We start from the raw sequence: 106,749 nt of genomic DNA on the forward strand, positions 1-106,749 counted from the left end.
AAACAAATTTTAAAAAAGCCTGGTACAACACATTATGAATATGTTCCTTACTAATAAAATTAATTTATTCTAAGACTGGTAATTATTTTCACTTGGTAGTGAAGTTTAACAGATATTTATTTACTGTTCTGTCAAAAAGTTCATTCTATTACAGGTGTTGTTTGTGTGAATTTTTGTGAATTCAGTAATGAACTACTTCGTTTTATAAAAGCAAATTTATTATAACGAATTGTGTTGTTGAACATTGAATATACACTATTTGCCACTTAACCGTTTCATGACGGTGAGCGTGATATCCGCTCTTGAACCAGTGAGGTACTGAGAGTGTGACATCACGCTCTAGTACGCTTTTAGACTGAAGTTCAAAGAACCAGTGTGTTGCTTAAAATGGTAAACCTTCTAAATTTCCGACTATTGCTAGTGATAAAAATAAAAACTTGTAAAAAAAAAACAGCACACTGAATCTTTGAACTTGAATAAACATGAAAAGAGTAGGGTGCAATATCGCGCTCTCAGTACCACTCTTTAAGAAAGGAGTAATGCTGACTCTCCTGATTGTCATTTGTTCGATAGTCAAAATTCTTGCCCCCCTTTTGAAAGTATAAACTTGTCTCATGTCAAATAGGAAAACTGACCAGCTCATTCAGTGCCTTGTTAGAAAATATTCTTTAAGCGGATAATAAATGCTTTAATGAATCACATGAAACATATCGAAGAATATACTGTATCTGTTATGATCCAATTTTAAATCTCTTATCGTTTAGTTAATCAAACTAAGTGCTTTTATCCTATCTTTAGGCTGTGTGTGACTGAGAAAACGTTGTTGTGTGCTGTGTGTCTCTTTTTAAATAGAAACAAAACGTATCCTTCGTAAAATGTTGGATATGAGGCATTGCTGCACACTGTAAATTTTATTGTTTTAATACCAAATGTAACATTTTTTAGTTTTTAAATTTATATCTGTTTATAAAATAATTATAAACCAAATTGGGAAAAATCACTGCTTGGAATATATTTGTGTAAGTTATAAAAATGACATAACCTTCTGTGATTCATTGAATATTGAACAAGTTTTGTATAGTACCTTAATTTATTGTTGAATAATAATTAGTGGTTAATATAGATTTTTTAAAGCATGTGTATTTTTTTTAAAACTAAACTATGTCTTCCAAAGTTGTCCGTTGTACTCTATAAATTATACATGTAACATGACACAAATAATTAATGTCTTTAAATGATAAATATTGTACAGAAATTGTCATGTCAGTATGATAAATATATATTCTTGGTGTCAAACTATTTCCATGGTCAAAAACATTCACTTCAGACACTTCTAAATTCAGTGTCGTCGAATGTATAAATGTGCAATAAACTTTTTTTTTCTATATAAAATTTAGAGGAGGACCAATTACTCTAGAAAGCGTCGTAATTTTTTATACACTTTGTAATATACTAGGAAACGTAATCTAGCACAATAACCCTTTAGACATTGTGGGCATTTCAGTTTAAAAAAAATATTTTGTTTAAAAAAATGTTTATAACCCTTTCAAAATAATTTGACTGTGATATAATAAAACATGAGTATTCAAATATATTTTGAAAATGTATTACCAAAAAAAGTAAACAACTGGATTGGTAGAAGTGACTCAAAATTTGTAAAAGGCACTTTATGGTGTTAAGACTGTCCAATATTTAAACATATTTTATGTTTTAAAGATCAAAACATACAGAAAACATGGTTTTTAAATTTATATTGATTTTTTTAATCTTTCTTGTTTCTAATCATATCTAATTTATGTTTTAATTATTTCAATTACCCTGTGATGTTGGTAAATTGATGGTTTTGCTTATAAACATGACATAAGACTTTGTGATTTTTATCTTTTGTAACAAACAAAAACTCTATTATAAAATGCTTATATATATCAGTATTTTTTTCTGTTTGTTCCTCATCTTTTATTAGTTGGTTTGCGTAGTTTGCAGTTTTTTTTTAATTTATAATGTCATTGAATGCTTAGATTATAAACTCAAATTAAACAGAGGATTTTTCTGTTAAACATAAAATGTTTTAAAATAATGTTTAATTTTGTACTTATTTAAAATATATAACTTGAATAATCAAATGGTCACGTTTTCTTACATTGAGTAGAATTTGTAATAATTTGTTCTTTTAACAAACCTTCCTTTCCTTGTTGTGGATGGAGAAATGATTTAGATTACTCGTGGATTATCTTAAAAAAGCTTGCATTCCAAGCTTTTCTCTCCTTTAGGCAAACATAGAATTATGGAATGTAGCCTATCCCTAACCAGTTTTCGCCTAACCCTACTCTTTGCTAACTTAACCATTCCTAACTCAGCTCACTCCTAGCATAACCATTCATACCTAACCTAACACAACTTGTCTCTATTTTAACCATTCTTAACATAACCTAACTCGCCCCTAATTTAATCATTCCTGACATAACACAACTCACCCCTAACTTAACCATTCCTAACTCAGCTCACTCCTAACATAACCATTCTTACCTAACCTAACACAACTTGTCCCTAATTTAACCATTCTTAACATAACCTAACTCGTCCCTAATTTAATCATTCCTGACCTAATACAACTCGCCCCTAACTTAACCATTTCTAACTCAGCTCACTCCTAACATAACCATTCTTACCGAACCTAACACAACTTGTCCCTAATTTAACCATTCTTAACATAACCTAACTCGTCCCTAATTTAATCATTCCTGACCTAACACAACTCGCCCCTAACTTAACCATTTCTAACTCAGCTCACTCCTAACATAACCATTCTTACCGAACCTAGCACAACTTGTCCCTAATTTAACCATTCTTAACATAACCTAACTCGTCCCTAATTTAATCATTCCTGACCTAACACAACTCACCCCTAACTTGACCATTCCTAACCTAACCCAATTCATCCTTAACTTAACCATTCCTAGCCTTACCCTTCCTTTCTCAAACTTGTACCATTCCTAGCTTAACCGACTCATCTTGGCCATTCATAACTTATTTCCACCCATGCCACTCCCTGATAATGCAAAATTACACTAAAATGATCTAGCCAAAAAAATAATGTAAAGCAATTCAGGGATATTTAATTAGGGATAAACCCTTTCAATTATGTTAATAAATTACATTCACATATTCATTCACTCTACCAGAGTACTCAATATTCCTCGGAGTAATTGGAGATAAGGCCTTTCATTCATGCTAATAATCACATTCATTTCAATAAATAAGGCGTATATACATAAAGTACAAAGATCCTGTATACAATTAAAAATATTTATCGCCCTGAGATATTTGATCAGCGATCTGCACCTGCTGCTGTGCCCCAAGGCGACATATAGCTCATTCAGAATATTGTATTTCTTTCTTTGCAGTCTGTTAGGTGTCTGGTGTGACCTATGTGCCATCTGGTAAGTATGACTTTTTCCTTTCTTGATTAATTTTTATTTACACCTCTTATCTTCTTTTATCCATTGTAAAATGGTCTATTCAACATCATTACATAAAAAGTAGGACAAATAAATCAGAAAAGTGACAAATGTGTTTTTTGCATTTTTTTATTTTATGATTCACAAAATTAAAAATGTGTGCTTTTACAATAAGAAAAAAAAATCCTTTAATATATGAGTTATATCCAGATAAAATTATCGTGTAAACATTCAAAGCATCAAGAGGCTTTTCTTTTAAAATCACTCGTTTGTAGGAAACGGATACTCTGGGTGGGTTTTCACACTGAAAAAAAAAGTTATCACTTATCATATCTAGGATAAAAAATATTAAAGTTCAATGCTAGGATGTAAACCCGTTTAAAACGTTTACCTGAGAGCTTATCATCCCAAACAAGAATTGTAATAAGGATTTTGGATTGTAGGGATAAGATACGTTGTAGGTTAGAATGCTTTGTTGAACCCCAAAATTCGATGCCGTCTGCCCAAATAGTAGGGTCATCAAAATGATTCATTTGTTTTGTAGTCTGTTTAGCTCTTGTCTTTTGAGTTGTGTGTGTTAGTACACAAAAGTTGTTTGCTAGTGGATAGCCCAAGATAGTGGACCACATCAGCTGGTGGGAAAGGATTGTAGTAGAGAGAGCCGTGGTTATTCTTTGTAGGGTGAAAGTGACATGATCTCATTTTTGTATGTTAATTGCATCTTCCACTGCTTGAACCACTTCTCAAGGGATGTGGCATGGTTCTGTTGAGATGACAGGATCTGTATGTACAAATGGTAGTATCATCTGCATAGGTGATGAGGATCGTTTCAGTAAAGGTAAGAATATCTATGATGTATACTGTGTAGAGGATGGAATCCTTGAGACCACTGCATCTGGGCCGGCGGATAGAGAGGGGCCCCTGATGACTTGAATCTGTCAATTATGGTAAGATTTTAGGATCAGTACTCCCTTAGGCTTCCATAGCAGCCATGAGTACCAACCGAAGGCTTGCTTCACATCTAGAAGAACACTGGAGCACTGCTTTTGTCAAGAGTATTAGCGATGATGTCTACAATGCCATGACACTGCTCAACAGTGGAATGAGAGTATCTGAACTCAAACTGGTGGAGATAAGGATGTAGGAATGAAGGATGGAGAGAATTTCTAGAATTTTGCTCATTATAAGCAACATATTAATTGGGTGGTAGGATGATGGAAGGTTTTTTTTAAGCATTGGAATCATTCGGATAAGAGAAAAAAATTATTATAAAATAAAATTTAAGGACAATACCCTTTGAAAAAGTCAAAGCGGAGCAGCCTTCCTGCTTCTCCCTGATCTAATTCTGCTAACTGGGACATCATGTCATCTGTGAGTTCCATGTCATATATCTGGGGGGAAAACATTACTCAAATCAAAATAAATTTGAATATCAGTAAATGATTTTTGCGCACTTACCTGGATATTTTCCTGAATATGGCTCGGTGTAGTACTCTTTGGTATAACTGTAATCCCTTTTTGTACTATATATCTCAATAAAACTTGCGATGTCGATTTTCCTAGAGTTTCAGCTATTTGCAATACAACCGGATGGCTTGACATCGGCGGCAGATCTGACCTATAAAAAAAGAAAACAATAAAATGTCTTAATTTTAATTACAACAGATTATTTTTATCTATGTATGTGCCCGGCGTGTAGAGAAAAATGTGATGTGTCCCATTTAATTCCTTGGCTCCATGTATAGGGCATGTACGAATACCATAATAATGGTATTGAGCACAGCAAATTTGGGTCCCCTGTTTAGATTCTTGGAGGAAAAAGGGTTGTTTTATTCTATACAGTACTAATAGTTTTATGCCCCTAGCATGTGTTGAGACTGAATGTATTTGTTAGCATGAATGTGTGAGTATGATGACAGGATATTGCCTCAGTTAGGTTAATTATATAAAGGGTGATGAAGGAATATCAAGTACTCCACTTTATTTATTACTCAAAACTTACTTCATACTTACTTTCTATCTTTCAAAAAGTTTGAACCCTTTGAGCCCAATGGACTATAAGCTGTTACGGACATTCCTTTTTCTTGGCAAAGGTCGACCAGTTCTTTCTGCTGATTGTACAAATGCAATTCGACTTGAAGCGTGCTCGGCTTTATTTCAGCGTTTTCGTACACTCTTTGAAGCTGGCGAGCATTGAAGTTGGAAACACCAATTGCTTTGAGAACTCCTTTTTTAACATATTCTTCCATAGTCTACAAATGGCAGAAAAGTACAAACGATTTAAGTGATATGATATTGAAAATTCATTAAAAACTGGTTCCTTCCAACGACGAACCTTCCAAATAGCCACATGATCTGTATTCATATCCAATACAATACTGCCATCATCAGCATGTGGATACATCTCATCACCTTCACGGAATCCAAAAGGGCAGTGCATGTAGTAAAGGTCTAAATAGTCGAGCTGCAATTTACGCAATGACTCATTTAAAAATCTGTGCACTCCGCTTGGTCGCATGCCAAAGGGTGGCAACTGAAAATAATTTTCAAAAATTATAGCAAAGTTTATAATTCAAATTTTTATAAGAAGATGGGTTTTGGAAAATTTTGAGATACCTTTGTTACAATGAAAAGTTCCTCACGTTTTACTCTCCCAGAGGACATCCATTCATTCAAAACTTCACCGATTTCCTCTTCATTTTCATAAGCAGTAGCCGTATCAAAATGGCGATATCCAGCTTCTAATGCTGCATTTAGAGCTTGCTTTAATTCATCACCTTTGGTCTGAAATTAATATAAAGAATTTGAAAACAGTGTCATTTACTGTCACCTTAAAATATTTATATATACACATACTCTTGGTGTAATTTTGAAAAACCATGGTTGACTACTCTTCAACAAACAACATTGATTCATGTATGTATAACCTAGCCTATCCTTAACGCTAACCCTATATTAGAATAGAGATTGGAGGAGTTGGTCTTTTTAAGATCTGCACATTCTGATCATTATTGGTCTATTGTGTATCTTCATTGTTGTCTAGTGTTCCCATCAAGCTTAAGGCTTTTATCAGATCCATCACCAAATCTCTAAGTTTTTTCAAGGCTAAGGCTTCCTCTACCAGGATTATCTTAGCCCTACATAAATAATCTGTCCCTTTTTCTTCCTGACAATAGATATTGCATACTGCAGATGCACAAGTTTGTTTCTGCCACTAAGAGTCTATGCATATGCCTCCGGAGTCTGCAGTGTTCAATCAGCAGTCCAACTATTATTCTAGTCCTAACACATCCTAGATTTATCAGGTCTGCTAATAGTTTCTATGATGGTCCTTTCATGAACATTTTTGCGGCTGGGTTAGTGTCAGTGTCAGTTGTGATGGAGTCAGAACTAGAGGTCAATGGAAATATTAGTCAGAATCTGGGTTAGAGACAGAGTCTGAATTGGCCAAAGTCGTGTCTGTCTATTTTGTTATTTCAATTTGTAGTTTTAATCTTTATTCTCCAAGATATGGCTTTTACTCAGTAAAATTAAAAATTAAACTTCTCATTTCTTCTTTTCTTACAATGTCAAACAATTGTGCATTAATAATAATAGTATAATTGCAACTGTTGAATTGTATAGGGATAGCATTGTTCATATTTGTTATTTATTTATTTTTAATTTCATGACTAATTGATTGCTCCATTTATTCGTTTCTCATTTTAACTTGTAATCTAATTTTTGTAATAATTACAAATTACATCTCATCTTAATCTTATTTTTGCTTCTCTGACTACAATAATTTTGGCATTGTGGGTTTATTTTTGACAGCAAATTGAAGATCTTCAACAAGAACATAAGAAAAAGAGAGAGAGAGAGAGAGAGTGTGTGTGTGTGTGTGTGTGGGTGTGAATGGGGAAGTGTGAAAGAGAAAGAAAAGAAAGAGAATGAGTGAGAGAGAGAGAGTGTGTATGTAAATGAGGGAGAGTGTCAGAGAGAACAAGAAAATAGAGAGCAAGTGAGTGAATGAGAGTGTGAATGAAGGAGAATGTGAGAGAGAAAAATAAAATAATGAGAGTGACTGAGCGAGCGAGTGTGTGAGCGTGAGAGAAGGTGTCAATGAGGGAGAGTGTGAGATAGATAAAAAGAGAGAGTGAGAGAAGAGGAATATATATTATAAACCGGAGTGTGCTTGTATGTTTTGTGCGCTGTCGTGACATACGCCTCTGTTAAGGATAATCACGCCATCATAGCACTCGGCAAGTGGGTAGTCGGAGGAGTATTCATTACCCTGAAACTCACAACTTTTCAATAATGTTCATAACTACACATAAAAAAACGTATTGAACTACTCCTTTTGTGAAAATGCGCAATTGTAGTTCTTTTTGTAGACTAGCTTAAAAGTAAGTTTTAATTAAAAACTGGTGACAAAAACCTTCACTCTTATACATAAATTAATTATAAGATTTGCTATTAGTTTAGAGATAAGATATATTTTTACAAAAAGCCTAATGCTCATCCCGAGATTATGATAAAAACTTAATTATCTGATATGTGGTCTGTGAATACCTTTTCTCTATTTTTGTTAGGCTATGGTGTTGACAGCTTACTAAATCAAGTTTCTTTAATAGCTTTCACTACAATTAAGCATTGTTACGGGCTTTAAATGAAAGGCTATGGAATCCTTTGTTAACCCTTGGTGCGTTAATGGTAAAAAAAACTCATCTTTTGATTTATCTAATTATACTTGATTTAATGACATGCATTTAGTATAAACAGCTGTTAAAGAATGTTGAAGGATAACGTTGAAAATAGCTATATTTTGAGTGAATGTATCTGGTGTCGAATTGGACGACAGTACCTCATCCAACTCCAAATCTTCAAAAGTGGTTCACTCAGGCAAACCTCTGATGTACAGTGCTTTCTCGGATTACAGAGGGTGTAAAAAAAGACATATGTACAAAAAAAATTCAACACAATAGTATAATGTAGGTTGAGATGGGTTGTTGGTGTCCGAGTGGATCGAAGTCACCAACAACCCATCTTTAGCTCAAATGGTAGAGCAGCAGCGTATTGAGCCGAAGGTCATGGGTTCGAATCCCGCTCATGACACTAGCTTTTTCATTTCAACCAATACGTTACATAAAGATTAATTAATTGAAAGATGTTATTTGGTCAATCAGATTACCAAATATAATGTATTTAACAATATTTTAATTTTATTGCATACACAAAACGTTAAGCCTATTAGAATACATAAATACATAAAAAATCTTCTTTTTTTAAAATTTATTTAACATTTTCTTCGTTCCTTCTTCCCCTTTTTCTCTCACTCTTAAGCAGTAGGTTAACACAAGGAAAATATTGACTGATCTAATATGTCATTTTTTAGTCGTGAAGGGTGGTGAGGGATTCACTGAACAAAAGAAATCCTCGAAAACTCGTATAATAAGCTGGCCTGGGCCTTGCGAATGACTCTCTCTCCCTCTCTCTCACTCACTCACTCACTCTTTCTCTCAGTCAAACACTCTCTCTCATTCTCTCTCACACTCACTCACTCTTTCTCTCATTCCTTCTCTTAGTCAAACCCTCACTCACTCACTCACTTACTCACTCTTTCTCTCATTCTTCCTCTTAGTCAAACACTCTCTCACTCTCTCTCTCTCTCTCACTCACTCATTCACTCACTCACTCACTCTTTTTCTCATTCTTTCTCTCAGTCAAACACTCTCTCTCCCTCTCACTCACTCACTCACTCTTTTTCTCATTCTTTCTCTCAGTCAAACACTCTCTCCCTCTCACTCTCTCTCTCACACACTCACTCACTCTTTCTCTCATTCTTTCTCTTAGTCAAACACTCTCTCCCCCCCCTCTCTCTCACTCACTCACTCACTCTTTCTCTCATTCTTTCTCTTAGTCAAACACTCACTCACTCACTCTTTCTCTCATTCTTTCTCTTAGTCAAACACTCTCTCTCTTTAGTAGTAGTAGTTGTGTGTAATATGCAGTAATATCAAATAATAATTATCGTATTTTCTCTTTAACTGTAAGAGAGGTCGTTCACGACCTAAATTTGCGAGACTTTTAAATAAAACGATATTCATTCTTTCTCTCACTCACTAGCTCACTTATTGATTGACTCACTCACTTTCTTTTTCTTTCATTCACTCACTCTGTCTCTCTCACTCACTTACTCTCTCCCTCTCACTCATTCATTCTTTCTCTCATTCTCACTTATTCTATCACTTCACAATTACCAATTTTTAAAAAAAAATTTTTAATGGCTTTATGTACTATGCATATTAGCCAATGCCAGACAATATGTTATTCGTTTCGGGGGAAGGGTATCGTGAACCACTCGGCTACCGCGTCCCCGATAATTAATGGTAATTAAATTAATAAAGAATAACAGATGTTCCATGTAACGTATTTTACACAATGACTTCAACATACCATTAGTTGAAGACATCGGACTACCTACAGCGAGAGATACCGCCAATAATGAACTCCAACCCTTGAAAGACGACGTCCAAAAAGAAAATACCATAGCGATTCATTACAGGTCCTTTTGTTCAATCAAATCTTTGTTCTTTTTTCATATATTTTATATTCTCTTGTGTCATGTCATATTTTTTAAACAATTAATTTTTTCTTAACACCTCTGAATGAAAAATTCAAAAGCGGGTAGAGGATAGATGATGGGCTGGAACGTCTAAACAATTTATTATACTTTCTTAGCTAAGTTGTATAACTGTTTTGGGTTAAACTAGTTATCTTAAAAATTAAAAATAAAATAAATAAAGTAGCCGTGCTCAACGTCGGTCTCAAGAATTTGAAGAGGAGGAGAGCACAGTGCGGAGGGGCCACAGATACTTCGGCCAAAAACAACCCGTCCATTCAAAGTCAAACTGATTGACGATTTATCACAAGAATTAGCCACCTATGAAAGAATACGAATTTCCCAGCTGATAGTCGAGTCAGCCCTGAGTCTATCGGAAAAACACGATTTTTAGTTTTTGCTTCCGAACTACCGAATCCAAGCGGGAAGTCGAAAAAATGTTTGTCCTCCAAAATTAAAATTTCCACTCGCATTTTGCGTTTCAGAGCTATCTGAACAAATCTGGTTCCGCGCCCGTCTGTGGCCCAATTCTTTGTAACCGGCAAAACACCGAAACCATGAGACGAATTTTTATGAAATTTTCAGAGATTGTGAGGGTTAGTTTGTAGATGGTCCTCTATGAATTTTATACCAATCTGATTATATCGGCATGCGCATGCACAAAATGTGAGGAAGTGATTATGCCCACTCACTTGGCAGAGTTTTTTTCGCGTTTGAATGAGCTTCTAGACTCCAGAAGGTCGATCTGTCTATATTTGGAACAACTGATCGCTTCAAAAAAGAGGAATGAGATCTCTACTAGAGATTCAAAGTATAGACATGTAAGACCTGGCTCCGTCAGACTATCTCACTCACATGCTCCCTCCCTCCCTCCATCTCCTCACTCAAGCATTCACTTACTTACACACTCTCTCTCTCTCTCTTAGACTTACTCACTCGCTCTTTCACTCACTTACTCTCTCTTTTTCTTATTCACTCTCTCTCTCTCTCTCTCTCCCTCTCCCCTCCCCTCCCCTCCCACCACCTCCCCCTCACTCAATCATTCACTTACACACTCTCTCTCTCTTACACTTACTCACTCGCTCTTTCACTCACTTACTCTCCCATTCACTCTCTCTCTCTTTCTTATTCACTCTCTCTCTCTCTCTCCCTCTCCCCTCTCTCTCTCTCTCTCACATACTATCTCTTTCACTCCCTTACTCTGTCACTCAAGCATTCACTTACACACTCTCTCTCTCTTACACTTACTCACTCGCTCTTTCACTCACTTATTCTCCCACTCACTCTCTCTCTTTCTTATTCACTCTCTCTCTCTCTCTCTCTCTCTCTCTCTCTCTCTCTCACATACTATCTCTTTCACTCCCTTACTCTGTCACTCAATCACTCACTCACCCTCTAACTCACGTACTATCTCTCCCTCCCTGATTCACTCACTTGCTACCTCATTCTCTCACCACAATTTATTAAATTTTGTAAAGACCAAAGGAGTCTAAACCATAATAAATGCCTTATGTAAACTGTATAGCTCCCGTTAAATGTAAGAAAGGCCCAACACTTCTAACTTTGCGTGATTCAAAAAAACCATCAATCAATCAAAAAATCTCTCTCTCTCTCTCTCTCTCTCTCTCCCTCTCTCTCTCTCCCTCTCTCTCTCTCCCTCCCTTCCTCTCTCAGAGTAAGCCAGTGAGCGAGACTGAATGAGCGAATGAAAGGGAAGCCACACGAAAGAAAAGACCAGCGTAGAGCTTAGACTATAAGAATTTTTGGAAATTTCTTTTGTTCGGTGAATCTCTCACCTTCCTTCACTATTTAAAAATGACATGTTAGATTAGATCAGACTACATTTTCCTTGTGTTAAGTATAATATACCTACTCCAGAAAAAATGAGTGAACAAAGAGGAAGATGCAACGAAGAAAAATGATGCTGGGAACTATTAAACTTATATTCGATCATCGAGTCGACTTTTTGCCACTTGAGAGGCAGCGATGATGATAAAATACTGAGTGACCGGCGGATAGAACAGCAAATAAAACGTTCATTGGAAAAATATTGAATTTTTATGAATTTTTTTTTGTAATTTTATCTATGTTACGGAAAAAATGGAATCGCCGTCTGTTTGTTCATATTGTATTTATTTTTTAATAATCCGTTTTGTAGAAGGAATGTTTGAGCCGGACAAGTGGAGCCCATCTCGTCAAACTCAGTCATCAGAAACCGCCGTCGGTTGTGGGAAGTTTTTAAGGCTCTCCCAAGTGTTTCAACCTTTGTCTCATTTCAAGGTAAGACAATAAAATGCAAATTCGGCGACGCCGGGCCGTTTGACGGCCCGCCAACCAAAAAGTACAAGTTTTTCACCCATGGAATCGAGGCAAAACAGGGTAAAAATCATCATTTCCCGTCTTCCTCCCTGCCAAACATGCGCCAACTATTCTTGTATGTTAACTTAGTTCTAAAGTGTTTCACTACTTATTTAAAATTTTCAAACATTCAAGTATTTTTTCGGGTTTTGGCACTTCCTTGAACAAACTATTGTCCAGAAATAAAAATAATTAAAGCTTAAATAATTAACGCTGCAGGAGAAAAACGCTTATTATTGGCTCCAATGAAAGGCATAAATCACTGAGAATCATTGAAATGTTTTTAATTTTATTTAAATGACCTTCTAACACAACTTCCTCATTCGTAAAAGGATGGGTATTCTCGTCTATCTGCTAACAAACACCATCGTATGTTTATGTAATATTTTAGTAATTGACTAATTAATAATTTTGAATAACAATATAGTGGAAGAATTTTTTACTCGCTAAATAACAAAAACATCAAGCAGTTCCTCTCACTTTCTCTCTCTCTCTCTCTCTCTCTCACTCGGCCTCTCACACACTCTTTCTTCTTTATTATTAGCTTACATCAAATTTAATTATGTAATTACCTGTATACAATTAGTATATATTTGTACAACTTTTGTTATTTAGTCACTGAAGATGGTCTATATTAGAACGAAACGCTTATTGTGGAAAGATAATTTATCTCCTACCCATCAACTTCCCATTTTCTTTATCTTTCTTTCATTTACTCACTCATTCTCTCTCTCTCTCTCTCTCTCTCTCTCATTCTTGTACATGCTCGTTCACTTTCGTTTTCTTTCATTCACTCACTCACGTACTCTCCTCTCTCATTCACTCACTCACTTTTTCTCTCTTTCTTGTACACACTCGTTCACTTTCTCACTCACTTTCTTTTTCTTTCATTCACTCACTCACTTACTCTCTCTCTCTCTCTCTCTCTCTCATTCACTCACTTAACTCTGTCTATTCTTCTCTCTCTCTCTCACTCTCTCTCTCTCTCTCTCTCTCTCTCTCTCTCGCTCATTCTTGTACGCACTCGTTCACTTACTCACTAATTTTCTCTTTCTTTCATTCACTCACTCACTTATTCTCTCTCTCTCTCTCTCTCTCTCTCTCTCTCTCTCTCTCTCTCTCTCTCTTTCTTTCTCTCGTGTGTGTTGGTCCCATGTGAGTCAGTTATCAACTTATATCCAAAGATAGCAGACATGTTTCTAAGTGTATTTGTCGAGAGGATTATTAATTGGAAAAAGGTGATTTGAAAAATTCCGACTTCATACTAGGCATCAGGAGTCCTGAGAGAGCCTATAAGAAATGAGGACTTATCCTCCCTCAGTCTGATACAATTCAACTGGTAGGAACATCCGATCACAGCCGAGAGATTTGAAAACAATTTTCGCCTTAGCAGCTGGACGATACCCTCCAGTCAGAACGAGAGTCATCCCTGTCTCTGGGGTGGTTGAAGATTTTATAACTGGTAGCCGTACAACTAACTGTCTTTCTTGAGGCACGTGTATGGTATGCTCCTTGGAGCACTTCTGCACCTAAGTCCGGACGTCTGGGAGGGCCCGTAGGAAGTGAGCACTGATCCTCCCTCGGTCTGATTCATCTCAGCTTTGTGGGACATCTTACGAAAGCTGACTTCAAAATCAATTTGAATCATTCGTTGTAGGCGTTTTAGCCTTTTTCCTGATATTCTAAGCTGAATTCTTACGCTGATTCAAAACACTTCCTGAACTTGTGTCGAAGCTCATGAAAGGTTGAATAAAACAACCGCACAAAATCAGAATACAGATAACGTTTTGACTATAATAATCAATTATCGGTTTTATTATCCATTGAACAAAAAAATGAAACTAGGTCTTCCTAATTTGGACTGTTTTCAGTTCGTTCTCGCGGCAACGGCCTACAAACACGAAGGTTTATTGACGACTTATTACCTATTAATACTTGGCCCGAAAGGAGTAAATTTTCAATAAAATTTAACGCATAATTTTATTATGATCTAGTCGTTATACAATCAGTTTTGAACTGAAGTCTTTTCTACCGGACATCAAAGTTTAAAATATTGCAAAACATCACATAGAATCAATTAATTTTTTTTTTTTTTTTTTTTTTTTTGTAAATGGAAATCGTTACTGTTATTATCGTTAATGATGTACCGGATGACTTGCGTCACGAAACCGTGTGTATAAAAGTTACTATCGCTTCCTTTGACTTTTAAACAAACACAAAGGAACGGATTAAGTTGCCTGTTAAGAGTCCAAACTTTATTTTATGCCGTAAGAAAAACGTTCATTAGATAGGATAAACGGGGTTATTGTCCAACTGCTAAATTTGCCCTGGAAAAGTGGGCTAAAATATATTGAATCTGACTTTGTCAAATGCGATTAGGCGAATGGAGAAAGGTCCTAATGGTTAACTTTGCCCCCCGTCAAAAAGTGAAAGAAATCCGTCTAAAACCCAATTAAATGGATCAAAGCTTAATTTTTTCCCTTCACGTTCAACTAACTATTTGTCTTGTGAACCTTTTACAATTCCCCCTATTTTCAAATTTGTATACGCGCGTTGTTGGAGAAAATTCCGAGGGCAACGCCGGAAATCGTACCCAGGGCCACAGAACTATTTCCGTCAATAGAGGAAAATTTGAGATAAAAAAGGGCAAAGTGGGCAAACTATAAAACTTGTCGGGAACGGGCACAGAGGGTCGTAAACTCCTAACCAAGAGGACCGCACAACAAACATCTCAAGGGGTCAACTATAAAAACAAAATCAGATAACAGATAGACTCATACGGCACAAAACGCAAAAGCACACGCTTAGAACGAGGAAATGCTACTCGATAGAAAGGAATTTACAAGAGCTCTGACCGGTAGAGTTACAAACTCCCATGAAATACTACTTAAAAACGAGATTATTAACAGATGACCAGTGTCGACCGTGTCCAGAGGAGCCAGAAACAAACACAGCATATCCTATGCAGTAGATTGATGTTGGGTGTTCCTCAGCGAAGCGGTGAACTTTTGAGAAACATCATGATAACTTTTAAGAACCCAAAGTTTTTTTTAATCGTTGAGAAACTTCACAATAACTTTTAACAACCTATGGATTTTTCGTCGAGAAACTCCACAATAACTTTTTAAAATCCAGTTTTTTCGTTGAGAAACTTCACGATAACTTTTAACAACCCAAAGATTTTTCGTCTAAAAACTTCACAGTAAGTGAAGTTTATTTTTCGTCAAGAATTATTTTTCGTCGAGAAACTTCACGATAACTTTTAACAACCCAAAGATTTTTCGTCTAAAACCTTCACTGTAAGTTTTAACAACCCAATTATTTTTCGTCGAGAAACTCCACAATAACTTTTACGACCCAAAAATGTTTTCGTCGAGAGCCTTCATGATAGCTTTTAACAATCCATAGATTTTCAACGAAAACTTCACAATAATTTTTACGGCCAAAGATTTTTCGTTGAGAAACTTCTTAATCACATTTAACAAATCCAACAATTTTTCGTCGAGAAACGTCACGATAACTTTTAAGAATACAAAGATTTTTTCATCAACAAAAACCACAATAACTTTTAAGAACCCAGAGACTTTTCGTCGAAAAACTACACAATAACTTTTACAACCTAAGATTTTTCGTACTATGCACCTGCAACCTGCAATAAGAAGACGTTAGCTATCGCGCTTAGAACTAAATCTCGTGTATGCTTATGTATGTTTTATGTTGTATACTTAATTAATAATAATTAGTTAATTAAGTAATTATTTACATATAGAATTTATTTTATGGGAGTTCATCAACTGGCGAATTAATCAAGGCGGAATGTTTAAACATGCCTTCCCTTTTTATCAGTTGATCGTATCCCCTTTCAATTGCTTCAATAAACAATATACCAAAATTGGAAAGAATGTCACGGCCTGAACGTTAAATATTTACGGGCCAAAAGAATTCGGGTGGGACTTGTTTGCTTGGTTTGGTTGCTTTTTCCCTACTTAAAGATTTTGAATTGGTGCTTTCTGTTGAATGTCAATTGGTCGAAGCCAAGAAAAACCGCAAATTAGGCGTGGGAAAAGTGAGTTTTGAAAAATCCACATCATAAAACCATAGACGGTTGATGTTACACAGCAAGGAAAAAAGTTGGGTGAAATATTTACCTGCCAAGTGCCAAAGCCGACGGTGGGCATCATGCCCGAAGATCTAAGCTTCGCGTATTTGCTCATATTCTGTGAAGAATGTTATCTGTGATGAATCGTAGGGTCGAGTGGATAGTGGGCGTCCGTGCCGGCGTAGCCAAGGTCTCCAGTCAGCCCCCACCCGTCGACGCACAACGATCCCCCCCAGCACATTCAAGAACACCACGGAGGACCAATAAATATTTCAACCAAACGTCGAATTCAAACCGATGACATTTCTCGCAATAGCCAATAAATACAATTTGCTGTCACTAACATTCAGCCTGGAAGCCCGACGAAAAATCTTTTGTAAGTTAAAAGTTATCGTGAAGTTTCCCAACGATACAAAACTTTGGTTCTTAAAACTAGTCGTGGTTTCGTGTCGAAAAATCTTTGGGTTGTTAAAAGTTATTGCGTTTTCGTGATAAAAATATCTATGGGTTGTTAACAGTTATCATGAAGTTTCTCGAAGAATAATCTCTGGGTTGTTAACAGTTATTGTATTTGTGGTTTCGTGACGAAAAAATATGGAGGTTGTTAAAAGTTATTGGTGAAGTTTCTGACGTAAAATCTCTGGGTTGTTATAAGTTATTGTGGTTTCGTGACGAAAAATCTTTGGGTTGTTAAAATTGATTGTGAAGTTTCTCGACGAAATATCTCTGGGGTGCTAAAAGTTATTGTGAATTTCTCGACGAATAAACTTTGGGTTGTGAATAGTTATCGACAAGTTTCACCACGAAAAAAACTTCGGGTTCTTAAAAGTTACTGTAGTTTCGTGATAAAAATATTTATGGGTTGATATCAGTTATTGTATTTGTGGTTTCGCGACGAAAAAATATTTGAGTTGTTAAAATTTATTGTGAAGTTTCTCGACGAAAAACACTTAGGTTTCTTAAAAGTTATTGTAAATTTCTCGACGAATAAACTTTGAGTTTTGAATAGTTATCGTCGAGTTTCTCGAGGAAAAAATCTTTGGGTACTTAAAAGTTATTGTGGTGTTGTGATAAAAATATCTATGGGTTGTTAACAGTTAATAGTTATCGCCAAGTTTCTCGACGTAAAATATCTTGGTTGTTAAAAGTTATTGTTAATTTTCCAATCGAAAAATTGTTCGGTTATTAAGTTGTGATGCTTCCCGATGGAAAATCTTTGGGTTGTTAAAAGTTATTTTGATGTTTCTCGGGGTAAAATCTCTGGGTTGTTAAAAGTTATTGTGAAGTTTCTCGACGAAAAAAACTTTAGGTTGTTAAAAGTTATCGTGAAGTTTCCCTGCGATAAAAAAATTTGGTTTTAAAAATTATTCAGAAGTTTCTGGACAAAAAAACTGAGTTACTAAAAGTTATTATGTTTTCAATAGAAAAATTGTTGGGTTATTAAGATATTGTGAAGTTTCCCGACGAAAAATCTTCGGGTTGTTAAAAGTTATCATGAAGTTTCTCGGGGTAAAATCTCTTGGTTGTTAAGAGTTATTGAAATTTCTATAAAAATTGTTACAAAAAAGTTTTTGTGAAGTATTTGGACGAAAAATCTATGGGTTGTTAACAGTTATTGTGCAGTTTTTAATCGAAAAGTCGTTGGTTTGTTAAAAGTTATAGTGAAGTTTCTTAACAAAAAATCTGTGGATTGAAGAACTGTCACTCAACTTCATATAAACCTCTCAATGATGACATAGCCTAGTGTAACAAGAACGTCAAAAGAAATTGTGCAAAGACAATGATCTATTTCTTAAAAGAAGAATCGGATCAATTGAACTATACAAAGGAACAAGGAATACAATAATCCCAATGGCTAAAGTCCTTGGGAATACTAAACCCCCACTTCCTAGTCTTTTTCATCATCATCATAGGTTAGGTAGGGTTAAGATTAGGCTGTCATATCCATGATTCAATGTTTTTCCATGACGTGGAGAAAATATGCAGATTTGAAGTTTATTTTTAATGCCAATATGGAGAAGTCAATGATGATGGCATAAAGCTAAGTGAAATCTCAACCCTTGAAAGTAGAAAGACCTAGTAGAATGATAAAGTGCCTATTTAAAATATGTTCATACAGACCGGCAACCATCAGCATTAATAGTTGTTAAAGTTAAATCAACATCAGTAGTTTTTCCAAGTTTTTCAATTATTAACATTTCAGACATTTTTTCTTTTAAGTTAAAAGTTCATTTCAAATTTCACAATGCTTAACGATTCAGTGTATCCAAATATTTTTAGTGGAAATAAAGTTGCCATGCAATGAAGTACAAACAAGTAAATATAATAACACTTTATAATTTTATTTTTATTAGCTAATTTACAACAGTCGATAAATTATTTACATGGGTTTCTACTTCTTGCTTATAGGTTGTGGCAGTCTAAACTTCAGCATTTCAATTTCAGCTTCAAAATATGACGTCTTGTTATAACAGAAGTATTCAGGATTCTTGTATTCTCCATCCTTGGTCGCTCCTGGGCCGACCTCTAAAACAACATTTCAATTAATTTCTTCATTCAAATGGGTTGTATGTAATTAGGTTGTTTTTTCTTAAAGTGAAGACTGCTACTCACCTTGTGAAGGGACCTTCAATACGTTTTCACTCAAACCGGGGACACTTGATGTTTTTTCAACCTGGTTGGTTAAGCTCCTCGTACAATTTGTAAGCTGGAATTTAAGAATTTGAATTAGCATGTTTAATTTTCCTTTTAAAGTAGAACTGTTGAGATTCAAAGCTCAACTTGTTTCCCTACAGTCTTCTATGACTCTATCATCACTTATTGCCAAAAATCCTAGTCAACCTATTTATTGCTCAAGTTTGATTTCAGGTAGAAAATTTCACATTTTTCATTTACTATGGATATCCACAATCATCACATAGCCTCATAGCCTTGTTACAGCACAAAATTGACTGTCAAAAGTATACCTGTCACTTGGTAGGAGTTGGTAAAAAAAAAAGAAGTTTAAATTCCATGGGATAAACAGAAAGGCACCTGTTTCCCTTAAAAAGAAGCACTGGGGACCCAACAAGAACTGTTTTTGTATCGGGCATCATACATACACCGGACAGGCCTGACTTCCCTCGACCAAGTGACACACTAGCCATTCTCTACAAGTGTGACCCTTGTGCAGGGTTTGCCCCAAAAATCAATCAAGCTGTATCAATCGGGTATGACCTATCCTCAAATGGGTGAGCATGATCCCTTACTTTCATTTCAGACTCTCAGTGGTCCGTCATGTCATGTTCTTGACATCTCTTAGACAATCCAGCATTCAGTGTTCTTTGCATTCTTCACTACTCATACAGCATCAGTGGGCCTGATTACGTAGGTTCTGTTTGGAGATAATATGACCCAGCTTTCACCTCGTCTGCATGTTTGTTCCCTCCAGCCCAACATGTCCATGTACAAACAACTACCACTGTTTTTCCGAGGCACTGCTGATACTCTAGCAAGAGTACAACAAGAGGTCCAACAAAAATCTGTCAAGGATAGCAAAACCTGCACTCAGGGAGTCAGTACAGACGAGATAGGCAGAGCCTCATTCATCTCGAATCACCCTGACAGTGCAGATCACATACAACTTCGCATCCAGAAAGTACTTTACAATGCCCTGACAATTTCAAGTACCAAGGGGTTGTGAGGAAGGTACCTCAATATCAGTTTCAAAAACCACATTGAGGGCATCAGTTGTGGTCTGGGGAGTCTTGGTCCGACAAAAGAAAATAATAGCCTCAGCAATAATCATTTACGATTTGTTCAGCACACATTGACAAAATGTGAGCTCAAACATTATTACAGGCCCAGAGAAATACCTTGCTGAAAGTACCAAGAGCCTAAAAAACTCTACACAAGCATTACAGATGATCTGCTCCTGGATCCTTGCACAACAAAGGCCATCTGGCTCCTAAAGAGAGAGGAGCCCCTGCAGATACCATCCACGAATATAAGGGAAATGGAAGGGTGAGCAGTGAGTGAGTGGCAATGCAGTGGAACACCAGTACTAAAGATAGGTACACCTATGACATCCTGCCGTCAATATCACAAAGGCTGAAGCTGAAACACCCGCAGCATGTCACAGTTTATTACAAGAATGGAACTTCACAAGCTACGTAGCATCAATTTAGCAGAGTGTGGGAAAGAACAGACAGTGATCCACATCATTATGCGAGAAGAAAGGCAAAAGAAACTACACAGCGATGCTCGAATATGTAACTGAGATTATGAGACTGAAATGGTGGCCAGTAAGAAGCAAACATGTATGACAGAATGCAGATGTCATATGCACATATTAACATACCTGAGCGTATAATTCTATGTTTTAGTCTATGTGCATATATATTTATTGCTTTGCTCGACCCGGCCACCTCCACGAGCCAGAGTGGAAATAGAGCAATCAGGCATTAAAGAACTTCCGCAGAAGGGTCAAGCCTGTTTCCCGGCTCGTGTACCCTCCTCAAAGACAAACCACTGTCTTCCCTAATGACCTCGGCTTCTGATCCTCACCTCTCAGATTCCCTTTTCAAACACATACATACGATGAAACGCCAGGATAAAAAAAAAGTTTATTTTTGTTCTCTCCGTTATTGAATTACAATTGTCAATAAAAAATTAAAAATGGCAATACTTCTGTATTGAAAAGACAAGTTTATCATCTAAATAAATTAATATAAATAATCTTGTCCATCAGGATTCAATCGTGATTGGTCAAAAATTTCTAAAAATACTCCACAAAAAGCGATAAGAATTCTGGTTTACTTACAGAAGGAGTGAGAAGCCGCAACCTACTGACTGCAAGCATCGTTTTCTTTATTGCAAGAAAAGCGAATTTAAGCTGAAAGACGAAGTCACTGTCAAATCAAGCCAAGTATCTGTGACCCGTGAAGTACAAAGTCTAAATAATGTTTTTCAGTACCTCAACTGAATCTGAAACTGTAACCGAGGGCTGAAATGTGATAAGGTGAACGATTCAGTCGTGAACGAACATCGAATCATTTAAATTCCGTCATAGGTGAGCGGCAAAATTCATTTCGTTTAAAAAATCCCAACTTATTATTATTAATTTACCTTTCTTTATATTAAAGTCTGATAATTTTGTCAATAATAATCAGCTGGTCGTCAATAATCGTCTAAAACTCGCAGAGAAAAGAATTCAGGAAGAATCCGACATCTGATTCCACTGACGCTACAGTAAATCAGAAATGGCTAAAAGAAATTCCCAACCTCGGAAAATAAAAAGGAAACTTTTTTTTAGGGAAAAGATGAAAAGAAATATAGATCAAAAGACGCTTTCATGGAAACTAAATGTAAAGAAATAGAGGGATTGGAAAAAAATTTATGTAATTTAACTTACACCAAAGTGGTACATGGTGGGATATAATGAATTCCCTTAATCTACACAGTACACATCTTTTAATCTTGTCCAACACATGAAAAATCTCACTATGACCTTAAGGCCGCCACACACGATCAAACATGCTTGACAAACATGGTTTGTCAAACATGTTTGAAGTTTGACGTTGTACCCACACGGTCAAACTTGTTTGTTAAAAACTTCTGTCCAACATGCTTCAAGTTTCAGTTTGGCATGAAGTCAGGCAAGCTACCCAAGTGATCAAACCTGTCCAAAAGGCTTGGATTCTCAGCCTGCTTTTTAATTTGTTCCCCTAGGATTTGAAGAACTTCATCATGTGAACTTTGTTCCTTATTTTTTCCAACTCCTTTTTCTCTCTCTTTCTTTTTGCTAATAAACTCCAGTGATTTGTAATACCAAAGACTTGGTTCATATATGTCTTCGGCCCCTGCGCCAGATCTTGCGGAGTTCAAGACTTTCTTGTGTTCCCTTCTCCAAGAAGTTCGCAATGAATTGATTTTTTGTTTCAAATCAGCTACAGTAGCACCGGGTTCAATTTCGTGTAACTTGGAGAGAAGGTTGTTGAGCGCAGCATTCTTCTTATCGCGGTTACTGTAATCTTTACTTTTCACAAGCCAGAGTTCAGGAAATGTTTTGTATTGTTCAATAAACTCACTCAAAAAAGTTTTGTTCCACACGTTGATGGGTTCCATCAATAAAACTAGTATGTAAACAGAAATTATGAGTCATATCAGCCGAACTATGAAAGTGCATAGCAACCAAACTACAGATACAAAGAAACAGTTGTAGTTGTCGAGAAAGATAAGATGGTTGGATGGTTTGAAGGTTTGACAGTTTGATGCTCGCCCACTCGATCAAACTTGCTTGTCAAACCTCATGTTTGACAGCACGATTTCTAGCAGAGCCTGAAAACCACCAAACACGCCTTCAAACCTTCAAACATGAACCCACACATGATCAAACATGCTTGACAAACAGGTTTGACAAACCAGCCAACATCCAAACCTGCGAGTGAAGACAGGCCCAAAAATGGCTCAATATAGTTTCAGCATGAGTTTACAGACTCGCAGAACAATACCCACCATTGACTCAAACCCGAGAGTGAACCAACCACAACATAACCAATAAGTAACCCAATGCCAGCATGAATTGACCTTACTATTGCCAAAAAAAGCTGATTGCATTTGTCAGTATGTACAGTTAGCATACCTAAGTTTCCAAACACAAGTTACTGGGCTTAAAATATAACATCAAACGACATAAACCCCAACCTTACTTTCATGGCATGTCCCTGGAAAAATTCCACTTCTTTGTCTTCCTTGTAAGTTCCTGAGGAGCTTGACTGTGCTCACACTATCAATGATATTCTGTAGTTCCCTTTAAAATGTTTATCATTAAACAGAACTCCCTATGTTGGTTATCTCCTACTATTTTAAATCAGCTCAAAATTAGGGATCTTGCTTACAATAAGAGGAGCAGATCTTGGGTGATTTTTCATCATATAAAGTTCTGTCTAACAGAGCTAAACTGACCATTCGCAGTGGTAAGAAAGCATACTTCTGCGCATGTCTTTGACAATTCCCTTCCTTCAATAGAACTGAGGTCCTGAATCAAAATTCTTGTGTGTATCCTGATTGTAATCTACTCAACAGGCACTTTACATGTCCTTCTAACTCTCCCTTCAAAAGCATAAAAATACAGCAGTAGATGTTAGTCACTTTAGACCAATTAGTATCCTGTCTGGTCTGATAAGGTTTTTGAGATTTTGCAAAATCAGCCAAGAGTATGTATATTGATTCAAACATCTGTGTGACTTTCAATCCAGGTTCCGAAGGGGACACAGTTGTGAGATTAGATTGAATGAAGTTATTCCCACTGGTTTTGAACGTAATCAGACTACCATTACGATCTTAGAACTGCTTTTGGTTCTTTTCTGCATGGGGTCTTGTTGCTGAAACTTCGGCATCATTTCTCTTTCTCCTCTGCTAGTAAACTTTTATCATCCTTTATTACTAAGCGATCACAGTGTGTAGTAACAGGTGGGATTTGCTCTTCCTTTCGACCATTAACTTCTGGAGTTCCACAAGGCTATAGGCACAGTAAGTGAGAAAGAGTGATGAATAAGCAAGAGGGAGATAGAAAAAAGTGAGTGAGAGGTAGAGTTTACAAAAATCCAAGATGCTTACACAAAATTTGGAGAATTTCTTTTGTTCAGTAATCCCTAACGCTAAAAAATGAGAGAAAAACTGATATTTTAAAGAAAAATTGACAGTATATATGGTTATTGTTTTATGTGTGCAATAAAGTGTATGTTGAAACTGTTTTTTTTTCTTCTATATATACATGTATTTTTTTAACACCCGCTACAATCGAAATACATTAATGTGGGGCCAACCTTTGCAATGATCAGTTTGGATTACTGAAAGAGCATTGTACTTTATCACTCGATCGATTATAAATAGCACATACCTAAATACATTTGAATTTCTTCTGAGTTGACTGGATTTTGCATCAGCATTCTTGGAAGCGTTTCCTAATCTTCTTACCGTGCTTGCTGAAATGGGCCAACCACGAAACATTTAACGCTTGTATCCATTATCATCTCAACATTTGTAAGCTTACCGATATTCAGGAATAAGTAACTAAAAATATAATCTACTCTCATTAATTCGAAACTTCATAATTTGAATTTCTTGATAATACGAACTCCTCAGCAGGTCACTTAGGTAAACTGAAAAAATTCTGTGCATTTCGATACCCTTGGTAATATGAAATATTTTCGTAACAGGAAGAGAAAAAGCATGCTATTAATTGAAATGGAGCCACTTCCCATATTTATAATTTGCAGTTTTTTTTGTTATATTCCTCATATAATTTGCATATATTGTTTACTTTCTTAGAGCCTAAAAAGTTTCTTTGAATTTTCTCTAGTTTGTTATGTTCTGCAGTCAGTGTTTTATCAATGTATCTCAGCACTGGCCACTTTGGAAAATCATTTAAACAAAGAATGCCAGGCCACGTTGAAACAAAAACACTTCACTTTTTTTTTTTAATAATGTTCAATTTTACAGTTGATCTATTTCCGCTTTTTCATTATTTTTACTATGTTTTATATACGTTCAATTTAAGTAATAACTTGGAAAAATGCATATCAACTCTCAACAATTTTTTTTCTTAACTCATAATTCAAATTATTGTTGTGGTTCTTAGGGTTTCGAATTATCAAGAGTCGACTGTATGTAGTTTGGCCGTTTCTGATCATTTCAGTCTGTTGTTGGGTCACAATACAAAAAGGGCCAATATAATCATAAACAGGTTCTGCAGAGTCCATAAAGAATTCGTACAATACTAAAAAAAAATCAATTTCAGTAGCTGGAAGAAATTGATTTCATTCAGTCAGGTGATAAAAAAAAACATTCAATAACCCCCTTGGTTCTGACAGAAACCAGGAAAAATTCAACAGCGCAGAAATAGAGAAAAAGAACAATTCATATAATTGTTGAATGGCAGAAAAGGAGAATCAACTTATCTCAAGGAAATAATTTTTCTCATTTTTTAAAAAGAAAGGATTAATAATAAATAATGCGTTTATATGTCCAATATCACTGGTACTAAGTGCCTTTGTTTATATTTGGTTATTAACAGTTACAATCATTATAATAATGAAAGCTAAGCATACACTAATGGTTTTTATATACAGATTTGTATTTTATTAAAGTAAAAAAAGATTAATAGTTTTGTAAGAAAAAATTAAACTAAAAGTCAATCTGTGAATTTACAAACTGCTCTTCAGAATACATGTTTTTCATCGGTAGATAACAAAATTTACATCATTTCAGCAATAAAAATAAACATCTGATATTCAATATTACAATGTTCTCATATTAAGTTCATTGTGAAAACTTACAATATTCCATGCATTTTGTATATTGTAATGTTCGAGAGTATTTCGTTTTTTTTTCACCTTCAAAACAGCCGATGAAAATTTTCAGTTTTCTTAACAATTTATCTACAAATTAACAGTTTATATATCTTTTTTTCTTTAAATATAATTTAATTATTACAAAAATATAAATAGGATGCAACCAAAGGTGCATTAGGCACTAAATATACTCAACTGAAAGTTAAATCTATAACTAGTTTGAGTATTCAGAATTGATTTATTATAAAAAGTAAAATGTTTATACTATTATAAAATAAATTTGTGGTAATAAGAGCCGACAAAATATGCGTGTTTCAGATCACCTAATAAAATTGGAGTGCTATGAAGAAGAAAAAAAAATTGTTAGAACGAGTTTATTTGTTGTGTGAATGTAACAAGGAATATATAATAAAATAAGCATTTAAGTTAAAGTATAACTGGCAAGGGTACGCATATTACAAATAATACTGAACTATTTGAACTATAAAATTCAGCGAATACCGTTAAAGAACTGTGTAAAAAATATTCTCTGACCATAATTAGTCAGGTGATACCCTGTATAAAGATCTAACCAACGGAAAAGAGACTCGTTCCTGTAAGAATTTGTATAAAATACAATAATTTACTGTTCCTCGTGGAAAAAATTAAAACAAAAACCTTTCGCCTCAAAAGACATTAAAAAAAAATCCTTTTGACAAAGTAAATGGCGATTTCACTTACAAACTTTGACTTTTTTTCTGCGAGTAAACATTATCACATGGTTTATTTGAGAGAGAGAAAAAATTATTACTCACATTAGTTTACTTTTGTCAATCAACAGGTCAGTTTCATAATTATTATGTGCTCTAGAATTTTATAAATTCTTAACTGAATAACAAACATATAAATAATAATACTGCCCACGTAAAGTGACTTGGGACAGCTCAAATAAATACAGATTTGTTCAAAAAATTAATTAATTAATTTTAATTAGTTTAATGCAATGTTTTTCTAATTAAGTTCATTAACAATTAAGAAATAACTTTTACAGGATAAAAGCACTCATTGTAGATGTTTTTTTAAACAATTTAATTAGTAATATGAAGTAAATTACAATAATCTAATTTAAATTTCACATTGTTATTGGAGTAAACTGCGACAAATGAATGTTTACAGAATCACAACTTGAAACATTAAAACATTAATATAAATATTTTTAAAAAATACATAAAACACAATTAAATATTTAATAGGTTGCCATACACTCACATAATTGCCTTTTGAATTGGAAAATTTTGTGTTTGACAGCGATAAAACAGTGAAGAAAGATGTAGTTTTCAAATTCAACTGATTTTATAATTATTAACAATTTTTATCATCATGTGGGTATACTTTTTAACAATATATGTGATACATTATCTTTTGTTATTTATTATTTAGTCTGATCGTTTATTCTTTTACATTTTTTTAAAATATGTTTATTGTTAACATTCAATTTCACTTAGTGAATACAGGTTTAAAAAAAAAATTAAAAAGAAAACCACATGAAATAAAAAAGTAAAGAAAAAAGGAAGATGTTTAATAACAAAATGTAAAATAATTGTGATACGCTGATGGTAAAGATTAAATTCTATTCAATAGACGAGATTAGTGTAATGCACGGGTGTGGGGTTTGTCAGTCATTTTCTTTGAAATCTCTTCCTCAGCTACTAACTGATTTCTAAAAACTAGAACTTTTTCCAATAAGCCCTGAAGTTGTTTCTGCTTTTCATTTAATACTTGTTCTAAGTCAGTAGCAAACGCTGAAACAAGTTAAAAAAAACGTTTATTTATTCTTTTGGTTACATAACTTTTAAAAAAATCTCACAATAAAATAGTTAAATACCAGCACATTGTATGATCACATACTCACTTTTTTCCCTTTGTAATTAAAATAAACAATTTCATTATCTTGTTTTTCAAAATCAAGACTATTTTGTAAGCAGATAGAAAATTGTGTTACTTAATCATTTCAGTCTTCCTACACTTGCTGGTCAGACTGAAGATGGCAAAATACGGAAACGTGCATGACAGACCAACCCAGCGAGGATAGGCCGAAATGATCAGTAACGACCCAATCATTCATGGTTCATCAGTAGCTGATGCAATAAAACCAGATAACCAAAAATGAGAAACTGAAAGAAAAATATTGTTTTTGCAAAAATGTCTAGTAATAACATAATAGTTTACAATTTAGGGATTTTTACAATTTAATAGAACAGCTATCGGACAGCCAGGCAGCACTGAGGGCACTTACCACATCAGTGGTAAAATGCAGTCATTTTGGATTGTTTAGACCTTGTCGAACATTGGAGAAAACAAAATTATGCTTAGCTGGGTATCAGGACACTCAGCACAAAGGGGCAATGAGGAAAGTTTGATGAGGACACCTATTGGCCCTGAATCCTTTTATGGCATACTAAACTGCAAAAACATGAATCCATCATACAATGGATTAAAAATAAGCCCTTTGTTCAATGGGAATGTAGCCCAGGTTGACGACTTTAACTCTAACCATAATTCAGACTATCTCATTGAACTCTAACTCTAGTTCTGACTCCATTTCAACTCACACTGATTCTGGCCGACTCAGACTGTCTCAAACCCAGATTCGGACTAAGGTTCTCATTGAACTTTAACTATAGTATGATGTTTAGCCACGTGGTTCAACAAGTGGTTGAATTAGTGAGGAGCGGTCAGATCTGACAATTCAACCACATATCTAATTCTAGTTCTGACACCATCCCAACTGAGACTGACTAAGACTTTGACTTAAATCCAGATGGAACAGGACATGTTAAGGCTAGAATAATATTTGGACTGCTAACTGGATTGGACACTGCTGACTGGAGGCATATAGACTCAGAGTAGCAGCCTGTACAGATATGAACATGTCCTCTGTTAGTGTCCTTGAAAAAGCTTTGGAATCAGGTTTTCATTGCGTTGGTGACAATTTGAGGTAAATTAGCTTGATAAAACTGCTCTAAGTTTAGACGTAGTCCCACCTTTAGAGGTCACTTGTTCCCTTAGTGTTGCGAAAGAAAGATCTGATTTGCTTGCTGCCAAGGCAGCAGAACCTTGGGTGGTATATAAAACCAGCTCTCTTGCTGTTTTACTACCAAAACCAAGTTGTAAGGCCTCCTTTTGCATTGATTCCATGAATAGGAAAAAGTAAGCGGGTGCACTACCAGTGACTGCAAGCCTGCTTAACAAGGAGTTCTAGACAGCAATGGAGATGCACCATAGACATGGTCGCTTTATAATATGGGTTATTTTTTTAATAAACAAGGGTTTGCAACAGCAGAGGTCGTATTAATCCAAGATGTTCTTGAAAAAAAGCATATTTATAAGAAATCTGGGGACCTCTTACAGTGAAGTCTAACTGTTGTGCCAACAGACATTTTAAACAGTCAATCTTAATATTTTACAGAGACATGATAATTATTTATGTTTAATAAAGTATTCATGACCAGTGATCATTGAACTTATTCTTGACTTTTCATGAAATTTCTTAAAAAACGTAAACTATTCACTGATCAAAAATTTCATCATTACTTATCATTTTGGTCCGATCTGTCTTCGCTGGTTTGGTTGCCAAAACAGTGAGGATAGGTGAACTGAAATGTTCAGAAATAAACGATCTACAAGTTCATCGCTTTGCAGACCATGCAGAGAACTAGCAATAGTTCAAAAAAATTTCTTTTCTCTAAAATAGTTTAAAAAAAAATTACATGAATTTAAAAATTATTCCAGGCCGTTGAATTTACAGAACTTTTTTGATAATGCGATGAATATTTTTTGTAATTATTGACAAAGAATTCAACAATCAACTTTTCGGTTTAATTTCAGGTTAAACTGCAGTTCGTCATAATTTTTCTCCTCTGATAGAACTCAAAATCCCTATAAAATATTTCTATTCGTTTTTAATTACTAAAATATTAATTACACTTTTAAAAAATCTAATTTTCAGTCAATACAATGAGTAAATTTAAAGATTTTAGCTGTTTTAAACAGTTCAATAAAATGTTTATTTTCACTCACTCACTCCTCTCGCTCTTTCTTTCTTTCTTCCTCTCTTTATATTTCTCCCACACTCACATTCTCATTCATTCACTCACTTACTTCCAGTTAATTATTATTACTCAATAATTCATAATTTTGTTTGTCAACGATTTATTGAGAATAAATTATAAAGGAAGATAGCAATCTTTTTTATATAACAGATTCAGTTGACTTAGGCCCAATGAACACATGCAGTTTTTTGGCTATGGTGCCACACCTTTTCAATGCACACTTGCTCAGTCCTGCAGCAGGGGTGCAGCAACTGATGTACTTCAAATATGCATACGATCACCAAACTGGATGGATATCGAAGAAATAAGGCATTTGTCCTCACCTTGTGTTCAAGGCTACGTTTACAAACAAAATAGACAAAATTTTCAACTTTTAACATTTCACACTTCAGGATATTTTTTTATTTCTTGTATAAATAAATTTCATCCGCCATTGCAAGCAGTTCTGTTGGCAACAAGAAATTCCGGAACTGAAATATTGGAAGTAAGGAGAATACTAATTGGGTGTTCAAAGTCGTGCCAAATAACAGTAAAGTGATGCCATTTTGTTGCAGTGCCACTGCGGTCCAGAGGGAAACGCTATGAAAAAACTACTGCTGTGGCACCAATCGGCAAAAAACTACATGTGTGCATTGGGCCTTAAAAAAAACGAGTTTAATAATATTTCATCATCCAACTCTAAGCTAAATATAAAAACTGCCTTAATTTAAACCCATGTGTTTACTTCATTATGTTTATACATTATTTACGTTAATAACACCTGAAGTTGTAAGTACAAATAATAAAAGTAATAATAACATATTTCAATTTTAGAAATGTTCTTTTTGTAAGAAAATAATGTGATGATACAGTAGAGAAACATGCATTCATATTTGCCTCAATCCTTGTTTCATAGTGCATTGCATTACATCAAACCCATCCACAAAATTGGTTTTCTTGATAATAAAGAAAGTTTTAAAAATACAAATCATGCTTTATTAATAATAATAAATCAATTTTAAAAACTATAATACACTTGCTTAAATAAATAAATAAATAAGTGCAAATATAAATAATTAAAGATTCATAAAAGGATTTACAACGTTTATTTTTAACATACCAATTAAAATTAACTAGTTTCAATCCACGTTCATGCTTCAAAATAGGATTTCATTCAGTTCTCAAATACAGTTTCTCAAGTATGATAAGTGCAAGAGTGTAACACACGATAACGCCCATTAAAATATAAGACACCAAACAAAGAGTGTTGTTCTCACCTTCTTGATCATAATCCACATGTTTTGTCATCAAGAGAAGCTGGTTTTCCCGAGTTTCCCATTTTTGAGAATTTTCCCTCCACAGTTTAAAACTATCTAAAACCTCATCTTCTAATTGTTGTAAATGTGAAATGGCTTCGTGGAAATTGTATAAATCTGCAGATATTTCTCCTTCCTTTGTTAAACAAAAACAAACAAAAATAAAGTGGCATTTACTATTTCACTTATTACAATATTATACATAGTATATTTCCAACTTTATTATCAGGTAAACTAGTCAGTACTTGTTACTTCAAACAGGTGCCAAATTATAATTATTATTGGGTGTGTGCAGAAGTTTTTGTCTTTTTTTCTAATTTTTACTTTCACCCTTACAAAGTTGATCCTGCTAGCCCTACCCGTTAGCTCTAGGGTGGAAAAAAGCCCAATTTAATGCGATTATTAAGAATGGGGTAGTTGATCAGAAAAGTCAGTCAAAAATAAACTATGACATGCAAAGGCACTGCTTGCCGAGGTCGATCTTGGGCATAGAGCAGCCGATGAAATTTATGCGAGTTTACAGTGATAACATCGTAACTCAACATGTGTATCAATAGTGGTTCAAAAATTTTCATAATGGAGAGATAATTCATGACTAGCCTTGTTGGAAGAGGACAATTTGTCTGTAGCAGACCTTTCAGAGATATTTTAGGTACATCTAACAACGGTTGAAAGAAGAATCTGATTTTTGGGTTATGTTGTGAAACTTAATTTATGGGATTTCTATGAATTATTCCCCAGAAGAAAGAAAGACTGCATTGTTACTTTTCCCACCTGAATAAATCAAAAGGGTTTATGCTGAGGTGTAAGCTAGTAATACTGCTACCACCCCCAGGTAGGCAACTATGCAACAATGTCAAGAAGACACAAGCATCCTCCTAAGGTCCAAATGTCTGTAAGGTGGGATATTGGAGGAATAAAATTATTGAGAACCACTTCACAACTAAACCCTTACAGCCGAAATATACTTTGCACAGCTAAAGCCAGGAACACACTTACCCGATGCAATGCCACCCAACTCTACGCTCTGTGATCCCCACTGTCAAAATTTTCATCGGGTAGCATCGAGTACAGTCGAAGACAAAAGAACCGGACACTTAAATTTTTATTCAAACTACATGTATTATTGTTGTTATATTAATTACAACGTACTTATTAAAATACAAACCAAATTAACTGAGATCAAAAATTCATTAGTTTTATTTAAAAAAATTAATTTTAATGGTTTGGTAGAAAATTGATCAAAACACCGGAATACCATTTTTTGATATAATGAATTTAACTAACAATTTATTACACAGTTTTGCTCATAAAATTACACCATTTTTGTCGAGTAGCGTCAGGACATTCATATTTTTTGTAGTTTATTTCAAACTATGTAATTTTGTCGTTATATTAATTACAACATACTTATTTTAATATAAACCAAATTAAACGAGATCAAATATTCATGAGTTTTTATAAAAATATTTAATTATGATGGTTAGGCAGAAAGTTTACCGAAACACCGGAATAACTTTATTTAAAACAATTAAATTTAACTAACAATTTATTACATGGTTGTGCTCATAAAATTTAACTAACAATTTATTTCAAGGTTTTGCTCAAAATAGTGCATTAAGAACAAAAGAGACGTTGCGATTGTGATAGTGATTATTGTGATACACGCTGTGGACTGTAAGTGGCGTGCACTTGACGTTGGATAGATGTGCACACCCTACCAAAACGTGGCAAGGCATCGGGTAGCGGTGCATCAGGTAAGTGTGTTCCTGGCTTAAAGCAATTTGGGTTAGTATCGAAACGAAATTGTCCAGCCCTGGTGAATAGATGCAGGGTCGTGTTTCACCATGACACCAGGCCTCACTCAAGAGTAAAATTGCCAAATCAGGCTGGAAACAAATGCTCCACCGTCCATACTCTCCAGGACCTTGCCCCTTCCAATTTTTACTTGTCCCACTCTGTAGACAACCACTTAAAACATAGGGGATTTTTGAATGAGGTCTGAAAATCGGACCTACAGATTTCTTCAAATCTAAGACACCAGACTTTTATAAAAAGGTAAAATTTTGGCTACCAGAATGTTGGGAATGTCATAGAAAACGAAGGAAATTATGTTTCAGATTAGAAATAAAATACATTTATATTTTGAAAGTTAACTTTTTTCTTCTGAAAACCGAAAAAAACTTATGCACACAACCAATACGCCACATTACTATACTCATTACGCCAAGAAATAAAAACCAAGAAAAACTTACATTTAACGACCTCAGTGCTGCCAAATCATCATGATTGAGAGATTGTTCGTGGTTTGCAGAGTTTATGTCTTCGTCATAATGTAATGTTGGATCACTAGCAGCTAGTTCCTTAACACGATCCGCATACCTTAGGGTGTTGAGTGAGTGTTCACAAGAGCTCATTCCAGGGCTAATCATAGCAATCTGAAACAACCATACAATACAATATATACACTTTTTTTTGCTTTGACATGTAGGCATCCCCCGAGCCAGTTTGATTGCATTTAAATATATACTTTATTTACTAACAAGAAGAAAAGAAAAAGAAACTTTTTTATTTTGACAAAAAAAAATTGATATTAAATGTTATTTATTAAACAAGATTATTTGTGCATCATTTGGTGTAAAGGATTTGCTATTTTGAGCACCGGAAATTTAAAAAAATTGAAAATTTTGATCAAATTTTCTTATAAAATATTAAACTAGATTTTTGTGTTCATTGTTTTTGGTGTAAAGGATTTGCAATTTTGAGCACCGGAAGTGCTCCAAAATTTATTTTTAAAATGTTGGCCGAAATTTTATAATAATTTTTTTTTATTAAACTAGATTTTTTGTGTGTAATAAGTTTTTCTACAGCTGATGTATTCATTTACAAAATCATAATAAATAAAAAGTGTTTCCTACAATTTTTCCTATTTATGTTTATTAACCATTAATTAATTTAAAAACTCACCATACAAGTTTTAGTATTGTCGCCTATAAAAGAGTCACGCAACACTTGTGTCAATTTGCTCGCTCTGAACGGCAAATGTGCACCTTTTCTTCCCAAGGCTCTAATACATTCTTTCAGTGCTAAAAGTGATTTGTTAATTTCAGCTCCTTCCATTCCTGTAAATAACGATATGATAAAAAAAATAATAAACAACTAATGTGCATACATCATAATTAAGAACACAAAACATACTAGTAAGGCGGTTGGCTGAAGAAGTATCAGCTCCACGTTCATTACCAGCTAAATCAATCAATGAAAACTTTCCATGAATTTTATGCGCTTCGTTACGTAGGGTAATTTGAAAAACTGCATGGGATCGTGATGAATTAGAATTAGCTGATGTTTGACCAGATGTTCTGAAATTGGGACCAGAAAAATATTAGAGATATTACAACTATAGTAAATGGTTTTTTATTAAAAACTGATATTTAACTTGTTACAGACCTTGCTTTATTTCCTGTTTCAATGATGGTAAGCACTTCTTCGACTGATCCGACTACCTTTTCGGTTAAGCCTACAACCTGAACTTGTTGTTTACCATCTTCTAAAACTCGAAGTTTTGATTTATCAGCCAGAAGATCGAACACCTAACAAAATGACACATTCACAAACAATTGTAAACTCGTATGTTTAGGTTTTACCTTTCCGCTGTAGATTTCAAAAAAGCTCGAGGTAACTATGAGTGACTTGTATTGAGGAGAATTGAGGAACTTGAAAACATCCTTAGCTACCATGGCGTATATTCCTTTGTTCGAATCTTGTGTTTTCCCAGAAAATGTACCTCCCATAGTATGGGTCTTTCCACTTCCAGTTTGACCGTAGGCAAAGCAAGTTGCCATCCCTCCTTCAAATATAGTTTGAACTAACGGTTTGGCGGTAAACCTATTCAAACAGAAGCAATATACTATAGAACATGAATATTTAGGTATACTTTAGTTTTTTTTTTTTTTTTAAATTTACAGTTTAATTCAAAATTATTTTCCAGCAGTACGACAATACTTTAGAGATAAACAGGAAAATTCCTTCATACTAAGTCACTAAAGGTAAACTAATGCCATTATCAGTTAGGAGTGGGTTTTCCTTTTACAATTTACACAGTATTAAACTTTCCAATTTTTACTTTTTAATTTCTTTTATAATTCACATTTAAACAACACAATGCATTGACGATATTGATAACATTGAATACAGTGCTCTACCCCAATGAGAACTTTAGTGCTCCAAACATTCCAGTAATCCAAACTGAAACAAAATTTAATAAGCCAGAATTTTCAACAAAACAATGAAACATGTTTGAGCGGAAGGAAGGGAGAGAGAAAAAGAAAAAAAAACTTTATTATGTCCTGCTGTTGAACAGGTTCCTTAAAGGATGAGAGAGTGAGAGTGAGAGAAAGTGAGTGAATGAAAGGGAAGGTTATACGAAAGACCAAGGCCAACTTCAACTATGTGACTTTTCGAGAATTTCTTTTGTTCAGTGAATCTTACCTACCATCACTACTAAAAAAATGAATTGTCAGATCATTATATTTTTCTTGTGTTAAGTATAATGTACCTACTGCTTAAAATTGAGTGAGAAAGAAGAAGCCATAAAGAAAATATTAAATAAAATAAAAAATTAAAAAACAAACAGATTTTTTAAGAAAAATTGGCAGTTTATATGTATTTTAATAGGCTTAATGTTTTGTATCTGTAGAAATAGAAATAGAATTACGAGACCTCCTAGGAGGCCTCTGGCCTCTCCCTGATAAATCAGGGGGAGTCACCCACCTTGGTGGCTAAGCGACTCCGAGATTTGTGTCTGTAATAATAATAAATTTTTGTTTTGAATTATTTTACATATGTATATTTTAATACCCTCTGTAATCTGAATACGGAGCCGCAGCGATTAGTTCAGTTTGCTGAGAGAGCACTGTATTGAGAGGGGTGAAAGTGGAAGCAATCTAACTTCATGGAATTGTAAAAATAAGTTTTAAACTGATTGTTAGGGGGAAAAACAACTTGAACTATGAATGTAACAAAATGCTGTACGACAATATATATAAAAGTAATTAAAATTACATTACTTACTTGTATACAGTTTCATTTGAGCATGTGTCATCAAACGCATGGTCAAATCTGAATTGTTGATTTTCTAAATACTTTGTTAAATCCACTTTGTTTTTAGGTTCATGAACTACAATAAGATCTTTGCGAGGGACTGTAATGACATCGACTTCTTTTCGACTCAACTCTAGAATCAAAACACCAAAATTAACAAATTAAGATAAATCAAATCTCACTTCCTTATGAAATTAATGGACATATTTTTTTTGGCTCTTCTCTTTCTTTTGGGCGTTGGATTTTTCCTAAAAGTAGTTTTATGTTAATCACTTTCAAGTACATGGACTATGTAACAAATTTTATTTTTATGATAAAGAAAGAGACCGTAACAAAAGGATTAATGTTACAATTTTCAAAAATTAAAAGCTGTCTTTTATTGTCCTTTTTACAATTTAATAAATTGTACGCTGATCTTTTCTCAACCATAATTAAACAATTTATAATACAATCATTTTGTATCAATAAAAATTCAATGAAACTTCCCTATACCGGACAGCCTTGGATATGCAACATTGTCCGCTATATTGAGGTGTCTGCTTTTGGAATAAGAGCATAAAAATGCTTAGCATTACAAGATGGGCCAAATAGGGATTAAAACTTTGAAACTTGTCCTCCCTGATGACGCTACTTTTTGAAATGTATAGTTTTGTCTGGACGTGCTCTAAAAAATAAAGTGACCTCTCATTGCAATTAAAAATGTTTTTGCTTTAAAACTGGTGCAATATTTTCTTTTTCCATCCAGTTTTGTACAACCCTGGTGTCTACTGACGTACCTTCTCCTCTACTGGTCAATACATCCTAGTCTATAGCTGCACCAGCCATTTTAACAAAAAATCTGCAAGATTGGTCATTTTTGGTGTTTGTAAATGTACCATTTTTTTAAATTTAGAATTTACTGGTCTTGGGAGTTTCTGATGGAAAACTTCGCCACCAAGTCTCGCACACTTACTGGCATATTTGATATTTTCGCATTGAAATTTGAAGTTAAACCTTTTTCCTACCTGAGTGAGTAAAGTGACTTATTTTAATTAATTATACTTTTTATCTAAATTCTTGGTTGAGATGAAAAAGCTAGCATCACGAGTGGGATTCAAACTAACGACTTTCGGCTCAATACACTGCTGCTCTAACCACTTAGGCTATTTTGACTTTGATCCACTCGGACACCAATTCCTGGTCGTGGGTTCAAATCCTGCTCGTGACGCCTAGCTTTTTCATCTCTGTCAATGAGACCCACGATGGCGGTGTGAGTTTTAAGTTGACAAAAATAAAATAAAACAATAATTTTAAACAATTTAGAAAATTATTACTTTTGTCGGGTATAAACTTTTTACATGATATGAATTTGGGAAGGATATGTAAATTGTTTGTGTGACCATTTTTGTGTTACCAGGGAGTAGGCATGGGCTAGGTTGGGTTGGGTTAGGGTTAGGTTACCTGCCCTGACACTGTTTTTTTTTTTTTTTTTTTCATGAAGCATATATATACAAGTACAACACATTGATTACTTTTTATTTATTTATTTTTTTGTGCTATAAATTGGCATATTATACTGGGGAATGTAATCAAGGCAAATTTTATGAATTAATTTTACCGTTTGTCAGACAATATCTGACACACATAGGTATGTACTGTTAATATCACATCTTTAATGAAATTAAACCTTTCACGACAGTCAGCACTATCCGTCTCCCAGTGAGAGCATGTGGCAGCACTCTCATCTCTTTTAAATTCAAGTTCATAGAAGCAGTGTGCGTCTAGACTATTTTTAGTACTATGAGATTGGGAAATTTAGAAAACACCGTATACAAACAAATACGCTGTTTCTTTGAACTTCAGTCTAAAAGTGGACTAGAGTGCGACATCGCAGTACCTGAGCCAAGGTAGGAGTGAGCGTGACGGCAGGCTCTCAGTATCTCACTGGGGAAAGCGCTCACTGTCCAAAAGGGTTAACCTCAGTTTTATTTTAAATATTTCTATTTAAATGAAAATATAAACTTAAGCTGTTATGATTGAATTAGAAAAATTTCAATATTAATTACAAACATAATTAGTACTGATAAAAGTGAATTGACAAAAAAAGAGAGAAAAACTGTGAGTAAAAACAATCTTTTAAAAGTTGAATCAACATACTCGCCCCACCTTCATCATTTCTACTTATTTTAAATCGTACCTTTTTTATTTAGCGGCCTTTTTCTCACACAAACTGTAATTTGATGGTTTTCTACAGGATCGGTATCTTTTAAAGGTCTGAAATCTACATTCGACTGATACTCTCTGAAAAACGAATTTAGTTATATAAATGAAAATAGAAAGAATTATATTATTAAACATTATTGGCAAGCTTTGTGGAAGAGGATTGCATAAAAAATGTACGGAGAAACTTACTTTATCATTGCGAGGAACTGCCAATTTGGGTTTCCTGGGTCTATATTCATCATAGCTTCCTTCTCTTCCTTCTTCTCAGCCTGACGTAACCTACGTTCTTCACGGTTCTTCTTTAGCTTTTCCACTTCCTTTACTACATTGCTTCGCCGAGCTCTTGCCATATTGGAATTAACTGGAAGAAAACAATCGACTGTGCATTATACATAACAAAATGCAACATACAAACAAAAATATACACTATTAATGAATGTATGACTGACCAGCTTTTAACTGTTGTTATTATGTAAAAAAAAGGGGATGATCAGAGATTAGGATATATTAATTGTTACATTTTATTGCTGGGTTATCCGTGATTATATCATCATCAACAAGATTTTAGAAACTTTAATTGATGCATTAACTTTATTAATTAGTTCAAAGCAAAAAGTTGATTAATATCTGAAGGATACAGATAGGTGAAAGTCAGGTACACATTCTTACAAATTCTAATTAAACCTCATTGATAAATTCAATGTATTAAAGGAGATAGTAAAACCCTATGATAGTGATATAAGGTTTGTGTCAACCCACAATCAGAAACTAGTTAGAACCCTGAGAATTGATTATATAGCGTCACCCAAAATTCAGACTGATCTACCACTGTCCAAATATTTATAAAGCATTTTAATCTCAGCGTATACGGTGAGTAACAGGGAAATGATTAGAAGGGCCATGGATTTCAGAATTAGAATATTTATCTAGGACTTTTAATGTGGCCACCGCATTAGACAAACGTTTGCTAATTGTGAATTAATAGAATAGAAAAAGGTTGGTTAACTCACGTGGATCATTCTGGGGTGCGGGCATTTGCTGTTGCTGTTGGATGGCAGCAGGTATACAACTTTCCGTAGATTTAATCTTGGTCAGAGAACTATTTACAACAGAAGATGGTGTTGCTGGAGGAATATTTTCAACTCCTCTAGGTTTCTCATTTGTTGACACGCCATTGGCGTTGTTTGCAAAAGTAGCTCGTGACGGGTTGAGTCGATCTAAAAAATAAACTCAATTAATGGCACAAAAATAAAATTCACTGGACACTAAAACCATCATTTACCATGCTGTTTACAATTTTCAAATTTATTCTCGCTTTATTAACAGGAAAATATAGTCTTAACATCAACTATTCAGCACCCATGGGTAGAAAACATAGATATCTTTTGAGAGTAAAGAGTAAGTTCCATGATTGAGAGTGACAATTATTTTAACGTCATTGATATCGTGTTATGGGGGAGTGCACATGGTTTAGGTTAGGTTTAGAATTAGCGATGCTAGGTCCAGATTAGGTTTTATATACAGGGTATATCAACTTCTAAAGTCCATCCATTTAAATTGGAAACGGTTAACTTTAGCAAAAAATCTTATTACAAAAAGCATACCCCCTCACTCACGCGTCTTCTGTTGGGCATAACTCAGAAATGGTCGATCCTATCAAAATTTTACTTTCAGTAAAAGTGGCATAAAATAAGCTCTAGAATACAATATACAATATAAATATGGAATTCTCATTTAAAACAGCAAAGTTAGTGTCATCTGCTAGATGAGATTCCTAGCCAAAATTAACTTTGGGTTTGTATAAGATCATTTTTTGCTAAAGTTAATCGTTTCCCAAGTAAATGGGTTGATATAGAAGTTGATACACCCTGCATATCTATAGTAATTCTATGGTTTTCAATGAAGTGGAGAAAATATGTGAATATGAAGTATGAATTTCATACAATTAAAGGTTTCCTTTTTAGGGTAGATTTTATTAGGGCTTAATTTCGTTTTGTCATCCCATTTCGGATTACACTAAAATTTATAGACTATGCATTAATTTATAATAAATTTGAGAGTTTTATACTTGTACCTTCCCATGACATGCTTTTTTTTGTTCAAATCTTTAAAAGATCATTAAGAAAGTTCCACCATTTTAATGTAAACAATTACATTTTTTATTTAATTATAGTATGAATAAAACAATTATCAATTATGTTAGTATTAATTACTATACGAAATGAATACTAACTGTACATTAGAAAGGAAAATACTTACATCTATTGCCACCTGCTAGTGATGTTCTTGTTTGTGAGTACTAGAAAAAAAGGAAGCAATAATTAGTACCATCAGAAAAATATCAACTGAATTTTTAAAACTTAAATAGAGAATCGATGCATATAACTTGTGGGTGAACAAATCCCTGAAATTTCTGAAACGATGGGTAAATGTGGTACAAAAAGCAAAAGATGCTGCACACAGCATGTGAATTTCTTTGTTTTAATCACCAAATAATGTTCTTCTTTGATTCCAACAATTATTTTAATAGTCTATAAAGCATTAGTTTTTTTATTAGGAAATTATTAAAAACATAAGAAGACTATAACGGTACTGTACATGCTGAGCCCTGTCATAATTTCCTAAAGTACAGAAAAAAGATTGGTCTGGTTTTATCATGTGTCAATAATAAAGATAAGATCTAGATGTTTTTCTGCACAATAAATACTTTGAAGAAATGCAATCATTAAGAAATGTAGTATTTATTTTATAATGAAAGATAATTGCATGATTAATTTTTTGTTACTGCATAACTTGAACATTATTTAAAAGGAAATTTCACAATTTTTTAAAATATTGAGCTTGCGATGAAGAGATATGTTATGATACATGACATAAGGCAGACTGCAGAATGTCATGAGCAAAATGCACTAAGAAGGATACTCGAATTCCTAAATGACGACCTGGATTTAAAGTTGTCTAAAACACAAAACTTGGTCGGCAAAAATTGACTTTGATATTCACCTTCTTCAGTGGTCATCACAAAAACCCACCAATAATGTATAGACGACATCATAAAAATATATTCATTGATATGCCAAACCAAGATTAAAAAGACCTAAACACTACCTTCTATTAAACCATTTATTTAAAAAATGTTTCATTCACATTTCTACATGAAATTAAAATAAAGACTCTTTATACGTCTCAGCAAATATTGAAAATGCCAACTTTTATATACATGCATTAAGGAAATAATATAAGATATACAAATAAAATGAACTTATCGAACAAAGAAATTAATTATCAATTTAATCATAAGTTATATAAAATTGTAATTATTTATTACTTTTTAATTAAAATAATCATAAAACAAACTTAATGAATATGAAGACAATTTGTATATTGACAAGAGGATCACAGATTCTAAAGTAAATTTTTTGGATACTAGGTTTTAAGAAAAAAAAACTTAAGACACACGTCCGAGCGTTCTTTCTAAAAGCTGAGAAAAAATTATTATATTAAAAGTTATTATTATAAAAGTTATTATTTTTGTTGCCAGAACCACAAATGGGCACACTGGAGTATTTAACTGGAAAAATGGTTTAAGAAAGAAAACTCAAGCACTGGACAAATCATAAGGTACAAGTCAAGCTAATTGATTTGTAACTCACTCCAAAAGGAAAGCAAAGAAACTCCTCTTTCTCAGCAGGCAGGATTTGAGGAAAATAACGGTCTTCTTATCTACCACCTAAATAAGAAGGGCAAAGCAAAGACTCTGTCAGGAAGAACCAGATGTCGGCACATCTTTATGAATGAGAAGCACTAACCTGGTTATGGTACAGGCACATCGATAAATAATTCTTACAACTAAAGCGAAGAGGCACCGAGGAAAGTGCCTAGTTTTATAGGAAAAAGTGCACTTTCCAAGGTGTGTTAATAATTTATAGGGGTTATGCAATAGATCGCACAATATGGGTCACAGTGGAGGAAAGGATTTTTAAAATCCTTATTAAGCCCTCCCCCCAAAACCTAAATGAGCAAGAGGAAGTAATACATCTTATTAAAGTTTAAGTTTGTTTTATAATGTTTTATACTTAACAAAAGTAAGTTTTTCTTATATTTTATTAATTGTTTGTTTTATATTACTGCAAAGGCAAGTACATAAAAATATCAAAATTTAAAACTGCGCCACTTTGATTTCTGGAGCAGTGTATTTTACATAGACATATGTAGACATGCCTTTTACATGTTTAAAATTTATATTATCTTTGTTAATGTTTATGTGTTGTGCAATGCTTGTGTCATTATTATTCTTTGTTGCGCTATTTTGACACATTCTATTTTTTTAAAATTGAACTGTTTTTCCTAAACCCACTAACAGGCAAAAAAAATTACAGCCAGTAAATTTTTTCAATTAAAAAAAATTCTGATCTTGATTTTTTTTTTTTTACTGTTTATACCATGTTGGGAAAATAAAATTGGGACAAATTTGGATTACCAATGCAGAGGAGAATACACTTAATCCTTATGATTTACTTTACTTGTTTGTTTACGTTTACTTTTGATGGCATTTAAAATTTTTATTCAGTCTCATTCTGATCAAATTAATCCAACAAGAGGAGGAAACAAGCATTATGGAAATGCTAAAAATCTAACAAAACAAACTGATCATGGTTCATGTTTCGTTTTTATATTTTCCTTAGCAATTTAAATTTGTTTTTAGTTGTTCAAACAAAATAACACAGCATAAACAGTTAAAAAAGTTGAAAAATTAAGAGCATATTTTTTATGGTCAACAAAATCTTGTGGGCAGCACTATGTTACAACACTTGTTTACAAAACACAGAGATAAACACAGCATCAATTACAGAACAGACACATGTAAACTCAGTTGCAGCTGCCAATATTATTAATCAAATTCAATATCGATAACATACAAATATCACATCACACAAAACATATAATGCAACATATAAAACAACCATTACATTCCACACATCAAACATTTCTACACAGTCTAATTCTTCAACAATTTGTCTCTCCTTTCCCTAATTTTCCACAATTTTGTCTTCAATACTCCAAAAATATTACACACAGAACAAAACAAACATGTAACTTTTTAGAAATGGTTTACATCAACAGCAATAAACACAGCATCAATTACAGAACAGACACATGTAAACTCAGCAGCAGCTACGCCAATATCATTAATCAAATTCAATACAGATAACATACATATATCATCACATCACATTCCACACATAAAACATTTTCACATAGTCTAATTTTTCAACAATTTAGCTTTCCTTTACCCTATCTATATAATCCTGAAATGATCTGGCCGAATCATTACCAATGGTTTTTCCCATCGTCGGCTCTTTTCACCTCAAAGAAGCCGACTCCTTATACAAAAATGTCTTTATACCGATTTCCTTCCCCACCACTTCAAAATCCAATGTATATAAACATAAAACAGCAATATCTCACTGGCACTCTCAACACGACACACAAGAATCGCACAATTACAAACAATTTGAGTGAGTAGAAATACTTTGAATATAAAAACTATTTTATTGCATTATATAAATTCACATTTTTCCACATCCTATATGTATTTGTTAAATTTGAACAATGTTTGTAAATCCCAGGCCCTGAAGATGATCTCAATAAAGATCGAAATGTTCGAATAATCATAGACTAACTGTCACTAATCACCACACATTTGTTTACAAAGTTATTTACTATGTTATTTTTTGTGCTATTTGTAGGTAACAAATAAAACCCAATATTCTATTTGTTGTATTTTTTTTAAACACCAATTTAATATATAAATAATGCTTCTGAAAGTGAACAAGTTTCGATCAGTGAACTTGATATTAAAAGGAAAATATAGTAGGGTTTGTATATTGCACATATTTACTGTTGTTCATAATTGCAATTTTTTTATTGATATGGGCTAATTTTGTGTTTTATAATCATTGAAAAAAAAGGTATATAATTAATTTAGTATAAAGTGAAAATTGTGTATTTTGTTTCAAGCGTGAGCACTCAAATGGGAAAAAATGTCTTTTTTTAATTTTTGCCTTCTTTCATAAATTTGTACGTCCCCTTTTAACATTTTTTTTTTCAACATTATTGTTTTTTTTAAACCTATTTTCAAAACTGCTCCTTGGGAATGGACATCACGTTTGAACTTAAGTCAGGATTTGAGGGTTAACTGGAACACGGATATAGGAGACAATTCAAATAGCCCCCTTGTTGCTAATCCAGTCTATAAACATTCATATTAAAGGATTGAAAAAAGCACTTAAAACAAATCCAAAAAAATTATTTTTACCTACTTTACTAGAAGTGTATTTTCGTTTTTGTAACTTTTTATATACCTAATCGCATTTAATACAATCTTTCCTTTTTATTTTCATTCATATTCAAGGGAAAAAAAAATTGGCTGATATATAACAAACTTAACATACATTCAGCACATAAAGGAAGAAAACCATATTTTAAAAAATCACTTAAATTACATAAAATAATTTTCTCGACTAGACCAAGAACACTTGGACATGTGTTCAATATTTTTTGCCCGAGTATCACCAAAAAAAAGATACATTAAAATCGGTGATCACACGTCCATAGACTTATGAGTATAAAATCTTTATGTACCAATTCATTTTTTTTAAAAACATACATATATAAAAAAACATGTCCATGTCCAAAAACAAAAACATGTACAAAAAACATGCAAATCCAAAAAACTTACAATATGAATATCTAGGAATAAAATGAATTAAAAATAATTCTACATATAACAAAACAAATACTTACTGCAAATCTGTAAATGAAACTAGCCTTAAAAATATTGAATGTTTTAATTGGGGGAAAAATTAAAAGAGCAAGCAGGAATATCATCGTAGTTCCATTTTGAAGAAACATGCAAACTAATATATATGACAACTCCAATCCTCAACATTGTTACATTAATGTGTAGAGTAGAAAGATAAAATCACTTGAATTCTTTTGAATATGTCAAACAAAATATACGACTTATGTACTACTGTTTGTTTACTTATGTATATTTAAAAAAAATTCTTTATCCTATTTTAAAGATAATCTTGCTTTTGATTATTTTTATTGATTTATTTTCCAATGTGTTTTGATAATATTTAAAAATAATTGTGTTGAGGAATAAAGTTATGTAAATACATCTAGAACAAATGCTGCTGGATGTTATTGTTATTTTAATGTTATTGTTGTTCTAATATCTACAGTTGGTCGATCTTCTCGCACACAACATCAATCTGTTTCAGAAAGCAGGGTTAGATTGCAATCAACAATAGAAAAGTAAATTGTTTTAATGTTTAAAATAAAAATGTAGAATAATGCAACATTTCTGCATTAGCAAGCACAAGTCTATGTAACTTCAACTTCGCTTTTACCAACAAAAAACTAGCTTCAGATTTTTTTAAGCAATATGGTTTTTCAAAATCTTATTTTGATAAAGTGCTTAAGATTCTGGGCTAATTACAACAGCTGGTGGAGTAAAAGAGATAAATATAAACTTTAGTGTTTTTAAAATATGAAAGACCTCTTTTTTCCCAGCAAAAAGTTTTTATTTGACAAATAGGCACTTACAAATTGGTCAATACCATTTAAATCAAGAACACATAAATAATACCTAAACTAAATCATTGAAGAATTTTTTTTTTCAAATTGTTGATTGTAATCTGTGGGTATGTGGGTATTGAAATAAATTATGCCATGGTATAATTTAACCAAAAGAAGTGCACTGAAAGATAAATGGTATGAAGATAATTCTCATTACCGTACGAGGATTTGGCAGACTACTAACGGCCAATGTTGTGGAAGAAATTGTTGTTTTATCCTTAACATTCCCATTGTCACAATCTGTCATGAATGCATCTTGCTGACTTTCATCATCCTCATCATCGTCATCGTCCCAGGACGTTGATGAATCCTTTATCAATGAACAAAAATAATTCATTCGCCCTTGGTTGAACAATTATTCATTTAATAATAAAATGTTCTCCGTTCTGCGGTACAAGGTAAATCCCATTACCATCCGGATAATTTCACTTCAACGCAGAAATCGCCTACTGTTTTAAAAGGCTCACGTTCGCTAAGATCTTTTTGGTCCAAAATGAACAAAAAGTATGCTATATTGATACAAAGAACCACTATGACACAAATCCATTTCAAACGAGAAATTGTATATAAACAGTATTAAGCACAAATTAAAAATAGTATCAAACAATGTAGTTCCAACAAGATGAACACCCCCTTTACCTGTGCAATTAGGTATTAATATTCTCATGCACAAGCCATTAATGATTACAATATATTTTTAAATAGAATATGATGACATTTAATCATTTTACTACAATAACTTATAAAATGCAAATCACCTAACTAAAAAAATTGTACATATATAATAATAACTCACTCTAATGCCTTTGATTGGCGGTTCCACTGCTAAACTTCCTCCTCTGTTTATAATATTGTTCGATGGCAATAAATTAGCATTTAGTGCAAAAATGGCATCAAATTCAATCTATAGAACAAACAAATAAATTCTCAATTAAAATCAGTTACATTTTCCTTGTCTTTATTTTCAAATTATGTACGGAAATTTTTAAAATTTATTCATCAAATAAACCAAAATAGATTTACAATTTATTGTCATTTACTTATTGCAGGAAAAAATAAAAATATAAAAGTTTCAACAGACCTCTTTTCCTTTGGTCTCTCCTTTTTCGAACCATTCAACTGTGACACTTCGCAAGGTGTTATTAACACTTGAAACTATTGCTGGATGAGTTCTCCCTGTAAATTAAATACAAATTTCCTTTTAGAATTAAAAAGTGCAATTGTTTAATTTATTTAATTAAAATTATAGTTCTCAAGGCAAGCTATGGGATACAAATTCTCAGGTGTTTGTAGCAGTCCAGGGTTCCTTTGACCAAAGTCTTTTCCATCCAAAACAAATTTAGGCTAACCACTCAATTCAGCCCCAAATGGATTCAATGCTTTTGTTCTATAGAGCAACAATTTGTACATTCATTGAGTATGAAATGTTTCCTATATTGAAACTCACACTTAATATCATTAAAACTCTGCGCTACAATAGTAAACAATACTGACTATAATAACAATACAAGGACTATAAAACTTGTAACAAGCAAGAATTTCCTCTCCGGGAAAAAACCAAAGTTTTGAGGTATATTGATATAATAAGTGCATGATGGTGTGTTGCACAAGCTAGGACGTACCTTTGTCAGTCTAGTGTTTTTTGGTGAGGTGAGTTCAATTGGATAAATTTTTTGACGATTAGACAAGTCTGCTGGGTGCTAGTTATAGCTCAATTCCCTATTGGGAAGTGTGGGGCCTGAATCTCTCTAGAAACCTGGTTTCAGGGTTGGGTAAAATTTATTTATTTAGTTTTTCTCTTTTTCTTTAAATGTCATCTGTTTCAATTTTTTCAAAATTTTCCAAAACATTTGAAAGGCCCTTTCGGCCCAGTGGGGGGTTTTCGAAATCGATTACTCCTTCTAAATAGGACTCCCTCTCCTGTTGTTTCTACTTCTGGGGCAAGACATTTTATTATTTGTAGATCGGATGGGAAAGATAATGGCGGCCTTCACTCACTATCGCCAATAAGAATATGTAGAATAATAAATAGTAATAAGAGTAATTAAATAAAGTAGGGAAAGTAGTAAACATAAAAAAGGTCGTGATGGTTTAATTTATATTTGAACCATTCAATAAGGAACAAGGGAGTAAAATAATGAAAATTAAAAATTTAGAAAATATACTGGTAAAGGTTGAAAGAAATGTAAAATTGAACACCTCAAAAGGTGTAATTTCTTGCTGGGACTTGAAAGAGTGTACTGATGAAGAACTCCTCGAAGAATTAAAGAGTTCTACTGTCATAAACATTCATCGGTTAAAAAGGAAAGATGGTAGGACATATTTTTCATGGGTTGTCACATTCAATACCCCGTGTCCTCCAAAAGAATTGTATGTTGCCTACATGAAGATAGCTGTAAGGCCATTTATTCCTGCTCCCCTACAGTGTTTTAAATTCACTAATTTCGTGGTCCGCTTGACCAATTAATATATTACAATTAATTAAGGTTTTTAATTGAGATAAAAAAGTCAATGGCACGAGCGTGATTCGAACCCACGATCTTCGGCTTGATACGCCGCTGCTCTACCACTTGAGCTATCGTGACCTCGATCCACTCGGACACCAACTTCCCATCTCAACTACACCTTTTGAATTTTCTCTCCTTTTTGCCATTTTTCAAATGTCGTGTAATTGGAGTGGATCGAGGTCACGATAGCTCAAGTGGTAGAGTAGCGGCATATCAAGCTGAAGATTGTGGGTTCGAATCCCACTCGTGCTATTGACTTTATCTCAACTAAAAACCTTAATTAATTGTAATATATTAATTGGTCAAGCGGACCACGAAATTAGTGAATTTAATTATTAAAAATGAAGTATACTTCACTAAAGCTCTCCGTGGCCATTTCATTTGTCGTCGAGAATCCAATCCGATTACACGACATTGGAAAAATTTAGAACAAGCCCTTTATATAGTCTCTGCAATGATGCTGGTGTCCTTCCTCCGGATCTTTTCAGGGAGGAGGCAATTCTTAAGTTTGTTGCTAGACTTTGGTCTAAGCCTTTCCATCTTCTATTTCCTTCAGTTTTCCGTAACCCTCACCAAGATATGTATTCGTTCCTAAGAACTAGGACGAGACCTTTGGGAATCCGCGGTACTGAAATGTTGAGATTAGGAGGGAATACCTTGCCAGCAGTTGAAGGTTTTAAATTGCCCGTGGTCATTACCTACTGCCACAATTATCAAAGATCTGGCCTTATTGAACAAAAGAGAAACACCTTCTCTGATGATCAAGGCAGAATTCTTGCAAATTTTAAATAACTATCCCAATTATAAAGTTTTTTTTATACCGATGGGTCTAAAAATGAAATTGGTGTAGGGTGTGGGATATTTGCTGATGAGTATAACCTCAGCTGGCCTCTATCGAATGAGGCTAGCGTACACAGCTGAACTTCATGCAATCAGAAGATCATTGACCATTATAAAGGAATCGCAAGGAATTTGTATGCCATTATTTGCTCTGATTCGAAAAGTGGTCTCGAAGCAATCAAAAATTATTTCTCGGTTGACCCATACATCTTAGAAATTCACAAATATCTCTGTGAAATCAGAACACTTAACAAACATGTGGTATTTGTTTGGGTTCCTCGTCATGTCGGCATTTCTGGAAATGAAAAAGATGATCAACTGGCAAGGAAGCTGCAAACCATCCACAAAGAACAGATCAATTTCCTCTCTGCCCAGATGATATAGTAGTTTATGTTAAAAACATTATCAAACGAAAATGGATGGCAAGATGTCTGTAGAGATAGTATGAAAAAAATTAAGCCAGTTGTACATAAATGGCCAACTGAGGAACTTGAGAGAAAAGAACTTGTAATTCTCTCTAGATTGCGAATAGGTCACATCAGGCTAATAGGCTTTTAATAGGCAACAACCTTCCAACTTGTCCTCGATGTATGCGAAGTGGAGAACGTATCATTCTGACAATAAAACATATTTTGGTCGACTGTCGCACTTTGCAAGCCTTTAGGCAAAGGCTCAACCTTTCGAGTGATTTACAGGAGTTACTGGGTCCCCAGTGTTTCTTTCGAGGAGCACTTTTCAGCTTTCTCAAATTTATTGGAATTTATAATGAGATTTACACCTTTTCCCAAATTGTTATACCATTGAATGTTTGCCTGCTAATGTTTGAGTGATAGTTGTAAGTGCAAGAATTCTTTATTTTTTCAGGAATTTTTGAGGCTGCTGGAGCGGAAAAATGAAATGGAAGAAAATACAAATTGCGGGGTAATAAACTGCAATGCTCAAAATCGCAATTTAAATAAGAAAGATTCGAATCAGAGCTTTATAGCACTCAGAAGGGATATAGCTAAACTAAGATAGAAGGTTTGGCATGTTAGAGCGTGAAATGACCTTAGCCGTTAAAAATTAATAATAATAATAACAATACAATTTTTAAATATTGTAATATTTATTTTTTTNTTATTTATTGTAAAAAATTTTAGATTAAACTTTCAGACAATACTCAATATTAATGCTCAATAAAATAATAGTTTAGTAAGTACTACTTTAACATTAATATTATTGTAAATTTTTAAAATTATTTTGTTAAACTTAGGCCCTGATAATGGCATAATATACGTTGAAAGCTTGGCAAAACTGTAGTATAGTTTTAAATTGACCTCCTTCCGATCCTCTTCAATTTAATTATTATATTATTATTAATATAATGATAATGAGGAATTGGGTTTTTGGCCCATTTTTTACAACAGATTACTTGCTTTTTGTAGATTATTGAGTTTCATTTCAAACAATTAAGTAAGTATTTCAGCTGGTATTGTTCTAACACTGTATAATTTAAAATAAATCATAAATAAGGGCACAATCTTCTTGTCACACTGAGATTGGAAGACGGAATGGGATTATGAAATTTTGTTCGGTTAAGTCCAGTCGACTACGAAAATTTGGAAATGGTTGGACCACACATTTCAAAAAAAGGAAACGAATGTTAGGGTGCCAGTTTCTGCTACCAACAGGCTAGCAATCACTCTCAATTTCCTCGCAAGTGGAGGCTCTTATCAAACCTCATGTTCAAGTCTAACTTCATATTTTTGGGCTAACTTAGCCACAGTGTCTTTGTATTTATTCCCCTGAGGAAACGTCCCACAAACATCACCGAATATGCAAATCTTCAACCAATGTTGCGCAACAGTACAGAATCCCATTTATGATGGGATTCAAAAAATACTAAAACGCAACGCACCAAATTCAAGACTCAGGGGAGCGTCCCAGATGGAAGAAAATGAATCCCGGACACAGCTCTGTGGCAAAGTCTGAACAAAGAATCCCAGTGCGTGCTAGACTTTAGAACCATCCTTTCCAAAAAGTGAAATAAAGGAACTCTCTCAGCAGGCAGGATTGGAGGAAAATTATAGCTATATACCGGCCTTCTTAATTACCACCTAAAGAAGATGGACAAAGCAGGACTGAAATATATCGACTATCAGGAAGAACCAAAGACAATCAGTACTTTGGATTAGAAGTTCAACGCCTTAACCACTTGTCCCCTCATCCCCTTAAAACCATCCTTTCCAAAATGTCGGGGGACAAAGGAACTCTCTCTTAGAAGGTAGGATTTGAGGAAAATACCGGCCTTTTAACTACCACCTAAATAAGATGGACAAAGCGGAGTCAGGAAGAAATAGGGAGGATGTAGTTTGAGAAAGCATTAGCCTGGTTATGGTCAACCACTGGTAAGGTCCTCACATCAAAAGAGGTGCGCAAAGAGGCACCGAGGAAGGTGGTTAGCCTTGTAGGAAAAAATGCACTTTCCAAAGTATGGTTACAATTTATAGGTGTTCCACAATAGATCTACGTAAGACGCAGTGGGGAAAAGGATTTTTGAAATCATTCGAACCCTCCAAAAAAGCTGTAAGATTTCTTGTTCACGTCTGCGGGTTGATGACCTTGCTTGGTTATTTTGGTCTGTTTTGGTACTTATCCCGTCTAGAATATCTAGTGAATAGCTAAAACGCCAAGCGGTTAGAAAATTAACCCACAAATTTCTGATGATGGCGAGTCGGAACGGTAGCCAAAATGCGATGATAGTTTTTTCAAGTTGATGTACAATTTTTATTTTAGTGCAGGTCTTTCGTAAGTTTTATTTTATTAATCTCTCCCCCTGGATGCCGTAGATAAGATTAAGGCCGACTATGACGAGTTTCGAAAAACATGATCGCAGGTGAAAAGAAAGAGTTTCATTGATTTGTCGAGGTAATAATTAGTGAATGAGCATGAGAATCGAGACGAATGAAAAATCCAAACTAAGCTAAAACAAGAGATTTTTTTCTAAGAAACCCCCCAGTTCTTTTTACCGTTTAAGGCTCTCAATGAAAAGAAATTTAATTTTGTACAAAAATAAACAAATAAAAGCCAAGCTTTATAGCCCACCGGTGGCAGTTTATCCGGTGCGCTTTCGTACTGTTTCTAGACCAATTTTTCCGCTATACGCCAAAAGAAAGATGATGGGCGGACAACGGATTTTATCGATAACTTTTCTCATTTTCTCCTCCATTTCAATATCAAGTGTAGCGTCTTATGCTAGGCATTATTATCGAGGAAAAGTCCTCTCTTGTAAGGGCGTCATAATATTCTGGACGTGCAGTTAAAAACTCGTCGGAGTGAGAAAATGTATCAGGTGAGGGAAGAGAAGTGGGCAAAGGAAAGGTGACTGAGCTCTCCTCAAGCCTTATAAGGGTAGCGTTTAACGTGGGCTGCGATGAAGGCAATTCAGAGGCCCAGCCTCAATATCACTGACTCATGCACTCCTCTTCCCTCTTTTCGAACAAGGAGAACTTTTATACACTCGCTGGCACAAGGTCGAACGTCTACATCGATTCTAACATTTCATAGATTTCGCCCTTTGTTGATTTATTTCGGATGGGCCAGGTCAGAGTTTGGAGTTTTCCGTACATATTTGCAACAAAAGCGCTAACAGAATGGCGTGATGCCTGGCGCGATGCCCTGGGCTTTAAAAGCTTCATTTAACGATTTTTTATGGTTTACTTTGTTCATTCTTGATAAACCCTTAGACATTTTAAGTTAGTCAAAATTTACGAAATATTTAATGATGGATGAAATATTCGTGGCATGACAATAGGCGGCAGATGTCTTCCAGGCCGGCTGTAATTTCGCCCTAAAAAGCCAGGTTCAAACTATATACCCCCCTTTTTTTTTACGTAAACATAGCGAGCACGATGTAACATTTTTTCAGGAGGCGGTGAAGGGGGTAAAGTTTATGTAGCTCTCTTACAATTAACGAGAGATGGTAAGAGTGTGAGAGAGATGAATGAGTAAGTGAATAAAAGAAAGTGAATGAGTGTGTGTGAGAGATAAGGTGTGAGTGAATAAGAGAAGGTGAGGGAGTGAGAGAGAAAAGCGTGAGTGAGTGTGATTTTATCTTTTTATTTTTACTCGCAAAATTAGGCCCCAGGGCCTTTCTTACATTTAATGAGTTACATTGAAATTGTATCATGTTATGGTGTAAATTGTCTTCACAATTAACTTGTACAAATCAAAAGTAAAATTCTTTACATAATTATGTCTTCTTAGTCATCAATTAAATTTTTAACTCGATCTTACAAACATAAATTTCTTTACATATTGAAATAGAGAACCATGAACTTCAACTTCATACAATTGCAGGAAATCGTTATGAAAACTTATATACATATTATGAAGAGGAAAAAAATAAATAAAACTGAATTGCTTGTACCCATAATAACTCTTAAAACAAAAATAGTGATAACAATTAGTATAATTAATTTTATTCACTTTTTATTCATCAAAATGAGAGGAGAGAAAGAGAGAGAGAGAGAGAGAGAGAGAGAGAGAGANGAGTGAGTGAGTGAGTGAGAGAGAGAGAGAGAGAGGAGTGAGTGAGAGAGAGAGGAGTGAGTGAGAGAGAAAGAGGAGTGAGTGGGAGAGAAAGAAAGAAAGAAAGAAGAGTGAGTGAATGAAAGAGAATGAGTGAGTGAATAAGAAAATGGCCGATAATGGTTTGCTAGATTTTGAGATTAGCATCTTCAACGATCCGGAAAGTATGCAAAACATAAATATGAGATTTACTATATGGGTTAAGAATGCGAAAGTTTTTAAGAAAAATTGCCACTCTATATGTACCCAATAGGTAACAAGGGGTCACGAATTACTGGGTTCTTCCTTTTTCCATTGCGACCTAATAGATCTATTGTGGAATTGACCCTGCTCTATTTTCGTCCAGAAAGTGCACTATTCCTAAGTTAATTGAGCATTTCGTGTGCTGCTTCGCTTATCTCCCCTTGGCGTTAATGTCACCTTTTCGAATTGGTTGGACCGTTTTCGGGTGAATGCGTCGAAGGAATATAGGACATGTTCGGATGTCTGCTGATGCATGGCAGTGTTCATTTCTCAATTTTTCCAATTTTTTGTAAAAGTGGTAATTAATAGATTTATTAGTTTCCTCTCTACTGAAAGGGGTAGATTTTTGTTTTCATGGTCGAGATGTTTAGAAATTTATTCGATTGGTTTGAACCCGGTGAATTCATCCAGTATGTCCATTTCTTTCTCCACCCATTTGTTCAGTTCCGCTTTTAGCATGCTTAAGAATGTGCCGATTTGCGGTTCCGGTCCAAAAGGTGTGAGGTCTGCTCCAGTTTTGTTAGGCTTTGCCTTTAATCATCTCGGTTGAGTCTGAGGCCTTCAGTGCTTGGCTGTCTGAACATATACTTGTGCACAGTTCAGGTTCTAAGACTGAAAAATTGTTAGTGTGGCGCAGGGGTTGGGGCAGGTTGAAATTTTAAATATAAACAAAAACTAGATCATAACATGTGACAAGGTTTTATTTAATACTATTCTGTAAAAGTCTTCTTCTATTTTCTTTCTATGTCTACAAGATTTACATTATCCATATCAAACAAGACCTTTTACCTAAACCATGTTTGGGACTATGCTGGCCAAGTCTTCGAAATCTATAAAACTAAAATGGTCACAACACCTCTTGTACAAAACTACTCTGTGTATGGTTATGGTTGAAAAAGCCGATGTACTGACTAATAGCTTTGAATTCACTCAACTGAACATCTAAGGAAGTAAAGACAGTAGTTAAAAAACTGAAAATCCAAAATAAATCCCCAGTTACCGGACTTCACCAATCTAAACCCAAATAGTAAACCATATATTTATGTTTACATACTTTACATTGGTTGTTGGTAATAATAATCTCAAAACCATTATTGACCATTATCTCTTCATACCGTACCATCATATTCACATTCATATCATGCCATCATGCTCTTATTCACTCATTCCCTCTCACTCTCACTCACACACACGCGCACGCACGCACGCACACTTGCTCATTTCAATAGCTTCTTGAATTTTTATTCTGTTCAGAGTACCGAAGTTCGGATTAGGGATATTATTTCGAATGCAGACAATAAGGGAAATTTTAACATTGAGTAACCCCTACATTTTGCAACATGGTTTTGAAATTATATTTTTAACAATTTGTCAAAGACTTAATGTTTTTAAAGTTTTACACAAACACACTTTGAGCCCTGAAGATGATCTCAATAAAGATCGAGACGTTGACACGATAAAGAAAATGTTTTTCTGAAACCTGCATCACACCAGATCGCATCTCACGATTTCTAAATAAATATCGATTAACGGTCACTAATCACCACACGTTTTACACAAAGTTGCAAAATATCTACAAATTGCACGTCGTTTAACTGTGGTCCCTTGAGTTTTTCTATATTGAACTACTCGACTTAATTTCCTTCAGGCGAAATACATACGACGAAATCTTGCCGAACTTATAGTCCACTTTCTTTTGACCAAATCTCTGATCCATTCGAGATTTATAGATGTTAAGTTGTTTAACGCGTATTTTACGTTTTCCCTGTTTTTGGTAACGCCAGTTGAGTTGTTCAATATTTTTCGTACGATGAGATGGATACGGTGTAGACTAAAAGCAGGACAGAGGGTCGAACATCGAAGAGGCCTTGGTGCCAATGCGATTTTTTCACAAGGTACACCTACAAGTGCTTGTCGAGGTTTTCTCTGCGCCAAGTGCCCACACAAAGGTGCACACTACAATGCCACATTGAAGTGAAACAGAAAACTCATTTCATGTCGAACCGGTAGAAAACGTCGGAAAATCATAGATTAATTCCACATTTCATCGAATATTGGACCCTGGTGTCTGGGGTGATGAACATGTAGTTAGTTGGTCGTTTCCACATTTTGGTCAGCCAATCCACGCTGCTTTCGTCCCCCGAGCTGACAAGCTGTGGACATCGAAATACCCCATGACTAAGGGAAAAATCGATCCGTCGAGCGAACAGGACTGGCGAACTGTAGTTTTTCATATTGCCTCGGGAAAACTTAATTAAATTAACCCGTGAAAAACCAACCCTGGGTAAGTACCAATTGTTACTGATTAAATCAGCGTAGAAATAGTACAGAACGTTACAGTTGTATCCCAGTTCAGTTATATCTACAGTTCGAAGCACAATAAAACCGGATTAACCAATTCTACCGGTTGAAAATAATCGATCGTTTCTATTTTATCAAGGAAATGTTGCAAAATCGTTTATTGTTCGGATCTAACGATGCGGAAAAGTTTACCGCCGGGTTCGCCTTATAGGTTTCCATCGACGGATATCTATTTTCCTATTGACAGCTTAAAAAAAAAAATAAAATAAAATAAACCCTTACTCTTGTGCTTTCAAAATACTTAATTACCAGACAAAACAAAAACAAGAAATGGGTGAAATGTTTGAACTAAAATTAAAACACGTTTGTAACTTCTTTAGAGTGCAAATAAAATGATTGTGGGAATCTTATCGGTTTTATCCACTGTAAAGAGGTAAATACTTTTAAAAAAATTCAAAAGTTAAACTAACGGCGGTTTTATTCGTTTTTTTAACGAGCGATGTATTTTTTTTATATATCGGGAGTTCAGGTCGTCTTTCTTTAATTGGAATCTGTTATCTACATTTTTCCCCTTCGCACATTATGTAAAGTTCAATGCGCCTTATGAAATTACTGTATGGGTCATGAATGAAAATAAAATCCCAACAATATTCAACGACAAATGTAATTTGTGGGATGGAAATTTTTTCTAATCGTTGTGAACGGGCACTGTTTTCCTCGGCGGCCATCCACCTTCGATATATGGTTTATACAACCTCTGAAAACCAACCGGGAAGAATTAAATTGTTAAATAACATGGGAATCGTTCTAAAAACCAGTAACAAATGTTACACAAAAGGGTGAAAAGACTTTTTTGGGTACCCAGCTTGTCAAGGATGTAGACCCAGTTCAGACAAATCGTCTTATGCACAAAAATGTGAAAGGAATTTTTTGGAAACTCAATTCGTCTTTGATGTAGAGCGAGTTCAGACAAATTGGACAAATCATCATCTTATGCACAAAAAAGTAAAAGCAAGTAAGCTCGTCTTTGATGTAGAGCAACTTCAGACAAATCGGCTTATATACAAAAATGTGAAAGGAACTTTTTGTGAAGTCAGATCGTCATAGATCTAAAGCACAAATAGACTTATGCACAAAAAAGTAAAAGGAATTTTTGGGTACCCAGTCCGTCTTGGATGTAGCGCAAGTACAGACAAATCGTCTTATGGTAAAAAATGTGAAAGGAACTTTTTGTGAAGCCAGATCGTCTTGGATGTAAAGCACAAATAGTCTTATGCACAAAAAGTGAAAGGAATTTTTGGGTACCCAGTCCGTCTTGGATGTAGAGCGAGTTCAGACAAATTGGACAAATCATCACCTTATGCCCAAAAAAGTAAAAGCAAGTAAGCTCGTCTTTGATGTAGAGCAAGTTCAGACAAATCGACTTATGCACAAAAATGTGAAAGGAACTTTTTAGAAATCCAGCTCGTCTTTAATGAAGACCCTGTTCAGACAAATCGGACAAATCATCGTCTTATGCACAAAAAAGTGAAAGAAACTTTTTGAGAACTCAGTCGTCCTGGTTGTAGAGCAAATTGAGACAAAACGTCTTATGCACAAAAAAGTGAAAGGGATTTTTGGGTACCCAGTCCGTCTTGGATGTTGAGCAAGTACAGACAAATCGTCTTATGATAAAAAATGTGAAAGGAATTTTTTGTGAAGCCAGATCGTCTTGGATGTAAAGCACAAATAGTCTTATGCACAAAAAGTGAAAGGAATTTTTGGGTACCCAGTCCGTCTTGGATGTAGAGCGAGTTCAGACAAATTGGACAAATCATCACCTTATGCCCAAAAAAGTTAAAATAAGAGTTCATCTTTGATGTAGAGCAAGTTCACACAAATCGACTTATGCACAAAAATGTGAAAGGAACTTTTTGAGAACTCAGTCGTCCTGGTTGTAGAGCAAATTGAGACAAAACGTCTTATGCACAAAAAAGTGAAAGAAACATTTTGGGAACTCAGCTGTTTTGGATGTAGAGCCAGTTCTGACATATCCAAATTGTTTTAAAACTAGGAATAATGCAAAATTTGTATAAAAACAGGCGATAAAGCAAGACAAGAATGGGAAATATTTTTAAAAAGATAAAAATTTTCTACTCATCTTGAGGACTGTATTCTATTCTCAAACAGCCAATTTGGTTTTCGTCATCGTAGATATAGACAAGATGCTATCTCTAAGTTTCTGAAATACTCTTTAAAATGTTTTGACTTTGCTTTTGGCTTCTAGTAAAGCGTTTGATTCTGTTTCGCATCCCCTTCTAATAAAGGAGTTATAACGAGTAAAGTATGAATGTCTTACAGCTTTATCACTCTTCTTTCTTCTTATCTTAATAACTAGGCAACTGTAATGAAATAAGCTTGTTGTTTTGAGTAATGGGAATTGTGATAAAATATTATTCAAAATAAATTTTTCGAAAATTTCTCAAATTGATGACAGGATTACTTTAAAATATTGCGTTTCTTATGTGCCATGCTCTGTCCCTAATCCGAACTTCGGCACTCCGAACATTCCAATCATCCCAACAGGATAAAAATTCAAGAAGTAAGAAATTTAAAGAAAACAAATGAAACATTATTGGGGGAGAGGAGAGAGGAGGGAGAGACAGACAGAGAATGAATGAATGAATGAGTGAGTAAGTGAGTGAAAGAGATTGAATAAATGAGAGAGAGAGAGAGAAATCTCTCACGTTCCTATCAATAGTAAAAAATGAATTCTAAGATCAATCTGCTATTATCTTTTCTTAAATATAATATACCAAGTATTTAACAATGAGAGACCAAGAGGAGGAAGCAATGAAGAATGAAAAATAATGCAGTGTTGAGTTGAATTTATTTTGCGCATACGTGTGCATGTATATAAGATCTTCAACAAAAACAATAATTCTTGTATTTGGTTTAAAAGAAATATCGGAGCTTTGAGATAATTCTGCATTTTTAAATTGATTGGAAATACGTATCGAAGGGAAATTACATTGGAGTCCGTATTGCCAAAATTTAGTCAAAACGTTGGAATTCACTTGATTTATTTCATGTAGACTTATTTCATACCCACGTTCACTCAATTTTAATACATGGTTTATTTGTGTATGCTCATTCAGCATCCGAGTAAATTATGTCTCTTCCTTTTTTATATATATTTATGTGCTACAAATTTAGTTATGTACATAAATTTAGAACTTTACAATCTGTACATAAGTTTAACACAATAAATGAATTAAAGTTTGTTTCATTCAACAAGGAAGCCCCTTTTGTATAACTTACTTCCAGATAACTTCAAAGCTACAGTTTTAAATATCCAATATACAAATATTTTGTTTTTTTACAAAACAATAAATAAACAAAGAACCTCAAGTCTTGCGCTCAGAATTTGAAAAAATTTAGCAAACTTGAAACTCTTGTGTTTGTGAGTGACGATTTCCCAACGTCTTCCGTTCAAAATCAATTGGGACAAAAAAACATGGGTATCTAGAATATCGGCAGATACGTGCAGAAACGTGGAATAAATCTGCAGATGGGTCGTGTCGGAGAGTTTCCGGTGGGCCAGAGCTTAGGACGGGCTCACACCGGAAACACGGACAACTTATTCACATTGGGATGCTGGTCTCGAGATGCCTAACAAGGAAACGTCAAAACTCTACTAGCCTCTCCACTTTCATACATTCACGACTCAAGTAGCCCCTTTACCTTCATGCAGTCACGACTAGAGTACCCATTCACATTCATACATTCACGACTCAAGTAGCCCCTTTGCCTTCATGCAGTCACGACTAGAGTACCCATTCACATTCATACATTCACAAATCGTAGCCACTTTACCTTCATGCAGTCACGACTAGAGTACCCATTCACTTTCATAGTCACGACTCAATTAATCTCCACCCTTCATACACTCAAGACTCGAGTAGCCCTTCACATTCATACATTCACGACTCGAGTAGCCCTTCACATTATACATTCACGACTAGAGTACACGTTCACATTCATACATTCACGACTCAAGTAGCCCCTTTACCTTCATGTAGTCACGACTCAACTAAGCCCCTCACATTCATACAGTTAGGATTCGACTAGCCCTTCCCTTCATACGTTCATGATTCGAGTAATATAGCCAAGTTGCTTGCTGTTTGAAAACAAAACGAATCAGTTTTATATTAATTATTGGCGAAGCACGTATGCGCTTCATTGTGAACTCAACCCTCTCTACAATATCTAGTGATTCTACCGGTACAGTAAGAGAAATGTGAGAAAGTTGTGGTTAAATCCTTACATTGAATATTCTATGAATTGCAAGTTATTCCTTTCAACTTGTGTACAATCCAGGAAATTTCTCAACTTCTCTCACAAATTTTATATTGAACATTCATTGCGCACACCAATAGTAGGACAACGACCGAGAAACTGGAAAACTTAGAGACCAGCATGTCGATCCCCTAATTACTTGGTAGTCTTGGTAGCCCAGTCAGTGCTCAGACTGGAGCATCCCGTTGTGAGTTGTACGACCTGAGACATTGGAATTTGGAATCATTATTTCGTATTCGTTGGCTTAATAAATAATTTTAAATAAATGAGTTGTTTCAAAGAATTGAGAATAAGTTGTTTTGTAGAACGATTCAAGTTGACTTATTCAGTTGTACAGCAACATTTTGAAGATTTGAAACAATGCCTACCATGACCTTGGTCGATCTTGAGTTAGGTACTTATGGACCAAGATATTCACAATTCATACAGGTTTTATCTGGCTACAGGTAATTGTTTGCTAGTGATGTAACGACATAAACTTTCACGAAGGATGGGTTAACCAAGAACCATACTTTTTCAACTATTGGGTAAAACTTTTTTTTTAATCTAGAACTTTCGATCTGAAATTCGTGAATAATTTAAAAATCACAGAACAACTTGGGGGGAACGGGGCTAAGTAGTGGGCTTTAGGTCGAAGCTACCTGGGATCGAGTCGTACTGAACGTTGTCGCAAGATTGAGCCAATACCAGTGTGAAAGGGTCAATTGCCCTTTGATTGAATCGGAAAAAAAATCGTATTTAATCGGTTCCAACCTGAGACCAGCCTTAACATTCATGAAAAAGTCGGTTTAGCCCAATGTCGCGAAATTTTTCACAAGTCACGAGAGCGGAGGCGAATATTTCGAGATTATTTCATAAGAGTAAAGGACGTGAAAGGGAGAAGGATGTGGGATCAGACGTCGAGAAAAAAAAATGATTCGACAGGAGGACCGGCCGGCTGCGGGCCGATAACAGCCGTTCGGCAAATTTGGCGATCGGAACCGGTGAACTAGAGAAGCCCTACGAGGGAAAAAACCTCTTCCCACGCGCATTTCTTGATGAAAAAAAGGAAAAAACATCCTGGAAATTATAAAAACCGGAAGAAAATCCTCGACGCGGGTTTCCGAGGACGCCGGCGGATTGGGTTTTGAACTCGAGAAAACCGTTTGAAACGGGCGAGACGGACTGCCGTCTCGGCCCTGTCAGACCTCCTTTCCCATAAGTGAAAGCTTTCAGAGTAAAGAAAAAGCGAGATACATTGATAACATATCGTTTCCGAACTCGAAATCCATAAAAAAGAGATAAATTTGAAAATATAACCGATTGTGATTTTCAACCGAACCGACAACAGCGTCTGAGAACGGCAAAACCGCCCACACTGGAAAGCCATGAGAAATGTCCAGGGGGCGGCGAACGAACCCATTGAAAACACGCCGAATTGATAAAAATCCATGGGGTTGAAATTCATGAGGTTGAATTGAGGCTCTAAAGACGGGAAGGGGTCGAGGAGATTGCCTTAGTGGGCGAATTTCTGTTGCTTTCGAGGGTCGGGTCGAAATCGGCTGGACCCTCGACAAAATAAGCTCCCAGGGGTTAAAAGGTAAAAAAAAATACGAATTGAAAACTCACCGTCTGTCCTCCTGATCTGAATGCTCATTCCGGATTTGATTGGATCCATTTTTGTTAGAGTCCGACGAAGGTAAACTGTTCGATAAATCGGCCGTCTGGGTCCACACGCGTCGAAAACAAATGCGAATTGACAAAAGGGGCTCGGACAACTCAAAAAGAAAAACAACGGGTCCCACACTCGAGACAGTCAGTTGAGACAAGGGGTTATTTTCAGTTTTACACTACTTCCATATTCTTTGGTGGTGAACAGATTGGTCGTGCCGCTATTCATTTGTTATATGATTTTTCAATCGTGAATGTGATCGAATGCCATTTTTCACCAGCGGCTTGATGAAATGGTCGTTGCTCGCAGACGAGTGAATGTGACGGGACCGGATGACTAACCTTATAACCGACAAACGGCCGCCAACTCGATCGGGTCGTAACTAAAAAGTAAAAAAAGTCTCGCCGCCTCGTTCGGTCTCTGGCCGGCCTAGCTCTTCTTCCCACCTTCCACACAACGGCCCTTCTAGTTTTTCACTTTTCACACTTGCAGATTTTCTCTTTTTCATTCAGAAAAATTTGAAAAATTCCCGATTACTTTGCCTATTTTAAATTGTTCCCGCCCGAGAGAATCTCCTTCCTTGTTTACACATAGACAACAAAAATAACGGATTCATTTTTCATTTGTATGCTTTTCAGGACGGCGGATCATTTCAATCCGCCTTTTTTTAATTATTTTTTTTATTTATACTGCTGACGATTTAACGTGCCTTTTCTATGCGGATTATTGGGGGATGGTTAGAGGATTATTAAATTTTCATATTGGAAGGTATGCAGGATAAAAAAGGCCGTCGCACACATATGCCGTGTGATTCAAACAGAGTTGGCGCTATTTTTCGAAATGTGGTCATTTTATAAGTGTTAACGTTATTGCATATTTCTGTTAATTTTCTTTTTATGTAAGGTCTTGGTTGAAATGAAAAAGCTAGTGTCACGAGCGGGATTCGAACCCACGACCTTCGGCTCAAATCCCGCTCGTGACACTAGCTTTTTCATTTCAACCAAGACCTTACATAAAAAGATTAATTAATTGAAAGAAGTAATTTAGTCAAGACTTAATTTATATGTATTAGGGAGAGGATTTCTACAATAATAATAATAAATTTTACAGAATAAATCCAATTTTGAAAAATGTTTAAATATACACTGAGGCAAAAAATGGCCACCCTCGATTTTCTTTAGTAAATTTTTGTAATCATTACAATTTTTAATTTTCGTTGTTTACAGTATATTTTTAAATAAAAATAAAAAATATAGCTAAATAAAAAATTCAACTGAGGGATACAATTTTATCAAAAATTTGGAAACAATGAAGAATTCAATAAGGAGCATTTGGAAGCTGTGGAATATTTTCATACCCCTCCAAAAGTGCCTAATTCCTGCAAATTCTCCGGCATCACTGGTCGACTTTTCACCCACTCTGACAACTCTTCCCAAAGATGTTCGGTAGGTTTAAGTCACGCCTACATGCTGACCAATCCAAACATTGAATTGAAGCACATTTCAAGTAGTCACCTATTATCCTAGCTGTTGGGTCCTGGCATTGTCATGAATAAAAATAAAACAGTCACCAATCAGTGGCATTTAAAGAACATCTTCTGATAATACATCTTTAATGTATCGTTGCAGTTATGGAACACTCAATGAAGATCAAACATGTACGACCCATAGAAATGCCTGTCTATTGTCTATAAACACTTCCATAACACCACCAACTCCATTGCTTCTCTGGAGTGAAAATGATGCTAAATTACTGCTCTCCTGTTCTAATCCAAACCCTCTCGACTGTCAGGAGACCTCAAACAAAATCTTGACTTATATGAAAACAAGATTTTTGTCCAATCTTGCTCAGACCAATCGATGAGATTTCTTGCAAAACTTAACTGGGCTGTTTTATGGCTTGTCAGAAGTGTGTAAACTGATATTAATATTTCTAACTTGTTGAACTTGATCTCAATAGCAGTAGAATTTCAATTATAGCATACATTCGAAACAATAAAACGATAATCTCTCTGAGATGTGACATGATGGCAATCCCGATCCATCCTTCTTGAATAACCCCCAGTACCTTGGTAGCAAAGGACAGTTGTTCCTTCAGACAGTTGTTCTGTGAATGTTAAGCACCTTGGCCACATACGCTTGACTTCTTCAATCTTTCAACAGTGCCAAATCTGCACCACTTGAAGCCATCACTCAAGCAAATTTGAAACTTAAACATTTATGGAGTTTTAAAATCCAATTGTAAACACAAAAGGGAGATTTTATCTGTGTTTTATTTACCTCTAATCCTTTAAAACGGACCAAATATTGTTGTAAAATAATCAATGGAGAATTGCCTAAGAGATAATTAAAAATATTAAGGGTGGCCTGTCTCTCAGAGAAGAAACGAATACTCTGGACCACTGTATTGTCTTGATAAGAGAGCAAATTCAATTGTTACTACCAAGCTTTCATGGTCATCATCACGACAAAACAATCTTAAATATGTGTTCAGGCATTTGTCTTTTTTTTTATTTTGATGATGCTGCCATCTTGCTGATCAGTAAGTAAACTGTAGCAAGAGAGGACAATTTTTACCCTAAAATAAAATGTAATGTAAAAAGAAGCAAAGTGTTGTGAGTTCTTTTTTCAACTCTAAATATTTATTGTCTTTAAACACTTCTAAAATAAGTACCGTAGCGTACATGATGGTCCTCCGTGCCGCGTTGACATTCGCCTAGAAGAAATTGTGAAAGAAACCACCGAGAAAAGGGTGAGTCTCCTAAATTCATATGAATGAAAGTGGCCATTAATTTGCTGCACTTTCCCTTCATATCCTTAACCCCAAATCCCAATCACCATAAATACCAATTAATAAGCACTGGTTTTATATCCTTCATTGGGAAGTAATTGTTTAAATAAAGTACATCATAATGCCAAATAGTATAACTGAAGAAGTTGATATTAAAAGACTTCATTTTCAGAGAGGTAAAGTTAAGACTTCTTTAACACGATATAAGACGTTTTTGCATTCTCCTGACCTCAATAAGGATGATAAAAATTTAATTAAAGTGAAGTTGGAAAAAAATGAGCCACTGTGGACAGAATTTGATAATATACAAACTGAAATAGAAACGGCTAACCCTGAAAATGAAACGGAATTAATTCAAAGAGAATATTTTGAAGATGAATTTTGTAGATTAGTTAGCAGGGCTAGGACACTAATAGAAACTAGTAGTACAGATAGTAAAGAGTCTATCATTAAGCAACACATCGCGGAAGTTAGGCTTCTGGATATATTGTTACCCACCTTCAATGGAAAGTATGAGGATTTCCTTTCATTTAAGCAAGAATTTAATTCTATAATAGATGAAAGAACAGATTTAGCACCTATTCAGAAATTTAAGTATTTAAAAAGAGCATTACAGGATGATGCAGCTTTTTAAAAAGTATGGAAGTAACAAACGATAATTATAACTTGGCATGGGAGTTGCTTGAAGAACGCTATAATCATAAAAGGCGTATTGTATTTAGGCATATAAAGGCAATCCTTGACTGTGAAAAGGTGGAAAAGGCTTCAGCTAGTAAGTTGCAGAATATTGTGGATGTTACTTTAGCCAATTTAAGAAGTTTAAAAGCTTTAAAGCTACCTACTGAGCATTGGGATCCACTTTTAATTGTAATTTTAGACAGAAAATTAGATCCTGGAACACGTCAAAAATGGGAAAGTGTAATTAATAGAAGGGAAGTTCCAACCCTTAGCCAATTTATTTCTGTTCTCCAAAACAGAATTGAAAACTTAGAATCTATTTATGAGGATAAGTATACGAGAATAAAGGATGTTTTCAAACAAAATAGTAATAAATCAAAAAATCTGCATTTACGTAATCATGATGAAGATAAATTACAGTATAAAGACACATGTGCTTATTGTGGGAAACCTCATAAAATTTATATCTGTAGACTTTTTAGAGCATTATCTGTATCTAATAGGTTACAGGAGGCATCTAAATTAGAACTGCCTTAGAAAGCACAAAGGTAGTGACCGATGCTCTACTTATAAATGCCAGAAATGCTCAAAATTGCATAATACTCTATTACACCAAGAAGAAGAAACTAAATCCAGTTTGCAAAATGAATATCAAAGTAGTCAAAGTAAAAATGATGGAAAAGAACCAAAGATCACTACAAGTGCCCTATCTTTTCATCACAAACCGAGAGTTTTACTATCCACAGCAGTCATCCACGTTGAAAACCTGAAAGGAAAAAGTCTAGAATGCCATGCTCTGTTGGATAGTGGTTCCCAATCCAATTTTATCACCTCTGCTCTAGCTGAAGAGCTGTGCCTTCCTACTGAAACATCACTACTTTCAATTAGTGGCATAGGTGGAATATTATCAGAAAATTTAAACTATTCAGCAAATTGCATTATAAAATCTCGATTTGAACCATTTCAGACTAAGCTAGAATTCTTGGTAATTCCAAGGGTTACCTTACTCATACCGGAAGCTAGTATAAATACCACTGACTGGGAGATTCCTTCTAATCTGTTTCTTGCAGACCCTAATTTTGATAACTCTGGTCCAGTTGACATGCTCATTGGCGCTGAAATATTTTTCTATATACTAAAGCATCAGCAACTATCTTTGGGGAAGAACTTGCCAAAATTACAACTCACAGCCTTTGGATGGGTAGTGGGAGGCAAGGTTTGCAAACATTCTAAAGAGGAATTAATGCAAGATGTAACTGTAGCAGCCTGTAGTCAAATCGATGAAGAATTACATAATTTTGGGAGATTGAAGAAGGGTTTTTACATCCAAATCTGTCTTCAGAAGAAAAGGCTTGTGAGAAACTGTTTAAGGAAACAACAATGAGAGATTCGGATGGTCGATTTGTAGTGAAATTGCCAACTAAAAATGAGTTTAACCAGTTGGGATTTTCTACAGTAATGGCAATGAAACGCTTTTTCCTACTTGAGAAAAAACTGGATAAAAACAAAGATTTAAACGCTGCATATATTGACTTTATGGAAGAACATGTTAAGCTAAAGCACATGGAAGTTGTTAAAGAACCTTATGTAACTGATGTGCCTACATATTACATGCCCCATCATTGCGTTCATAACATCCACAGCTCAACAACAAAATACCGCGTGGTTTTTGATGCTTCTGTTAAGACTACAAGTGGGCTTTCTCTTAATGACGCTTTAATGACTGGCCCTGTAATTCAACAGGACTTAGTTTCAATAATATTAAGGTTTCGCTCTTATAAATATGTAATAACTGCTGATATCACCAAAATGTACCGGCAGATTAAGATTTCAGAAGAGGATAAAAGTTTGCATAGAATATTTTGGAGAAAATCTCCTAATCAACCACTTATAGAGTATCAGTTAAATACTGTTACCTATGGAACTGCTCCAGCTTCGTTTCTCGCTACAAGATGTCTGCAACAAGCTGCTAGAGAACAGGAAGATAAATACGCCTCTGCAGTAAGATCAATTCTGCAAGATTTCTACATGGATGACTACCTGACAGGTTGCAATGATTTCGAAAATCTCAAATTAATTCAGGAAGAGGTTATAAAAATACTTGAGGGCGCTCAGTTTTCTTTACATCAATGGTGTGCAAATGAATTGGCATTATTAGACAAAATTCCTACAACAAAAACAGAAACTAAATTTATCCCAAATGAAGAGGACATTTCAATCAAAACCCTTGGCATCTGGTGGAATCCAGAACAAGATTACTTTACATTTTCAATTTTTCTTCCTCCAGAACAAAAGCCTACAAAGCGTAGCATCCTGTCAGATACTGCTAAGGTTTTCGATCCCCTTGGTTTAGTGGGACCGGTCATTGTAAAATTCAAAATGTTTTTGCAAGTGCTTTGGTCATTAAAGACAGAATGGGATGAAGCACTCTCTACAAGTCAATTAATGGAATGGACTTCATTTAGAAAGGACCTTAAGTTCTTGGAGACTCTGCACATTCCTCGACCTGTTTAGACAGCCTGGGATGGCCTTTATGAAATCCATGGTTTCTGTGATGCATCAGAAAAAGCATATGGAGCTGTTATATACATCAGAACTGTTACCCAAGATAACATATATTCTTCTAGACTGCTTATTGCAAAATCAAGGGTAGCTCCTTTAAAAAAAATCAATCTTCCCAGACTAGAATTATGTGGAGCCCTTCTATTAGCCAAACTGGTGAACAAAGTTCAAACATCTTTACAGATGAAATTTGAGCGCAAATTCTTGTGGTCAGATTCTACAATTGTACTCAACTGAGTTACTTCGCAATCAGCTAAATGGAAAACATATGGTGTCATGTACCTGGCAAAGAAAATCCTGCTGACAAAATTTCCCATGGACTTTTAGTTGCAGACATTTTAAACGACAATAATTAGTGGCAAGGGCCAGTTTGGCTTTCATTCTGGCCAGCTCAGCATGTGATTGATGTTACATCTGAAGAACTAAAACAATCTGTTTTGGTAACTACTAAGACAGTTAAATTGTTTGATTGGAACAGGTATTCTAGCTACCCTCGGATAATTAGAGTTGTAATTTATTTACACAGATTTATCAAATTATATTTGAAACAACATATACCAAAATTTATATCTAGTGATGAATGGTCTGCTGCTGAAAGGGTATGCATCAGACATGTGCAAACAGAAGCCTTTACAGAAGATATTTACCATCTGCGTTCATGGGGACGTTCACTCTAAGAGTAAACTGCTGACATTGAGCCCTTTTCTGGATAAGGATAACATCATCAGAGTAGGTGGATGAATTGATAAGGCTAACATCTCTTATAATCAGAGGCATCCTATCTTATTACCTAAAGGTCATCAAGTAACTTTATTAATTGCAAGATGGGAACATATTCGTAATCTTCACGCAGGACCGCAATTACTCTTGGCTTCCTTGCGACTAAGATTTTGGCCATTGGGAGGAAGAGATCTTGTAAGAAGAACATACAATGCATGTATCACTTGTTTCAAGGCCAAACCTAAAGGTACCCATCAAAAAATGGGCAATTTACCATATGAACGCCTGAAGGTTGGTCGACCTTTCCTCAATACGGAAGTGGATTTCTGCGGCCCATTTACTATTAAAGCGAGTACCATTAGGAATGCAAAACTACAAAAGGCTTATGTAGCTATTTTTATCTGCCTCTCAAAATGTGTTCATATGGAGCTTGTTAATGATCTAACAACACAAAGCTTCCTAGCTGCTTTAAAGAGATTTTTTGCAAGGCGAGGAAAGGCAAAATTAATGATGTCAGATAATGGTACGAATTTTGTAGGAGCAGCTCGTGAGTTGAATCAATCAATCTGCAGAGCAAGACAAGACCCACAAGTAGCTAACTATTTAGCCAGTGAAAATATTACCTGGAAATTCATACCTTCCCAAGCACCAGAATTTGGTGGTCTGTGGGAAGCAGCAGTAAAATCTTTTAAATTTCACTTTAGAAGAGTAGTGGGAGACAAAATTTTTACTTATGAGGAACTAATGACATTTCTTGTATTAATAGAATCAGTCTTAAATTCCCGTCCTATTCTTGCACTTAGTCCTAGTCCCAATGACCTTGCACCTCTCACTCCTGGCCACTTCTTGATAGGAGACTCCCTTACATCTATAGGTGAAGAGGATCTTCAAGAGGCTAAACAGTCAACACTTCCAAGATGGCGTAGGGTGCAACAAATGTTCCAATCATTTTGGAAAAGATGGACACAAGAATACTTATCCAATCTACAAGTACGAACGAAGATGCTAAAAGGGAACTGTAATCTGCAAATTGGACAGCTCGTTCTTTTAAAGGATGAAAGGACACCTCCACTGAAATGGCCTTTAGCAAGAATCTGTGAGACGCATCCAGGAGCTGATGATTTAATTAGGGTAGTTACCCTAAAATCTCGTAATGGAGTCATCAAGAGACCAATAAATAAAATTTGTCCTTTGCCATCTCGAATAGGAAGTGAAGAGTCTCCAGAAGAAGAAGAAGAAATTTAAAGTTTTCTTTCATGTTAAATTTATTTTATTATTTTTTGTCTATTAATACTTGTTTATTTATCAAGTTAATTTAAATATTTCTAATTATTTCAAAATTTATATACTATGGCAGTTTTACAATTTATTTGTTTGTATTGAATCAATTTATTAAATTGTTTCAAGGTGGCCGGCATGTTCAGGCATTTGTCTTTTTTGATTTAGATAATGCTGCCATCTTGCTGATCAGTAGGGAAACTGTAGTAAGAGAGGAAAATTATTACCCTAAAATAAAATGTAATGTAAAAAGAAGCAAAGTGTTGTGAGTTCTCTTTTCAACCCTAAATATTTATTGTTTATAAATACTTCTAACATAAGTACCGTATCGTACAACTCTATTACTAATTTCTTCCTCAGATAAAACTTTTCAATTTCGCATTTCCTGGGGTATTTCACGTTTTTTAATTAAATTATTTTCGATATCCAGTCAAGTAATCTGAAAATTACTTTACGATCATAATTCTGTGGATCTTCGTCGACCGCAATTTCTTTCAGGATTTTCGAGTCATCAATCTTTTCAGGACATTTTCAAGATGTTCCACGTAGAATGGGATTTGTGCATACGTCTCTTATCTGTTTTATAATTTAAATTTATATTTAAAAGGTTACTTAAGATAATTTATTTATGAGTCGTACAAACCAATTCGAATGAACGCATGATTGTTAGTAAGGATGTGAGTAATTAATTGTTGGGTAATTTCTTGGAGTTCTGTAGGTTGATGGTAGGATTTTGTGAACATTGTTACAGAGACAAACTAGCCCTTTTGTATTGTACATAATTTTGCTTTTTAGCTTTTGCTTGTTGCATCTTAGGCCATACAGTGTAGACTGACGATATACTATATTTGGTTTTAGTTCTAACTTTTTCATTAGTGTTCTTTTCGTTGTCATAATTAGTTTATTATCTCTATTTAACGTTATGGTGTAAACTGCAGGTTAATCTTCAGTCTAGGAGGGGGGTACATAGATATTTACCTCTGTCATTGAGTTGCTGGTTAAAAAATATGAACAAGTCGCCGATTTGACATGGCTTTATAAATTATACAGGGTCATTGGCCCAGATGTGTAAAGGCAGATTTATATTAGAACGTGCAGGGTACCGGACGGCTATCTTACGGGGCACGTCAACATATTATCTCATTGTTTTCAAGTAGGAGAGTTCACATTAGGGCGCCCCGCAGCCAGCCCGCAAGCCTACGATTCTTCCCCGTCCCGTATAGTATGAACTCCACCCTCGTCAGTACTCAACACGTAACAGAAGTGACAAACATTGACAAGTCATTCTAAAATAGCCATAAAAATTTTTCCTCATCATAGTTCAACTCCTTGTAGAGGGTAACGAATTCACCTTCTGATCCCCTTTTCTTCCAAGCATGTACATCCCATCTTCTCGTCTTTTCCCTCCTTCCTCATCAAGAGCTACAGCAATAGCTGCTAATTCAACAGTGTTAAAGTTCATGTTATTATCGAGCGCGCACATACAAAAAGCATATCCCGATGTGAACGCTAGTAAAACTGATGAAAAATTGAGTTGAAGATCCCAGCCACTGCCGTGTAAGCAGCCCGGTGTAATGTAAATACAAACGCCTTACGGAACTCGTTCTCCACATGTCCCGTAAGATGCCCGTCACGTTCTAATAGAAATCGACCTTAAGGGTGCCAACCGCGACGGGCCTATTCTGGGTCGGGTGGTCTCTGACTTCTGAGGGACGACCTACCAATCGTGCCCTTGATCACATGCATCTCTGACGACCCCGCAGAGCGACGGTGCTATCTCTTCTTTTTATCTGAGTTTTAATTGAGTATTTACCTCGATAAGCTTGATCTCGGTTAGTCGGTTGTCAGTTCCGGAGTTTGGCCTGTCCTTCGCCCCATTTTCATTTCCCCCGAGACGCCTATTCATTTATTTTTGTAATATATTTTTTTATTGTACAAAACAGGTACATTTCAGTTGTCCCTACTAAGCGCATTTTCATATACTTGTTGCAGAAGTGGATTGGTGTGGTTCAGTCGTTGGCAATGCTAGTCTTCAGTGACTGGTATGCTCAGATCTGAGTCCAAAGTGACATTTCTAATGTGCCAGGTGTACAGTGACCGAACAATTTGCAAAATGTATTAATTAATTTCTGCCAATTTTTCCCTACACTGTGAAACTTCACTTCGACTACATAATAAGAATTTTATCCCTACCAGATAATAGACTCCCGAAGATCCTGGCCAAGCAGATTGTAGATAAAGAAATGTATTGGTTTAAGGAAATAAAAAGGCATATCATGCAATTTAATTTGGACTTGTCCTAAGACCGGAACAATGTCGACAGAGTTGAACTATGGAGGGATGGTATGAGACTAGTTAGACGGTCCATTTGTGACAATACAAAGAGACAATATTACACAGCTTTGGCCAATTCAGTCAGTTTCCCACTCCATAGAGAGCTTATTTTCAAATCACCAAATTATCTAACGGATCTCTCGCTACCCTTAGATAGCATGCGGTGGATATTTAAGAGTCGGGGGGATCTGTTTAACTTAAACTACAAACACTTCAAGCAGCAGGATATTAACTGTGAACTTTGTAGTGGTACAGAGCGAGAGGATTTGTTCCATTTCTTGGCAACTTGCCCTGCCCTGACCGCTGTCAGGAAACACTATTTTGGTAGGGAAACTCTGTCTAGTGAGATTCTGCTAGAATATATTAATGGCAAGGAATGGGCTGTCTTGGTAAATTTCTGCAAAGAAGCTTATTCTCTTAGAGCCAGAATCAGAGGCACCTGGTGAGGGTGGAGGCGGTTTCTTTTGTCGGATTCCCCTGAATAGGTGAAAAGCTCATCTTCGACCTGAATATTATATTTTAAACACTTATTATTTGTTTTGTTTTTTTCTATTATCTCTTGTGGTAGATTATGTACTGCATTATTATTTATGTTTACTTTTATTATTCCCATTTACTTTACTTTAGTTTATTTTATTATTGAGTTATGTGCACTATAGGTAATCATAAATAATATATATATATATATTTGCAACCATGTTTCAGCTATTATTATATAATTATGTTCTACTATTACATTACTGAAATTTTTGAAGAAAGTATGTATTCCTTTTGTAAATATTAATTATAATTACAATTAATTAAGGTTTTTAGTTGAGATGAAAAAAAGTCAATGGCACGAGCGGGATTCGAGCCCACGATCTTCGGCTAGATACGCCGCTGCTCTACCACTTGAGCTATCGTGACCTCGATCCACTCGGACATCAACTTCCTATCTCAACCCCACCTTATGAGTTTTCCCTCCTTGAGATAGGAAGTTGATGTCCGAGTGGATCGAGGTCACGATAGCTCAAGTGGTAGAGCAGCGGCGTATCTAGCCGAAGATCGTGGGTTCGAATCCCGCTCGTGCCATTAACTTTTTTTCATCTCAACTAAAAACCTTAATTAATTGTAATGATTTAATTGGTCAAGCGGACCACGAAATTAGTGAATTTAATTAATTATAATTACTTGTAAATAAGAGAGATTTTAGTTATATAAATTTATGTGCTAGACTCCCTCAGACGGTTTTAAACCATGAGGAACGTCTTTCTTGCTCTGTAATGTATACTGCCGATCTGTAAAGTTTGTATATATATTAAACAATAAAGACATATAGTAGTAGTAATTAATTTCGGATCCGCGGTAGGGCTGGTATACATTTAATTATTAAATAAGAGCAAAAATTCCGGATTCAACAATTATTATGTCTTTACAAATTATAGTATAGATGCCGGCACTTTAATCTAATTAAAAAAAAGATTAAATCCCCAAATCACGCGAATTGCCACACTGATCGAACTAGTGTTAAGTACCTTTGCTTCTTTATGTAAGAGGTACCGTTCGACTTACGAGGATATATTTGAGTTGAACAGTTGCATGTTGGGTGTTGTTAAGAAGAGCTTATTTGAGAAATCAAAGGCAGCTTGCAGTTAATCTATGTTGTTTCGTCAGAAAGAGTTAACTCTAATGGGGCAATTTGGCAATTTTCTGCGCTTGGTAAATCGATCTAGTTCGATTCAGTTTTGTTCTTCAATTCAAACACCAACGTTCTACTTCATCAACAGAACATTGCGGTTTATCATCTTAGGACCTTCGCCATATCTCGATGGCTAAAAAATGAATGAACCGGATCAGGCATTTTCTATACAAGTCTAAAATATGAACAATCAAACTCATTAGGGAAGTACACATCGGTCTTAAAAATGAAATAATGCCACCAACCCTTGTGCCTTAGAAAATCTTAAAGAGGTAGGACTGACAAAAATCCCCATAAGATCGGATAGCCAAACAGCTTTAAAGCATTAGTATGTAAAAATTAGTGGATGAATTCTAGAGGTGCCAGACACAGTAAGTTTATGTTAAAAGAACCCTCACCAAAACTGGCAAACTCACAGCTGCAATTGGAGTGTGCCAGACTCAGAGGAGTTATTAAGCGATTCCTGGCTGGTCTGAGAAAACATCTACACAACGGGCATATTCAATTATGATTCCGTTTGCAGAGTAAGCAATGAGGAGAAAGAAACTGCCACTCATATTATCGTCAAGTGCGAACAGCTCATTGGGGACATAATTTAGGATACAAAGAAAACCAAAGGATAGGAATTATACGACAGTCAATGAGCTAGTACTCCTTAGAAAAAGGATAGTCGATTGCATTGAACTAAGGAACTAGGAAAAGTACAATAAGCCAGAACGCTGCAGTGCTTGGGAACATAAAACCCCCACGTCTTACTACCCATATTCATCATCATCATCATTACCTTTTACCTTATCCTGCGATCGCATATGGCAATACCGGTTTGTCAAGGAACATCCCTTTCCTCTTATATTACAGTAAAATCTGAAGCCCCCGAAGGTTGGTTGGGTCGATCCTTTTTACAAACATTGCCGACATCCCTACTCCCTGTCTGTTCTCACTCCAACCCATGAGTTGTAAGCTACTGCATAATCACCTCTAGAAGACTGGAAGAAAGTAAAAAGGAAAAGTACAATTAACCAGAATGCACTGCTTGGTGAACATAAAATCCACTTCCTAGATTTCCGTTATCACCATCATTGTCATATCTCTAGTCTGGTAGTCGTGCACATTCATTAAAACCAGAAATGGCCACCAGAACAACACTTCCTCATGGTACTTTATCTTGGATAGGACAAGACCGAGATGTGGTATCATCGCTTCAGTGTTCATTTATTTACTATTGCCTCGGATTTTCAGGCTATGCCATGCGGAGTCTTTGGGCCAAAGGTTGCCGACATTTACGAAAATTTCATCAATCCGTTTGAACTAATTTTTTGGTGTAGTGAGTACACGAAAGTAGTTACCTTTGGATAGCTCTAACTAAGCTACTTGCATTCCGGAGGAACAGATCCTCTGAATAGTCAGACAGATTTGCAAGGTTCAGTTGGAGGACATTTTGAGTTATAGGGAATCCAAGATCTGGTTCTTCGAAGTAGTTGGCTTCCGAGTAAGCTTCTTCTTCCAGTTGGCATGACTATCATCGGGCCTAAAAATCCTTACCCTTGAGGTCTGTACAGCAACACGGGGATAGTGTCTCCAGTGAATGAATATAGTGAGATGGTACCTGCAATCTGGTCGTTTCCGGTCATTTTGGTCCGCCTATACTCGCTGGTTGGTCTGTTTGGCAAGTCTCGATATTTCACCATCTTCACGATCAACTATCATGCTAAGTGAAGCCGAAACACTTCTGACAGACAAAACCAGCCAAGATAGGAGACGTAAATAATCGGTAACGACCGAACTATGGAAAGAATACTGATTTTGAATGTTTGGCCGCTTTCACAAAACTGCAATAACAAGATTTCTCAAGGCTGACATCGCGGAAAGATGAGTTAAATAGTAATAACCAGTCTCTGCCTGGACATAATTGCCTGGAGATTTGAGAAGGATAACGATGAGACAATAGAAATGAGGTCAAAAATAGTCTAATAACTCGAACTTTGCATTACCAGGTCAAAAAAATGTTGAGATCGTACAAATTATTTACAAACGTCATGGAACTTTCCGTAGTGATTTTGGAAAAGCAGCGCAGTAGGATTAGATATTTAAACTGGAGGTCATTCTTTTCACCCTAACCGCCGAGAAGCGTATTTGGAAACGTGCCTCTTGCAAATAATAGATAATAAGGGGGAACATTTTGTGTAAATGATGGCTCTACTCACAGATTAATCCACAAACTCACCCGACCCTTCATCATTTTTATTAATAAGGAGGAATTTTGTTACGGACGCTTTGACCAATTCTATTTTCACCTAAGGCCCCCATCAATCATCTTAATTTTAGAATATTACTCTTAGGTATGTGGTTACTTTGGACGTGACACACGTTGTAAACAGTTTACTCGTCTTGGGTCTGCGATATAATTTGACGTTTATAGATTTGTTATTGATTTTTTCATGAAACTCAAATTACAAAACTCACTTGTTGAGGAATCTCGGTTCGTCTAATTTAATAAGCATTAAACAGGTGTTCAGAAATATAGACAGATGAAAAGATAAATTTATTGTTTGTTGGGTAAATTCATCTATAATGTTTTTATAGGCTAGTCTGTGGAAGTGCGTCAAAGCTGGATGGATAATCCAATAATATTCACAATTACACAACATTTGGTACGCAGTCACAAACAATATTACCTAACAGATCGCTGCTTCATAGTGAGGCATCGAGTTCTCGAAAATGAGACCGATACGAACCGGCGTCTCACAAGGGAGCATTCTTGGTCTCATCCTTTGTATCATCTATACTGCTGACATACCTCCATACCCCAATAACATCACCACCTACGTGGACGATTTGTCCTCTGACACGAATCCTAGCTACCTCCAACATCCTAGAACACCTTGAGTTTACCGAAGACTGATATAAAAAGTGGAGTACAAGACTAAATGAAGAAAAATGTACTTGCCCTCCACTGAACATCAACATCAAAGAGATACCGTCTTCCATTCAAATCAAATACTTAGGACTATACCTAGACAGCAGAATCGAATCCCCACATAAGGCTTAAGCGACAACATCTTAACAGAAAACTTGGACAATTACGAAGACTTCAAGGATCGAAATTGGTGTTGCCCGTTAGCACTAAACTAACTAACAAGTTTTTACTTTTACTGTGGGGCTCTGCCAAGCCCTCCAACATCCAACACGTCCAATCCTTCCAATCAAAGTCCTTAGACAAATTGTCAAAGCTCTTGACTAACCTCACTATCCGCAATGACCTCAACGTTCCTTTTGACAATGCACCGATCCGTTCCCGATTCCAAAAGTTTCTCACCAATCCTAACCCTATTGCTCGAGCCCTCTCATTCATTCCCATTCCGAGAATCATGTTGCCTTTATTCGACGATGGCCTCGATACCTCCTTGTCCATTAAACCTCACACTGAGTGCCGTATTGGCCGGTTTCTTATAGCATGTATTTTCCTGGTGCTAAACTGGCATTAGTGTTAGTGATGTGATCGTGTGAAAAAAGTATCGTAATGTGTACAAATACTGTACAAGTATAAATATCGAAAAAAAATATTGGGAGAAAAATACTACAAAGACCTCTTGTCAAGAACAGTCTACTACAGTTATAATTGATGAAGCTGAAGAAGGTCAAGGACTTTCCTAGGTGGGTTGATGGTTGCATGACGGGCTCGGCAGAAATAGAACTGGTTTCTGTTATTTTCTGAAACCCCGGGCGGAAGTGGTTTAGGAGGCATAAACAGAGATCTTACGATTCTACGGCCGCTTTGTTGATATGCCCTCCGCGGATAAGGTCGGCAATTCCCGTCTTAACGTCCTCCCAATTACCCACTGGGTGTCGCGGACGAGAGATCAAACCGCTTTACAATATTTTTCATACTATAATCCATTAAAAAACCATGGGCCCTGCCGGGATTCGAACACAGAACCGCAAGAATATCAAATAGGAATCGGACGCCCTAACCACTCGTCCACCGCAGTCCTGAACAGGAGCTCCGTGGTATAGTTTCAGGGCGAAAATGGTGGTTCCTTCCATTTGTATGTATTTGGTTTAACAATATCATAAACATTTACTTGAAATTTTCTTCTCAATAGGCTTATTTCGGCAGTAAACACAAAAATTCATAGTTGATTTTCAAACAATGGCGAAGTTTTTTTGTACTAACCTGTCTGAAAAATCTTTAGTACTTATTTTTAACCCTTATTTTTAACAATTTACTATGTTTTGTCTAAAGTCAAAATGGTACGTACATCTGGTAAATACACTAAGACGTAGGATTCACACAACTCTAGACCATCAGCCAGTTGAATCAGCAAAGTGTATCAAAATAAGCTGCTCAAAAATGAATAGAGATATTTGTACTTATTATATTAATTTTAATGAAATTAACCGATATATTCTTGTTAGTGGATAAAACAAAATGGAAAATACAAACCAAAAACAAACAAATGTTAATCCTCATTTTTTAATAACAGATTTACTTAAGAATAGTAAACACGATGATTACTTATTTTGTAAACAAACGCCTTTTTTTTGTCTTTTCTCCATGTTAATCCAGTTGTATTCTCTTTAACCATGGAAAGACATAATCTTGAACCAGAAGTTCGCAATATTATTTGAGAATGAGACATCGAGGTCACCGGCAGGTGGATATCGCAGAGGTAGTTGGCGTTTCTTAGAGCGTGGTCTCCCACGCTAGCCTTAGCCCGATTCCGAGAGACTGGAAGCGTATCTCAGCGCGTTACGACTCTAAGGGAGGACAGAAATGTTGTCATTGCTTCAAGACGGAACTCTTTGCCATAGTGCCCGCCACATCGTGTGACACTCTGAGATGACCTCCAGCCCGCCACTAGCAACTTAGGAGAATATCATGAAGCGAGCGCTTAGAAGAGAACACCACCTGGAATGCTGTTATGTTGTTTCGCACAGTTTCTGTTTGTAAAGTGATAGCAGTTGCCGAAGGGCCAACCGAGAACAGGGGATGCGTAAAATGCTGTTCGTGCTCCCTTCAGTGCAGTTTGGAAGAGGCCGTGTAATGGTCTGGGCTGGATTTACATGGAGGATAGATAAACTGGACTCCATTTTGTTGAAGGCACCTTCAACGCAGTCCGTTATGTCCAAGAAATTATCGAGAAATACATCCCTCGTGTCTTCCAGGCTGAAGTCTATGTAATTGAGAGATGTATCCAGTCGAATCTGAACAAAGGGTACAAAAACAAGAATATAGCTATCATGTCATATAGCCAAGCAGCCATCAAAGCGCCAAGTCCAAACATCATTAGCTCAAAGATGGTGTTGAATTGCAAAATTAAACTAAACAAATTAGGTATGCAAAACAGCCAGCCTCTTCTGTGTCTCAGGACATACGGGAGTAGAAGGCAACGAAAAAGCGGATGCCCTTGCAAGAAAAATGGCTGCTAATCCGCTGATAGGATACCCAAGGTCTTCTGTGGCATAGGAATCCACACTATCTATGAGCACCTCAAGCAGATGGATAAAAAGAAAATGCGGGATGGAATTCACTCATTGGCCATAACCAATCCAAGAACATTCTAGAAAATTTTGGAAGGAAAGAGGTAACAGAATGCAATACAGAAAGCAGGAAAAAACTGCGAAACCTAACAGTATTCTTACCAGGACACTGCATACTGAATGGGCAGCTGAGGAAGATTAGCACAAACAACACGGCGCGAGCAGATTCTGCAAGGAAACAGACTAAACACCAACACACCTACTAACAAACTGTGGCGCCACAATATCAACTTAGAAGAAATCAACCACTGAGACTTGATGAATAGGACTCACCGATGTGCTATAAGCACAGAACGGGGGATACAATTGCTCATAAAGGGATCAGTATACTACACACCCCCACTAATACATCTACATCTTCATAGATTAGATGAAAAAAAATTTCTTCCAATTCTAAGAGGTGGACAAACTTTATTAATAATACAACCTATCTATTAAAAAAGCTAATCTTTTTCTAATAATTACCTCAGACAATAAAACTTATATATACACAATGTAGTTTATTCCGTTCTCGAATCACATTTTCACATCATCAGCAATAAATCATGAGGCTTTACGCGTTTGAATTGTCTAGCTAGGTGTTCGACGTCTAGCAGGTGGTCTGCTCCTAAGTTGACGTGTCTTCTAAGGCTTTGATAGTGGCCTAAGCTTTTGATCCCAAACGGATGTGAACTTTTCCGTAGCATTGTAAATACAATTCAGGAGGGCTTATCGTGCAACTTGTTGGGTGTCGTGGATCAAATTACTCTACAATACTTTTACATACTATAATTCAATAAAAAACCATGGGCTCTGCTGGGATTCGTACCCAGGAGCGTGGCAAATACGAGTCAGACTCCCTAACCACTAGGTTTATGGCCACATCCAAGAAATGGGATCTGTTACCATCATCCCTTTAAGAATTGAAACTTTTTAAACCCCCTAAAGTCTGCGTTTTCACTCCCCCATGGCCTGGCTGGCCCTCCTGCCCTCCTAGGGTTTCAAGGAACGGGTGCTTAGGGTCTCTAGGGTTTTTTCTTAAAAAAAGATGGTTTTCTTGAAGTTTTTATTGATTAATTTCAGCTTCATCCAGCGGGGCGAACATTTTTTTGATTTCGCTTTTTTCCTTGTGTTTTTCATTTAGAGGAGACAAAGTACATTGACAAAATTAAATCATGAGATCTTAGATTCCAAAGCAGAATCATTTAAAACGCAATTGCTGATTTTTCAAAATATTTATTTTATAATTTTTCAACTTGATATTTACTTTTGATTGAGATAATAACAATTTTGCGTTTTTCTTCACCATCTTTTCTCTTTTTCTTGTCTTAATCAAGTTACTTTTAAAATTCTTTGCATCTTATCTACATGTTATAAGAATCATTTCATTCGAATTTCTTTTATGTTTCTTTGATAAGAAAAACTATACTTAAATTATTATAATTAATATTTATTAGATATACAAGCGAACAGAAAATAAGAATTTCACATAAATTATATCACCAAATCTGATGCCAGCGGATCCTTTTTGGTCATGTTCTTTACTCGTAATGTGTAATGTCACATACATAAATGACTAACATTTGATCCACTTATTACAACAACAACAACAAAATCATAAGATAAACAAAATCAAATGTTGTTACTACGTTTGCCTATAAATTTTTCAATTCTATCAGTATTGATTCTTTTCGGATCGTAAACGTCTTCCAACTGTTTCCATTCTTCCGGCCGTCGTGATTTAACAAATTGAAATATGATTCTCAGACTTTCACTTTCCTGTTCGTTGCAATAGCTGCACAGATGTTTCAGGAATCTCGGGAGCAGGCCTGGAACAAAAATTTAAATCAACGAGTTATATTAAAATGATTTTTTTTTAAAATTAATTATAAGAACGGATTTCCGACGGTTGGGAAAAAATCAAGAACGGAATCGGTTACAACAGGACATCACCTTCCACACACGATGGCAAGGGTAACTACATTCTTCAGGACTACCGGTTCTCCCAGGGCGTTTTTCTTCCGTTTATTAAAAAAACAAAGTTGCAAGTTTATAAAACAAATCACAAGTACGCAGAATTTCCGCATCCGCGGATATTTGTTACTAGGATTACTAGGAGGAAGCATAAAGTGAACATAAATATTAGATATTCAGATATCGTGAGATGCGGTCGGGAGTGATGTAGGTTTCAGAAAAACATTTTCTTTATCGTGCCAACGTTTCGATCGTTTTATTGAGATCATCTTCAGGGCCTGGGATTTACAAACAATGTTTACATTTAACAAATACATTTAGGATGTGGATAAGTGAATTTATACAATGCAAAATATATTTTATATTCAAACAATTAGATATTGTAGATATTAACCATTTATAGCGATTTACTACCTGTTCAACTTAAATATTTGTCAGCGTGTTGGTGGGTCCCACGTTTATAACAGCAGCGAAATTGCTTCCTCCAGTGGCATCGTATTGCCCTATTTAAACCAGTAACGCACATAGACACTTTAAAACTAAAAATAGGCCAAACAAGGTTAAACGAGTCAATTATAAAATTACACACCTTCCAACATCGGTTTTTTCGTCTTAACACTACGATTCTAAGCTTATTAGTGTTCTGCAATAAGATGATGGGGAAAAACAGGCCATGATTTCATAAACGACCTGCATTAAAGGACAAAATGAAAGCAAAATATTTTGACGTTTTCTAAATATTCTATTAAATTATAGCTACGAAAAAATCATAGTCAAAAATTCCCTGACTTTTATTATTGGATTGTTTCAAATTAAATATCTATTTTTGGCGAACGATTCTAACACGTCTCACTGCCATGTCCCATAAGTGTTCTATAGGTTGTCAGGAGTACTGGCCAATTCATCCTACAAATAATGGGTGACAACTCGAGTTCATGCGATTGAGCATTATCATGCAGGAAATCGGAATCTCCTAGAACTTCTTCAATGTACTTTAATGCAGTGAAAGACCCATTCTGTTTGCTAATTAGTTCGATAAGGGCATGGACGTCGCTTCCACCCCGTACCATAACTGACATTGAAAAGGTCTGTGACTCGCAGGTGGTACATGAAGCAAAGCGTTCTACACACACGGTTTGACACAAACCAACCCGCACTCGAATATATTTATTACTACCCTTTTTATATAAAAAAGGTTGCTTGTCAACAGACTTCTGAGATACAAGGAAATGAAGTCAGATCTAAGGAGGAGCCATCTCTAAATTCTAGAAAGAATTAAACTAAATGAGATGGTTATAACTGTACCTAAAAAACTTCGACATACCTTCCAAGTGGACATAGATAATAAAGACCTTGGGGGGGGGGAGTGGCCCCAAGTTTCAGGAAGGGGCCCTGATATGGTACACAGATGAATAAACGGGCCTAGCAAAAGCTCAAGCACTGGACAAAAATACCTGGTATGAGGCAAGCTAAGGGATTTATAAATCTCTCAAAAGAGAAGGCGAAGGAACTCCTCTTTCTCAGCAGGCAGGGTTTGAAGAAAATTATAGGCCTCCATACCGGCCCTCTTAATTACTACCTGAAGAAGATGGGCAGAGCAGAGACTCTGTCAGGAGGAACCAGAGAAACTGGGGCACGGCCTTTCTGAATGTGAAAAAGTAGCCCGGTAAGGAAATTCTCACACCAAGTGCGCGACGAGGTACCGAGGAATGTGCTCTAATATGTTCACTTTCCAAGGTATGGCTATATGATTCCAGTTCCACAATACATCTATGCCAGTCGCAATGTAGGAAAGCGTTTTTATAAATTGTAATCAACACCCTCCACCTTAAAGAAAACCCGGAAATCTTCTGTGAAAAGAACCGCCTCCCATTGTTCAAGTGTCCAAGCAAGATGTTGGTTTACGCATAGTCTATGCCTCTCCAGTATTAGAGAACCTGGTGCGGGACGTCTAGACACTATAGACTATTCTGACGAAGCATTATGATGACTATTTTAGAGATCACCCTTACGTAACGGACCTTTGGAGTTGATTAGATACCAAGGAACTAGGGATGGGCGATAGTAGGCAGTTCTTTTGATATATCGATAGGTCATGACTATCAATAGCTTTTTTTATTTTCCTGTAGGTTTTGAAGCTCGGATTATGGTAGGTTTTGAAATAAGTGCAGTTTTTGTTTCTTGGTTTGTTCCTTCTAACTACTTTTTTTTTAAATTCAAATAAATTGGTTTTCCATCTTTGCTTAGTCTTATAATGTACCAAATCCTGCAAGTATCAAGTAATAGGTAATTAAATTCAATTACTTGAAATTCTTTATTGAATAGGTAAGTAGGTAGCGTAGGTAATCTACCTATGGAAAATGGAAAGCTGCTATCGAAAAACTATCGCTCGTTTTTAACCGATAGTCGTCCAATCGATAGTGCTCAACAATGGACTATCGCCCATCCCAAGGAACCCGTTAAATGACGGTTTCGTAGCGCGGTAAGAGCAATAAAACGATCGTGTCAATTCGTCGTATATGGCTATATGCTAGAGCATTGGCCAAAAAATCTGTTGGGCGAGAACTTCTCAACTTAAAACCATGTTTTTAAGAAAAAAGAATTTCTTACTCAAATTTATTCCTTCATCAAAGAAAACAGATTTTATTTATTTATAGTCTAAAGAGTGTAAAGGGATTAATAACATTCTATAAAGGTGAACAGCCAGTTATTATGTTGTGTTTATGTTTTAAGTCAACTATTAATCTTTATAGCTAGCTAATATAAATACAAGTGTCCGGTTGTTTTGTCTTTGAATGCATAAACATGGATACGCGGCGTTATCCTCTATATTTGTTAATTCCTTAAAATTCTGTCATTCCTCAACAAATCTCACTGTGGCGTTTTAGGGAGTGCTAACGAACGAACTGCTACGCTGTAAGGCTGGGTACTGCAGGCAGCTTGCTCCATCAGGTTGAGCCCCTGCTTAAATAAACTTGTGGAAGTAATGTGGAAACTTTAGTTAAGCCATAAGCAATCACTAGTCGTTGATAGTAAAAAGGGCTTTGACAGCTTGGATATTAGAAGGCCACCATTTGTCAGCCACCCCTACTTCGTCAATGCTTCCAACTTCCATCAATATACGCACACCGCCATTTTAGCAAAATCTCAACCTAGTCTAGTTTTTTTTTCAATTAATTAAGGTTTCGGTTGAAATAAAAAAGTCAGTGTCACAAGCGGGATTCGAACCACGACCTTCGGCTAAATACGCCGCTGCTCTACCACTTGAACTATCGTGACTTAGATCTACTCGGACACTAACTTCCCATCTCAACCCCACCTTTTTTAATTTTCCCTCCTTTTTGCCATTTTTCAACCATTTTTTTTATCACAACCAAAACCTTAATTAATTGAAAAAGAATTTATTTGGTAAGCGGACCACGAAACCTAATAAAAACCAGTCTGGTTTATTCTACCTAACGGAGCAAGGGTTGAGTGGTTTGGTCGTCCGACTCTTTATTTGTCTCGAGGTTCTGGTTCAAATCCAGGTACAGCCTATGGAATTTTAATTGGAAACAATCTGGAAAAATGCTTTAAAGCGGTTTGACCTATCGTCCACCGACATCCAAAGGTTTGACGATAAACCTGTGTGACAAGAATTAGTTCACTTGTCCGATCAGTGGTATGTCGACTTCTTATCTATGTCGACGACACAGGTCAAAAACCAAATTTGCATTTTTAAAAAAATTATGACTGAATTGACTGGAATTATTCACCATTATTTTATTACAGTTGAGACCAATTTAAAAAACAACTAATATTGGTATAATGACAACAGGACAACGCTAGACCTCATGTTTGAAGGAAGGTTGTGAATAAATCAAAGGAGCTGGACTATCAAGTTCTTCCGCACCCAATTTATTCTCCAGGCCTTTCTCAATTTTCATCTGTTTATTTACCTAGGGGAGACATTTTTTGAAAATGATTCCGAGGCACGAAAAGCGTTTTTTGACTTCCTTTCTCAAAACTCTGGATTTTTCAGTTCTGGTATTTAAAAAGTTGGTTATATATTGGGAATAGAGAGTAGATAAAAGGTACTTTAAGTGATTTTGAATATTTTTTTTATTAACTAGCTTTTAGCGTGAAAACGGTTCATGTGAAACAACCCGGTTGTTAGCTAAGTATGTTAATGTGTCGGTGGTTTTTGTTGGACCTTTTCCACCGACCTATTGGAATTTTTTGTCTATGAGAAATGCGTGTTTATTTTCTAAATTTCTGAGTGAAAACAAACCGAATTATACATGAAGGACATTAAAAATAGTTAAACAATCCGTACATTTAAGTTACAACTTCTTAAAATGTAAATATCGTTGTAAAGGATTCTGTTTATGAGAAGAGTGGTAGACCTTGAGGAATTGGTATTTCAAAAGCAGGACTTAGACGCAAAATTAAAATATAAAAAATAAATAAAAAAACAGACTTACGTCTAAAGTCTCTTATTTCCGGGGAACAGGGTCCTCTCCGAAGGAGACATTTCATGTACATGGCCATAATCCTTTTATTTGTGAGTATATTCATTAAATTGACGGATGTGAGGTACTTGAGCAGGTTCTTCTCGACTTGGACGATTGTCACGGCTTGCCGCGACGTGATACAGAAGAAGACGAAGATAGCGCAGAGTAGTACGACACGCATCCTTCGTCGGAGGCGAGACGACGTTGCAATGAAGTCCGGCGGTCGACTCGAGAAAAAAACTCTTCGGGAACAAGTAGGGAATGAAGGTCGCGTTCTACTCACCGGCCAATCTTAATGATCTAAACGGGTTTCGCAATAGTAAGATATCTTGCGATTTCTGTTTTCTTTACAATCTTGTCAAGACTTTTATTGAGTTGCATTTTAAAAAACAAGGTAGCTGACTTCGTTAAACTCGACCGAGTAGCCGCCTTTACCAATCGAAAGGCTCGTCACACCTACATTTATCATCGTAAAGATTCCGACTGACCTTCCGGCAGAACATTGTACTGGGCATTCATAGCAAATATTCAATTTTTTATAAAAAAAATAATACCAAATACAATAAGTGCAGATTTTGCAAAGAAGAAGAAGAAGAGACAGAAAAACATGTCCTCATAGAAATTATAAATGATGGGGTGAGTGGGGAGTTCGATCCTTTTTAAAAAAGATGGTTCCTACTGACATTAAGTTGTTTCGCAACAATCCGGATTTCGAGCCCTTCAACCTGACGATGAGCTAAAGGGCTCGAAATCCGGATTGTTGCGAAACAACTTAATGTGAGTAGGAACCATCTTTTTTAAAAAGGATCGAACATGTCCTCTGTTGGTTTAGCTTATGATGTAGCGGCCCAAAGGAGTCCTTCCAAAAGCTTTGGAATCTGGTAAAAAGACTTAAGCTTAATGAGGAGCTTTACACCACAATGGAGATTCACAATAGCCCAATACTGGTTGCAGTGCGCAGATCGAAAAGATCTTAATCTTAATATATTAATTAAGAAATAACAGCAGGTATTAAGGTATTAGGTAAAACATTTTACTCATAGTTATCAATAAAGTAGTTAATTGGTTCGACATTGGTTCTGGGGGCAGTCTAGCTACAAGAAACTGACACGTAACAATTAAGAATATGATGTAAAAACATACGTTAATAACAAATAAATAAATATTTTATTCCATGTACATGTAATACTTTTTCTATTTCTTCACAATTCTTAGATTCAATTGTTTTCGAGAAAACCAGGGATGACACTAGCACCTGTATACTGTTTAGCAGTTATATTGCAAAGGGAAAAATCCCCTTTGTCTGTTGGAGACGGAACTTGCAGGTTCATAGCACAAAGGATGGTGGATGAACCACCCTGTCTCTATTGGCCCCGGACAATATTAGCAGGAACAAAAAGACCATTGGAAAGTCTGAACTACTCTGCCTGCTAACAATATTTATGAAAATAAAAATACCAGTTGTCGGTAGGATGTTGGGACCTGTCTGGAAAACAGAAACACGTCCCACACGTGGTAACAATGGCTGATGAATTGGAGGGAGGGAGCGAAAATAAGATGCTCCTATGAAGTCGGGAATTGTGGTGCTATAAGAGTCGTACTGATGGGTCGAGCCTTAAGCTTGATACGCACTGGGATTCTTTGTACGGACTCTTTGTCGCAGATTCTCGGATACATGTCGCAGACTCTTTGCCCCGCAACGTTGAGTAAAGAATCCCATTTATGATGGGGTTCAAAAAATACTAAAACGCAACATACCAGATTCAAGATTTATTGTCGCGGAGCGTCTCGGATGCAAGAAAATGAATCCCAGACGCAGCTTCGCGACAAAGAGTCCAGAATCCCAGTGCGTGCTAGGCTTTAAATTCGAGTTTGGGCAGCTATGCTCGATCAAGATACAATACCGGAAAATTAAATTACACGGTCTCAATCTCCACTGCGGATAGCATTCAGTATTCTGTAAGTACTAAATATGTACAGGACCGACCCAAACCAGAAACACTTTTCGTCGCAGACAGTCTTAGTGTTCTGACTGGAATCAAATACTAGTCGCAACAAAAACACCCCCTAACATCTTTGTTCATCTATTGATCGTATAACAAGCAATCAGCGGGAAGGCAATATTGACGTACACTTCAATTGGATCAATGCCCATCGCGAGAATAAATTTAATTATGAAACCTCATGATTTACTCTCGAAAGAAGCGGCGATAGATGGGGAGTACACACAATTAACCGGCAATATCAAAGCCCATTTGAAAAATAGTGCTAGAATAAATTGATAAAAGCCTATGACACCTCAAAACTGTCAATGCGTCGGCACTATGGGATGCTACAGTCTACTGTACAAGATACGACCTAAAGTAGATAGGCCAAGATAATTTTTCAACACTTTTTAGAGTTCAGTTCAATCACAACCAGCTACCCAGTCTTCTGGCAAAAATCAGTATTATAGATCATACTAGCTGTGAGTGTGATGCAACAGTATGTGCTGACCAGGACCACGTCATTATGGCGTACCCAAAAAACGTAGTAGACAGGCAAATAATGTTCTCCGACCTAAATAACTGCAGAATAACATTCCCCACCAATATCCAAACTGTATGTTCGGATATAAAAAGTATTGCGGCTTTGGACTCTCTTACATCGATTTTTAACGTGACAACCAAATTAATGACGAGGAACTGATTGGGTGCTGCTAGCGGCTTGGGCGCGTCGTGCCCCGGATCCCTTATGTGGACTTTTACGTAGCTTTGTAAACGGTTTTTATCCATACATACGGGAGAGCTTAACATCCAACTACCAGTTGGGTATCCCGGGCGGGGGTCAGACCGCATCATAATACTTCTTTCCAACAATTTTAACTTAAAAACTGTTGGGCGATGCCGGGATTCGAACCCAAGACAGCAGGGGCGACGGTGGCCACAACGTTGACACGGCGCTAATCACTGTAAGGTAAAGGTCCCTGCAAAAAAACAAAACAGCAGCGTGTAAAATACGAGCCGGACTCCTTAACCACTCTGCCACCCAGGTTCTGACAAGGAACAATTAAAGCATCGGGATGAACTATAGGCGGACATGGATTCTGGAGAGGCCAAAATTCAGATTTGATAAAAACTTTCGAACCAAAATACCTGATAGAGCAGACTGGAAGAAGGGGATCCAAGTTAACGTCGACTATTTTTGGGAGGTAAACACCAAGTATGTGACAAGTGTTCCTATTCCAAGGAGAGGGGAAGCCAAAGCTCGAAAAAGTCCTTGACCAAAGCTCTGGGATCCAATGAAAAGTCTTAATCATAACGAAGAGTTTCGACGATGATGGAGATTGCACAATGAAGAGGTCATTGATTGAGTCGACAGAGATTTATACTTGGGTAAGAAGAAGTCTCAGTGCGAATCTGTAAAATCGTAACCACTCGCGTACTTGTCAGGGCGTGATGTGTCGGAACACCCCTAGTGTCCATCTGCACACTTGGAAGATACAAAATAGTTCGGTCTTGATTGAACTACGATCCAACAATTAGATAGGATAGTAGACAATTAATGTCCTCGTGAGCTGAAAAGTGGGTTTATTGGTGAAACTCGCTGGCAATGGCTTTCCCAGCAGAACATGAGGGCTGGTGTGAATTCAATTGAAAGGTTCAACCTTTTTTTCAATTGGAAGGAGTTGTTCAACACAAGTTTGGTACTGATGTTCTATTGATTCTGAACTCTAGTGCAAATAGAAAGAATGATGGACGTTACCATCGGTAAACAATAAAGGAGTTCTATTCCAACAAGATAACACTCACTTGCTTAACGTCGGACTAAGAAAAAACATCAGTGTGATCCATGGGGTCGAACCCCTGCCACACCCGCGACAATCTGGACCTTGATCCTGCTGATGAGAACTTGTTTCGATTCAAGGCCCACTTCTTGTTCAAAGGAAAAAAATTGAAAACAATTTTTTCAACATTGTGAGCGGAGTGATTGACCCGTCTCTCTAACTCCCTTCTACAGTGCTGTGTCTCAGAGTAAACCAGCGAGGACAGATGGTCCAGAATCGGAAGCGACCAGACAACAGAAAGATAAATGGCAGATCAAACATTTATGAGGAAAACTAAACATTTGGTGAAGTGGAAATTATTTCTCGACAGTTATCCCAAAGGGTGGTGTCACCGTGAGATCGGGCTGAAAGACATCAATGAGCCTTTGAATATTAATTCTATGCATTGCATTAAAGAAAATAAAACTAATTTAAACACCCTATGGTACTACAATATTTCGCATCTTATCTCTTTCAAAAATGGACGATGTAATACAGCTGTAAAATAGGAAAAAAAATGTTTGGAAATTTGTGACATTGAATCATTGATTTATGTCCATACACGCACACGGTGCTGAGGCCATGGAGATCAGGGTCTTGACATTTCTTATCTTTGTTTGTTTTCCGAGTCTGTTAGAGGAAAGAAGTGGTAGGCCTTAAAGACTCTTCTCATCTTCTAACGGTTTCCGGAAGACAAGGACGACTTTGGGCCGTAATTTCTCTGATCACCTCTCATCTCCCAGCATGAAATTAAGTATGTAAATTTTTAGCAAATTAATGAGTTTTTAAAGTAATTGCCCTTCTCTTGCCTTGCCCAGGAAACCGATTTATTAAAAAAAAGTTCGAATAGTTGTGCAATCCCACTGATTAATTGGCAGAATCCTTCCAAAGGATATTTATTCTCTCTCTTTTTCATTCCCGTCTTTAACATTCTTCGCCTGGTTTGTAAGCTCCCTGTTTATGCTCTACCTCTTCAAGCAGGACAAACCACCCGCACCCAGACAAATCCGCATCGCAGACTCATTGTTACAGGTCAGGATATTCTTCCCTTTTAATTCCACCATGAAGAATTTAGGTTTTCCTTTATACGATCTGCCTAAGGAAACTTGCACACGATCCACTCGCACGAAGACATGAGAACTGCCGTGAAAGTCCTCATGTATGAAGGTTTTTGGCTCTGGTTGCCTTTGGTTTAAGATTATTAAACACAAAGCAAAGCCTTAGACATTCGAGATTTGGACCTATGGAAGGGTGCTAAAAATGGATATAACTCATCACTAACGTGGAGGCATTCAGAAGAATAGAGAAATGAAGAAAACAGGAGAATTGGATAAACCGAAGAGCTGCTGGCACAGTAAGCTTACGTTAAAACAACCCTCGTCAAATTCACTGATACAGTCAGAGAGGGCTAAACTCAGTGGAGTTAAAGGACTACCAGTCATTTGAGAAAACATCTAAACCATGGGCACTTTCAATAATAACCCCACTTGTAAGTTATCCAATGAGGAGGAGAAAACAGCCATCCACTTCATCTTTGAATGGGAAGCAACCGCTCAATAGAGACAAAAGCTTTGTAAAAAGAAAAACCAGGGAAAGGAATTGTAGCGACGACAGTACAGACCTAGTAGTTCTTGGGAGAAGTAGCGAGTCACTTGCACTGAACTAAGGAACTTGGAAAGTACAATAAGCCAGAAAGCTTCACTGCTTAAGGGACAGAAAACCTACTTCCTAGTAGTTATCATCATCATCATCTACGTCACCCGGATAATTATGAACTGCTTAAGGTTATTCTAGTCGGTTAGTCTAATAGTTGTCGGACTAGGTTAGGAAGATCAGGATTCGACTTGTAATAGGTCTCTTCAAAAACATCAATCCTTAATGGAGTACCGTATACAGAGTTGGAACTTGTGCTTCATCATTGAATGCCGTAGTCCCCGACCGTGGGTAAGTAAACCAATCTTTTGAATTGTGAGCTATGACATGTTCGATGTACCGCTCTATTTTACCTTTGCTTTGTGGACGAGTATGAAAACCTTAGATCCACAAAATTTAGTCAGGGAGATGAATGATTCCGAATGAAAGTGTGTTCCCAAGCCCGTAACAATTTGGTGTGGGCTTCCATATCTAGCAATCCTGCCTTGTAAGAAGATTTGTGCAATGTATTAATTTGGTTGCGCAATGGTAACACTTCTATCCAATTAGTACAGCGGTCAATAAAGTTAAACATGTAGTCGTTAGACATTGGAAGTGGACCCACAATGTCAGTGTGGATGATAGAGAATCATTCTGTCAACAGGAAAGCATTTGGATAACTTTGCTGCCCTGGCAGGGTAGACAAGATTACGTCCAAGGTTTAATATCTTTTAATGTTCATCAAAATTACTTTAGCTAGTGTGAGGTTTGAAGGTTTTTTATTCCCAGGTGAGCCCAGTTGTGGTAATATTAGGTGAGAAAAACAGAAAGGGCAAAAATCGTATTTTTATAAAGTGGGGGAGGGGGTGTCAGAGCACTCTTTTGTATGCACCAATAATTTTTTATTGTAAACACTAATTTTGGGTGAATACCAGTTTACGTGTTTAGGTCATTTCAGCCATCAACGCATGCGGTTTTTAACCTAAACATTTATTTAAACACATAATCATTTTTAAATAAACTCTTTCTTATGCATTATGTACTCAATATTCTTCCATAACTCTGGAAACAACCTATTCAACAAATCTAAGGGTCTGTATGCTATTGATTCTCACATTTACGCAAATAAATACATTCTCAATGTAATTGTTCAAAAATCGGAACAGGCTTCCCAAAGACTCCTCACAATTCTCATGCACAATTCTCATTCTCTCGCCTACCCGCGTTCTATATGGAACTGAGGAACATCCTTCAACGTGGGACATTGGTCTGCGGGGTGACGAACGTGTGTGTTATGGATCATTTTGGTTCGTTCTATCAGGCGCCTTTAAATCCTTGAGTCAACCTCGTAACGCCTATTCTAAGCCGAGTAACAGTCAAATCCTCTGAAGGCCAGCCACCTGAGCCGATCTAAACATTTATTCGTATTCTTTAAATCATTATGTCTTACTGTATTTTTAGTATCATCTTTCATCAAATTTTTTAGAAAAATTAATTTTAAAGTAGAAGTCTAAACCGACAGTTTGTACTCGGCCCGACTTTACTATCCTGCAGGGTCATCGAGTCTTATGCATAATTTAAAATGCACTACAGAAAAAGACATAAAGCACTTGAGCTTTTGTCGACATTGGTCAGTCTTTTGACAAGGTCTGGCTTTCCGGTCAGTTGTACTACTTTTACTTTATTTTTACCTTGAAAATATCTGCCTGTTTCTCTCGCCAATTTCCCTGTATTTAACACAATGTACAATTTCCCCATAAAAAAGAAAAAACAGACCGACTATACAGATTACTAGGCCAACAAAGAAATCACAAAATAAACTCACCAAAACACCTACTTACATAATCTAGAACCATAACCTAACATTGAATCCAAACGTTTCAGTACAAAATCCTTTGATCATCATCGCTCATTTCTATGTCTCCGGCAAAATATTCCATAAAGACCTTAATATTCCTTTGGTAAAAGAACTGGTTCCTATTCAGATTCCAAAATTTCAACAACTAAGTTTGCTGTTCGCTCTAACACAGTGATTCTTCCCTCCCCTCAACCAGAAATCTCCCAAAACCCCACGAAACTAAGGTTTCCAAGACTCAAATCTACAACTTCATGTGAGGTGAAGACAAAATGAGTCTGGAGTGGCATGGACTTGGCGGGGACAAGCTGGGACAGCTACAATTAGAGTAGTAGGTAAAGAGTAGGCATACTGGGCAAGAGTGGAGCCGGTACTAATACCTCTATCCCCAAACTCTCCCATGCCTTTGCAATTTGCTACAAAGAAGGGCTCATTCAAAAACTTGGTGGATCAACAGGGATGGGCGTAAAAGTCACATGATAACTAGAAGATAACTAAAATAAAACGGATTATTATAAGTCTATTGATTGGACACTCTCATACAAGAAGTACAAGTACCGGATATGAGTAATGGAAGAAGAAACATTGCAAGATTTTGCAAGTAAAGGAAGACATGTGATACTCCGAAGGTCCGTCAGGCGAAAGTTTCAGCTACTAGGTTAGGGAAAATCGTAAGCAGTCTACAAAAAATAGCCATCAGATTTTAGAACCTGATTAACATTTAAAGCTGACTAGTGAGTTAGAGTAGTCAAAAGTACTTGGGGCAATAGAACTTTAGATTCAGGTCGAGATGCAAGTGGCTCTGTGACCACCTCTTCTATCCCTATTTCTAGATTCTAGATTTTTTGTTGAGGTGGCTAAACAACCTTTTGCTTTTCCATCAGGTGCTTCTCCACATCTAGATAATCCACCATCTGCCGTTTGGCTTTGTATTAGCTTCTATAACCTTCGTAGTAACTGTTCAGTTATGTTTGCTAAATTGTTATCTGGTCTACTAGTCAAGTATCTTCAACCACCTCAATTCCTTTTGATTTGGCAGTGTATAGTTAGCTGAACTGTATTAATACTTAAGTTTTTTCGGTTTTGCTATAGCAGATCTGAGTTTAAAATGTCCATAACTGCTGATCCATTTGAAAATGCTCGGTTCATGGCAAGCTGAGTGTCAATTGTGTATTGATTGTCAATAACATAGATCGTGTAAGGACATTATCTATCTTTAGCCTTTTTATTAATCTCCATTGCCTTGAGTGCCTGTTAAATTAAGCATTCTTTGTTCTTGAGTACTGACCTTCACCAGGTTTTTCTCCTCCATGCTGAACTTACAAAAACTGTATTCGGTTGTCAGTGTCCAGCAGGCTTACATAACCTTTAGTTTCCCATGCTTTGTTGCAAAAGACCACAGTTTAGGCGACTATCTTGACTATCGTGAACAATTATTGTGGTATTGACGCGGAACACATTCTATGCTACTGTGAACGTCGAGACGTTCTAATGCTAAGTGAGGAAAAACTGGAGTCTCATAAATCGAACTATCACTGGCCAGGCAATGGAACTTGATTAACAACCTAAGCCTGACTTGTGAGCTCTAATAAATTTAGAGGAGCACAGTAGATCTATTTAGGTCGAGATGCTAGAGGCTAATCATTATTTTTCTATCCCTATCCCACGAGATGGTGTCAATATCAGAATCTTTATTGATTAATAGGATATGGCATCAGATCGTATCAAGTCTTCCTTATTGGATGGTACTCTGGGTTCGTTTGTGTTGGATTGCAGCGAATAACTAACTGCTCATTATCATTGTGATGAGGTGTGTCAAACCCGACTACCGAAACGAATACTTGCAAAAAAAAAACAAAAACGAATACTTAATTTTCCTGTAATCTTCGACCGGTTTAAAAGCTTATCTATGCTCAGATTCGACTGTAATTCTTGTTTCAATTCCAAATAAAACTGGAAAGCTGTTTAACAAGACTCATAAAAAACATGACTCTTCAATCAAGTGTTATACAACTGTTATTATTATTTTTATTCTTGATCTTTTTGTCTAAAAATGCTGGTTGTCCGAGAAATCTCTGATTGTTATTTAAATTTATATGTTACTATTTTCTCTTATATAAGCGGGGTTTTTTCTTATGCCGTCATTTTTAGATCGTAATTTTAATTCTCTTTCGCCATGTCAAACAACTTCTTTGGATTTCCTTTTCACCATTAATCGGGGGGGGGGATTTATTCACTTATCTTCCTCATTTTTAATCCGGTTTATTTCCATTTGATTCAATACTGCCGTCCTGTAGATATTTTTATTCACTTTACCAAGCCAACCACGTGGTGCGTTGCCACATTTCTTACTTTATTTCATAAAAATTTACCTTTTCATATTAAAGTACTGGGAAACGCAACAACCTGATGGTATCTGGGGTACCAGGACACAAAGGAGTTCTATAGAATTGAATCTATTCTTGAGATGACAAAAACAAGCATAGAATCCTCCATCCGAGAATGGATCCAAAAAAGACGAGAGGAGAAGTTAGACACAGCTGATGTTAAAATAATCTTCACCAAGACTGACAAACTCACTACTATAGTTAGAGAGGGCTTAAGTCAGAAGAGTGACATACTGCTCACTGGCATCTGAGAAAACATACAGGGTATATTCAATGATGACCCTTTTGGGTTTTGCAATGAGGAGGAAGAAACACCCACCCATATTATCTCCGAATATAAAGAGTACAATTATTTAAGGTTTTTAGTTGAGATAAAACAGTCAATGGCACGAGCGGGATTCGAACCCACGAGCTTCGCTAGATACGCCGCTGCTCTACCACTTGAGCTATCGTGACCTCGATCCACTCGGACACCAACCTCCCATCTGAATTTTCCCTCCTTTTTGCCATTTTTCAAATGTCGTGTAATCGGATTGGATTCTCGGCGACAAATGAAACGGCCACGCGATTCATCACAGTTATTAATAGTGAGAATCTAGAGAATATCTGTTGGCAAGCAGCCAACAGGAGCCATAAGCAACAGCGTTCTCCCAACATTTCCCACTTGCCAAGGACTTCCACCTCGCACGTGAGTCTACTTCACTCAAAAGCACCCAAGCGCTAAATTAAGAAATGGTGATGGGATGGGAAGGTATATCTGCAGTACTGAGTACCGTACAAAGGAAAATAAGAGAAGTAGCACTGTACCTTTCAGTCAGGTAGGAGTTTACGATGAAGCAGTGTACAGAGAATAGGATGCCATTCAGTTTCTAGAGCAAACCAGGTGCCAGACTCGATCGACAGTTCGTCACAGTGGAAGACCTACAAGCAGCATTTTTTCAAGGATGCCATGATCTCCCCAGCTCGAGGGCACTGCTGAATAGTGGATAATCACAACTAAATCCAAATGGATGGTCGGAGATTGTTAAAAGGTTCAAGGATGTGGAGCTTAAGGGGAGTTATCTCCGAGTCATGGAGTTCACGAAGAATTTGGCAATACACCGATGGGTCAGTAGGGATTCAGAAGGTGGTGTGGTTTGTCATGCTTTATGAGTGAACTATTGAAAACTTCCATGGCATCGTGAAATAATTGGTACGGAGAGTATAAAGGGTTAGGGGCATTACAAACTATGGCTTTTATTGAGAGTTTACAAAAGATTGATGTTATTTTTCTCACTTATCATGACATTATTTATTTTATTGCTTATTCTACAAATTTATGCATTTGACAATGTCATTGTGATAATGATAGAGATAGAGATGGATGCTAGGAAGCGGGGGTTTATGCTCCCCAGACACTGCAGCCTTCTGGCTTTTTGTACCTGCCTCGTTACCTAGTTCAGTGCGATTTTTTGCCCTACTTTACTGTAAGTGTATTTTGGTTTTTTGTAACTTGTTATATACCTGTCACATTTCAGTTTATTTGAAAGTGACAATGTTGTGATTTAGATTTCATGATTAGGCCTAGAGTAAAAATAAAAGAGGATCTGGACAATGAGGGTAGAGACAGTCCAGTCTAGAATTGAACAAGTCATTCTATGTAGATGATAGACAAAAGGAGTATGTGATCCTGAAAAGAATTTAAAAAGTGTTGGATTCCCTAAAATAGAGTGCTGTGGTACACAGCGGATTGACTGTAAACAGTGAGTACCCGTCCACCCTTGTTCCAAACGGTCTGGCAAACGTTCATTTGCATGAAATTACTGTTTATTTAAATTGGAAAAGTTTTAATTGTTTGTTTTCAAGTTTAAAAGGAAATTAGTTGATTTAAATTGTTATTTTCTTGTGTAATAATAAAATTGTTTTCAAACTTGTATTAAATTTTATTATAAAAAGGCATCTGATTGGTTGTATTCAGGTTCGATCAAGACCTCTGGGGCTCTGTTTCTAATAAAAAGGATTCAGAGTTGGGCCGTCTTGTTAAATCAAGAACAGACTGTGACACACCTAATATCATTTAATACAATTTTACATATTTTGTCTAACCCTGCTTAAAAAAAATGTATGCATAAAAACCTTGAATTACACCCAAAACAAAGTCAGAAAACCATATATAAATTAGGTGATTAAAATAAAATAGATGAATGAAATTCTAACTGTTTACTAAGAATTAATGCAAAAATAACAAACAACACATTGCTCCTGGGATTGGAATTGTTTTCATCAACCATTCTGGAAAGAAACTCGCCGTGCCATCTATGATGCTCTTGACCTACTCACCACTCCTGTGTTTGAATGAAACTTCCTTACCTTAACACGACCTACATTTTGAAATATTTTGATTTAATAAAAAATCCATTTCCACTTTATTTCAGACTGAATAGAATTGTTTTTTGTTTAAAGATATATCAACCATAGATGCATTGACAAATACAATTCCTCTATAGTTTATTTGAAGAGATATTTGGCAAAAGATTCTGTAAAAAAAAGCCCTCCGTCGTCACAGGTAGAATGGTCATGTCTGAACTTAAACAACCAAAAGGAAACTCACGTGTTGTTTATTGAAAATTTTGAATGAATCTTTTTTAAGCAGCCAAATAATAGGAAGGAGCGCCCATATTAAAGGGTTCTCTCCATGTAATATCCCACTTTATTGGTTTTATAATAATAATAATAATAATAATAATTATGATTTACACCCACAACTTTAGTTACAATAAGTAAATTTGATAATTCTTAGAGCATAAACATGATGGGAGAAGCTCATTGAAGCAAATCCCTAGGCATTCTTCAGTGAATATTCAGCCAACGAGGATATCCAGGTAGCATTAGTGAGTAATGTTGTTGGACCAGGGGGTTTGGGTGTATTTATTTTTTATTTTATTTTTATTTTATTTATTTACAGTCCAAACAGGTCAGATACCCAAGCATAGGACAGTCAAGCAACACAACAAAACAATCATTATGATATAAAATACTAAAAAAGGATATAAAAATAATAGCAGTAAAAATAAAGCAAAGAAGTGCTTATACACGTTTAACAAAAAATCAATATTATAAATAGATTAATAAATAGCACAACAAAAGTAATAAATAAACCCTCAATACATTTTAAAGCACGTTTAATATTGTTTTTCAAGATCTGAAGAGACGAGGAGAAGGGGTCCGCACTGATAGCGAATTTATTTAAGTTGAAGACTGTAACCCGTATTTGGTCCTGTGCCGTGAAGTACCAAACAATTCATGGGTCCATAGTTGACACTGGGGAACCCTAAAGCCAATACAAGATAATATCTCCGAGGAATCAATGAAATTGATTATGATCTTCCACAGAAACACAACGGAAGCCAAAGCTCTTCTATCCTCCAGAGAATCCAGGCCTACGAGAGCAAGTCTGGAAAGGGTATTGTGGAATTTCTGATAACGTACTTCTCACAAGATCACGAACAAATGGAATATGGAGGTCAGTGTGGGTGCTTTTATTGGTGACTTAGAGTTTTATTAGCATTAAGGATTTTTTTTTAAGATTTTGGATTAGAGAGGCTGGATAAGAATTGGAATGTTTGATTGAGCTCCACATCGTAGCATTTTTAAAAAATTGTAGCATTCTGTTATTACACAAGGACCCAAATATTTTAGCAGAATTGATACAGGAGTTCTTGGGTGATAACTATTGGGCTCTTTTTTACTGCCACTACACTTATAGACTGGACACGCTCTGACTCTAACAATGCATGAAAATACATTATTAGAAGAAAGTTGCAGTGTCGGTGGGCTGGATAAGCAGGGAAGCTCTCACTTATCAAGAGCGTTGTTAATAGGTAGCCCTCGGAGGATTTGACTCGTAGAAGAAGCGTCACCCTCACCAATAAAGGATAGGCACTTTTGGGCCGAAGCCTGTGTATGCGTCTGGCACGTAGAGAAAGGTTCAATGTGTCCCACCGAGCCAAAGTGTGCAATTCCTTGGCTTCATATAGAGATAGCATAAGAATACCACCTAATATGAGGATTGTATTTGAGCATGGCAGCAAGTATTTGGGTCCCTTGTTCTGATTCTTGAAGGAAACAGATTTCTTTACTGTACGTAGCACTGATAGTTTTGTATCCCTAGCATGTGTTGAGAGCAAAAATATTTATTGGTGTGGATGTGCAGTGTGAAAGGATCAAGGCAGAATATTGAACACCCAATGGCCCTCAATTAGATTAGTTATATATAGATGCAAAGGGTGATGGAAGAATATCAAGTACTTCATCATCATAGAGCGTAGCATGATAACATTAAGTATAATGGGAGAAGCTGGTGATTCACCCTCACTGAAGTAAATTTCCAGGTACAGTTAGGGAAGAATGTTGTTGAATGAGAAAGTTTGGCACAACCTTATGTGAAAAAAGGTATTGAATTTCTTATAACGTGTTCTCACAAATGGAATATGGAAGTTAGTGTAGATGGTTTTATTGGAGACATAAAAGAGATTAAGGATTCTTCTTCGGATTCTAGAGACTAGGTACAGCATGAATTGGAATGTTTGGTTGAGTCCCTTTCACTCTGTAAAGTACACCACAAGTGTTTGTAGTGGCGGTTCATGTCTTTTCGTTTCAAGCATCTTTTATCCAACTATGTTAGCAGTATGCCATTCATTCGTGAAGGTCACAGTGGCGTTCTTAGTGTGAAAGTGATTTGAACACATTTGCTTAGATTCTTCATTTGCGGTACCAGTCTTCTAATGGAGAGAGGTGACTTTGCAGAAGCTTACAACAGTTGGGTTGTAGTGGGAACAGATATAGCAATTGCAGCAGTGTTTGTAAAAATGATCAGGCCAAGGATACTTCCAGATTTTATTTGAATATAAGAGGAAAGGTATGTTCCCTGAGGGACCTGCCTTGCCATGTAGGATTGCAGAATAAGGTAAAAGGTGATGATGATTATGACTATGGATACTAAGACTTCAGTGGGAAATGAGATAACTCTGATGATAGTCCTAAATGTTTCAATTTCCTCCAGGACTGTAAGAAGAAGGCTGTTTGAAAATAACCAAGGCTATTCTTACAGCACAGAAAATGATCAGGCTTCGGAACATGTGAATTGGACATTGGAAGTTTGGGGACTAGTTCTCTTTACAGATCAGGTGAGAGTTGGTTTCAAATTTTAAGATGGGGGGGATTTCATATGGAGCTCAAGAGAAAGTATGCCCCATGTTGTATGGTTGCTCAGGGGGCATTCCAAGGTGGTTCACTGAAGTTCTGGGCATTTCCTTTGACATCCGCACCTTAATTGTTAGGCTAAGAAGATCACTAACTTCACAGAGGTACTTAGAAGACATAATCGAAGTGCCATTTGCCCCCACATTGGTGAGAGATTCTTCCTAATTAATGCGGGATAATGCCAGGCCACATAGAGCACATATTGGGGATGACTAACTGAATATGGCTGGAATTGAATGCTTGATGACAGCTTGAAATCCAGATTTGAACCCAACCAATTTGGGACCAACTTAAGCGACCCTGGGACCAACAGCGAAACCCAGGCCTTAACACCCTAGAAAATTTAGAAACAGCTGTTCTCGTTGAAGGGCAAAGTATTTCTCAAGATTTTATCAGAAATCTTTTCCAAGGTTTAATCAATAATTGTATTTTTAGAATTATGTAATAAACATTTTCTTTTTAAATGTCTTCTTTTACAACCATATCTATTTTTTGGTATGCAAAATATGAATAAACCTAAATTCAGTAAAATTTGAGTGTGGTGCATTAATTGTGTCCATCAATGTAGTTTGTATGACCTCTATTTTTTTTATCGAACACAATTTTTGCATTAATTCCACCAACTTTTGGCACAATATTAGGTCTGTTTTGTGTTGTTCATCTTCCATAACTCTTTTTAGGTGTCCACTAGACAGATCTCCTACAAGTTCTTGATTGTGTTCATATCTGGACTTCGAGCTGGCCACACTATGAGTAGTTGCTAGAAACGTTGGCACTTATGATGAGGTTTCCAACACTGACATATAAGTTCATTAATTGTCAAGGGTCAATCCATACCTTGTTTGCCCAAAATTGTTTGAATGTATATGGAGTATCTTATAATTTATAAAAAACATTCATGGTTTTTCGTGGTTAAAGACTTCCTTCTTAACCCTTCAAGTCATGTTGATTATACACTTGTGACCTGACATTGGGCCCCGTGTTCATATTTCTTTGTTCTTTACCTAAATCCATTTCGACAGCAGCCGATTCCACATGATTCTTCTTTACCACAGATATCTTAGTATGATACAGTGATGGACAAAATTATATATTATAATTATCTCCATATTTTAGGGGAGGGCTCGCAACACAAATGTGAACTTGAGCCCCCGTTGTACCGATGTTCTTCCATCGAAACTCATTTTTGAAGGGGGTTGGGACCAAATTCAGGGTCGCTGAGATCCGATCCCGCCCCTTCCATTGATGATTGCCGTGTCAATTTCTTTCAATTGCGGCCACCGGACCCCTTAGGCGTCAGAAAAAGTCCAGAGGCGACGGTGAGGATCGAACCCACGACCGCGGAATCTACTAGCCGAGAATCTGACGCCTTAACCACTCGGCTACCGCGGCCCCCGGAGACCACTCTAATTAATTGTAAATATTAAGATTAAAAGTAGGAATATTTCGGCTAACTGTTGGGAAGCGTATTGTGTAAGATTGGGCAATCGGAAGTGGCTCGGAATCTCGGGACCCGACCCCGTCTTTCTCGAAAACTCCAGACGCAGTTAACCAAAGCTGGCGAAATGGTAACAGCTGGATGTTTTCGATTGAGAAATGTGGGTCGATCCTGGGCAACCGCCCTAGAAAAATTTTCTGTTGTGCTAATGGGTGGCCTTATTACTCAACCCTCAGGATTAGCTAATGCCCGGACGCATCCGGAATAGCCCAATGACCTGGGGAGGACAAGGGTAGTCGGGTCACAAGGAAGCATAACAGTATTTCCTAAGCTTGACGGGTTCCCCACTTTCTCCCCGACTGATTGATAAAAGGACGATTGCAAAAAGAACGGGCAGTCCGCAGTCCACAATTGAGTCAGTCGGAGAGTCTAGTAGAGTTAGACAGAGTGGAGTCAGTGTAGTTGAGTCGAGTCAGTGGAGTTGAGTTGAGTCAGTCAGAGAGTCCCTTCGAGTCAACTAGGAGTTGAAAAAGTAGAGGCGGTCAGTGGAGAGCTGTCGCGGTCTGGCCGCCACGGTCCCCCGCGGGCCGTAGGAATAGGCCAGGAGTTGACCAGGATACGGCGAGAAGTTCGCCAGGAGGAACCAAAGTCGAAGAGGAGCAGGCCCGGAGAAGACCAGGAATTGGCCCGAGTTGGCCGAAAGTCGTCGAGGAGACGACGACGAGAAATTCGCACGAAGGAGCCGGAGTCGGCCAAGAGTTGGCCCGGAGTAGGCCAGGATTCGGCGAGTAGTTTGCCAGGAGGAGCCGAAGTCGACGAGGAGCAGGCCCGGATTAGGCGAGAAGTTCGCCCGGAGGAGCCAAAGAGTCGTCAAGAAGACGACGGCGAGAAATTCGCGTCGAGGAGCCAAAGTCGGCCAGGAGACGACGAAGAGCCGAAGTCGGCCAAGAAACGAGGAGTTGGCCGAGAGAGACGTCGAGAGAAAAATCGGGAGAGAAGTCTAAAGAGCAGACAGGGCAGGAGGCTGGTGTGGCCGTGACAGCCGGCGTAGAGAGGAATCAGCGAGAATTCCGAAGGATCGACAAGCAGCCGGCCAGAAGTCCGTAAGAGTCGACAAGGAGACGGGCAGGAATGCGCAGGAGTCAGCCAGGAGTAGCGAGACCAATGCCAACATCGCAGTTCTGTGAGTACAATATTTGTCAATCAGTTGGCGGGAGAACAGTTGGGAGATTTCGGGCAGCGGCCTAATCTTAAGTAATACGACCCCAATAATTGAGCCCCTAGTAATAAGGATTTGCAAGTGGGAATAACAGCGTTGTTTTGTATATAGAAATAGTCATGCAGTTTATAAGTTTTGTTTATTAATGTATAATAGTATAGTAAGAGAGTTGTCGTTAATATATATTTATCGGGAAATTGTTCTGATAGAATAAAGGGAACTGAATATTTCACCCTAGTAGTTCTATCTTCTTCCAATCCTAACCCTAGGGCTTAGATAGTAGATCCTGGCGCAACAACCAATTCGGTGCGGTTGTCCAAGGAAACGCCACCTCAGAACATCAATGACCCACCGTCGAATGCCACCTGAGGAACCATACATCATGGAGTGTACCTTTCTCCTGAGCGTCTCCATATAAAATTACGCCCACCTGAAGATCTGAGCCCAACTCACATTTCATCTGTAAAGAGAACTCGTCCCCAAACGGGGTGCAAACGGCACTACATGTTCTTCGATTATGTCTTGTAAGTACCTCTCTGAAGTTGATCTTTCTAGTTGATCTACAACAGCCAATGCGGTGCGGACATCCAAAGAAATTCCACCTCAGAACATCAATGACCTATCGTAGACAGATCTCCCCACAAGTTCTTGATTGGGTTCATATCTGGACTATTCGCTGGCCATTTATGGCAGTTTATTTCCATGCTATTCTACCAAGTTTTAACAACTTGACAAGCGTGAACAGGTGCTATTTTCTTGCTGAATTACCCACTTTTAACCTGCTAGAACTTCAGCATTAGGCGCAAGATGTTCCATTAACAATTGCTTATATCCATCACCTACTAGAAATAAATGTCAGAGAGTACACACCATTACAAGAAAAGCAACCCCATACCATTATGGAACTGGTTAACCATGGTGGAACAACACTGCCAAGTTGTCTTTTAGAAAAAAATTATTTTTCCCTCCTCAAATCATACCAGTAATATTTACATCAGATCGCCAGATTATTTTTTTCATAGGAAAAGTTAACGTTAATCTTTGTATCAACCCATGACATCGTGGAAAATTCTAAGCGCTGAATTCTGTGACCTACCTTTTTCGAGGTGTAGACTATATTCTCAGCTCTTTTAAAATTAAAACAAATGTATTGTTAATTGTTGAACTGGAAGTCTCGTCGTTTAAACAATTTCCTGACAAGAATACGTCCGACGTAAAACTGTTGGTTGATCGCGCTTTAAAAGTTCCACCTGGATATTTTCTATTGTAGTTCTCTTTTAAATATCAAAAAGTTTTCGCGGTAGTTTAATATCGCAGCAACTCAAACCGACATCATGAAACACAACAATTTCTCATTTTTCATAGACACTTAAGGGCTCCTTTTTAGGCATATGATTAATAAAAGGTGCAATAGATATACTCGACTGAACATAAATTTTTATCAAAACGAATGAACGCCTGAGAAGTTCGATACAAACTGACTTTTCCTACTGTACTTAAAGTATTTGTTCAGATGATAACGACATATTAGTGACATTGTCTTAATAATCCTTTTAGAGTAAAGGTTTTTAGGTTTATCGGTACAAACACTTTACACGGACAAATTTAATTATAATCAGGTATCAGGAAGGCCTGAGAAAAATAAGTGCAGCAATGACTACTTCTTAAGGAACTAGGAAAAGCACAACAAAACAGAAAGCCGCAGTGCTTGGGAAATCCTCGCTTCCTTGCGTTCCATTATTATCTCCATCACAACCGGGATCGGGCAGGAATGGGAGAAAATTCCAACGCTGACTGAAGAGACTGGGTCAAATACCGATATGGATTTCGTTTTCTGCTCGGCTCAATCGGCACACCCGTTATGGCAGTCGAATATCTCTGGAGCAGGCTTGAACTCTGGAACCCCAACTCTTGCCACATTTCCAGCCGGTGTTGCGTGTAAGGTCGCATATTAAGAGAAATTGCCATTTTCAAATATAACTACGCCCGGCAATCATAGAACAATTTTTGCGGGTTAACACCCTCGTCGAGCGATGCAATCGAGCTGCTCATCGCAAGTGTGACACCCTGTTGATTTCAACACCGGTGACGACAATTGTCAGCTCTCACGTGCCCAACTTAAGAAATTCAATAAAATACGAAGAAAAAGAATAGCGTCGATATTTGAAGTGGAACATATGGTCGGAGGCTCCGAATCGTGAAGTTTCGTGCGCGTGAAAATTCTTTTTAAATTCCATTGCTCTTACATCATTTTAAAGAAAGAAAGGCTAATTAACACAATCTCCTGACGTAAATTGGAACGCCCGTGCAAACCCATCAGCAATATCAACTAAACCGACAGCGTAGGTCTGAAATGAATTTGAGAATGCCAAAGACAAAAGAATGGCGTAATCAATGGAATAAGAAACGCATTGACATTATGAAGACAGCCTTGCTTAGTAAAATGCGATCTAAAGGTCACCACAGTTCGTTTCAAAAAATCACGTTCACTCCAGTCTTCAAAACCT

At 36.2% G+C, this 106,749-nt stretch overlaps 6 protein-coding genes across 7 annotated transcripts; 2 read left to right on the plus strand and 4 right to left on the minus strand.

The window, feature by feature from the left end:
* Positions 1-3,716: 3,716 nt before the first annotated feature.
* On the minus strand, positions 3,717-16,692 carry LOC106673346 (alcohol dehydrogenase [NADP(+)]-like). Its single transcript, XM_014405435.2, has 7 exons — positions 16,566-16,692; positions 6,075-6,242; positions 5,794-5,991; positions 5,472-5,710; positions 4,917-5,076; positions 4,752-4,849; positions 3,717-3,762 (listed from the first exon to the last, which is right to left on the minus strand). Exons 1-7 carry the CDS (start codon positions 16,629-16,631, stop codon positions 3,720-3,722), a joined length of 972 nt encoding a protein of 323 aa, XP_014260921.1. The 5' UTR covers positions 16,632-16,692; the 3' UTR covers positions 3,717-3,719.
* Positions 16,693-18,833: 2,141 nt separating this feature from the next.
* Positions 18,834-21,514, minus strand: LOC106673349. Its single transcript, XM_014405438.2, has 3 exons — positions 21,318-21,514; positions 19,130-19,223; positions 18,834-19,042 (listed from the first exon to the last, which is right to left on the minus strand). Exons 1-3 carry the CDS (start codon positions 21,354-21,356, stop codon positions 18,909-18,911), a joined length of 267 nt encoding a protein of 88 aa, XP_014260924.1. The 5' UTR covers positions 21,357-21,514; the 3' UTR covers positions 18,834-18,908.
* A 4,842-nt stretch (positions 21,515-26,356) lies between these two features.
* Positions 26,357-63,035, minus strand: LOC106673343 (kinesin-like protein KIF2A). 2 transcript variants are annotated; one of them, XM_014405429.2, is made up of 16 exons: positions 62,596-63,035; positions 47,271-47,365; positions 46,986-47,093; positions 46,347-46,499; positions 40,802-40,841; positions 39,553-39,759; positions 38,732-38,903; positions 38,517-38,620; positions 36,311-36,473; positions 34,885-35,125; positions 34,688-34,830; positions 34,436-34,599; positions 34,205-34,359; positions 33,493-33,675; positions 31,199-31,373; positions 26,357-27,632 (listed from the first exon to the last, which is right to left on the minus strand). In XM_014405429.2, the coding sequence occupies exons 1-16, from the start codon at positions 62,642-62,644 to the stop codon at positions 27,478-27,480; spliced, it is 2,307 nt and encodes a 768-aa protein (XP_014260915.1). In that variant the 5' UTR covers positions 62,645-63,035; the 3' UTR covers positions 26,357-27,477. The 2 variants fall into 2 exon arrangements, with proteins under 2 accessions (XP_014260915.1, XP_014260916.1); XM_014405430.2 differs by lacking the exon at positions 46,347-46,499 and having other exon boundaries at positions 62,596-63,033.
* Positions 63,036-67,564: 4,529 nt separating this feature from the next.
* Positions 67,565-68,620, plus strand: LOC106673338. The gene has a single exon (XM_014405423.1). It carries the CDS (start codon positions 67,565-67,567, stop codon positions 68,618-68,620), a length of 1,056 nt encoding a protein of 351 aa, XP_014260909.1.
* Positions 68,621-69,649: 1,029 nt separating this feature from the next.
* On the plus strand, positions 69,650-70,633 carry LOC106673339. The gene has a single exon (XM_014405424.1). The coding sequence runs from the start codon at positions 69,650-69,652 to the stop codon at positions 70,631-70,633; it is 984 nt and encodes a 327-aa protein (XP_014260910.1).
* A 10,617-nt stretch (positions 70,634-81,250) lies between these two features.
* LOC106673348 (ejaculatory bulb-specific protein 3-like) lies at positions 81,251-86,911 on the minus strand. The gene is made up of 2 exons (XM_014405437.2): positions 86,636-86,911; positions 81,251-82,027 (listed from the first exon to the last, which is right to left on the minus strand). Exons 1-2 carry the CDS (start codon positions 86,844-86,846, stop codon positions 81,831-81,833), a joined length of 408 nt encoding a protein of 135 aa, XP_014260923.1. The 5' UTR covers positions 86,847-86,911; the 3' UTR covers positions 81,251-81,830.
* Between the last annotated feature and the right edge of the window lie 19,838 nt (positions 86,912-106,749).

This window comes from Cimex lectularius, unplaced genomic scaffold (genome assembly GCF_000648675.2).
Source record: "Cimex lectularius strain Harlan isolate CLEC.00 unplaced genomic scaffold, Clec_2.1 scaffold383, whole genome shotgun sequence".
NCBI lineage: Eukaryota > Metazoa > Arthropoda > Insecta > Hemiptera > Cimicidae > Cimex > Cimex lectularius.

Excerpts from the sequence above, each read along its gene's own strand:
- LOC106673346 (XM_014405435.2), bottom strand. The coding sequence starts at position 16,631 with ATGAGCAAATACGCGAAGCTTAGATCTTCGGGCATGATGCCCACCGTC. Across the intron at positions 5,992-6,074 it reads AACTTTTCATTGTAACAAAG|TTGCCACCCTTTGGCATGCG; the intron begins GTATCTCAAAAT and ends AATTATTTTCAG. Across the intron at positions 3,763-4,751 it reads CGCTTTGACTTTTTCAAAGG|TGTGAAAACCCACCCAGAGT; the intron begins GTATTGTCCTTA and ends TTTTTTTTTCAG.
- LOC106673349 (XM_014405438.2), bottom strand. The coding sequence starts at position 21,356 with ATGCTTGCAGTCAGTAGGTTGCGGCTTCTCACTCCTTCT. Across the intron at positions 19,224-21,317 it reads TGCGGCTTCTCACTCCTTCT|CTTACAAATTGTACGAGGAG; the intron begins GTAAGTAAACCA and ends CTTAAATTCCAG. Across the intron at positions 19,043-19,129 it reads ATTGAAGGTCCCTTCACAAG|AGGTCGGCCCAGGAGCGACC; the intron begins GTGAGTAGCAGT and ends ATGTTGTTTTAG.
- LOC106673343 (XM_014405429.2), bottom strand. The coding sequence starts at position 62,644 with ATGGATCCAATCAAATCCGGAATGAGCATTCAGATCAGGAGGACAGAC. Across the intron at positions 38,904-39,552 it reads CGCACCCCAGAATGATCCAC|TTAATTCCAATATGGCAAGA; the intron begins GTGAGTTAACCA and ends GTTTTCTTCCAG. Across the intron at positions 27,633-31,198 it reads TGTGGATTATGATCAAGAAG|CGTTTGCTACTGACTTAGAA; the intron begins GTGAGAACAACA and ends AACTTGTTTCAG.
- LOC106673338 (XM_014405423.1), top strand. The coding sequence starts at position 67,565 with ATGGCAATGAAACGCTTTTTCCTACTTGAGAAAAAACTGGATAAAAAC.
- LOC106673339 (XM_014405424.1), top strand. The coding sequence starts at position 69,650 with ATGGGCAATTTACCATATGAACGCCTGAAGGTTGGTCGACCTTTCCTC.
- LOC106673348 (XM_014405437.2), bottom strand. The coding sequence starts at position 86,846 with ATGCGTGTCGTACTACTCTGCGCTATCTTCGTCTTCTTCTGTATCACG. Across the intron at positions 82,028-86,635 it reads GGAAATAAGAGACTTTAGAC|GCCTGCTCCCGAGATTCCTG; the intron begins GTAAGTCTGTTT and ends TTTTTGTTCCAG.